This window comes from Numenius arquata, chromosome Z, assembly GCF_964106895.1.
Source record: "Numenius arquata chromosome Z, bNumArq3.hap1.1, whole genome shotgun sequence".
Taxonomy (NCBI): domain Eukaryota; kingdom Metazoa; phylum Chordata; class Aves; order Charadriiformes; family Scolopacidae; genus Numenius; species Numenius arquata.
The window spans coordinates 53,087,996-53,232,174 of NC_133616.1; the positions used below are offsets into that span (position 1 = coordinate 53,087,996).

The 144,179-nt window shown below is 43.4% G+C and overlaps 2 protein-coding genes across 4 annotated transcripts; both read right to left on the minus strand.

The window, feature by feature from the left end:
• Positions 1-18,326: 18,326 nt before the first annotated feature.
• On the minus strand, positions 18,327-119,284 carry NRG1 (neuregulin 1). Of its 3 annotated transcripts, none has more exons than XM_074165994.1 (9): positions 118,657-119,284; positions 46,590-46,719; positions 39,897-39,955; positions 33,606-33,629; positions 28,957-29,059; positions 25,524-25,650; positions 23,926-24,056; positions 23,203-23,406; positions 18,327-19,127 (listed from the first exon to the last, which is right to left on the minus strand). In XM_074165994.1, exons 1-9 carry the CDS (start codon positions 119,282-119,284, stop codon positions 18,476-18,478), a joined length of 2,058 nt encoding a protein of 685 aa, XP_074022095.1. In that variant the 3' UTR covers positions 18,327-18,475. The 3 variants fall into 3 exon arrangements, with proteins under 3 accessions (XP_074022095.1, XP_074022094.1, XP_074022096.1); XM_074165993.1 differs by lacking the exon at positions 39,897-39,955 and adding an exon at positions 40,611-40,678; XM_074165995.1 differs by lacking the exon at positions 33,606-33,629.
• A 469-nt stretch (positions 119,285-119,753) lies between these two features.
• LOC141476941 (uncharacterized) lies at positions 119,754-119,915 on the minus strand. The gene has a single exon (XM_074165875.1). It carries the CDS (start codon positions 119,913-119,915, stop codon positions 119,754-119,756), a length of 162 nt encoding a protein of 53 aa, XP_074021976.1.
• Between the last annotated feature and the right edge of the window lie 24,264 nt (positions 119,916-144,179).

The window sequence follows — 144,179 nt, forward strand, 5'->3', positions numbered from 1 at the left end:
GACAGAAAGGACTTGCATCTGCTAAGAAATGCTCAGGGCCAGCTTCTGACACCCTCTGACTGTCTCACCTCTGCATGCATGGCCCTAGAGAAGACACTGGCAGTATTTGCATCAGGAGGTACTCCCGTGAGGCCGGAGTGATCTGACCCCAACTAAAGTGCTAATGCTCCATAAATCCCAGGAGCCAGCATTGTCTAAAGGATTAGTACAGTAATTAACAGGCTCTCTAAACACCTCTGAGTTTCCAGAAGTTCAGCATTAATGACCTCACCTCGACATTTCCTGGCTAGACTCCAGCCAGCAAGGGTTATTTGAACTTTATGCAGTTCAACTAGGGAGTATAACGGTTTCAAAAATAGTTTTCTCCATCACAGCATTACAGAACAGGATATGTCTCTGTGTGTTGCAGTCTGTACCTGCACTTTGTTACTGAGGCTAGGCTGGATTTCCCAGGATCCAGAAAAGCACTAGGTTAGCTTCAGGAGTCCATTTATGCGGGCACTGCCACTGGAACATGCAGCTAGAGTTCAGGAATTCTCAGGGTTCAATACAATGTGTGCAACTGTGGCTTTTCCTGACTGCGCAAGTCTTGCCTCTTTCCTCCACACCACACCTCTCTCTGGCATAATGGCAGGTCTGTGACCCGTTGCAGGGGGGCCTTTTATCTCTCTCCCTGTGAATTGCCCAAGCAGCAGCATTGCGATGAGGCCGCCTCAGGGTTACTGCTGGGCAACCACAGCTTTCCTTGATAGGGTGGTGGAAGCCAGCCAAAGCATGGCTCAAGACCAGGGCATCCTGAAACCTGCCGCTGAGCATCCCTTGCCAACTCCCTATGGCAGGCAGCAGGTGAGCTGTCATCGCCCTGTGCTCCTCTGGCTGTCATGAAGGGATGTTGGACCCACTACAGCACTGCCAGCCACCCCTTCTTGTCCAGAAAACCATGTAATCATAGGTCAGACACCACCTGGTTTTGGGTCTTAGAGTAGAGATGTTGCCCCTGTACTGAGCTGGACAGGTAGCATTGCTAATGCTCCTGCGGGGCTCGGGGTTGGCCCCTGCTTGCTGCCTGAGGGAGTCCTGCATCCCTCCCCAGGAGTGGTCCCCATCCTCCTCCTGCCCCGTTACCTTTTCATTGGTGGCTGTTTGCCCCAGACCATAACGGCCAGGTGTGTCCTGCTCTCTGTTTCACCCTCCTGATCTTTTTTCTGCCCCCTTCCAAACTGAGTGGGCTGCAGCAAGCAATGTGCACAGCAGCACTCAGAGCTGGGGTGACAGGCAGAGCTGAGCCCAGCCCAGCCCATCTTTCCTGTTGACAGAGGGTGCATGGGCAGAAGGGCTGCCCTATGCTGCTGGGTGGTTCCCATGCTGCCCTGTCCTGTCTAGATCCAGGTGTCACTTCTGCTCCTGTGCATCCATAAGCGAGGGTGCCCAGGAAAAGTGTCACTGGTCTGGTGGTAAAGCAGCCTTTTATTCCTCCTCACCCCAACTCCACAGCCTTCTCCTTTCTGCCTTTTTCTCTCTTTGCTCTCCTTCTTTCCCTCAGCTCGCCTTTCCAGGATGCCCTGCCCTTGCTTTCCCCACTTAAGTGGCTCTGGTGCAGGCTGGAGGAGCCTGCAGGGAGAGGCAAGGAGCCTGCCAGCTCCTCCAGGTGCTGCCCTTCTGTCCCATTGTTGGGGGCTGCCAGGAGGACAGTTGGTACCCTCAGCCATAAAAAGCAGCCAGAGATACTTAGCACAGAGTCTGTCATCTGGTGCCTGAGGGTGAATGCAAGGAGAGCAAAGGGGAGGGAATACCTCTTCCCACTGTGCACCGCTTAGAAAGAAACATGGTTTGTTATGATGCCAGAGCATCAAGCATGTTATTGCTTAATTTGCCTTGTGGGCCTTTTGCATGGCTTACATCACAGCATTTCAGCTCAGATCCATATGTTATCAGCTGCTAAAAGGACTAATCTGAAAAATATCTGACACTCTATGTAACTCTTCTAGCTGCTGAAATAGTCTAAACAGATATGCTGTGCTTCTGGTGCTTCTGTTAACATGCTATTAGACACCCATAAAAATGCTCGTCACACAAATAGACAGAGGGTTTTGTACGCCTAAGATCATGCCCAGTTCTGGGAGAGGTCTCATGCTGAAAGAAGGAATTGAAAGTTTGTTGAAGAATAAGAACAGACAAAACTTTCCTTTGCAACTCGAGTTCAAATTTATCTCCCTTGCCTACCTGACCATGCACTTCATCTGATACTCTGGGCTGCACAAAACAGTCAATGTTTGACTGATGCCTTGCATGCAAGCACAAATCCATCCCTTCTGTGTGCAGAGTATTCACAGGTAAACCCAAAGGCAGAGGAAAACTGGCTGGAGTTTGTGACCCCGCCAGATTCCACTCCCACTGTGCCTGACGTTGTGGTGGACAAGTCGTCGGCATCTTTCCTGTTTCTTTGCCCTTCTGATTTGTCAACATCACAAGAGACTTTTTGATCTTTATTTGTGGGTTTGTGTCTTCTATCTGACCAGTACTGCCTTTTCACTTCATTGCTGTACACTCTCCATCCCAGAGCCCTATTTCAGTGGTGTTGCCAGGCTTGGCCACTGCGTTTTTCTCCCAGGCACCAGCTCAGGACATTAGTGTGATTGATCCAAAGGGTGAGCTTGAACTTAGCCCTCTGAGATTAAAAGGAACCCCTCTACTTGCGGTTCTGCATAAAATATGGCAGCCTGGGAGCCAGATGACATAGCATTGTCAGCTATAAGACAGTGGCTCAGTCCTGGAAGGGAAGAGAAGTGTAACTGACCATAGTCAGTCTGGAAGGGAATATTCCCATCCACTTGAAGTGCCTTATCCTGAAGTCTCTCAAGGAGACAGCAAGTATGGGCAGATGTAAAACAGCACTGTGCATGCAGCTGGATAAAGCAGAACCATCCCTCCTTATACCAGGAACAGGAGGGATGTCTAACAAGTAATTGCATATTTGAAGACAATAATTGAATTCAACCCTTCCAGCTAGCTCGTAGAAGAGGTGCCTTGGCTGAAGCTGAGTCAGTGTCCTTAAACTAATTTTTCTTGCCTGCTATAGAATGGCCTGAGAAAGCTGACGTGACTAAATGGACTAGCAGCTCCTTTCACAGTCTATTGGCCTCCTTTAACACACCCTTTTTTCACGAGGCCTTGCAGCAAGCAGAGCTTTGTTAGTGTCCTAAGCATAACTGGGTTGAGTACTGAATCATTTACGCAGCCCACATCTCAGTATGTGTGCTGCCTGCACTTATGCAGTTGGGACCATGCCACTCAAAGAATAAACAAAAGAAAATATTTATTATAGCTACTAACTAGGTAAAACAATGGAGATGTCACAGATGTTTTTGCCAGATCCCCTTAATTTCAAAATTAATCAGCTGACACTGTTCAAAGACTGTGTGCCTTCCTGCATAAAAAAGGAATCAAGGGGCTATAAGGACTTAGTTGCCCTGAAGAGCAATTGAGACTATACCCTTGTTTCCCTTTTATTTTGTCCATAGCTGCTGGAAACCCTTTCCTACTGCATTCATTTAGCTTTCAATGCTCTTAATCTGAAATTGACTTTGCCTGCCCCCTACCACAACTTTTTTAATGCACGAATAGCACTGGATAGGATAGATCGGCATTAAAGCGAGACCAGAAATCTGATCAATTTTTGGCTTACTCTTGTTGCCTACAGCAACACAGCCTGTGTAGATTTTCTGAGGGGCTGCACTTCAATGGACAAGTTGACTAAAAAAAAAATATTAATTAACCTTCTTGACTTTTACCTTGCTTAGACTATTTCCTGCTTCCACAAGTGTCTTTTATGTCTCTTCCAATTGCATAGAAACCAAAATGTAACTCAGCACCATCAACTAAAAAAGAAACCAGACAATGCATTTCAACATGATTAAGTCCTTTATGTTTTTCTTTTCTAGGTACAGTTTCAAGTAACAGACTCAGAGGTACCTCCTTTTGCACATGTGTCTTTAAGAGATGTTTTTAATCAAAAAGTTATGGAACAAGGAACTTTCATCTCCATTTGGTGCAGAGTAAGGTATGGAGGCAATAGAGTGCCAGTGCTGTAGGGTAGCCTCCCCCAGCTTGTCAGCTTACACGGGTCAAATTGTTAATGGAGATACAGTTCTTAGTAATTATAGCTATGCAAATAGTACGGATGTAAATGCTGCTGGGCACCTTCTTGTGAAAAAGAACTGGCTCATACCTGGGTGGGCACAGGAAATGTAGGCTGTTAACTGTGAAAGCGACAGAGGTGGCCAAGGTGCAAGGTGTGCCACTGAAGAACCTGTCTACCGTGGTCCATCTTCACCTTTCACAGCGCCTGTCCCAGAAACACACACGTCCTGTTCAGATGGAGAACTCATTTCCTTGTGGCTAGTATCAGAGGTCTCTCCGGCACTATACACCAATTTGTTTTCCACCTATGAACAGCTGTAGTGAGATGATGGTCCATGAGAGACTAGATGAGCCTCTGGGCTGAGGCATGGCAGATCCTACAGACTCTGGCAATTGAAGAAGTGACAAAATTGGCAACGCCAAAGTGCAACCTGGTAATTGGTGGCAATCCTTGCAAGAAGTCCTCAGCACATCTCAGAGAAACCCAGTTTACCAACCCTTATGGTCCTGTGGAGCACTGAGAAAACGTTACCTGATCTGCCGCTAACCCCTCTGCAGAAACAAAATTCTCAGTCTTCTGCAAGCAAAAAGCTGCATTAGCTGGATGAAGTGTGGCAAGACTGGAACAATGTCTTTATAGGAAGGTGCCCTGTCTGCAGCCACCCAGGACTTAAGCTGTGATCTCAGAGAAGAAGAATTAGATAGGCAAAAGACCAAAAGGCAAAACTGCGTCCCCATTTGGGTGTAAGAAACAGAGCTTTGTTTTCTAGCAGTTTGTCGTTTTGTTCTCTGAGGCCAGGGTAGAATTAAGACACATGGTAACCAGGACAAACATCAGACTGAGGATTAGGCTCAGCATTTATGTGCTGTTTTGGAAGACGGGTGTGTTTCTACTCAGAAGTGTGGAAAAGTCAGAGCAGCAAGGACACAAGAATGCTCTAATGAGCATAATTCAGACATCACACAGGCCTGCTAATTGGAACAGTGCCTGGGATTTGTTAGATGACCACCACATAAACATGCCCCAGCCAATCAGTTAAGTCACTCTTCCTCCATTCTTAGAGTAAATGAGGAAAGGCTTCAGTTTCTGGAATCATATTGCTGTAAATTGCAGGAATCCGTTGTCATTTTGTTTCTGCCAGGGAGGGTCTCATCTTTCCAGAAGGCAAGCAGCCCTATCCCCACTGTGCAGCAGGCTCCCATGCTGACTGAACGGCACTGTTAGTTTCACGTTTATTTGCTTCCAGTCCTGCTTGCAGAGGGGTAACTTTTACTGGGCTGTTTCTAGCCACTGTACACAGTTGTTTGCAGTGGAGATGCAAGTACTGTCCTCTTCTTCAACAGCTTGCGATGTTATGGAGTTATTCAACAGTCCCATTGGTTTTCTTCTTCCTCTTAGTACTTGCTCTTGATGACCAGGATGGTGTTCCTGTTAGCTTAGGAGACACAAGAAAGATGACAGCTGCACACAGCCTCTCCGGAATAGGCGTTCCGTGAACTAAACAAAGTGCTTCGCTTGTCCCTGGGCGTTGCTCTCTGGCTGGAGCATGTAGGTTTTAGGGGAATGGGGACCATGCGTGGGCTCAAAGCAGAGCTGCAACTCCAAGCTATTCAGTCCAAAGGCCTGTGGTGCTGCCCCTAACAGTGGTGGGGCATTCCAAAGTGTTACAGCTATGCTGAATTCTTACTCCCTCTCATAAGCAAGAAATTTGTCCCACTCCTTTCCAGTCATGCCCTCTGAACTATTCCTGCCTTCCTTCCCCAAAGGTCCTAAATACTCACTGCTGGTCAGCTTCTTGCCCTCTTCCACAGGGAGATGTCCAAGCAGACTTCCAAAGCAGTCTATAGGAAATGGGAGAAGCAGAGAGACGTTCTTTGCTTCCCGTCTTTGAAGCTGGTCATGGCCTATAACACATGCAACCTTAAGTCATGTCCTGAGCACCAGTCATCATGGAACAGGACCAAACCATATTCCTGAGCATTATAACCAGCTTTGTTGTGTTTCAGCTGCCAGCAGTGGCCTTGAGACATTTTTCTCTCCTTTTCTATTAACAGTACCAGGCTCAGATGCGTTTTTGTCCCGGGGTCGTTCCAAGAACTGGGGCATTGCATGTGACTGGTATTTCATACTCCAAACATACACGATTTGCAGCTGAAACTTCCTGGAAATTAGCTGAGAGACAACCCAAAAGTATGTTAGTGGTAACAAACTTCAGCTATAAAAAGGTTACTACTATACAGCACTGTGACATTACCACTGTCACTTGCATTAATAGCAGATATCCTATTTTAATCCTAGTCATTACAGTAGTGATTGCTATTAGCAAAGCAGTTATTCATGTCATGTCCAAGCCTTTGCAGCTTTCTGAATGAAGGCAGGAACATCTGTTATCTTTTGAGAAGCTGCAGGGTGCTTATGTGCATAACCAAACTATGGTGATATTGAGGCTAATCAGCACATGCAAATGAGGGCTACAATCCTTGTAGAAGGTTTTCTCCTCAGGGCAAGTCATTACTCTTCAAAGAGCAAGAAAAGCAGCAAAGTTCCTCCTGGGAAGGGTAGAGGTGAAGACTCTATGCGTTTAACCCAGTTATCTTCATTTCTATGTTAAAAGTGAACAACTTTTTCTGTGGGGTGGCACGAAAGCATTAATGATTCATAAGCAGGATTCTCTTTGCCCAACTATTTTAGAGCTTTTGCACTTCCCCAAACCCCTCCTACGGAATCTGACCTTAGGCATTTCTCCTGTTTAATGCAATAGTGGAAAAGGCGGCAGGATTCAGCATACACTACATGGGTCATTTTGTACTTGGACTGCATGAATCAGATATACTGGGGAGAGGGATGGTGGGTAATTTACTAGTCTGAGTACAAGAATGGGAGTTAGGACCACCATGTTTAGCCATATAGATAGACCAGCAATTCCTGGAAATGTTAACTGTTGAACACCTTCCCACTGTTCATATAGGCATAGACAAGCTGGTAGATCAGTGTTAACTACCACAACAGAGAGCTTGACCTGCACTTCAAAATCTTTACAGAAGCCTAGCTAAGTAGCCATGTGGCCAGTGCATGCCACACTCACTGCTGTCACTGCTACTTTGCTATCAGCAGAAAATGGGATAGCGTCTCCCCTTAGAGGGATTCCAGCTTGCAAGGTCTTGGGGACTCTCAGAGAGAGAGCAGACCTTTTAGAGTTACTAAGTGAGTCCCTTTGGAGAGTTTACATTTGGATGAGTGCAGTTATGTGCCTCAAGCAAAATAAACCCCTTGTATGGGCAGAGGATAAAATCCTGCAAGTTTTTGCCACATAGGTACAGTGTTTATTTACAGGTGGATGGAACAGCTGGTTACACAACTGCAGTCATTGGACACTCATGTTTCTGCTTGGATGTACAAGGATGGTTGTGACCTTGTTGTCCCAACCTCAGCCACCAAGCAATAGCACTGTTTAAACTAGCCACCCTCCTGTCCTAAAGACACTGCAGTGCATTTGCTGCCAGGAGCAAGCTGAGGCTCCGTGTTGGTAGTGGGTGAGAGCATCTGCTGTCAAAGTGCTGTCTGTGCCCCCAGGTTTTGAAGGACTCTAACCCAGTCTGCAGATTGAAAGTTTCTATTGCACTTCATCATCTCAGCTCCCACCCACCATCTCTCCAAAAAATCAGGGAAAACATTTGCTCTTTGGTGCAAGAGATTGTTCAGCTTCTAAGTCACTGGATGCTTCTTTTCTGAAGTAATTCTCACTACCATAGCTGTCATAGCAGAGTATTGACACAGTGTCTGGTTTCAGGCCAACATACAGAAAGTCAAGCTGTGCATTTGTTTACTCCTCCTCCGGGCTGGAAAGAGCACTGCTGAGATCCTGGGTCTCCTCACTGGCTTCAGGAAGAAAGCCCTGGATAGGTGTTTTCAAGCCAAGGGCTTCCCTGCCAGAGTGGGAGCACTTAACACCCTTGAAAGCAAGTTGCAGCCAAGAATGGCTGACCTTTGAAACCTCCACACATGCCTGGGGCATGACGCACTGCAATGCACTCAGATGGCTGCCTTATTAGAGCGATGCTCTGAATACTTTTGGAGCTCCCAGGTCAGCCAGGTCTCTGGGTGCTAAGGGCTCTTCAGCCTCTGCTCTGAAGTTCATCATATTCCTCAGGCAGTATGGCACATTTCTCATCACCTCAGTTTGCGATGAATAATACCTTGCTTGCTTAGCGTCACAAAGTTTGATGGGCTTGGTGGTAAAGCTGTTTATCTTTTACCCCTGAGACAGAACCTCATAACATCCCCTTTGTTCTGCTCCCCCTAAAAAGCTCTTTCTATTTCTTTAAATCTGAAAGATGTGGTGCATGCATGTGGGAAGGTGGTGGGAAACAGACAAACTCAGCCCTTTTAGATCTTCAAACAAAAATATTTCCAAAGAACATCCTGGACTACATGCTGACATTGATGATGTGATCCTGGTGAAATACCAAAGATGGAGCAGCAAGCATGCTGTTCTCCCGCAGCTGAGAATCTATTGCAGTCATCTATGGCCTAAGCTAAGAGCCGTTCTGCTGCTGAGCCACTAGAGCACTTGTCAGTCAAATGAAGTTAGAATCATGGAATCATAGAATAGTTTGGAAGGGACCTTTAAAGGCCATCTAGTCCAACCTCCCCTACAATGAGCAGAGACATCTTCAACTACATCTGATTCCTCAGAGCCCTGTCCAACCTGACCTTGAAAGTTTCCAGGCATGGCACATCTACCACCTCTCTGGGCAACCTGTTCCAGTGTTTCACCACCCTCATTGTAAAAAACCTCTTCTTTACATCTAGTCTAAATCTAAATCTCTTTTAGTTTAAAGCTATTACCTCCCATGCTATTGCAACAGGTCCTGCTAAAAAGTTTGTCCCCATCTTTCCTGTAGGCCCCCTTTAATTACTGGAAGGCTGCTAAAAGGTCTCCCCAGAGCCTTTTGTTCCCCAAGCTAAATAACCCTAACTCTCTCAGCCTGTCCTCACAGCAGAGGGACTCCAGCCCTCTGATTATTTTTGTGGCCCTCCTCTGGACCTGCTCCAACTGGTCCATGTCTTTCCTGTGCTAAGGATGCCAGAGCTGGACACAGTACTCCAGGGGGGTCTCATGAGAGCGGACTAGTGGGACAGAATCACCTCCCTTGACCTGCTGGCCACAATTCTTTTGATGCAGCCCAGGATACAGTTGGATTTCTGAGCTGCAAAAGTTGTAGGACAGCAAGTGAAGGTTAGTAAAAATATCATGATTGACACATCTGAAGTCCTAGAATGGCAATTTTAACTCATTATGAGAGGCACAGAAATATTCAGGTAGGCTCTCGACTGTATTGGGCAGCCAAATAAAGGAAAGAGCTGAGGGTAGAATTACTGTGAAGACAATCCTGTTAACGGGACTTCAGGTTACCTGGACTTCAGATATCACAGTTTCCTCTGTGGATTTGGTAAAGCTGTTGGTAACACACCATGTAAGTCCTATTGGAAGGAAGTTGGCACTTAGGAATGGAAGTAATAGGGACTAAAGTACAAGAGTTCTTTTCCGTTATTTCATTGATATGACCCAGAGTGCGAGATTTAGTACCATGACAACTGAACTGCTGATTATAAAACAGACACAAGATAGCTGTGGTCTGCCAGTTCTTATTTGGAATTTTATTACTTTGAGCTTTATTTCATAATCATTAGCCATCAGATAAATATTGCATGTTTTAGTTGAATATGATAAGATGGTGTGTGCGGATGCTAAGATGTCAAAATTACAGGGTTTTGGTTTTTTTTAGATGATTAAAATGATTCATGTATCACTAGAATGGTATTATTTTGTTTTCTAGAGCTTTTACTAGGGGATGACTTTAAAACTGGATGCTGAATTGCAGCTTCCTGAATTCATACTGTGGCCTTTATTCCCTATGGTTTTGGATTACTGCTTCCACAGCCCTAGTAGTTCCCATTGCTTTTTCCAGGAATGATGCTGTAGGTGCAGGTATCTGAGTCTTCTCATATACATTCAGCAGATTACTGTCTGTTTCTGTGGAGGATCTGACTTACCACACCCTCATCTTTGGGCCTTTAGGGTGCAAAGGTGGAGCAAAAGATGGGAGCATCCTAAGAGCCAGAACTCAGGACGAGAATTATTCTTTGGAGATTCTATCTCTTTGCCACATATAGAGGGCCCAGGAACCATCCCTTGGGCATCTTCAGTGACTCTCTTTCTGTTTGAGATGAATCCATTGTGTTTAGGGTTATTTCAATGAAATGAGAGACACACTACCATCCTTGACCCTAGCCATCCTTGACCCTAGTCTGAGGCCCCTCAGTCCTCCACCTTGCCAGTCCTTCTCAGTTGTGGACCCATGAAGGCTCCTCTGCAAGCTGTGATCCCGCCTGTCCAATTGGGGAAGCAAGAGACATTCCCTTTCCATCTCTTCACAGCTGTACATGTCAAATACCACCCTCATTTTTTCCTCTCTGTTGTGCCAAGGTGTTTCCTCTTGGATGCAGGCAATTTTGCAGCTGCTGCATGGCCTTGTTGAGCCATTTTTCCTTTCCTGTCACTGAGTGTGCACTGAACATCAGGAAATCATTACAGCAAACTGGGAGCCTGTATGTGTGTGTACACGCAGCAAACACATCACCCAATTGTCTGCAGTAATGCGCAGGGTAAGTTAAAATACCTCCCACACAATATTTGGCTTCTGAAGCTTGGTTCCAAATTGACCATTACCAGAGTAATGATTTAATCAGTTGTTAACAATCACTGTATCCCTACCAACTGATGAGCATGTAACCTTGCAATGACTCCCTCGCCACCTCCTCTGTTGCTGTCATCAGAAGAGCTAGCCTTACTTTGTGTGGTTTCTATGCACTGCTACCATGGTTCCTCTCTCCTGAGTTCCCAGGGCATCGCATCAAGTGCAGGTGAATCTGCTGTCCCCAAGGGGAAGTAACAAAATGGAAACCTCAGCAGCTGCCATCTATGTTAAACATCCAGCTTTCAACTAAAGTCGGTGCTAGCTTACCTCCTGCACCTTTCTACCTCTTAGAAAGTGAGGTCTAGCTTTCAAGAGAAATTCATTCTGTTCATACTGAACAGGCTCAGACAATCTGTGTCATGCTTAGAAAGTGCAGAGCTCTAAATAACCTCTGGGGAAGGGAGCCATACTGTCCTCAATTCCATTGATATTGCAGCCTTCCTAGATGTGTATGGGCCTGATCATGTTCCACCTCTTCCATGCTGGGAGATGTGGAACTTTCTTTAAGTCCTTGATTGATGGGTGGAAATGAGGGCATCAGGAACATACCACTCATTTGTGAGATTTGCTCTGCCACAGTTAGCCTGGAGATATGTGGAATTATTTTGCAATCAGTAGAACTTTTCTAATAAGGGCTACTTTGTAATAACTCCAGAAAAAGTCATAGCATCGGGTAGAAGGTACAATCTGGGATGAAAAATCCCCAAGGCTCTGTGTGTTTTTTCTGAGTGCTAAAATGAGATTTAGCCCTGAAGTGTTCCCAGTGCTGTTGTTAAGAGTCTGTTATTAATAAAGAAGAGTTCTCAGGCTCATAATCTAAGCTAAATTGATGTTCCTTTGCTTGGGCTATACAGGTTAATCATCAATGAGTAGCAGCAACATCTTGAGGCCTTTGATATAGTTTTCTTCCCATCAGCTGTAGCAGAGACAAAGAGAACTAACTTGGGGAATGCGTCATCCAAATCATACGCTAATAACTGGGTCGAGTTGGCATGCTAAGACCATACCCAGCTGTGGGCTGCAGAAATGAGGAGAAGGTTTGCTTGTTTTTTCTGTAGTGTTCCCTGAGGCCATCTGCTTCCCAACCTTGTGGAGAAGTACAGAGGCAGAAGCTTGGCAGAGAGAGACAATGGGCTAAAGACAGCATGGAATGACAAACAATGTTTTGCAAGGACAGCCACAAGGATGTGTTCCCTAAAGCACTCGGGTCTGTGTCAAATGTGAGATGAGGTCCTCTTGACTCTGAGTGGTTCTTATGGTACTTAATTGCTTCAGAAATCCCCTACCTTCCTATCCGGCCCAAGAAGGCCAGAGGGGATGCTTGAGGAGGAGACTGGCCTCTCAGAGCATCCCATTTCCGTTTCAACAGCCTGCAGTGGAAGATATGAGGAGTATCTTTCTTTCCTCAGTAGTAGTACTGTGCAATGGTAGGCTGGCTTGGGCTTGCTCTGAGGTCCCAGGACCCTACCCAACTAAGATGTTCAGGTGAGGCCAATAGCCTGAGCACCCAGACCCTGGGCTGTAAGACCCTTCTACGTGCAACGGCAAGACAGGGAAGTTGTCAGAGGGGAACTGAACCTGTTCTGAGGTCTGACTGGCCCCCCCAGGTTTTCACTATCTGTGTTGAGAATGGAGGAGAGGTGGTGACAGAAAACCCACATCCATCCCTTCTTCCTTTCCTTTCTTCCTCCCTTCCTCCATCCCTCCATTCTTCTTCCATTCCTACATCCCTTCATTCCTCCATCCCAGTTTGGCAACTCATTCAGTAGGAATCTGACCTACATGTTTCTACCAGGCCTGGGAACAAACGGATGTGAAAGACATCCAAGATGTCTTTGCTACATTTCTCCCTCCTTTGCTCACTCCTAGCTTTCCTCCTCTTACTTCATGCTTGTCAATACCAAATGACTTTACATATTAATATCATGTAAGGACAGCCAGATCAGATATCTGCCCAGCCCCCTCTCCAAGAGTGGCAGATAGATGGAGAAGGGTAAGAGCAGGCAAGGGTACACAATATTTCCACCTTATATAACTCCACGTTTTTAGTTCAGATATTTCCCACATCTGATGTGATGTCCATGGATTTAGTAATTCTCACTGGATTACTGTCTAAAATCTGGATCTCCCTTGAACCCGTGGAAACTTCTACAATTCACGACCTCTTGCAGCAAGGAGTTCTCCAAGTTCCCTACACCTCACATGAAGAGCCACATATTTCTGAATATGGTGCCCAGTAGTTTTGATTCCTAACTCAGTTTCTTGTATTAGAGGAGGTGAGCAGCCAGTCCTTTCCTACCCTCTACAAGATAATTATGTTTCCATAGACCTTTATGATACCTCCCCTCAACTGCCCTTTTTTTCCAGACTAATGAGCCCTAGCCTACTCAGTGCCCTTCGGACTTCACCAGCTCCAGATATTTGCTTACCCATGTTGCCTTCCAAACCTTCCCCCATAATGCTATTTCTATTCTGAGACAAGAAGACCAGAGGACCACTCATTCTGTTTAAGATCTGCACAAATCATAAATTTATACAGTGGCATGGCAATGGCATCTAATAATTCCTAGTATCTGATTTGCTTTATTGATTGTTACTGAGCAGTGAGGTGACATTTTTGTAGAGCAGGCTCTCATAGCCCCAAGACTGTGTCATTTCTGCTCCCCACCATCCCTCATCAAACTTGAGCAGTAATGGTCAGGGTAAAGCTAATAATTCTAATTTAAGAAACTAAAAATGTTGTAACTAGGAACAAGAGTGTCTGCCAGAGATCTCCATAGGGATGAGTCAGAAACTCAGGGAACAGTGGCCCACAAAGACAGAACAAGACCTTTACAACACTCTTTGGATCCAGAAAGATGGTGGCTAGTGACCTGACACAGTCTGCTGAGCAGCTGGGCCAGTACAACACATAAACAATTTAATCCAGCACCTCTTTTACTGAAAATGAATAACAAAACCTTAATAAATCAACAATTACTTATTGCTGTATTTGGGATAATAAATTCTTTAGTTTATCAGTAGCTTGTGGCTTCCATAGCATGTTCTTTGAACAGTTTGCCTTTCAGTTACATCCCCTTTCTCTCCTGAACAATAAATTAGCATTCATTTTTCTTTTAAAGGAAAAGAGGGGAAAAAGAGGATATATTACAATTTTTTTCAAAGCAAAAAGAAAAATGCAACATATTTTTGACATATATCTTAAAATAATATGAGGATAACTTTCTCCGCGTGTTAGATGCCTATGCATAAATAATAAAGGACGTTATGTTATTTACAGTGTTACACAGTAAACTAAAAGAGTCTCATTTAACACATAATCCATAAAGACAGTAAATGATGAAAACATCCAAGTATGTACAAGATGTATTTACAATAGAATAGAGAATTACAAATGATGATAATTGGCCATGTTCTTTGTCTGCCCTTCTCTGCAGCATTTCGTAGGTGCTTTTTTTTGTTTCTTACTAGAAGTAAGTCCCAGCTGATGGTAAGTAGCCACACTGCAGGGCCAAGAAGTGTTCAACAGGCTGAGAAGTGTGCCCTTTGAGGGGATGCAAGTTTGCTATCCTGGATGCTCAGGAAACTGCTTGCAATGTGTGTGAGAGAAGCAGGGAGATGCAGAGTTGTTGTTTTGGAGGACTGGAAAGAGAAGGAGCTTTTCTGTTTCCCTGATAAAGGCAGTGATTGATCTCTTAAACCTAGGGGTGTTGTGGTGGCTCAAGTGAGGAAGGGAATAGCTGGGCCAAGATGAGGGACTAGGTTTTTCTCTGTTACATGAGAACCTCTGTGGAGCTGTAATGATTTACAGCTGAACAGGCAGGCTGTACCAGGTTGTGCACAACATATCCCAGCTATACACCCCTGAAGAAAGCTTTTTATCCTGGAATAATTCCTGCATATAAACACATACACAGGGAAAACTCACAGCTCAAGTTAAATGACATGGAAAGAAACCAGGACAATCTGAACAAATCTGCCACCACTGGAATAATTCCCCGTCCTTCAAAGTACATTTCTCCTTGCCATGCCTTTCAGCCAGAAGTTGGCAAGGGTTACACAGTGATGGCTCAATGGTGTTGGGACTGCCTAGCTCAGAGGTCTGGGTAATGAAGCGAATATCCCCAACAGGGGAGCTGGCCTTTCCCGTAGGCACTTGCTGGCTCTGCTCCATGCTGCTGCAGTCTCCAGCCCCTTGGCCAGCAGGAGCTGGTTGCAGCCTGCCAGCAGAACCTGTGGCCATGTAGACTCGCTGACTTTGGGGTGTGGACTTGACTGACGCGGAGCACCCTCACAGTGTGCTAAAAAGCAAGTCCAGAGGTGAGGGACCGTGTCCTGCTCCTGCTTCTGTGAGTGCCAAGCCAGGGCAACTCCTGTAACTTGCTGTTGCATGAATTGTGCTGTAAGGCTGGGCTCTCCCCAAAGACCTAAGGGCTTAGGCAGCCTTATCCCCAATTGTATTTTCTTGTTCTTAGGTCCATGTGAAGTCCCCAGCCTAATTTCATGCTTACTCTATAACACACTACTATATGTACCAGGCAGAGGAGGAGCAGGGACTGCACACAACTTTGAGGCACTGCAACAGAAGAAGTGTGATGTTTTCCCCTAGACCTACACCAAATAACTCTCACATGTACAGCTCCCAAGCATGCAATTGCTCCTTTGTTTTATACTGGCCCTTTATAATAACAGTGTTAGTAGACAAATAATTTACTCCACTTCAAGGCAAGTTTCCTTTCCATCCTGATTGATCTGTCTGGGCTACCACAGACACTTCAATGAGAGCTGGCCTTGTGGATGATCTATACTGGAGGAGATTACAGAAGACCTGTATTATAATCTCTATTCTGCCACTAAAATGGGTGATTTGGGGGCAAATCTCTTGTTCCTCTTCCATCCTTTTTCTGTCTTGTCTGTCCTGTAAGATCTTTGCAGTATCAGAGACCTTACTGAACGGACAGTTTTTCAAGTGCCTCTGGAAACTCAGCAGTGCAAATCCTTTAGAAACTGGTGGTCTGCATCAGGAAAGCCCACCTGGCCCTCTGTGCTACTGAGTTGCAGAGTTACTGGGGAGGTGGATGTTCTGCTGCATGGGATTGCAGATAAATAGGCATGACTAAAGGGATGAAAATGAGTGTGTGGTATCTAGAATTTGTAGAGAGCTTTTGTTTTGGTCTGCAAAGGCAAAGTGTTTTCAAGTACATGCCAGCTAGGGAAAAAACAGCAAAGGGGACTTAAGTCCAGATGTAATGTATTTGACAAGCTTTGCCATCTCCCATAGACTTCTCAAATAAGCAGTGCTATTTCAGCCACCGTGTAACCCAAAGCTGTACTAGTTTCCTAGCCTTTTGCTTCTACCACCAACATCCTAGTGTACAACTTTGTCATCATCTTTTTCCTGTACTAAGGTTTTTTCTCCTTTTTCTGCTGAATCTGGTGGTCAGGTAGATTTACCCATGTTCTTACTAATGTGATGTAGTTCACTTATACAGTGAGCAACTCACTGATTTTCATCATCCTGATAAACAGCTTTATTTACTAGACTTTGCTTTCATGTCTCAAATCAATTGGACACCTTGTTCAGCAAAACTCTTAAGCGTATGCTTAACTTCATGCATGCGCTGGATGCATCAATGGGAGTCTAGCACATGCTGACGATAACTTTTGCTGGGATTAGCATAAGCATATGCTTGAACAATTTACTGAGGAACTTCAGTTCTTCAGGTTTACATCTCACAAAATTTCCTTGACTTATTTCTCTTCATTTAACTGGGACCAGGATGCGGCCCAAAGGATGAGTGCAGTTTGGCTGAAATTCTCTTTCTCTTGACATGGCTCTTATTTAGAGTTCAGTAATACCTGTAGAACATATGTTCTCATTTTCAGAATCCCCAGAGTCTAGGAAAAACATTTGTTTTCCACATCAATCCTGAGTCTATGCTGTGCCAACTGAACACACAACAAAAATCAAAAGAGAAGAGGCAGAGTGACCCTGACTAAACTGATAGGAATTCAGTGCAAAAGAGGCCATTTGCTTCTGTCTGAATGGATGCAACCACTCCAGCACTGACAGCATCCTTGTTCATTACTAGTCAAAGACTTCAAGACCATCACTGGCTATATAAACACTGATATCAAATAGCCACACACACTATGGCTGTAACCCCCATGGTGTGCTTGCTGTTATAAATAAATGGGCTTTGCATCAGCCTTGCCTCCCTCAGCCCAAATAATGGAGTCAACAAAGGCAAGTAGAAATGAACTCCATACTTCCGCTATGTCCTTCCTACTTGCCTATACTTTTTAACCAGTCAGCAAATCAATTCTTCCCTGAAAGACATTTCTGTGTCCAAGAGTAACCCTTACTCCAACAGCAAGTCTAACAAGGTATTGCTAGAAGCTTGTCAGGGTTCTTTCTGAGAAGGAGAAGAAAGGGGAGAAAATTGAGAGGAAACAAAAGGATAAATCACCTACTAGAAATCAACATTAAAAAATAGAGGTGAAAACTGATTGCACTTTTATTAGTGGCATTTGTTTTCCAGCTAGATCTCTTCCTTGCTTGGTTACAGATATCCGTTATATTTGCCCCATTAACTTAAACTAATATAAATCTTTTTTTTTTCCTTTTTTCTATTTTTTTCCTTTTTTTCCTTTTTTTTTTTCTTTTTTAATTGAGTATTGGGTTCAAAGCCTCAGCTAACCTAAACCCATTTTCTAAGGGATAACTAGAACAATTAATATCTGGAAAATAATGAAATGGCAGCTCCTAGTGATTACAAGCTGACCTCTGATTAATAATATATTTGGTTTAAAATCACAGTATTACTTTCTTTCTATAAGTAACATTATTTAATGCAAGTTGGCTTTTTTTTTGTTTCTTTTTTTTTTTTTTTTTTTTTTGTTTTGTTATCCTGCTGTAATTAATAGTAGCATGCTGTTGGATCTACTATTATCCCAGTGCTCAAAGAAGCAAACCTTTTGGCTGGCAGAGAGCAGACAAAACTCATTTCATATACGGAAAGCAAATAAAACTCCTTATAGAAGAAAATATTTTTTGTTGTTTTTTTCAGCTTTTTTTTTTTTTTTTTTTTTTTTTTTTTATCCTGTGGTGTGTGTGTTTCTGGTGGGGTGAGTAGGGTGGGAGTGCCATTACAGGGCTTTTTGATTTGGGGATTCTACAACAAGCGACCAGAGGGACTTCTGCAATTCTTGCAAATCATACATCCAGTCATTATAATGCAGTGCACAAAAAAGCCAGGACAACTGAGGGCTAGAAGGTTTTGCAAAATACTATGGGACAGCAATCATTGTAACTGTACAAAACTTGCTCTCAACATAACATAACATAAAGGCACCATTGATATCTTTCCCCATTTTTGAAATACTGTAAAAAATTGCTACATATGGCACATAACACATTTGTACATACGTATATTTAATTTATAAAAGTTTTTTTTCCTCTCCTGTTTTCTATCAGCGGAATTGCTAAAATAAAATAAATTGTTTAATTTAAAGGTGGAATACTTCATTATATAAAATAAAGTTTTACATGTGAATCTATGTGTTTTATGTTTTATACAGCAATAGGGTCTTGGTTAGCTATCACACTGGACAACCTTGCTTGCAACTCTTCTGGTGTGGAGAAGCGATTTGCCGAGTTAGTCCTGTTTTCAGCCAGCCGGTAGGCAGTGGCTGGTTCCAGACTGGTGGCCATGGGGTTTGGTATGCTCAGGAACGGTGTATCCTCGCCTATTCTTTCGTCTTCGGTTTCTGTCTCAGAGCTGCTACTCTCGGAGCTCGTGTCAGAGTCCACTTCTGCCCTGCTGGAAATGTGGCCGTTGGGCTTTGTTCTTTTGACCCTCCGGCTGTTGGTGAGTTTCTTTGGAGGCTCCTGTGCTGGTTCATACTCCTGCGTGGTCTCATACTCCTCATCCTCCACTATCCGCAGAGGACTTGGTGGCAGGCTGTTACTTTCGTGGGCGGCATTGTGGTGGAAGGAGTTGAACTGCTGAAGGTGGCGGTCGTACTTTTCACGTAGCCGTGGTGGGGTCACCAGGAGCAGCGGTCGCTCCTCTTCTATGAAGGGACTCACTGCCACCGAAGGGACGGAGATGGTCAAGCTGGAAGCTGGTGGCGACATTTTGGAGGGGGGGGACTTGGGAGAAGTTGGAGTGTGGAAATCAACGGGTGACATGCGAGCTGGTGTGGTCATAGCTGAGACATACCTGAAGAAAAGAGATGGGGAAAGGTTGCGAGCACAGGAGTGGTGGTGACGTGAACACAGCTGCTTTCATGAGCTAGGAGGGAAAAGGCAAGGATCCTATAAGATCCCCAGCATCCTCACACAGGGCTACCAGGAAAACTTTCCTGTTGCTATTAATCCTATAAAACTGCTGACATCTGGGACTCTGGACAAAAACGTTTGAGAGCAGGAGGAGCACGGCAAAGCCCCCAGGTCCGTTTGCCTCAGAAGAGCCATGGAGATGCTGTAAATTATTTGCCAGAATAACTTCCTGGAATGAATCCAGGAATGGGATTCAGAGACAGGGGGGCTGCCAGAAACAAAATGCATTTGCAAGTATTTTCTCAAAAAGAAAATAGGTGCTACACTTCTGGCAGGAGTTGACCAGAACCTGGGGTGCTCACAAACAGACAGAAGGAGAGAGAGGAAGGGAACCGAGGGACAGTCCTCTTCGGCTTCACCCTCTTCCGGAAACCAGACTGTCTCAGGCTAAGGAGGAAAGCAAAGTTTGGACAAAATCTAGAGTCAGGTTCTGCTAATTTTAATCACTGTGGGTAGTCCAAGGAAGATTTGCAGCACCATCCCAGTAGCTTTGTGCTGCTCCACTCCTTGGGTGCTAGTTACCCTGGTTGGTAGGTCTCTCTGCAAAGAAACATGGAGCATTATTTGTCCTCATGTGGGAACAAATGCTGACAGAGAGGACTGTCTGGCCTAGTGTTTGTGATTGGTCTGCCCCTATTCCTTCATTAGTTTCTGTGGGAAGGGTAGTGGTCAAAGGTGATTTCTGAAAACGAAGCTCAGGCACCAGTACAGAGCTTGTCCCAAAGGAAGAGGACAAAAAAATGTGAGACTCTCAGCTGGTTTGACTAAGTGGAGCTCCATGAGATGCTATAAAGTCATGCAGATTTATGCCAGGTGAGGATCTTCTGCCTGAAACCTCTTGATCAAAGGCATAGTGCCCACCATGACATTTTGCATAGTTTGGCTTTGCTTTTTTTCTTATCCTAAGTTCACCTGCCTGAATTTCAGCTGTGTCCAAATCAAAAATCTTTCTAAGCTCCATCTCTTACACAGGCCCATTGAGATAAGTTACATGGCTATGACTGATGAAGTTCATTTAGTTTTTCATTAGTGATTTATTTATCTGAGTCTGAAACTACTAAAATAAATCTGAATCCAACTTTCTGATCCAATCTGTGACTCAGTTGCACAAGTTACACTTGATTAAAACAGAGGTATTGGATAAAAGAAACTGGGACAGATTCTGAACTGATGTGCAGCGGAGTAAATTGGTTTCAGTAGAGGCACATTGACTTACATCAACTCAGGAATAGGAGAAAGAAAACCAAAACTAGTTATGCATGGGAATTATCGAGTTGGTTGCTAGTGAGAGCAGAGGGCAATGAATAGGTTTATGCATTGGATGAATGAGGTCATTCTTTATTTTTTCTTTCATCCCTTTCACATTTTTCAATAGGCATTGTCTGAAAAAGTGAAGCCTTTCTACTTCCCCAGTTGATACAGTGTTAGATGTACATCTTAACACACTGGATTTTAGCTAAACTGGTTCAGTTAGTGCCCTAAGTTAGTAAAACCTGTTCAGCATACTGTTCACGCTTCCATCAGTGTCAGGTCACTCATACTGGGGTGTTTGTGCATTTGCACATTTCTGGTGTATTCCCCCACACCATAATAGGGCAGCGCTAACAAGCTGCTGCCCGCGAGCTGAGGCACAGGAGCCAAACACATGCAGCTCTAGCCCATCCCAAAAGGAAGGTTAAACGGTGAGAGATTTACCCAGCTTCATGGCCAAGAAGAGGTAAACCACGGTGGCTCAGTGAAAAGGGATCAGAGTGTATCCACAGCCAGGCAACAAGCATTAACTGGTTACAGGCTGCCAACTTCATCATACCGTCCAGCCTTTCATGCAGAGATGGTGCTTTTTGATCTTATCTCCTCTAAGATGGTTAAGGATGTTCTGAAATATAGGTGTTTGGGTCCTCTGCTCGTGTAAACAGGTGACAGGGCATGGGATCCAACGAAAGGGTGGGGTAACGCAAGAGAAACCCTCATAATGTCTATTCTATTTCATTTCAAAATGGTGAAGTAGCTGGAGACTAGAGGGTGGAAGGAGCACAGCCTTGATCTACCGATTCACAGCACAGCAACATTTGATGGCTTCAGGAAGTAATCTGTCAGCTCATACATTCCTTTATGTTTCAGAGTCATTTTTAGTTGCAAATAACTCTCATTTTCCCCCTTATATACACACAGAGATAGAGGCGATCCATCTCAGCAATAATCTGCCATGTATTTCCTGCTTGCTAAAAACAGATGAGGCCTAATGTAATGCCCAGGGAACTATCTTCTGTATTCCAAACTCATGGTCATTTCAGGCTCATGCCTGGTGAATTATCACAGAAATGTTGCTGCTTTTCACCTGTAGCATAATCTTCAAGAAACCAAATAATTGATGAAATACCTTCTTTCTTCTCATCGAAAGAACCATCGAAAGTACGTGCTCCTTCCCCTGCATCCCTCCCCCTGAATCCAAACAGCTCACACCAGAGTGATGCTCTGGGTGTCCCAGGCAATGCGGGAAGACAGTGCAAACGACCTTCTCTTCTCGCATGCAGACGCCCAAATATACTAAGCTGTAGTACTTGCCATCAGCGGGCGTGTAGCCGTGCGTCCTGTACCGTTCCCAGGCAGGAGACCATGCAGTATTTACTGCTGTAGGTCCTGATCCAGCAAAGCACTGAGGCATGCGCTGAGCTCTAGCTGAGTGAGTAATCTCGCTGATTTCATCGGGGCTACTTGCACGACTAAAACTTGATCTTGTTGAAGTGCTCTGCTGGATTGGGGCCGTGCCTGTTTGTGTCATGTGAGCCACATACTTAGAAATTAAATTCCATGGTAAACAACAGGTAACTTTGTTATAACGAGAGAGACAGTTCACTATCTTTAGTGGTCATACAGGCCTTATTTAGATAGCCCTCAGCTGTGGTGCCTTATTCCGCTGCTAAGTAGCTCTTTGTGTAGCAGAGAGAGTACCACAGCAATGGCTTTTGCTGCACTTGCACATTCATTTTTCTGGAAACTGCAATTTGTCTCCTACACAACTTGGTCTCCTTGGGGATTGCCTGGCTGCATTTTTGACATCATGGACATCCCACAAGATCAAATCCCTTGTGATTTCACAATGCTCAGAGAACTGGTCCAGTAACCCTTTGTTTTCCTTTTCTTCTGCCTCTGTTTCTTGGGAGGAAAACTATTTTCAAATGTCTTCTTTCTTCTCAGTCTTTCTTTTGCTACTCTGCGGCCATCCCATGCTCTTAGCTTTCACCATGCTTAGGTGAAATCCTAACTTATAGCTGAGAAGACTTTTTCAGTAAAAGTTTTCTTACAACTGATGCATTTCAAGGCAGACCTTAGGTACTGATGAAGCAGCCTTTTCAGGGAAAAAAAATTACTTTATTGGAAAACTCCTGGCTAGCTTTATTTACAACTACTCTTGATTTAATAATGGCTTGCAGTTTGTCTTCCTCGCTTTTATTTAATAAAGTGTCAAGAGAATTTTTGAAGGACATAGCGTGTTTAGGAGCTGGAATCGCCCAGAAAGTAAGCGGTGACAGAATTCCTATATCGCTTAGGAGTCCTCTTTCTATGAATCAATACACTGATTTCCCCATCTTTCTCCCCACCTTTTGTGTCTCACTAAATCCCTCAGTCTTCTCAATTGCTTCTCCTACGAAACCGGTAATTAGGCAAAGATCCGTTTTTACTTTACAGTTGAGATTTCTGACAAATGACTTCAGTGGAGCTTATCCAAATGTGAACTGCTGACTATTAGGAATAAATCCAGCAGAGGCAAGAAGAAAAGAGATACTTTTGGTGAACTTTAAACTACTACCAAGCTCTCCACCTTTATGAATGAGGAGATGTATGACCTACATGAACAGCTGTGGTGCTGGGTTTCCTCCTGTGCTTCCAGGCTTTGAAACCATCTGGGAACACCCAGCCTCGCCAGCCGAAAGCAATGAGGTGGTGTGTCCTACCTTTCACTGTGAGGAGAGTCTCGGTAGGAGTCAGGGGTTTCTCTCGCATGCCGGAGGAAGCTGTTGCCTTCCCGTGGTCCACCGATGCCATTGAGGCGTCCCCGGGGTCCTGCTGGGCTGGTGTGCCTGCTGTTCTCCATGGAGGAGCTGACGAGCACTGAGTGGCTTTCGGAAAGGATGCTTTCGGTGTGGCCATTACTCCAGCTAGAGAGCAGCAACCAGGAATGGAGAAGAAGGGAGGGGAGCATGAGAAGGGGCTTTGGTGGCAAAGGCAGATGAGCAGATATTTAGCCAGGGGAGAGGAAGAGCTCTATTGCTGCTTGGGATGTGCAGCATAACCTTCAGATTGGTAACTGGGGCTGCAGAGTTTTGTGAATTGTATGAATCCGCATGTATCAAGATGACTTTGTACGTGTGGATAAAAGGAGAGAGAAGGAGGGCTTTCCAGTCACCAGGACTGTCACTGATTTAGCAGACTACATATACTGAAATTCACTGTAACAGTATTGGAATGTCATTCACTCAATAAAGATCTTTGTAAATTCCTGGAAAGAAAATTGTAAGGAGAATTATCAAATTATCAAATAATGTTAGTCTTAATATGAAAACACTGCGAAGGGAGCATAGATTTTTCTGGGTTTTTTTTTTTTTACACATCTTTTCAGTTTTGCAACAGCAGCAGATCAGATATTATAGGTGCTGTTTGCCTTCCCCCTCCAGTACCTGTGGCTGGGTGTCTGGGTGACTGTCACGGAGTGATGTGTTGTTGAGGTGTAGTGGCTTGTAGAAAATGAGGTCTCTGTTTCTCGCTCGATGACATGCTCGCTGGAGATTACGTTTTTTGAAACGTACTGCTGAAAAAACCCAGACAAACCTCAGGTTTACAAACTGTAATTCACAGCACATTTGCAGACACAATTTCCAATCCCTGCCCCCTCCCCAATAAGTTGCAGTTTTTTCACATAGGCCAAAGCACAAACTTTGTCACTTAAATACAGGTAGGAATCACATCGACATACTGGAGCACATTCCTGTACACCTCTGCATACATACCCCATCTAAACTCAAAGTAGGAGGAAACAAATGAGGAAATCAGCAAAGGACTACACCCCAATCAGGCTTTAAACAACGTATGTATTTAACGAGGGAATGAGAAGTCCAAATGGATAGAGACCTGGAAAGGCAACCCCCCCTTTACTACCAGATACATCAAAAATGCTATTTTCTGATGGAGAAGACTGCAATAGTTACAAGTAGCAATTGTTCTCTGCAGAGTAAGTATCTGGGCAGGAAATGGCTATTTTCAGTGCCCATGGATGCAGCACCAGGGCAGGCCTATTCATCAGGGGATGATCTGCAGAATGGGCCAAAGTTTCCTGAGACGAGCCTGGAGGTGTGCAGTGCCCAACCTCCCACACAGCTTTTCCCCTGCAATGCTGTCACTGGTAGTACGCTCAGTTCTCCTCAGTGGGGAATCCTGGTTTTCCCTCTTTTAATAATCTGACCATGGATTTAGGTCTTTTGAGGGGAAATATTGGAAGCTGAGCTCTTCTGAAAGAGGTTAAGGCGTCTTGGCCTTAACCAAGGTCAGTGGGAGCACTGCCATTGACTTAGCAGCTCACCCCTGCAATGAGCTGTCATGAATATGTGGAGTAGGAGAGTGGGAATGGCTTGCGGTGGCAGGAAGCCGACATTCTCTCCAGGCAGCAGGCTTCCCTGGGAAAGGGAGGAGAGGAGGAAGCAGCTACAGACACTGTGAGCCCTAGCCATTAAGGCCAAGGGGCTTGGCCAAGGGCTTAGCTGAAGAGTAACTCTCTTCTCCGCTCTGCTCTGACAAATGGCTGGGGAATGCTGGTGGAGTATCTACCCCAGCCCCATCTCCTCAGCCACTGCTACTGTCCAGGTGAGATCTTTATTCAGACTTTTACCCCTGAGTTCATAATGTCACATTCCTGATTCAATGGGGCTGCCCCTACTCACCAACCATCAGGCCAAGGCAAGTAGGAAGAGCAAGGCATGTGTGTTTGAAGAAATTTATCTCTATAGCACTTAGCCCTGCTGTAGAGCTGTTAGCATTTTTTTCTCATGTAATTTTCTTGCTTTTGGTGTCCTAGATCCACAGGCACAGCTGCAGCTCTGAGACATGCCCCAGTAAACTGGCCATCTGCAGAAACTTATCTCATTTTACTGCATATATTTTGCAAAGTCTGTAAGTGTTTCCGGGTGGAGAAAGCTGAGAGAATTCAGCCACCAGCCTAAGGCAGAAACTTAAAAGCTGTGGCACTGGCAGCCTAGGTTGAAATGCAGGCAGTAAAACCTACGTTCACCAGCTGGACGTTATCAGGCGGCGGGTTGGGGTGGTGTGGCCCGTTGGCCATGTTCATCACATTGTTCCTTTCCGAGCGCAAGCTCTGCCGAAGGCGGTCATGCAGCTTTTTTCTCTGCTTCCTGTGCATGAAACACGGAAATGATTTTACTAGACAAAGGGAAAGCAGCTGCACCTTTCAGCATGTTGATGATGATGATAATAATATAACATCACTTTTTTTGCCAGCACTTTCCCCACCGCTGCAAGATCTCAGAGTAACTCTGAAGACCGCAGGTCTAATTGCAGCTGGAGCTGTGGGGACCTGCAGAGGGGGAAGGATGTGTGGGAACCCTTCCAGGAGTCAGCAGGCCACACAGGGACGAGAAAAAGTGTGAGGAAGAGGGAAGCCATTTCTAAGCCATGATCCACCTCAGGAGGAGCTCTTTTCTGCACTCAGAAGGGAGGGGGAAGAGATTTTAACCCAGCCAGCTTGACACCATCATCGTGGCCATGGCCATGTTTCTGACAGCACACCAAGTTATGCTTCTCCATCCATCACAGACAGCTGAGGTGGCCTCGCCTCAGGGTTTGTGTGCCATGGAAAACACGGCACGTGCCATGATCTTTGCTATGTGGCAGCTACACATTTCTTGGTGGGGTTCGTCCCCTACCTAAACAATACACTCCAAATACATAAATGTGTTGAAGAAGTGAAGGGTGCAGAAGAAGCCCTGGAAGTGGGTGAGTGTGTGAGGTATGACTGTGTCTGCAGCTATCCTGGCAGCTCTGGAAGGTTTCGTTACAGCAACAACAGATTAACTCTAGAACCTAATGATTACCAGGTAGATAGCCAGAGCTGCTAATGCATTCAGGAGAAACATCCACCAATGACATGCACTAACAGCAGGGTGTCTGGCTGACTTGGATGCTTCTACTGTGTCCCGTCCTCAGCTGCTCCTTCCCCAGTTGCTAATCTTTCCAACTCTCCTCAAGAGAGCTTTTCAGGAGATCACTACAAGCTGTCAGTAACAAAACTTGTAGCATAGTAAAACCTGGCGCTGTGAAGGCCATGCAGAATGCACTGAACAGAACACCAAAATAAGTAACTGGGTAAAAAGCTGTTCAATTTCATACTTAATTTATCAATATTCCCCAGTTTTGTCTGATTATACTGGAGAACTTCCACCATCCTGCCACAGAATCCAGGAAAATGAAGGGAGGATGCAGGATCCAAAGCACTGCAGAGTGCATATGACCTTGGCTGTGGCAAGAGCTAAAATACACACAATTCCCTAAGCTGTATGCAGAAGTGCAGATAGTTTTGGCAGGGTAGGACAGTTTAAGATATAACCATTTTCAATCCTGTTTTGAACTCAAGGGGACTATTTCAAGCTTTCCAAAAAGGAAGGGGGAGGGTAAAACTATAAATATGTTGAAGCTTGATAGCCAAGGAAGCTTAAAGACAAAGAAAATACAACTCGACACACTGCATTTTATGTATTTTCTCTGTGTGTATGTGCCTGGATAGAGGAAGACGTTTAATTTATGTCACTCCATATAAATGGCATAAGCAGACACGGTTGCCTTGGATATGCTCCTGTCTCAGCAGGACACAGTCCCTTGTCCATGTGGGCTTTCTGTTTGGAGGATAACCAGGCATCATCTTAGGACACACAGGTGCTCAAGGTGGATGGAGACTGCAGTGCCAGCAGATATTTGAGCAGATAGCTAAAAACCCGCCAGGGCTGAGAAGCAACACAGACAAGGGTTTAACTTGATTTCACAGCACCTCTCCATGAGACCTTGGAGACCTTGGGAGGTGAGGACAACCTGAGTTCCCTGACATGGTAGAGAAAGAGGTGATGACCTATGGGTCTGAAATACTAGCACATATTGCCCAGGAACCTGTCCCGAGGAAACTGCATTACTTCCCACCTTCAGTGATGAATGTATTTGCATTTTGCATGCTTCCATGTGTGCTGTTCATCCTCTGGTAAAAGGATACTTAATTAAAAAAAAAAAAAATTATTCCAGGGAACTAAGAAGAAAGAATAATGGGAAAGCTAAAGTGTACTTCACCTATTCTGAGAAGCCTTTCCCTTAATGTAAATGACTTGCAAATAAAGCACCGCTGAATTAAGACTGTCGGAAGATACTGCTTTAGCATTTGACTAGCAGTATCCCTTGCAAAGAGACCAAAAACATCTAAGCCATTACATTTTATTTAACGTGTTCTCCTAACACCAGGATTTCCCCTGGTTTCTGGGGTTTCCCCTATTAGGAGGAAAGAGCATGGGGAAACATCTCAGAGAGAGCAGTCTGGCATTGCTGCTGCATTTGGAGGGCCATGAACTGGCAGCTCACTTTCACTCTCATCAGTTGTGTTTGAAAACATTTCACTTTTTGGCTAGCAGTGAATGCTGACGTCTGGGACAAACTGTGACAAAGCATCTAGACCCCTGATGGATTCTGGGGGCTCCTTATATAGAAAGCCATACTTCAGGACTTGTACTTCATTCATGGGTATGTCCTGGTTGATTTTGATGAACTTTGTAGATGGAAAGATTGATTAGCTGGCCTGGCTTGCTAGTTGTCATTTCTAAAAGCAGTATTGATCTGATTCTTTATTACTGTTTCAGTCATTCCCCACTCGTTCCACAAGGTTGTGGGTGGGAGCAACATGAAGGAGGGCAAATGGTTCCCTTTCTCCCCCTCTTTTAACACATCCATTATTTGTGGGGCTTACAAGGAAAACCAATAACCCAACTGCCAATCAGTCCTTGCAGCAGTAAATCAGGTTTATCCCAATGTGGAAGATTTATGATATGGGTTTTCTGTGTTTTGGTGGGGAGATTTACAAGAGCAGCCAGAAGTTTTGGCAGCACAAATCCTGCTGATGTTCAGTGTAATTTACGGTCCAGAGTGCCTCATGCGTGTTTGAGAGTCACCCCCAGTAATTTACAGAGACTCACAGAACGCATTTAAGTGCCTACTTTTGCATTGGGAGTGCTTTTGTGTTCAGTTCTTTGGCCTTTGGTGTTTAGTAACCGTTAATCTTGCCTTGAGTACAAACAAACTAGGCTGATATTTAAAATTTACTGCTGGAGAGTAACATGATTCCAGTGTTGGGGTTTGTTCCTTTCCAGCTGGGGAAACCAGCTGGAACGGGTGATAGACAAAGAATTGCAAGTCAGTGAGATTTGCTAGAGTCACATTTGAAGCGTGAAAGACCTTTTGGATACCTGTCTTATTTTTGCATTGCTGATGGTCATGGAGACCTGCACCCATCTAGCTTGGACCAGAGCACCCTGGCCACAGGTTTGTCTCTTCAGCTGAACTCTGGAGAAACCCAGAAACAACACTATGCTCAGCAGACTAGAAGCTGCAGTCAACAGGGAAGGCCCTGACCAACAACCACAGATACAAAAAAGAAGAGAAAAGTTTACTTGGTTTTGCAGTAGGCCACAACACACATGATGCCAACTACTAGAAGAGCAATGCAAATGCCAGTTATGGTCAGCACCCGTTTCTGGTACAGTTCCTCAGCTTCTAGAAAGGGACAAAAACAGAGAAGGTCATAACATGGAGGATGGCTAGGCAAGGAGCACACAGTCAACAGCTGGCATGCTACAAACCACTGCACAGATTTAAACAGCCACACCGAAACACAGCCACCACACTTCAGGCAAACTCATTATTGACTGCAAGGAGAATGAGACTACACCATAAGCTCTTAACACATTACTGGGCATGAGTTATCATCCATACAATTACAGTCAAAAATAATCTTTTTTTTTATTTAAGTCAACAGGAGTAATATCTACGAAACAACTTCACAATTGACAAACACTCAGCATTTGCTGGAAATAAAAATGCAATGCACTAAAGTAATAACATGTATTTGCAAATGCTTTGGAAGTTTTGCTCTGCAAAGACAGCTGGAATGAAGGTCAATTTTACAGGCCTTAAGAGAAATTTATTTTCTTATTATCTTTTTTGGATTGTTTTCATATCCAATGTCCCTCTGCCCCATGTCAATTTATATCTCAGTTGTCTTTACAGGAGAGATTTCAAAATAACTTTTTATATTTGAGACATGAGCTTGGCTTGTAATTATATCACCAATGCAAAGGAAGATAGGTTTTTGAGCTCTGGTCATAAAATTCAGACTCTTTCTCCAGTGCTCCTCCAAAAACACAGCAATATCAACAATCAGCAGTGCCTTGTATCAGAGAAGTGCTGGGTTTCTACTTGTGTTTCTTTGTGTCCAACAAAGGAACTGCTCTAGCTAGAGTGACAGCTTGCTCAGTGATGACAACTAGTTACCAATCTCGTCCATCAGAGATATTTCACTATTATAAAGATGTTTGTTGCACTGGTAATGTTTGGGTTGGAGCTACCCATGCATTCCAGCCTCACTCACGCTTGGCAGAGAGCATCGCTGCATACTGTCCTGGGGAAACTTTATGTAGGAGCACTGAAACAGAGCCACGCTCGGTGTTGGTGCTTTATGGATGCAGATTTGCATTCCTACTTTTAGGAACAAAAATGGGTATCTAGCTTTTCTCAAGTATTATTTTTGATTAAGCAGACAGTCCAGAAAACTTGCCCTGGAGGATCCATACTGGAAGGGTGGCCTTAAGTCAGACTGCAATATTGACCACAGTCGGAATACCATCAGGTGATTAAAAATAAATGAATGACTAAAAGCTGCACAGCACTGCACTATCTTTGGGATAAATGCCAGCATTATTCCTGCCGGAAGGGACTTAAATGAACATAAAAGGTCTGTGGGGCAATTCACCAGGACGTACAGAGACACACAACGGTCTCTCACATATGTCATGGGTCTCTGTCCAAGCTCAGGCACTTAAATGATGTGCTGTCAAAAATGCCATGACAGTTCAGGAGAAAATGCTCTCTACTGAAGAGGGAGCAGTCATTCTTCCAGTGTGTTTCCTGGGCTAATCTAGTTTAGTTTTGAAGTTGCTGTGGGCAAATGGCAAATATTCCATTCAACAAAGCACAAAGCAAAAAGAAATCTTCTTTTCTCTGATACAATGCACCTTTCCATGGAACGAATTTGTGATACAAGCCAAACCCACTCTAAACCAAAACACCAGCAAACAGGTCATGAGCACTGTCAGACAAAATTAATAGCACTGATTATTAACAAGGGGAGGGGGGGGAGGGAAGAAGTGAGTTTTGTAAAACAAGGATGCTGCAAAAATGTATTAAAGAAAACAAAACTGTAACTCCAAGAACAGAAAGTCAAAAAAGGGAAGGAAGAAAGGGCTGAAACTCCAAATCAAACAAAGACAAAGAGAAAAAGAGGAAAGTGAAACATAGGGAAAGACAAGGTTAAAGAGATGTGAAGTCAACTGCAGGCCTGGCACAGCATGCTTGATACTGGAAAAAAGAGTGAAGAAAAGCTTGGGGACAAAAAAAAAAAAGGTTGAAGCAGAGTGTGAAGGGATTTCTCATACAGCATAACTCCTCGCCTAGGCTAGTTAGTGGCACTTGATCCCCTTCCCAGTTTTGCCCCTTCTGAAAGCGCTTATTAGTTAGCCATGGAAATGGTGTATTACGAGGATGTCACAGGAAACAGGAGAATTGCGCTAAGCAATTTAGGGGCGAATTTGAAAGGCTTTGAATGATTCTTTTTTTTTTGTTCATGCCGTCAGCTGTTAGCTTGTGAAAGCAAAATGAATAAGGACATATCAACTTGTTTTTCTGGAGGGAAAAGGAGAGGAGGAAGATTAATTAACAGTGGACATTCTTCTTGGGTTATTTATACTCAGGGAAACATTGCACTGACATCCAGGCTGAGGGTGCTGCAAATGAGCCAGGCTGGCCAGTGATGGCCTTGCTAAGGCTGCCAGTGGGTTGAGGCTTGCCCCTTGTGTGTTGGACGCTCCTGGGCTCTCACCCACTGCAGGGGAACTGGGGTGCAGCAAGGGACCCGGGCTGTGGGTACAGTCCTAAGCAGCGCTCCTCACACCAGCACGTCTTCTGGGACTGAAGGTCTTGAGGGACATGGAGAGGTAAACCCCTGGGTCTGCTTTCATTGCATTAATTTCCTCCCATGCCCTTCGAAAGGAGGCCCTTAGGACGATCCAGCTTGACACGGTATGCATGAACGGTGTCGCTGCCGTGCCCTCCCTCAAGCCATGGGGGGAATGGCTGCCTGGGGAGGCACATGTGTCCAGGCATGTCTTGCCCAGCAAACCAGCAAGTTCCCATGTAAATCTGGCTGTACTCCTGGCTAACAGGGTCTCGCTGCCTAGGACAGTAGGGGGATACCCAAGTGTCCTGAAGGGGCTGCTGTGGGTGGCAGGGGCTGCTAGTGGTTGGGATGTGACTGGAGATCCAGGCCACCACTCTGCAGGTGGCGTGGTGCCTTGAGGGTGAGCCTCTGTTTAAGGCCAGAAGAGTTTTGCAAAGCAGGGACTGAACTCCCGTGGGGCACTTGCAGTTATACCGGGTATGGCCCCAAAAGTGCCCTCCCTCTCTACAGGGTGTTAACATTTACAGAGCCAGTTGACAATGCCCAACAAATAGCACGTGCTGTGTTTACAGTGTTTATCAAATGATCTTGAAAATAATTAATAGCAGCCTTGGGGAAAAGTCCATAGAGGAATGTCTGTGCAGTGAGAATTTAGAAAAGGTTTTAGCCTGTTAAGTATTAAAAATCATTTGAATACATTTTTTCCCCCTGCGGAACGCTAGGAAAATCAAATCAAGATGAGACTTAAGCCAAGATATTAAATCCCTCTATGTGAAGCCTTTTGAACACGCACGTTAATTTCACGTCACCCTAATTTACACATAATTGATGATACATATGGTCTTAAATTTGCTATGTTTTGAAGTTTTTCTTCTTACAGATCTCTGGGCATTTTTAAAAGAATTTCATTTCAAGAGGTGGTTCTATTGATGTAACTTCATATATAAAGCAAAATTTGCAAGTTGGTTTTTTAATGGATTTTAATTTAATTTCTTGTATGTTAATGCAGGCATATATCTTCTAGTATGTATGAGTGAAAATTAATATTATCTTGTGATAATAATAATAGTAATACTAAGCTGGGTTGTGAGAGATTTTTAAAATCTGGACTTCTAATGGGTTTTCCTCAGTTTGCAGCTTAAATTAGTGACATTTTGTGGGGACATTTTTAATAGGAACATGAACTAAAACTGTGTGAAAAGCAACACTACCTGGTTCTTCTCATTTGCTGACAATTTTAGAAGATTTCATACTAAAACTGACCTCAATTTCAAGTTAGCCTATTCAAGAGATGCATTATCTGTACTCCTGATTACCAAATGTTAGTCAGGTAAGTACAGTCTATTCATGAAGAGAACTTAGAAGACCTAGTTCTATTATATTTAAGCTGAAGTGTAAAGATAGTACCCACTGCCAGTATTCTTGGTTGAGTGCAATATGAGTTTAGTATTAGAAATATTGAATATATTTGCTGACTTGAGAAACTGGAGTCTAGCTGCAAACCTCTACTTAAATTTCTAAAAAACTTTCAGTTCACTTCTAATTTATAGACCTAGAAATAAATATGTATATGTATATCATTTACACATATGTATATGCATCTGATTTACATATCTAGCTGTGGGTTAAGACATAAAACTTTACCTGGTAACCAGAGCTCAAAACTGTAAGTTTGCAGAATTTTCAGTGGCTATAACAGTTTATCTTTTTTTTTATGGCCTAGTTAGTAATTTTGCTTAATATTTACAGTATTTCCAAAATCTGGCAACCCTGCAAGAACTCAGCAAAAGCAAATGTCAAAACTAGTCAAAATTACACAGCAGAAAAATGAATGTACACTATGTTACGATTACTTCAGTAGTTCCTAGAACTCCTTAGGTCTGGAATATCCTATCACTATTACCATTTTAGTGAGCTGATCTCTGCTAACATTTTGACAAGGGTGGTTGTTATAGCTGTATGATCCCTTCTAAAGCATAAAGAAATTGGTTAGGAATTGAAAAGGGGAGGTGGGGAAAAAAAAAATAAAAAGAGGTTTATCTCTCAGGCTCTAAAATCTGCAGGCTAAAAGGAATGATTGGTCCATACCCATAAATTCAATCCCAAGATGCTCTGCCAATGCAGAAAGTTGACAAAAAAAGAAAGAAAAAGGAAAAAGTTTCAGAAAAGAGCAATACACTGTACTCAAAAATAAATCACATGTAAGAATCATGGCTATTCTGTGTCTGCACATGAAACAGGACAAAGGGGCATATGGCTATGTAGACAGTGCTCAAGTGCACCTCTGTAAGCTACATGACCAGACCTTCTGCAAGGGTTATGCACCACAATACATATGGGGGATCTGAACAGCCACAGTGCAGGGAACACAGCAGGAACCATCAACCCTTAGAGATCTTAGTGAGATAAAGTGGGCTCCAGCCTGAGGACGCCACATGAAACGGCTGATAGTTTTCAGGTGGAACCATGAAAGCACAGGGATGGCATTCCCCTGCAAACGTGTCATGCATTGCCCTCCCTTCTGGCCCTGCTCCTGTCCTGGGCATGTGGTTCCTTGCTCTTGTGGGCTGCAACCTGGAGGTCGCTGGGACTGTTTGCTCAGCAGTGGGAGCCTTCTCAGCTTTGTGAACTGACTGCAGTGGGGCTCTCCTTTCTTGAAACTAAAGAGCCAATGGCTTTTCCCCTGCCTTTGGTCTGCGCTGCCTCAGCAGAAGCTGGATGCACTCTGGGGTGCAGGGCCTGATGCCATTTACAAGGATCACATACCCAAATTAGCACTCTCAGGCCCCAGCAGCCGGTGGTGAGGAAGAAGACAAGTTTTGCCCCTGGCAGGTACCCTAGGAGACCCTTCCCACAGGGCCAACACCATGAGTGGTAGCTCTCACTTTGTCCTTGTGTGCTGTGAAATTTAAATCCAATCCTAATTTTCTGACCAAAGGGATTTTTTACGTAGTTTGTAGACATTGGGGATGCCAATTCTTTCCTACTAATCAGTACCATTTTAAGGGTTAAGTAAACTGGAATCCATCCAGGTCTCTTCCTAAAGAGCCAGTATTACACGCCTGCATGAACACTGTTAACGATATACATTAGTTGCATAGAAAGCTTGGTTAACTCATCAATAAAATGAATGACATGCCCATGCATATATATTGTTGTACTTATGCTTGCTTATAGGTAGGACACCTAGCCTGGATGTAATTTAATTTTACGGGAAGTCATTCGTATCATGCAGTTTCTATTTCAATTAATTCAATGGGAAGCTGGTACTTAGAATGGGAATATATTCTGGCTGAAAGTCCTAACAAGAAAACATGCTGAAGAAACATGCATTGTTTATCCAAACCTAGATGCCATGTAGCTCTTATTTATCTTCAGTATTCCTAGCTACATTCCCTAGACCTGATTAAAAGCAAGCAGAATATCCCAACACTTCTAATTTTATAAACAGGTCATTATTTTTGACCTTTTCCTATTTAACCCAATAGTGTTGCATACTTTTTACATGCAATGTGGTTTCTATTGAATATTTTTCCCGGTGCTCTAAGAAGAAATACAATTAATTTTAACAACTCAGTTTTCATTCTGGATGTGATTTTTGTGGGGGCAGTATTGGAAGATAAAATATTTGGGAGGCAGTTTTTTTTTTTCCAAAAAGTGGCCTACAACTACAACTCATTGGATATATTGTAGCATGCCAGGGTCCAGGGTCTACAGAACAAGAGTATGATGCCTGGAAATGCTGGAACAGGTCCTCGAGGACGGCATGCTGTGTTTGTGAGTGGTGCACCACGGCTGCTGGGCACCCAGGATTTTGGGGTGGCTACTCTATAGAGTTGGGTGGGTTGAGTAGCCTGGGGACACGGTGCTGCCCAGTGAGGGGTGAGCACAGTTGCAGGTTTGTGTGGCGACCTTGCACCTGACAAAGGAAGGACCCATTTGGATCAACTGCATGCAGTAGCAGAGAGGTTCAGGGAGACCAGTTTCACCTCTGATGTATAAAGGTGCCATGTTTCTTAAGTCATTGTTTAGTTTTCTTTTTAAATGTGTTCTGTGGGTAATGATAAATTCTAAAAAAGTTTCTTTTTCATGTAATTTGATTTGAAAACAAACTAAAATTCCCCAAACTATCACTGAGGAAAAACCCTACCTGTCGGCCAACTTTGCTTCAGGATCTGGGATGCTGTGTCTCTTTGTGAGGCTTAGGATCCACTTTGGATCCTAAATCTTCGTTCATTTCAGTGGTACTCAGGCTCCAAAATCAATTTTGAACTTGGGATGTTAAGTCCTATGGCTCCTGTAAAAGTGTTACCCTACAACTGATTCGAGTCTCAGAAGTATAGAATTGTCCTTTCTTAATTAGAGTATTTTGTCATAGCAATTTTAGCATTTAATGAGCATTAAGTGAGCGGTTTATAGTGAAAAAATGTCTTCTTTAGCCTTGAGCAGAAGACGGACAATGACATTTTTCAAATCTGTTCATATCATTTAGGAGTCTTGATCTCAGCACATAAAGAGTGAACATTTAGGGTGCTAAAAGGCTTTAGAAAATGGAAATTTCAGGTAAGATTGTCTAGTACCATCATACAGATGTGAGCACTTAAGAAATATACAGAGTATACATAGAAATACTGAGCTAATAGAATTGCTGAAAATTTGACTTTTGAAGATCTGTAGTTTACATGGAAAGACTGAAAAACTGAGGTCATTACAGAGCAACAGCAGTTTTGGTCATCCCTCTAGAATATCATAGCTTTACTCAACTCCTGCCCCCTTTAACTTCTCGACCAGTCTCTTCCTGACGATATGAGACAGGGCTTGTCATCAAAACGGAAATTTCCCTTTGTCTCTCTTGCTCACCAAGGATGGCAGAGCTGAAATGGTCACAGTTTAAACTGGTGTCCCATGCTGAAATACTTGTCCTTCAGGAAGGCAGGGGTCACATTCAGCTCATGCCTGAGATGGCTCATGCCCCACAAGTTGTTCTATATTTACAATACATATATAACTCTTAACTAGTGAAGCAAGCAAGTCAATTGGCCGTTTGGATGGGGTCCTTGGCCCATCTGGGGTATTTGGGAGGACAAAGAGTTTACCTGTGGTTATGGTCTAGAGAAGTTTTCTCAACCTCCTATTAAACCAAGGCTCCACCAGTGTTTCTTAACCCAGAGATCATTCTGCACAGTGTTTCTATAAGAGTTCTCATGCATAGCTACAAAAAAATTAGCCAAAACTTTAAATGTAATTCATTACTTTTATTTTCCTCCATTTGCTTTGCTTCCTTGCCTTCAAGGGAGTGAATGTGTGAACATTCAAATACAGCAAATATATTTGCATGTATTGCAATACTTTTTTGGACCACTTTCTGGTGTCTTAGGGACCAATGGTGGATCACGACCCTCAAAGTCAAAACTGCTGCAGCAAAAAGCAAGGGTATTGGGGAATACACCTGGTAGCAACTGTGCTCAAGGGAAGGACATTACAGGGTCTGCCAGCCAGACTCCAGAGATGAGCAAAACTAGCACAGTTTGTTCTTCAGCTTTCCTTGGTCTGCAGTGGTGGTAAGCACCACTTGAAGGGGAAAAATTGTGCAGCTGCAGTGCTGGAGGTAACTGTGGCAGGGGAGAATCTAAGAGCTGTCACTTCTCAGTCACAACAGGTTATCCTATGGTTTGGTGTGTTTGCAAAGCTGGAAGCCAAGGGACAGTCAGCCTAAACATGTGCTTTCCAGTAGTCTCCCTCACATCCATTCCCAGTTATGCTCACATTTCCACTGACAGAAAGGAAAGGCATTTCTATGGCAGAACTTTCTTAAAATGGAGATCCACCTAATTTCCTGTGTCCATTTTCAACACTTTTCTAGTGCATCATGAAAAGTGAATCCTCCAGGGCTAACCAAACCACTGTCAAGATAAACCAGTTAGTCTTGCCTTCTGTTGGGACAGGAGATTTCCAGAACACTCTGCATTAGCCTTGTTTTGATCTTGCAAAAGGCCCTCAGCAAAGCTTGTAATGTCAGGACTCTTAAAAAAATACCAACTCTAGGGCTAACTTTTTCTCGACAGCCAAATACAGAGCCGTAAGACAGTAACAGCTCAGCAGTACGCACACTTGGTGTGGAACCCCATCAATCCTTTCTTTCCAAATGAAGAAGGACCTTTCTGAAAGCACATAAAATTAGATAGCACTGTATAGTTCACATGTACGTTTTTGTTTCCTACTGGCATTTATGCCATTTAACATCCCAATTTGCTCTGTACTTTGCAAAAGCAGTATCTACAGAGCTAAGTTAGTCATCTGCAACTCTAGATGCAAAATATAAGCTTGACTTGAAGCTCCAAATGCAACGTTTGCCTGAAGATAACTCTCATTCTAAGTCCCCTTTTTAATTATATGCTCTGGTCTGCACTGTGTGTAATAATAAAAAGTCATATAAATGCTTACTCATTGATTATTTTTTTTTTCTTAAATACAAATGTACCCTCACTGGACCCTTTCCAAAAGTGTTATTTTAAGATTTGTAGCAGTTTAATAAACCTGATATTCTACCGCAGATGCAGGGTAAGCAGAAGTGCCAGAATCTCATAGCCATTGCCTGGGGCTCTCAGAGTAGCCTGAGGTAGGTAGTGTTGTGCTCTCCTGCCAGTGCTTTTCAAGGAGAGGAGGGCTGGACCAGCTTAGGTACTTGCAGTTTAGCATAACTCTTGCAGTAGGGCAGGGGAATCTACGCCTTTTCCATGGAGGCAACTTCAGAAAATCTCAGCCTGGTGTCTACCATCCAAAGATTACTTTAAAAATCCCAACCAGAGTTAGGAAACTGAAAAAACTAATGAAGGAAAACCCACCTAAACCTTTTTTATTTTTTTTAATGGGTAGTAAAATGAATTTCTCATCAACATACAATTCTTCCATAGTTTTCAGGGTGAAATCAGCAGCAAAAAATGGATCTTACATTTTTACACCACCTCTTTTTAAATGATTCATCTAAGATATGAAAACCTTAATTGCACTTTTTACCACAATACACAGAAAAGGCCATTTAAATCTAACATTTGGTAAACTTAAACACTGTAACAGCATAAAAGTTTTCAAATCCGTTGTTACCAGAGGCATTTTAAAAATAACTCACGCTAATAAAGCTTTTAAAAAAGGGCATAAAATACACACTTGAATGCTGGAAGGTCCGGTCTCCAGTCAGCACTCTTGGGATTTACATGGGCAGCTTCCATGATGGGTAGTATGAATTATGTATGGACATTTTTCAACCATCATTATAAAAGAGAACCTATGCATCTCTTCAGGCTCCAAAATGTCCAGCACATGCTAACAGCTTTTTGTCCTGTATACTAATGGAAATTAAATTAAGCTAGCCTATAGTCTCTGAAATCTTTCTGTGCTGGCAAGTAATCCATCAAAAAAATAGTTCCTATAATACTGCTCTTAGATCATAGTACATTCTGATGCCAGCGACAATTAATTATGAAGAGTACACATGCATTAAAATGTAAGATCTAAGCAATTTTCTTATATGTTACCTTTCAATTTGCTATAGCCAATGAGAGAAAATAAATATTGAGTGTACTTTCTGTTTCCTCCCTGACAAGTAATAATAATTAACCCGTCCCTCCATGGGAAAGCTTATGAGATATGTGACTACAGTGCTGATTCTACCAGCAGTCTGACACAGACAGAGTCCTCTGTGTGTGCGTGTGTGTGGTACATTTTTTTGGCCAATTAATCTGGCTCTGAAATACTTGATCTCTCGCACCTGTTATCCACAAATAAATATGTCAGACCCCATTCTTTATGCTTTCTATCCCCCCTTCTTTTTCTTTCTGTGCTCTTTCTTCTGTAACTTGGACAATGAGGAGGAAGAGCACTTTGATCCCGTTTGGCATGTGCTCATTAGAAACGATGTAAGCATGTCAATTACCTTTAACTTGTAGGTCCAAATACAAATCTCATACGCAAGCAGAGGATTAGCTACCTGTCCCTTTGTTGGGGGAGTACTGCCCTGTAGAGAGGCTCATAAGCTTTTTGTGGCAAGTAAAATATGAGACTTTGAAAATGTCATTTTTGTACTTTTACTGCTTTGTGTCAGTGGGGAGTCCGTATCACACCATTCAGTGTTAATTTCACAGCATTCCTAAGTCTTGCATTTCCGCATAACCTCAATGCCAAACAATCCAGGAGAGTATTGCAATCGCTTTTTGTTATCATTTTCATGCAAAAGGCAGAGACAATCAATATTAGGCCTTAGGCAACAAATCTAGTTACAGATTAAAAAAAAAAAAATTGGAGGAAAGATGCAGCGACAAGAAAGCAGCACCGACTGAGCATGCTTCTACTGCGGCACAGACAGAAAGGTAGTGGACGTACTGTAGAAGCTGGCCATTACGTAGTTTTGGCAGCGATCACCAGTAAATTCATTTGGGCACCTGAGAGGAAAAACAAACAAAAAAAAATGGTAGAGAAAAAACAGAGAAAAGAGAAGAGGTGAATATATGCTAAGAAAGAAGCTCCTTCAGTGTGAACTGAGAAGACTTGGTGAGTTCACTTTCAGAAACTGAATCTCGGTTTAGCGTGTCAAAATGGATCAATGTGTTGAGAGCAACTCATTTGCTCTGTGGAAATGAAAAGAAACACCCCCCCCCAAAAAGCCAGCCAAAACCAAACCAATCCAGATCAAAGTGTGTTTCAAGATGTGAGACAGAAATTCACCATTCCAAATTCCCAAATTGCTTTTAGGATGCACTTTCCACAAGGCAGCGAGGACACAAGATCTGTATATCACTCATCTTCATAAGTTTGCTTTTTTAGGGTTACACTTTACAGCAGTCTCCCAAACAAGAAAGCTGCCAGTGTGTGCAATACAAATGCATCTGCAAATGGATGGAAAGATCAAAAATCACACAAATGAGAAACATTTTGGAGGTCAATAATGCCATGGTGTACAGATTTTACTTTAGAGAATCAGGTCATAAATTAGTGTGTAAAGAGGCCAGTTCCAGCTGAACTGTGAAAACACCAAGTACTATTGATTTTGTTGCTGTAGTTGGGGAAGAAAGCAAAGTTCAGATTATTTTAACATACTTTCTTGGTTTTGGATTTTCATGGGCAGAGTTTCAGTACATCTTGCTCCAGTGAATCCAGGTTGGCACCTAAAGGGCAAAAACGTGATAAGCAATAGTACACCAAAACTGCTGCACTAACAGACTGACATCTGCTGGCCTATGGAGATGGAAGTGCATTAAATGACCTCCTGGTTAGGTGTTAGTGAAAAATGATCAGAAAAGGTCCGAGAAAGTGTAACCTTCCCAGAAGATAACACTTGGCAAAATTTACAGCAAAAATCCACCAGAGGAAAAAATCTAGGAAGTCTTTTTTCTTGTCTGTTTTGAAAAAGAAAGAAGAATCAGGGCTAGCAAAAATGTGCATCAGCTCATTGTTTATTCTACCTCATGAAGGGACCAGATAGAGTTTTTTAAAATCTGCAATGCAGTGTGTAACAGCAATTTACACTGTTGCTTTCACCAATCACGTAAAATCTATGAAAATATCATGATTTCCCTATTTCTGTAAGCACATGTTGTGTCTTCCAGTAAGTCCCTTTGAAGGGGAATAGTTAAAACAGCAATCACAGAAAAGCCAAAAAGGTCCAAAAATGGGAGAAGACAAACTTAAACACAAAGGCAGGAAGTACATTCAACATGGCTGACAAATGGAAAATAGTCAGTCCAGTCAATAAATAAGGTGAGAAAACAGAGGTGCTCTCAAAATTTGAAGCACCACAGCTGTCCGCCCTTTCAGTTATAAGCTCTTCTGCAGAAAACTTCAGTGCGGATTACTCCTTGGTCATAGTGAAAGAATTTCTCTTCTGTTCTTTGCCCGTCTTTTCTTCTGCTGCTGTCTGTCAATTCTTCCTTCACCTTTATCCCCCATTTTGGGGCAGAGCTCAGGCTCCCAAAATATCACCATAGCAATACAGGCTCCTGTGCTTCAGACATAAGTACGAATGACTGTCCACCACACTAAACCTCTATAGATTTCAATCTTCTTTCTTCCTCCTTCTTTTACCCGCACCTACTCAGCATATAACCTGGAATTACCTGGTATTTGCTTCCTTGAATACATCTCACTTGCATTGCCTGTCTTTCTGATGCTCTCCATGAGTTTGCAATGCTGCAAGAATCCCCTGCTCTTTTTCTCCTGCTGCCAATCAGGGGCTAGACTTCTTCTTCGTGACTTTCCTTCAAATGATTTCATCATTTACTTGTCAGGTGCCGAAGAGCCTTCTTATTTGCAAATGCATGTTGTTCAGAACAATTCTCCACCTCTTCTATCCATCTGAGTTTCAAGTGCATTGAAAGCTGTTCGTATTTTTCAAATTCCAGTCTTCCACAATTACCTCTAGATCTAAGGATCAGTGATGCTGCTCTTGTACAAGTGGGACTTCCAGAAAATCACTTTGGCAGAGGACCAGTGTCAGGCATAAACACTAGTATCTTGTTTAAGTAAACCACACAGGAGTGATTTTTGTATAATAAAGGTATATTTTGAGGATATGCAGATGATTATTTGGAGCTGATTTGCTGTAATCACTTATTTGTTTGTTAAGGAAGGGAGATTATGCTTATCAGAGCCAAGGTCACATCTTTGGTAAGTACCCAGTGTGGAGAGATCTGCCTCCACAGATATATTCAGTTGAGAAAAATGCAACAAAGATAACTCTGTCATGAAAAGATGATATTGCTGGGCATGATAGAAGACTTTTTGTGTCTTTGATAGAAGGCAAAATCAAAGCATTTTGATCTATGTTACTGAATAAGAGTAAAAATGTCTTACCCCCCTGATTTCAGCTTTATTTTGCACTGTAGTGATCTTGTTAAATACCCATCCCTGGAAAGCTGGTATTAGCACCTGTATTGGCTTTCACTTCACAGGGACCTCTACAACTTCTTTGTCAGGCTCAACCCCACACAATCCCAACGAACATGCTGCTGATTAAAAGCCTCAGGCTTTGCTCCTGCCACTGGCCAGCAGCGGTTTCTTGCTCCATCTGTTCTTGTTTTCAGATGCTGCTGCAGCTGTGGAGGTGCCGAAAACAACTGGAGCCCACTGGTGTAGACAACGCTGAAATCGCTTCCGTAGCGAACAGGGTCATCCCTGTGGAGATGGTGCTGAAAACAGGTTCAGGGGTGTTTACACTCGCTCTGAAACCACTGTCAGCAAATGGACTGCAGCACCTGCGGCTGAGAAGGGGTCCAGGGTGAGCCAGCCAAGACGAGAGCTGAGATGAGCCTGCCTGTTTATGATGATGTGTGAATGCTGAAGGAATTGTATTGCTCAGATATGCAACACAGCACTGTTTCCAGTGCTGGTTGGCAGGTTGTTTACTCTAGACTGTGCTTTTACAAACAGATTGTGATGGTGTTGTTTTCAAAACACCTTGTCCTACTCAAAGTTTTGAGACCGTATTTCTAGCATCTTTTGTTCTGGTTCATTACCCATGTACCTACCATTTTCTTTTATATAGCAAAAGGTGGAGTCAAGCAACTCTGTGCAACAAGTAGACATTTATGCTGTGAGAGCCTTATAATCTCCTTTCTGCCTAAGAAAAGGCTACTTGGACTATTTATTTATTGTATTAACTTGGTAAACCACAATACTAAACCACATATACTAAAATAACTGCTTTTTCCTCTATACACAGTAGTTGCAAAGAGCAGTATTTGCCGTTTCAGAAGGCCCTTCTCAGAACATCAAGCGTATTATCATCAAACTGTTTTTTGGCATGAGGGGAATGGCTGAATGGATCAGGACCTCACATTTTCATTTCATGCACTGCCTATAAGCAAATTCATTGTGGGAGAATGTTTTTTTTCATGGGAAGTGCAGTATACTTCCATATTTAGTAGTCTATTTCATAGACTATTCATTTCATAGAATTTATTTCTTCAGTAACAACAAAGGAGCTACAAAAGACGGTATTTGTGAGTAAGGAATCAATTAGTCAGACCAGCAAGGTCTTCATGATAGGATACTTCAAAAGAACACTCTAAAAGTGTAACAGATACTATATTAATATAGATTTTTCTCAAGTAAGAAACAAATACTAGGAATTCTGGTCTTAATCTTGTGTTTATTGAAGAAACTATCTGATTTTTTGTCTTAAGTGATCTTGGGGACCCATTTCCAACTGAACAGAAATGACTTAGGAATGACAGTCTCATAAGAAGCCAGTAAGGTCCAGGCTTTCAAAGTCCATGATGTTTTCAAAATGTAACTCATGTTCCTATGAAACTACTGAAAACTTTACATACTAGTTTATTTAAGTAGTCTCAAAGCTTCCTTTTTCATCTTTAATATTGCGAGAATTTATTCAGTCTGGAGCCATAACTATAAGACATGTAGGGAACATACATGCTACCATAGATGTAGCTGTATGATGCATCACTAAGTCTTCACACATTTCTTGAGTACTTCACATGGTTACCTCTTGAAAGCAGGAAATTTTCTCGAAGTTCACACCAGTATCTGTGAGAACAAGATCTGATGCAGTCTGGATCATTACACTATGTATTTTACAAAGCACTTCTTTTTTAGTACATAGCTAGATTATATCAGAAGATGGATTTAGGAACTCTTTTTTTTTTTAATAGAATAGGGGTTTATAAAACCAGAGATATCACTTGGAAAATTCCATGGTTGTTGTGAATCTGAGTCATGTTTTTTTGGTTAGGGATAAAACCAATTTAGAATGATATGGCTCATGCTTTAGAAATTTTGTTTTTGCTCTCAACAGATGGACCATATGGAAAAATGTGAACTTGCTACTGAGGCAGAAATATGAAGAGCAAGTACCATATTTCAAGCATTCTGTTTCCACAGGCATGTTCTGGGGGAAGATTTATTTTCTCAGAACAATGAAGGCAATGTGTACTGGTTAGATATTTAGTTTAATTAACACTGGAATAGTAGAATTAAAAGTAGACATCTGTATTTTTAATGAAATAAGAAGAGAATCATATTTTGTCTCTTTAGTTTCCTAGTACACCCACTTTCAAGTACTCACACTTCTATTTCTTTACGTGGATGTATTGCATCCTGTTTCACAACATACACAACATAAAGTTTCAGTTCTGGCAAGTATTAGAGGGCATAGCAAAAGGCCCTGCAAAATAGTAGTGGCCCTGCCTGTCCTCAGAATAAGAATCCTTTTCCATTGCCTTACTGTAAATGAGATTCACCCTCTCTGATTTTACAGCTCTGATGCTTTTTCCAAATAGGTCTTGGGCCACCCAGAGAGAGGCACATTTGCCAAATTTGGGAATTACTTTTTCTTTCAATTCCAGCAAAGAATTAAAGGCTATTTCTTGTCTACAAGTGAGGAAAAAAACCCCCACTTCATTCAAGTGTCTCTGAGACTTTTAATTAAAAATTACCCAATCTATAAAATCGAAGAACAAACACACTGATTTTTTTTTAAAAAAAAGTCCTAGTGCCAATGAAAATGGGATACTTCTGGAACTGTCAAGACAATTCTAATTATTAGCAGGTCTGAAAGATGTTCAGCTCTGCTGCCCTGGAGTTTTCTGAGCAGTGTTTGGATAGGAAGTTCAAACAGGCAGGTAGGTTCTCGTACATGCCCTGGAGAATCATAGCAAACTGCTCATCTTGTACTGTTGGCTTATAACGATCATGTAAATTTAACACAAATCTTTCCTTCTTCTTCTCAAAAAAGAATCCAACTCACCAGAGCCAGTAATTTTTCCATACTCACTTTAGCTAAAAATGATTCTAAAATCAATGAAATATTCATCATGTTCAGCAAAAGAGCAATCCGTGAAAAATCAAAGCAAACCAAAGCTCATAAAGTGCAGGTAACATCCTCCTACAAAAAAAGAAAACTCACAAGGAAAGCAGAACATTGTGGGGTTTGGTGTCTGTGGGGTTTTTTTGGGTGTTGTTTTTTGTTTGTTTTTTTTTTTGTTTGTTTGTTTGTTTGTTTGTTTGTTTTTGTTTTTTCCTTGGGTTTGTTTGTTTGTTTGTTTCAAAATTAACAACAGAAACAAGCAGTCAATGCCTTCCTGGCCTAATGAAAGCATCACAGACCTTCACCTAACTCACCCACCACAGTCATCTCTATGGTAAGTGTAGTCTGATTTTCACTCATAGCAGACTGAAAATCTTTGCAGGTAAAGCAGATGACAGTCCTTACTGACCACTGTCTCTTGCCTGTCTGAAAACCAGTAATATCCTCAGTAAAAGTGCCTTCTTTCTGCTCAGTCCTGCTAGGTCCAAGCACATTTCCCGTGGTTTAAATGCTGAGTTCCCTCTCAAGCCAGAGAAGAGCCATAACTCACTAGGACCAGTTCAGCTCCAGAGATAAATGCTACATGATGCGCTACCAGGCAGGAGGTGACCTCCAGTCTTCTCCAACGTAATGGACTATTGCAACAGCCCGATAGAGCACAGGCCAGGACTTGAGAAAGGTGCACAAGCACACCCTTAAAACTAAACTCATACAACTTCCCGAACCAAGATCCTCACATGAAATAGAAACTTCCACCAATTAACATGACTTTCACTGTTTTTTACACAATTAAACACAATAGCAAAAAATCCAGTTGTGAATCTGGTCTCATCAGAAAACATTCAGTTACTACAGCAGACAATAAAAATAACCAGTTTGTCCTGTAAAAAGGGTACTTACCCAGTGCAGTTATACACACACCTTTTTGTGCTACTTGCAGTGTATTTAGTTTACAGTATGTGTTTAAGTATTTCTAACGTAAGCCTCAAGTTGTGTTACTTCATGCCACGTAAACATCAATGGGACTTGCTATGCCAGTGTCATGTAGGAAGATTTCCTGGTTAGCCTCTGTTGTGCCTCACATATAGAACACAGAGGTCATTCTCGGCAAGTTATTTTCACATCCACATACTTAAAAATGAAGCAGTATCTAATGCCGCAAGTACAGGAGAAGAAATTGTTCATGTGCTCCTTTAAAGAAAAAGCATTTCTGGAACTTGGTGGCTCCACCAAAATAAGCAAATAGGATTTCTTACCTGCACAGGTATCTTGGGGGGTTTGGGAGGTCTTTAACCATGTAACACTCTCCCCCATTTACACAGAAGGCTTTCTGCTTTATGTCACATTTCGTGAGATGACTTGTTCCAGTTGTAGAGGTGGAAGTGGCTGGAAAAGATAAGAGTGAAAATATGGATCAGAATGGCTTAGTTATACTTCTAGACTGGTAAGTGTACTTGTATGTGAGGGAAGAAGCAAGGCCAAAGAGGACCTGGCAAGTTATCTGAGCTCTCTATCTGCTAGTATCACAAGCACTAATTACCTGACCCTGTATTTTGTTGATCAGCACAGGGAGTGGAGTTTAAATGCATACCTCAGAGATACACTACACCACACGCAGCCTGGGAGGAAGGGAGGATTTCACTAGCCCTGTCTATCAAGTGACCTTAAATTTCTGCAACACTAACGTGCATTTCATTAAAAATGTGTAATTTATGTGCAATTACTTATATTGCATTAATTGCATTCAAGTGATTTTGGGGTGCTAGAGTCATTACAGACTGCTGATATAGTGCCCAATAAAATGAGGTCCAGGATGAGGTTTCTTCCTGGAATTGCCTTGAAGTAGGTGTTTTTCAGTGGAGCTTAATGTGTGGCCCCATGCTGATTCAGTCCCTCAGGATGGAACCCCTCAGTCCAGCCACTGCCTTCCTCTCAGCGGAGAGGATGACCAGCTGAACGCTGAATGCCTCTTCCTCTGCTCCTAAACAAGAGCTGTGGCTGCTTTGGTTAGACCATGTTAGGGAAGGAGAGGATGGGGTGGCTGGAGGCATCATCCCTTCCTGTGTGTAAACAATTGCCATCCTTGTGGAGTCTTTGATCTGGAGGCCAACCTAGCATCTCCTGCAGATGGGCTCATCTGCATGAAGTTTGGGCCACCAATGCTGCTAGGCTGCAGCTGCAGACCCAAACTAGAATCTCTGGTTGCTCCCTAGTTTGGATAAGTTTTGCTCTAAATTCTGTCAGAACGGGGTAGGCATGCTTGAAGTCTGGACACCAGTCAGTACTCAGCTAAGGAACCATGCCACTGGTGGGCTATGTGATCTCTGGCAAGTTATTTGGGTTGTCCATTTCACCTGATTTTATCTACCTAAAACTGAATCATTTAGTTGTAAGGTGCTCTCCACCACTCACAGAAAGCAGCTCAACTTATCCCCACAATGGGTGGGATAAACAGCCCCTCTGATGATGTCTGTCTCCCTACATTGACTGCAGAGCAAATTTAAGCTCTTGAGAATATGCTCCTAATTTTTAAATGGCTAAAAGTAACTGAAGTGACTGGCATCTGTAAAAATTGGGGAAGATTACTGCATGCTTTTTCTTTAGCCATCTCCAGATATACAGAAGTAAGAAATTTTATTACATGTGCTGAACAAATCCCAAGATTTTTGTTTCTGAAAGATAGCTTCTACCCTGAGGTGGAACAGTGCTTTTATCTACTGACTAATTCCACTGGAGTTGTCTATAAAGCTGCAAGCACCTACACAAAAGTTGTCTGCTATTCAAAGCCTTTTCTAACATGAAGGCACCCAAGGGGCATGTTTATAGTAGGCTATGTGTAACATTCTACCACTTGCTGCGCACATCTAATCCAAGGAAAACATGCTTTTGGCTATCAACAAATACCACTTACACATTTCAAGTTCTTTCTGAGAGTAAGGATGAAGTAGTCCCTGTCACATTTGTTTTTCATGTGTTTCCCATTATCTTCCAAGTAAAACTCCATTTTTAGCACTCAGCACTGGGGAGGATGGGCCACCTTGGCTGGCACCATTTTCAGAGTGGCTTTAGCTATCTTATTTCAATAAGACATGAGTGAGTGACTGGGATATTTAAATTTCCGCTTTTACTCCATCAAAATCTCATCTGCTTGTACAGCTAATGTCTCTCATACCCCTTCCTTCATTTGCCATTAATCACCAGCATGCCAGCTTCTTTCTCTTCCTTCCATGACGCCTTGCTTGCATAAGGTGCCCCACTCTGATGGGCCAGGAAAAGCCCTCCTTTGACCTCTTCCAGAACTCAAGCTCTTTCCTGCTTCTCACTGTTGCACCCACCCTTTGTGTCACATCTCCCCAGATCCTGATCTTGACTGGGGCCTCTAAGTGCTAATGAAATGCAAACATGGAGTACTAATTCCTCGTAATAACACATTCCTTTCTCCTGGCCCCTCAAAGCATGATTTATAACCTCTCAGACCAGGATAAATTTATGCCTTGTCTAGAGGCAGGAAAAGGGGTCATGTTTTAAGAGTAGTCTGACACTCTTCCAGCTAGCACCAGTTCAAACAGGACTTTGCACTCAATGTTGACAAAAGGCTGGGCAACAGATTGCCATCAGCTCAGCGGTGAAGGGTCTTCTATGCTTGATATCAGTGGGCTTACCACCATCCTTGACGTGAATCTTAGGATGGGGAGATTTGCCTTATGCAAGAGTCTTTCCTTCTTCACTGGCTTGAAAGGAGAGACCACATGAGACACCTGATGTGACAGGCTACGGCATACCAAGAACTAAGATGTGACAAATGTGCTTGAGTGAATCCCATCTACACAGTAATGCATGTTTTGAAGCTTTTGTGAGTTTTAACAGGTAAACTCACTGTTAAGCTTATCCCTGCTGATAGCCTATCCACCATTGTGTCCTTTTACCTTATTAAAAGACTTCAACCTGTGAGACAAGCACTCTGAGGATGTCCTCAAGCTCAGAAAGCTAATGCATTAATTTGGAAGGGAAAAAGAGCAATATTATCTGCAGCATTTATGACAAAAAAAAAAACCAAACCATTTTGCTATCCTGCTAGCTAATGGAATGTTTTAAATTGAATTATGAAGGTAGATACAGTAGCAAGTGGGCTTGTAGCTATCTATAATTGTTTTCATTGTCTCCCTTACTGCTTTTTCTTTAAGCAGCAACTCAATCAAAAGCTGATCACTGTGGAGTTTCAAAGTAACGGTTATTTCCCAGCTGATGTAAGTGAGCTTTGGATAGCAGCAATTGCTCTGAACTGATTACTAGAGATGGGAATAATCTGCAGCTCTCAGAAATCTCATGATACAAGGGCTTTATGCATATTTGTGAGGAATGCCTCTACCCACGTTTTTGGCATTGCATGTTCGAAACTGTTGTATAAATCTTGTGCGAGAATTTTCTCTGCAATACAGATCCAACGGCACCATAGTGCCAATTTGCCTGAGCTTTGTAACTCCAGGGGGTGAGGGGAGGAAAAAAGTCTCTAGTGAGTTAATTCTGATATTAATTTTTCTTTGCAAAGGATGCATAGTTTTTATGGCATACGGCCAGTATTCAGTAATAGACGGCAAGTCTATTTTGCAAATTAGATACAAGAAACACTAACTACGGTTTTGGGTTTCACTTAAAGCCACATAACGGAAGAAATGTGGTGTTTGGGAGCAGGTGTTCATCAGAACCCATTTCATACAGTCCATAACTAGCCCCAAAACACTGCCTTTCCATACATGTCTAGCAGACATGGGCTTGGAGGATGTATAGTGGGAATGACCGGCAGTGGCAAGGTAAAGCACAGCTGTAGACCACGTATCTGCTCATTGTTCTTTATTCACCTAATCAAAATTTGTACCTCCTTTCCTTTCTAGAATATTTTCTTCAGCTATACAAGCACAAGCTGGTTTGCTTTAGAGTCCTATACCAAACCCCTAGTTCAGTGAAAGGACTAAATTACATGCTGTAATGAAATTTGAAAATATCATGCACAAGATAACATCTGAAAACACTGCATACTCTACCTTTGTTTCCCTTCCCTGAATGCAGAAACATCACACTTATAAAAGCAATTACAGGCAGTATGAACAAAGTCCCCACTAGTACAAATATCCACATGACACAGAAAAACAGTAAGATCAGCTCTCATCAATAGCAACTGCATAAAGCCATTAACAAGAAGAAAAATAGGGCGTATTGCATCTTTAAAAACTCTAAAATGTGAATTTCTGCTGTAGAACTACCTTAGGATCATTTCCTGTCAAGCAGGCACAACTTCATGTAATTCTGAGCTTATCTGGGGAATCTCTGACCCTTTTTTGTTCAAAAACCCCTCTGAAGTTCAGTGGTACAGCAGCAGGACTCCCAGGCCCTGCCCAGGTGAGGCAGTCTGCTGAGAGGAGCCCTAAGTGATCTCTGAATACAGACTGAGAGGGAAGGGCTTTGCAACATAAACAGAATAGTACCCCTGCCTCTTCGAATTGAGTTTCTGCAAAGCTGGTATAAAATCAGAGGACACACTCAAAGTCACACAAGGTGCCTAGTGAGATGCTTATTACTCAATGGAGACAAAGTCAAGCAGCAGCTGCAGCACAAAGGAAGGTTTGCCTTTCTCACTGGAAGGCCACTTATGGGATGCAAGTATGCCACCTTATTGGACTGCAGGTGGAGACCTTTCCAGTCTCCTTTTGTGAACAAAAAGAGCAAATTACCGGAGAGGAACAGAATAAATACTTCTGCTTATCACTGTTTTCTGAGACTAAGGCTTGAACAAAACCTACTTGCGGCTCATGCCAATGGTAAAGCAAGGCATCTGCACGGACTGAGGGAGGGACAGAGGGACAGAAGGAGGGGGAGAAACAGTGCACCCAAGTGAGCTTTAGGATGATGAAGTGTGTGCCACCAGAAGAAACTGAGCCTTACTAACTCATGTCCCCTCTCTTGAAGCTCATTCATTTCTTTAAAAGCACAATCCAACTCCCTCTTGACTTCCCACTGGGTACTGATCCTCTTCAACTCACTCCGACTTCCCCGGTGAGCCCAACTTGCAAAATACTTGAGAAAACCTTGGAAGTTCTGTACTGCACTGAATGAGGAAAACTGCTGGTTCCAGCATAACTATGGGCAGCAAAAGCTATATGGGTGCCTTCAAGGAGAACAGAGGCCAAAACCTGAGAGCAATCAAAAACTAGCCCTTTATTGAACAGACAAGATTTTCCATTTTACCAGGTGTGTAGAAGGATGTATTTCATGTCCTTCATAGTTAATGGTTCCAGAGCCGAAACTGCATCCATGTAGCTCTGAACATACCAAAGGTTTAAAAAAACTATCAACACCAACAAACCTCAGAGAAAAAAAAAAAGTCCCAAATCTCTATAGGAGGCATTTACTGTCTATTTCATGGAACTACTCTGAAATTTTTACATTGCTTTGGTGATGTAATACGCTAAACTCGCTGTTCAATCTAGATATAAATTTTTTCAGCCTCTGTCTTCACAAATAACATGCAATGTAACAGACTGCTAGGACCTTCACAGGAGACCATTTAAGGAGCCTGCTGTTTTGCCAGAAGCTGGAATTAAGTGCTTACAAGTTAGTGGAATTACTCTCTGGCCCTAAGACAGTGCTTTCTCACTTTGGCACTATCTCTATGAAGATCAGGGCCAGCAAGAAGGAAACAGGAAATCGCTGGGTCTGCAAGATAGAAACTTCAGGAAAGACTGAGAGCACATAAACTCTTGCTGAACCAAGGCAGCGTGTCCCTCTTCCCCCTACGACATGGACTCAGCGGCAATCTCCCCTCACAAATGCACCCTTAGCAAAGCAAAGGAAAGCACAGGGAAAAAAAAAAAAAAAGAAAAACAAAGGACAGACACTGCACCACCCGATCACTTCCTCCACGATAGTCCAACAGACTGACCCAGTTGGCAGGCGCACGACTGCAAGACCTGCACAGCATCTGGCTCACCAGGGAGGGTCAAGAGGTGACACATGCTAAAGACAGCCCGACCAGGAAAAATTTTTGTTTGCTTCATTTAACTTTGAGGTGGAAGGAAAGATGGGCAGAGACACACAGCTCATAGATTATTAGTGAGGAAATTACTGTTTGTAATTACTGCTTGTAAACACTAGAGTTTTCAGAGAAAGGAGGGCAAAGTGGGTTGTGGAAGAGTGCAAGGGTATATGAAGAGACCTGGTTGAAACCGGGTTTTGAGACAAAGCATACTTTCCCATTGTCATGAAAGATGTCAGCTTTCACTTCAGGGTGATGTGATAAGTGTCTGCAAAAGGTCTGCAAGGGCCTTTAGAAAACATTTCCCACCTGGTGAGGGAAGACATGAATGGCAAAATACAAGGCAGTGACAGGCCACAAGGTCCCAAGATGAAAAATGTGTGTGTGGTGGGGAGGGACAGCAAAATAAGAAAATAAAGGAGGTGCAGAGGAAATAAGCGTAGATGGAACCACTGCGGGAAAAACAGCTCTAAGCCCAGGAACTGACAGCCAGATAGGGAAGCGCCTTTACTACTGAGGGACCCTCAAACAACCTTGAAAATGCCAGGAACAGGTGGAACGGTCTGAAAAAGTATAGGCCTTAGACTAAAGCAGACAGCAGATAAGCAGCTGAATGCAACTGCCATAATATAGTGAACTTTTATCAAATGTGGAGTCCTTCGCTGCACTGGAGAGCATCTCACCATGTGGAAAAAACTAGGCGGCCAATAAGTTGTAGGAAAGGATTCCTGGCTCATCTTGCTTCAGAGGCTGCACCCTGCTCTTTTCCATGCTTGCTGTGCAGCAAGGTAAGTAAATAACTCATTGGGCTGGAAATTCATAACAGAGGTGGAGCCCATGCAAAACAGCCCATAAACATTTCGTAAAATGCACTCCATTATGGAGGACCTTACTCCCATGTATGTCAAAGCTCCTCCACAGAGTTCTGAAAGGTCTCTTCAGGCTGCTGGGGAAAGACCATCAATGCAGATGCAAAGCAGGCCCTGGAAACCATGAAGGACGCTTAAAAGAGGAGGTGAAGCTTCATAAAGCAAGAGCTGCCCAGAGAGTCCAGCTCCTCCTCCAGTGCACAGCTATGGGGGGCCAATGCATAAAGAAGAAAAATCAGCTGTTGGACGGGTGAGAAACCATCTTCTTCTGCATGCCATGGTGAACCCCAGGAGAACTGATTGCAGCGGCAAACCACCTGCAAACCACTGGGCAGGTCAGGTTTTCCTGTTGGTGCCATGGCCCTGCCTATCAATGAGAAAGAGGCTATGGCACCATCTGCAGTTGTGTTATTGCCTGGAGAGGTGACTGATGGGACCTAGATGGAAACCTCCCTACTGACAGGAGGACTGGACTTAAGCTAGTAAAACAAAGAACTTGGGCTCTTTTCTCAAGTCACAAATGCCCTGATTCTGCAAGGCAGCTTGGGGAGCACCCTAACGCAAATAGCGTCATTCCTGCATACAGCAAACAAATGTACTCAACGGTTTTAACTCAAAAAGATTTTTAATTTAAAAAAAGGAGGAAAAAGAGCCTTGACAGAGCTGAAAGGACAAACACACAAAGACTACAAAGATTATGAAGACAGATCATTGTCCTTCAAGGATCTCTTCAGAGAGAAATCCTTACACTATCCTGAGGCCCTGACAGCTGCCCAAATCAAACTGCAGGTTTGGCATGGCAGTAAGCTCCCTGAGGCAGCAAGTACAACTGTGCTTACAGTGCTTTTCCTGCCTCAGGATGCAAAATCTGGATTTTTTCCCTTCTCCAGTCCACATCTGATGCTTTCTGTGAGGGTTGATCATGTGGTTAACCAGTGCTGTAACTCACATTCACTTATTAAAACAAATAATAATAAAAAATCTAACTCTAATTAGCTGCAGCTAGTCTCAGCTGTGGTAGAAGGGCTGTATTACTGCTCCTGAATGTTACTGTGGCAGAGGATTGTATTACAGGTTCCACCTGGTACCATAAAGTTGCTTTGATGGGTACGTACTGATACCAACATAACTATTTCCTTATCACATTAAGTATTGAAATACTTCCATCCCATTATAATAGAGTCAAAATCTGTTCTTCTTCCTCTTTCTTCTGAAGGATTTTTCTTATTAATTCCAAGTTTCCAATTGTATTTCCGCAGATAAGCGCAAAATCACTTCTTTAGTGCTATCTGCTCACAGAGATGCAGGGATAATAAAGACTATTCAGCATCTCATGAAAGGAAGCATGCAAGCTTTCTGTTACAAATGATGTTTCATATAAAGTCAACATGATAATCCTTGTCAGGAACCCTACTTCAGGAAAGCATTTCAGCAAGAACACACTTAAAATTGAGCATATCAGCCCACATAAATTCAAGATAGCACTCAAGTACCAGCTTAATTTATAGTCACATTTACTTCCATGACTTTTCTTGGTGTCTTTAAAAAGTTCTTCTGAAGTAGAACGGACTTCAGCATAACGCCTTGAGTGTTCAGCCTTATTAAGAGCAAAGCTTGCCCACTAAAATACCCACATTAAACAAATTTGCAAGAGGAAGCCGTGTCTGCAGCTTTTCGTTGAGTAACTCTAAATGTCCAGTCCAGGATTCCTAGGCACGCATTAATCTGTCTCCTATTGTGTATTTCACTCTGCAGTGAAAAATACTTACTGGTTTACTAATTCCACAATGAAACAAGCTTTCATTGATTTTGAAGCACCTCTTCAAAGTCATTAAGGGCATATTCCCTCCCCCCACCCCCATCCCCAAAGCACAGAAGACTATCTGTTGCTTTCCCAGTGGCCTTCTGCTTCATGGGGTTGGCCATGGGAAGAAGCCACTGGAACCTTGAGGCTTGAAAGGAATGTGCTGGCCTTGAGGCAATTATAGCTCAATCTCTTTAACCAGTCTGAGGTCCCTGGGTAATGAGGAAAAGCAGAGTAGCAGAGTTTGGCCCTCCCCATGTAATGGTAGCTCTTGTGACACCCTTCGAAACACAGACTAGTACAGAAATATACCTCCATTTCTGAGTCAAAGATACGGCAAAGGCAACTTTTCTCAGAAAACACAAAGGATAGCTCACAGGTTGCCAAGTATCTCCTTGACATCTATGATAGGAAAGCATTACTAGAAAGGACCCCCAATAAGACTGGCAGGTAAGGGAGATAAAGAACAAGAATGCTTATTGAAGACAGCTTCCTTCCTAATGCACTGATGCTAACATTTGTCAGTTTACTTTGATATTTGTATTCCAGCAGAGTTTTCCAAGGCCTCATATTTTTCAGTTTTTTAAAGGTGCTTTACAATTCAAAACAACTTTTGAGCTACAACAGGTTGAAAAGAAGAAAGACTTATTCTCTCGCTGCTAAAGCTTATTCGTCACATTTGAAATGGACTGCTCCCCTTGAGAAAAAGGTATAAGAAACCATTAGACAGAGCTGCTGGGTCTCTTATGGAGGCTGTGCTAGAGGATCCAGCCTCCTGGCCTGTTTTAGAGTTGCTCACTGAGGCCAAGGAGAAAAATCTTCTCCACATGGGTGCATAGGGAAATTTCCTCTCTGCTATCCACCTGCACAGCCATGTGACCCAACTCCTCTGAAAAACACGGAGTTACAACTTCCCTGCTTGGAATTTCTCCAGAGGAGGATGGTGGAGAGGGACATTATTAGGTGCTTTGCTTGCAGCAAGACCGTTTGGACCCTGTAAGCAGGGTCCTTTAGTAGCAAATTGCCAAAGCAGTTGAAATTCCTGTCAAAGAAAGTGCTTTCTGCAGTGAGGGAGCCTTTTCTCATTTCCCTCCCCAATTTCCAGCCGGGAGGTATGAAGCTGTCATTGTTTATAATCCTGTATGAAAACAACTGTGTATGAAATAGTACTTATGTTGGTAAAAAGGCAAACAAGAATGGACCGGAAAACATGACTAGTGGGCCAAAACGGAAAGATTTCAGGTTGCCTAGCGTGAAAGAAGGTTTTTTCAAACTATGGGCTGAAGTCCTCCTGGGACTAACTCCAACAGGCTTCAAAGGATGGCACGATATGTCAGGAGCAGCTGCATTAGCAGGCACCAGCTCAGTCTGTCCCAGTGAAACCTGCCTGTGGTTACTGCTGCCCCTGCCCAGGACCTCTGTGAACGGCTGTGGGGGGCAGTTGTGAAGGCAGAGAAGGAAGTGCTTCTACCCAGAGCCCCTCCCGTGAGCCTGCTCTCCCTCCTCTGCCCTCCCTCCTGTGACTTCTGCCACCATCTGCATTAAAAGGTGTGCAGTACCTCACCTTGGGCTTACTGGCAAAGCTCCATGGCAAAACCTCAAGTTACTGCAAAGGGAATGGGATGCTGTCCTTCGTTAGTATCTATCAACTTGGTTATGTGAAAATGAACACTAGTGTGTTTGCTGCAATCGGAAGGACTGTCTTCCATCTACCAATAGCACTGTTTGTTCTGGCACTTTATTTTATTTACCTGCTAACCTTATTTTATTCAGCTGTTATTTCTTCAGTGAAGTTGTATTTTGCTGTGTTGATACAGTAACTGTCATTTAATCAGTACCTGTTCTCAAGAAACATCAGAGAGGACTATGCAATAAACATGTCACAGTTCCAGACAATTTTTTAATGTTTATGAAAAGGTTGGAGTTTTTTTCACTTTAAAAGAAGTACATTAAAACAAGCATAAGGTTATTTTTTTAGCCTCTAAAAAAGTCTGGTAAGAAAAAATACAACCATGTAGAAAAATAAAATGTGTTCATGTTGAGACTAAATGGCACATTTCCTCCAGCAGTTAATTTCTACAGTCTGGTTATAAATCTGTCAAAAATCAGATTTATAATGAAATGCTAACAGATTCCAAGCAATTGCTGTGTTAATGGAGTCACTGTCGTGCTCATGCAATTGTGCAGACACAGACCTGTAAAAGGGATAGATCTGTAGGAATGAGAAAAGGGTTTGACAGCCTGGGCAGAGTGTCTCTTTGCAAGAGGCAGTCTCAGAGTGAAGGAGAACACACAGTCCAGATGAACATCATACTGTCAACAGAAAGTAAAGATTTTTGTCCAGCTAAGGGGAGGAGATGTGGTACAAGTGCACGCACAGTCATATAAGGGAAAACTTGTGACTGAAAAAAACCCCCTCTTTATGCATGACAGCTGCCTTTCTAACATAAACCATTTTTGCTACGGCAGTTCTATCCTTGGTCCTTGTTCTTCAGCTTAGAAGGGGCTCTTTGCTGGCATTTATTATTGCTGTCACTGTAAAGAGAGAGGGGATGCTGTTGTCAAGGAGAACACTGCGAAGAGTTCATAGGGCATGGAAAGGGCAAGAAACAGAGGTAAGCAGAGATGGGCACACAAGAAAATATGAGGAACCTCTTCATGGTGACAGCCAAGATTTTTTGTAGGTTCTTCCACAACAGAGAATATTCCAAGTAAAATGAAGAGTCATGGCTTACAGAGAGCCCCTCCAAGCAGGGGGAAACATTTGAAGTGGCTTTTTGAACAACTGTTTTATGGAAAGCAGCACCCAATTGCTACCTCGAGGTGGGAACCTGCACCTGTAGAGTTAACGGGAGGGAAGAGGGGATAAATTGTACGGGGGCTGGCATGCAAGAAGATGAGAAACCACTCGAAGGATATAGAAGGAAAGCATTGGTGACACTGGAAAAGCCTAATGAGGTGGAGGCCCTAGCTGTGTGGGTAAGAGCAGAAAGCTGTGCTCTAGTGGCAATAATGCACAAGGAGCCCTCCAGAGACAGAAAGCCAAGCTGGGCATCCACCAAGCCTACACCTTTTTAATGTCTTCATTTCAAAGCACTGTAAGAGGTGAAAGGTTCACTCTTCTCCTATAAATCCACCAAAGGCTGGAAGGGAGCTGTACACCCGAGCCCAACAAGCTAGGTTTGATTTCCACCAAAAACCAGAATGTGATTCACATGCCACAATTATCAGGCAGGTTCATCAATCTTTTCCATGCTTGTTCCAGGCTTAGGAACAAAGAGAAATCCTGAAGGTCTCCAGGACAGGGCAGCAATTTGGCATAAACTGGGGAAGCTACCAAGTGCTCAGGGACAATGTTTTAGGCAAACACTTGCCGGCAGACAGTGGCAGTGGTGGAACTCTCCTGAAGTTATTGAAGACATAGGCCTAGCATTTATTTATTTTAAAATATTGCCCATTGTAGTATGAGCTAAAACAAGAAGATTGATTGTCTGAGACATTTAAAAGCCCTGAGCCAAGCCTTCAAAATCCTGGGATTAGTTTAGAAGGAGAAGAGCAGGATATAAAAAAAATCATTCACTCAGTGTTTGTATTGTTTTGTTGCTTTTCAGCCTTTGAGCCTATTGTGTATTGCAACCCAAAAAGTTAGGGTTTCCCTTTTTCCTTTCAAGTGAAAGCTGAAATGTAGCTTGAAGAAAGAAACCAAATGCTGCAAGGATTCTGCCTACTTTGTGTGTTGGTAGCACTGCATCAGCATTTTACCACAGGCTGCGAAACAATGCAATCCACTGCAAAACTGCCTCTAAATACTGCTTTCAAAGGATCCTTGGCTGCTGTACCCAGACGAAAGTCCAAGGAGCAAATTACCAGTCTGGGAGGTGATGAGGGTTTTAGTAATGATCCATTTTTCTGACTCTGAAGAATATTGAGACAAGGTTGAGCCTTTTCACAGGACAAAAGTAGTCACTGGCTGATTTTCTCCAGGGCTGCGGAGTGTGTGTGGGAAAGGACTTGGATGCCAGCCTGCCATGTGTGGTGGCGGCATGGCTGTGGCCAGGCAGCGTTGCATCTCTCTGCTGCCAGAGCCAACGCTGTTGCTATAAGGCTGCACCCAAAAGCTGTGGGAGCTGCTTGGCTGGGTTGGTGCCTCTGCGCTTTTGCCGTCAGCCCTCCCCAGCCTCCCTTACTACTTTGCACCTCCAGAAACTCAGTAAGGTTCCTGGCACAAGAACCCCGGTGAATATAAATTAAGAACTGCAGTTCTAGCCTAAACCCATCCTGTCTTTCACAGGATGCATTTCTTCACTGGAAAATACTTCAAGGTCAATGAGGACAAGACAAACTTTGAGTATCTCAGGGCAAAACAGAATGATTTTTTCTTTCTTCGGGGTATTCTCTTACAGTCAAGCAAAGCTGAGTTCATGTCTTTTTCAACTTTCCTGTTGAATCAGAGACCTGTGTCAGCTGTCTGCCTTATTTAACCTCGTCAGCAGGACACAAAACCTAAATGACAGATAGTGCTGTGTCAGGCACTGTTGTCTTCCTCCATTTACCCAATGGCGTGCTTCAGTCCACCAAAGCCACGTATTTTGTTACCAGCAGCAGCAATATCATGGCAGCAATGAAAGTCTTGTGTTGGTAGTACTCCAGTGGTGAGCTAAGTTACAGTGCCCGTGCAATCTTTTACTATCCCAGTACTGTAGAGATGAGCCCTGGGCGCCATTAATTTGCATGGCCTTTATGAAACTCACTGAGCGGGATGAAATTCTGTTCTACTGTGCAAGGAGTCTGCTTTGACAAAAAAGGGCAAACAGGCCAAGAGGATTTATCTGTGAAAGTCACTTATGACCAGACTGAAATGAGAAACCGATCCCACTGCAAGAGAAGGAGAGTGGGCCTTCCCCTCTCTGACATTTTTGCAGTATTTATCTGCTCTTATTTACATGCACCAATGAAGAGTGGTCCTTTGTGCACAGTTTTCTTTAATGCTTCTAAGGCTAACAGCAGCTATTTGTATTAAATAGTTTGAGATACTGCCCGCATGAAAATGAGTGAATTTGAGCATCTAGATAAGAATTTTCCTTTTTAGCTAGGGATGAAAACAAAGACTAGCTTAAAACATTCACGTGGGGGAAAAAATACAAGTCTAAATGAGTGGATGATAGCTCTGATTAAAGAGTTGACTAATGGAAAAATTACTTAAGGGATAATAAAATCAAACTAAGTATAATATGAAATACATTTGCTTAACTTGGAGCAGTAACTCTTTTCTACTTGTTTTGATCTGTTAGTTTTGTGTGGTCTTTCAGAAATTTGCTGTGAAATAGGATCTTCCTTTCATTACTCATGCTGATCAGAAGAAACTTGGGTATCAAAGAGATATCCATTAACAGATGATGCTAGAAAAAATAAAATGAAAAAATCTTTCAAGCATTTTGCAGAGCTAGAAAGAAGTTCAAGCAGCACAAAGAACATATTAAACAATTTTGTGCTTCCAAAATAATGAGGAACATTTTTCCGTTTCATACTTTTATTTCCTAGCTAGTAATCAAAACTAGAGAAAAAATTCAAGAAGTCAGTAGATAGAGGTTTGAAGAATGTTTAATATTTTTAGGAGGATTGGGAAGCAAAGAAATTGGAAAAAAGAGGTGGATCAACATTTAGAATATATTTCTCTACTTCCTTGGAAAAGAATGGGAAGCCTGACAGTCATAGTTTTCCCTGCAAGGAAACAACCACTGTCTTGATTTCATTTATCATATTGCTCTAAATTGTGATGAAATACACTACGTGGAAAAAGGTAAAAAACTAAAAATAAAGCTTTGAACTCAGTAATTATAAAAATCTTTTAGGTATATTGTCAACACATGCAGCTCTTTTCTGATGCATATCCCGTACACATCTGTCAGACTGGTGCAGTATATGCTGTTTGTGTCATGGACACCCATTAGAGGAGCAGAAAATTCCCTCTGTCTGAAAAGTAATGATACTGATTTTTCAAGAAATTCTATCAAAAATCCTTTCTTTTTTACTCATTTAGTGCTCAGCAGTTGAGACAGCCACAAAGCGATTCCTCTAAAATAAAAGATACAAGCATTCTGCTATAGGATACTGCTGGTTTTGGTTGGACCAGGTCAAAAGCTCTTGATCTTGCCTGCTTTCAGACAGGCTGGACTCATCCTGCCTTGAAGCTGCCTTGAATTAGGGAGTCCAAAAATGGAAGTACCCAAAAAATCAGCAGTCACTTTCTAAAATCTGAGTTTAAATGCAGCAGTATGAACTCCTATTAAAATTACCCCCGGTCTGTCTTCTGAGATCAGTATTTGGCCCAAAGTTAATAGCAGACTTTACAAATGAGTGAGAACAGGATGCCATTCATTACTTCCCATCTTTCACACATATTCTGTGTGATCTGGTGGAGTGTGTCCCATTGGAAAAATAAATGGAAGAGGCTATCACTTTGAGATAAAATGGGAAAGAGCAAGTTTCAGGGATTTAATCTTTGACCTTATTAGAGCCTGAAATTTGCCAACAAGACTCCGTTTCCAGAGGCTGAAAAAGAATTACTTCTGCCTAAAATTATACTTCTTCTGACTCCTTGTGGAGCTGAAGTCCAAGCTCTCACTTGTTGGCTCTCACTGTTGTAGCAGTGGACCTAGAGATCCCATGTACCCCTTTTTGTTTTCAGATCCTTTCACCCTTCCCCCTGACAGTTTATTTCAGGCTGTGCCAGACTGGCAGTCCAGTCTGTCTGTCTGAATCTTTATTTCTCATGACATTTCTTCCCTCTAGTCCTTCCCACAGCCCTCCTGCTTCAGCAATTGAAGCTATTTCAGTTTATTCTCCCTACTCCACTTACGTGCCCTTACAGTACCATCCCTGCAAGATGTAAGGACAGCAAGGATGTTCTGGGACTCTAGAAGCACCAGCCCTTGACAAATGCTGCCCTGCTGTCCTGTGGGCCAGTGAGGGCATGCAGTAGCAGGTGACGGGCTGGGCTGGCAAAGACGCAACTTTCCTGCAACCAGCTTCAACAGGGCTGTCCTCTTTCCTTACTGCCAGGTATGAGTTTGTCTGGAGCAGAGAAGAAGTATGTAATCCAGTTGAGTAAGAGATGCTGAAGGGGTTCCTGCGCGGGAGCAGGCTTGTCACAGTAACCAGACCCATCAGTAATTGCATCCCCTGCATGTTCTGGTGTGCCTGGCTCCTCTCCTAGACTGACTGCTCTCTGGAGACAGGTCTGGTTATATCTTGATACAGAACATGCCCTTGGTGTTAAATAAAGGGTCACAAAGAAAAGCCTCAGCTCAGCTACTTAGTCTGACAAAAAAGGCCTTCTAAAGTGTTTCTGAAGTGATCCATTTTGCTAGGACTTGAGCAGCCTATTTATTATATAGAGCTTATTGCTTTGGATTTGGAGATTCAGCTTTTCTGTGGGTTTCTTTTCCCTAGCCCTTACCTAGGTCTTTCTGGATTTTTAGCAGAGTGTGAATTATGAGCAAGTGACAGACACATTATGAGAGGAAATTACCAAGCAACACAGGGCAAGAAAAGCAAGGCAATTACTGGAGATAACTCCAGCCATTGAGGCAAGGAATCTGAAGAAAGAATCCCCCTTTCTTAGTGTGTTAAATAATAAACCTTTGGGCTTCAACTTTATGCAAAATCTATTCCAGACAACCTGCTTAAAGCACTACGTTGATGGAACATACATGTATACCATTGCCAAGGTGTACAAGCCACGTCCACTGGGAGACAGTGGGTCTGGGTCTCAATCTCATAGACTCTCAAATGCCTTGAAAAGCCCTCCCTGGTGTCATGTGTTAGTGAGCAGCTCTGGAGGAGCTCATGTCACCTGGTCCTGCTGTATTCAGTGCCAACTTATGATCAGCAGAGTTGTGGGAGCATCCCCTGACTGTGCAGTAATGCCAGCCCTGCTCACCAAGGAAAGAAACATTCCAGATGTGCCAATCCTTCCTGTCCCTCCTGCAAAAACCCACCCAGCTCAGTGCCGCCTATTGTGCTCTGCTCCAGCAATGTTCCAGCTACCCGTGGAGCTGATTTAACTGCCTGATCAAATGATACGTTGGTTCAGCCTGTACTTTCACACATTGCAGCCTAGTAATACTCCTTCAATCCCCCCTTCCCCCTTTATGATACACATAATATAATTTTTTGAGGAGATCATACATTTTCTTTTGCAAAATTCTTTCCATCATACAGTAAAAGTAGTACTTAGACCAAACAAGCATGCATGCAGATCATGATTGTCAGCCATGATAATTTTATAGTGACCTCAGAGAAAGTGGAATTTCAAAGACTCAAGTCAACAGAACCAAGTGAAATTTCGGAGTTGGTGGCAATGGTTTCTGGCAATGGTCTGTTGCAGGAGGTAGAGAGTCCAAGGTAAATTCAAAAGATTATTTGCTTATAGAATTACATAACAGATATTTACTGATGTAGCAAAGAAGGATTAAGTAGAAGATAAATCTCTGGCCATTTACAGCATGTCCATAATTCCTTTTTTTTTACTTCCTTAGGAGCATGTTCAGCCATTAATCTTACAATCAATATGTAAAACAGACTGCAGTGCTCTAAGTACTTCTGTTCTGAAGGGTCAGCAAACCTTGAAAAGGAAAAGACATATAAGGGAAAGACAAAAGTGCGTTTGGATCCCAGGACTTACAGATCTTTAGATCCTTTGCGGATGACTGTTATTTTTGTCCCTTGGAGCACTTAAACTAAAATGCTTGGTCTCCTGCCTACTAAATATAATGCCTGCAAAACGTTTATTAAAATGAAAGATCGCACTTCCAGGTGGACATTTAACCATGTGGAACCACACAACACATGCAATTCCCAATTCCCTGCTCATGAGTCTGGATCAATCCCATCATTCCTTACAGTCAGTACATTACCACAAAAAAAAATAGTTTGGCAAGATTTCATAGCTGATGTGAATCTTCCAGAATTCAGCATTGTCCTTGACTCTGGCTGTATTTAAATATTTCTTTGATTGAACCATGATCTCATACAGTACGTTTGTCATAGGTGCTGAGTATAAGCAGCTTTCAGTGAAACCAAAGGAACTGGCAGGTGCTTATTCTGCTTAATTAATCCACTACATTTTTTCAGACATTCATGCACAACAGAGATCTCTTACAGTAGTAGGAGTAGGTGGCACTTTTCAGTGAACGACCAGTGATTTATGAGGTGGATGGCACATTTCCAAAGGCTTGCAGGCCCTTGACCTCAAGCACTGGTTTTGGATATCTGAGCTGATCAATGAATTTGGACAACTGAGGATTTGAGTACTCAGCGGGACTAGCTGAGACTACCCTGATCAGCCCTTTACGAAAATCAGGCTGGATTAAAAGTTGCAGTGAGAAGCTTCTTAACAGCTCTTCTATTTTCTTTCTCTTGTTCTTTCGATTTCCATGCAGCTTCAGCTCACTGTGGTGACAATAAAGGTGCATGGAGGTAAAGAGAGGGACAAGCGACACTTTATAGCTCTGAAACACTGGGAAAAAAGGAGCCTTTTCTAAGGCTCCTGTGAGGATCCAGAGGGATATGCTGTGATTGCTATCAGGGTTTCTTCTTCCAATATGTTAACAGGCCCACAAAAAGCCCTCCTTGTAACTGCATACAGCTATTTCAGATTAGATCAAATCTGGGTTTGGAAGGAAGGAAGAAATTTTCCTGCCATATGCAACAGATGTGATAACTGCTAAAGCCAGATGAAAAAGTGGCTGGGAAGAGACAACCTCATTCCTCTTGGGAAGCAGCAGAAGCAGATTAAACTGCATCTTTCTCCCACCTGCCTTCTTATTTTTATAAGCCTCTGTGGAGGCGCCCTCAAAGTGCTGAACAAATGTGGACAAGGTTGTGGTGGAAAGCAAATTCAAACAGAGCAAAACCAGATTGCTTCACACACAGAGACCATCCAGTGCTGGTCCCAGGCCCTGCTGGGAGGGAATCAGACTTAGGACATAGCTCTCGAGCCTTCCTTCTCCTCCTTCTCCTCCTCCTCCTCCACCTCCTCCACCTCTTACTAACCTATTTCTCCAGCCTTGACAGACCTCTCAATCTGAGTGACAAAAACTGCAGAAGACTCACGTGGGAGATAACCTCCCCGGCCATGGGAATCTTCACATAAATTTCTAAGGCCCCTCATCAGGACCAGAAGAGAAAGGGCAGCCAGTTCCTGCACGCATCATGCTAGACCTTTGGCAAGAGTGCTGCCACAGAAACACCTATGCACCTGCACCTGACATTGCTTCTTGGAAGATGGGTCAGAGCAGCAACAGAGCTCAGGCAGACAGGGCTACATACAGGAAAGGACTAGTGGCATCTCATGTGCTCTCCACCGCTCAGCCTAAATCACATTCCAGGTATGTCTCCACCAGGTACAAGGAGTGCTGAAACCAACTGGCATTTCCATTAGCATGCTGGGAGTTAAGGTTGAATAAACACATGCTCTTCTGCCCTTTTACCTCCAAACCAGAAAAATAACTTTTTAGGCTGCCTATAAGGGGCTTCTAAGAGAACAAAACATCTTATTTCAGAGGCTTCAGCCGGCCCCAAATGGGACATGCAAAACATCTGAAAGAGAGTGAGCTGGTTAACATCAGCTGGGCAGCCCAGTGCCCAGCGCTCCAGGCTTCTCTGAGCATCCCAGCCCTACCATGCAGAAATATAGGCAAAAATGGCCACAATCCAAAACCTTGTTGGCTCTAATGTCTTTCATTTCTTAGATCACAACAAGCCCAGTTCAGCTGCAGGTGACCGTCAGCTCATGGACAGCTGGACATCACTCTCATGTTGCAAAGCAAGAAGAAGGCCTCAGCATGGGCAGTTGTCACATCAACTAACAAGGAATCCAATCACAGCCAGAGAATGCATGGGGCAAAGAGCTGGTCTCTGGTATCAATCCTGAAAGACTGAGGCAAAGTAGTGTCTGTGGAAGGTCTTATTCTTTGATTTATTTTTCCAAGCCTCTGAACAGCAAAAACCTGGGGAAGTTGAAAACCTGGGGTAAGGGTCAGGGTGAAGGAAGGAAGAAGAGGCTTTGCTTGCCTTCAGCTGTGAACTCTGCTCCTGATACAGTGTGTCACGCACAGGCAGTGGGGTAGTTTGAATGTCCTCATTCCTCTGCTGCTGGAGGCAGAAACTGTCTCTTTCAGCATATGGAAGTATCTGTGCAATTGCTGACTTTTTTCACAATAGTACAGCTATATTACTAAAGAAAAAAATCCCTGAAAGGGCCAATGAATTTCAAAGCTATAAGGAAGGCAGACCATAAATCACAAATGTACATTGGGCTTGCTCTGGGAGTGTGTGTCTTATCCCAACAAGAACTAAAATGTTACTGATTTTATTGTGAGGTTTACTCTACTTAGTATTAGGAAAAGGAAAACATGCAATTGATTTTACTTTGCAGCTACAGTTTGTAAGTGAAAAGATGTGTCAGGTCCTGTATCACAGATTGCCTATGCTTCTGTCTCCCTGTATTTCACTGTCCTTAGCCAGTTTACTTCAGAAAACTGGACCTGATTAGTTAGAAGACTTTCCGTGTCACGTTTAATTTGTCCTTCATGTCTCTGCTTTACTTTTTGAGATCATACATTCTCTGTGTTAATAAAGCACACAGGAAGTTTTCTCCTCTGATCTGACAGATCATTGAAAAACCACAAGCAAGAAGAGCATGGTATTCTCTTGTTACAGCATCAAAAATGGGCTGTTTGATACGGGCTACAGATAGTCCAGTAACATAAAAAGGGAATGATGTAAAAAACTAATACTCTTCTGTTCAAACCTAGATACCTGAAGTTAGACTGAAACAACTGGGCAAGAATGTTTCCTATTTCTGTTATCAACATTTATTAGTATGCAGAGAAACACTGAGCATTTTAAATTTAGATCAACCTGTAAGCAGATTTCAAGCTTAAATACGCTGCCTGCTTGTTTTGTTTGTTTGTTTGTTTGTTTTTTGAGAGCCAAAGTCTAGCTACATGTGTTCCTAGCCTAGATCCACGCAGAACCTGTTGATGGGAGCAAACACATTCATTTTTATCAGTATGGGGCAAGGACGTAATTTCCTAGAGAGAATTGTATTTCCTGTGGAGAAGATCTGCAGGGTGAGAGAAGAGTGGAGTCGTCAAGAACAAACTACAGTCTGCTTTCTGGAAGCCAAGGGCTATTCATCAGCAGTGGTACAGCTTCCACAACCTGGAGCCAGTTACCAGCCCAGCCCACGTGCTATCCGGAGTCTCACTGGTCACCCCTAGCTGTGTTGTTCCTGCCCCCTTACTTTGGTAATGCAGGCACAAGGCAGGGGACTGGAAACGGAGGAAGGTAAGTCTGTGAGGCCTTAGCATCACTTGGCAGCAAAAGCTGGACCTAGGAGAAAGGCCTGTATGGAGAACCGGTACTACCTCTGCTGTTGTTACTCACCTCTGCAGCATCCCTCTCTTGTTCAGTGGGTTGCACTACATGTTTCAGAAGGCATTCTGCTCCGTGGGGGGCTGACAAACCTAGTACCAACTGGAGCTAGAAGGTCCTCCTGCCCATGTGTTCGGGGACTGAAGGTGAAAGAGGTCTGTGCAATTGTGGTGCATTCCTGTCTGTCGGGAACCAGCTGGCTGGCTGCCATTGGAAAGTTGCCATTTTTGCCTTGTGATGCTGTCGAGTGTCCTGAAGAACACCAGCAAGCGCAGTTTCTGATAACCAGATATATTAGCCAGAGACTTCATCCGCTCCTTAGCTAAAGCATTTTCGTCTGCTGAACACACTCATCTGCATTGTTTCCTAGACTGAGCCAAGGCAATGTCCCTTTTCACCTAACCATTGCCTTGGCCCAAGTTCCTGGTTTGATGCAGGATTTGAAGTCGGGCAGATACTGCCACTTGCACCATTACCACACAAAGAGTTCCAAGAAGAAAAATCAGGGTCTCTGATGGTTTCCACTGAGCATTTCCAGTGCTTTCGTGACAGTCCCATGCACAGACATCTAATCCAGCGAAACATGATTCTGGTTTTCTGATTTTCTATGGCAACAAGCTCCACAGTTTAACTACATGTAATATAAAGCACGACTGCCTTTGATCAGCTTTTTAGTCCATCAAGCAGTGGGACTGAGCACATCCTTGCTTTCGTACCAGTGGAAAAAGACAGCAGAACTTGCTCTCTGCCCTCTCAAGGTCATTTTTAAAATCACCCAGCCTCCTTGTTTTGTCCCCCAAATCTTCCAGTTCCAATCTCCTCACACAGGAAAAACACTGAGAGTTTTTCCAAGGTCTATGCTATTCCTTTAACTCTTTGCTGGATGCCTTTCTACTCTGCTATTCCATCTGTGAAATGAAGCAGCAGGCAGCACTGCAGACAAAAGTACATAATCGTTTTGTATGAAAGCATCGTGACATTTTCCCTATAGTTTTCCCTATATTCATATATAGGGAATTATATATAATTTCATAATATGTATAACATATTCATATTCATATATAGTCATATATATTTCACATATATAATTATATAGAATTTCATACATCTACTTGGGTGTCTAAGCACAGTGGTGTATGCAGAAGAGCTCTTCATTTGGATTTAAAACCCAAAAAATTACTGAACTACAGCTGTGCTGCAGTAGCAGTGGAATAAGCTGTTTCTACTTCTGAAGTATAATATATGTAACACAAGTGAAGACCCACCCCTAAGGTTCTTACAACCCAAAATGAACAGGCAGATAAAAGAGAAGAGGTGATGTGCCTGAGGTTAGACAGAGGGTCAGTAGCAGAGGAGGGGAAAATGCTTGGCTGTCCTGGGCAAAGGCCAGGACTGTGAGTGAGCAGCTTGGTTCTGGCTTTCCCTCTGGGAAATGGGCAGTTGGGCTAATTACACCTATGTTCTGTCTCAGCTCAAACAATCTAACAAAGTGGGAAGGGAACCATCACAAAGGACTGTTAGGAACAGGTCTGTTTCCTATAGTCTGTTTTCCTGCATCCAGGGGCCTACCTTTCCCACTGTCCCCTAAGAGGCTCACTTCTTCCTTTCCCCCCCCCCGTATCATGTATTATTTGCCAGTTCTGTTTAATATGAATCATGAGAAATAACTTTGTTCCATGAGCTGTGCTCTAACAGATCTGCACAGATATGGTCACCCAAGAGACAATGAAACTTTGACTGACCTACTTGTAGCCAAAGTTTAACTTTCAACAAGGAAATAAGCAACGCCTCTGATCCAAAGGTTTCAAGGAGGAAAACAGGAGAAAATCAAAGATAAAAGTCAGTCACTTATCCCTGAAAGACATAATACACTCTACAGTATATTTTTCAGGGTAGAGGGGAAGGAGGAAATGGGGAGCTCTTAATTCACATTCCTTATTCCACTGGTCTCAGGGGTCCTTTGAGCCTTACAGCTGGTCTGAGATATAAATAGGTATATTTCTTGCTTTTTATTTCTTGTCTCTTTGTCATTTTATTGCTGGCACATCTGGTCCAAGAATGGCCACTAGACAGGAAACTATTGCATATGCTTTAGTGAATTTTCTTATTGAAGTGACAATTTTCCAGTAACCAGACTTAGGTTGTTGAGCCCATATGAGGCTAAGTGAAGAAGAGACCCTCTGTTTCCTCCCTCCCACATTTCCAGCAGTGATTTTCTAATCTATTTCCAGCCGTATGCCTCATTTCAGAATAGAAAAATTTCCAGTATTGATACCATCCTCTTTCTAGGTTTAACGAGAGATTGCTTTGCATTTTGGAAGCAGAGGAGTTAAATGAAGCAGAAGAAAATTAACTCAGCTTTGACATTCAGAGGAAACTAAATCTTGCAGCAATAAAGAATAACCAAATAAAAGTAGGGGCAGGCTTTTCCAAAGACTTATAAGCAGCCTGCTTCCAGTACTGGGGCCTGATTTTCAGATGCAGTCCGTTTCCCATTGTGGCCTTCTGTGGGGACTGCTGTCTGTCAGAGGTGATGCTGAACACTGTCCAAAGTGAAGTTTTCAAAGCTGATTAGTGCCTCTCTTGCCCGTTCCTTTGAGCAAGCTCTCTGCTAACAGGTGAATCCGGGAGTTGAGGTTGCATCATGGGTGCTGCGCGCTTTCCAGAAACTAACCCTTGATGCGTGGAGAGAAGGTCTGAGGTTGCCTAGGTCTGCTGCTATGTTGCTGGTTGTGATGCTGGGGAAAAGGCTGTCCCACAGGAAAGAAACATGCTGGTTTGGGTTGGACAAGAATATCAGTAGGAAAGAGAGGAAGATGGGCAGGCAGGATGCGTGGACAGACAGAAGGCAGTTATGTTGCTCTCCAAGGACTTTTTTCTGCCCCAGAAATGTAGAATTCAGCCCAAGTCTTGGGTGACTGGGAGTTGTTCTATTAAGCAGACATTTTATTTTTTTTTTTTATATGCCTATTCATTAAAAAAAGATGCATCTGAACAATTGATTGAACCCTGCCTTCTTTTTTGGGTGAGCCTCCTCTTTGCCCATCTCCATATTTTCTCCCATTTCTTCTTTTCCCCACTCCCTGTCCTCCCCCTCCCATTGCTGCAGTCTTACCCTCCCTGTACATCCAAAACATGGGAACCCTTCCCTTCCTCTCCGCTGGGAGCAAATGCTGACAAGTGCCTTGGTATAAATATGCTGTTCTTTCACAGGGGTTGCAGCTCTTTGAGATTTTTCTGGAAGGTCCTGGGAGAAACCTAGTCTTGGCAAAACCCCCTGCTGTGTTAGCAGAACTGGCAGACCTCCTGTCCTGCATAGAAGGCCCCATTGAGACTTACTTTAAAAATTAAAAAGTAGCATTAAAAATAGAAAAGGTTTTTGACTGGCCCCAGTGTTACAGTGGAAGAGGATGATGTGGCCTCTCAGATTCATACTGATGTTCAGACTTAAAGATGTGTGGTTAGGTCTTGCTGAACTCAATAGATTGCATCAGCACATGAAGCTAGGTATTAGGTTTCCTGCTTTTGACTGGGGATAGGCTAACTTCTGGTTTTTTGCTCACAGAATCTCAAAAGAGAAAACTTGTTCTGCTTTCTCCTTTCTCAAAACTTTTGCTTTGTTTCTATTTTAATTCTGAATCTTCATTAATGACATAAAATTGGTTTTGCCAGACTGTGTCTGGCTCGGGGCCCAGTCACCCAGTGTCCCCTCTCTGACAGGGGCCAGCACCAGATACTTCAGAGGAAAGTGCAAGATACTCTGCTAATGCTCAGTTATGGAATAAGCAGACCCCAGGGAAAATTTCTTCCTAAGCCCAGTTAGCTAGAGCTTGGCTTCTGTCCTGATGCCCAAGGATTTATATTCCTTCCAAAATCTCTTGTTTATTTTTAAGTATTAACTATTATGACTCTGGCTAATGTTGCTCTTCTTATTATGACTAATCCTGTTTTGTACAGCCCTGCAGTCCTTGGCTTCAGTTATATCCTTTGGCAGTGAGTTCCATAAGCTAATTGTGTATTGTGTGAAAAAGTATTTCCTTCTATTAGTTTTCACCTTTTTGCCTTAATAAAAATTATTTTGCTATTTTATCCCTCCCTCACCTTTTCCTGTTTTCCTCACAGATAGATATCCAGCCCAGAGCTGGAGCAGAAGGGAGACATGTACTATTGATGAAAGTTGTGCCAATGATTCAAAGACAGGCGATGGGTTGGAAGACATCACCTAGCCAGCCCCAAGCAGTTTGGACTATGCCAGCCCTGCAAAACTAGAGCTTCTGTAAATAGCTTTTAGAGTCATAGATGTGTCTATAACAAAAAATTGACTTTTTTTTTTTTTTTAAACTTCATTGTAATGAGTTCTAATTTTAGATATTTTAGTTCAGCCATGTTATTTATTTATTTATATCATACATTCACTGCTTTGTTGCAGACCAGTGGCCTTTAGGGCCATTATTGGCAAATGCAAGGGTAAAATTTGCGATTAGTTGCCAGCCAGCATTCCTCCTTATTCACTAGAGACACTTCCCCGGAAAGGAGACAGATGGCAGTGCCAGTAACATACTTCCTTGGAGATCTTCCAATGAGGAAAACTTCCTTAAATTAAAAGCTAAGCTTTCTGAGAAACCAAGTAGAAAAGTCTGCATAAGTAACTTAGGAATTGTTCTTGCAAGGTTCTTCACATCTCTTAGTACATGGTAAGTGAAAATTACTTTCCAACATTGCTGGTCACCATGAAAGCACTCTGCTGGAGGAGCAAAACTGCCAGGTTACCAGTGGCAGCCACTCACATGCTCTCAGGCTGAATGGGCTCAGCTGGCCTCCGTCCAGCTATAAAGATCCATGACCCAGAGACATGAGTTTGCATTTACTTCAAGAATGTATCTTTCATGGCTGACTCTGCAGCAATACAAGATTTCTCCTTATGCTTTTTGTAGCATTAACTCCATTTTTTTACTGTAATAAAAACAGTACTGCATTACACTTAAAGTCTGCTCTGGTCACCGTTCTGATAAATAGATGTGTGCTACAGCCTGTACTTCATAGAGGTTATCTTCTCTATCTTCTAGAAAAAACAGATTTCGGTCCTGTAGCCACATTAATCACTAACCAAGCAAGCTGTTTAGCTAATCAAAATCCGGGTCTTACAACTGATTCAATTTAATGAATCAATTTCAGTGCCATTGTGGGCATACCAGGCCGCTTCATCATTGTCACCTACTGAACTGCAGGAAGTGAGACTGTTTCGTTTTCAGTAACTACTTACTTAAAGGCAAAGTAGAAGTGGCATGGCATTTTTATTCATGGACAACAACTGGTCAGGGGATTCGTGGAAGCCAGCTGAACAGAAATTGGGGGTGATTGCTGGGCGAGGCGTTCTAACTCATGAATGTGATTTCAGAAGGTCTGGGAGATCACCCAAGCCAATGTACAGGCAAGGTATGGTGCTGACCCCGAGACTACCACAGTACCTCTAAGAACAAGATTCTCAGCAAATGACTACAAAAACAACTCAATGAAAGACTGCATATAAACAGCAAACACAGATAACTGCGAGCTTGCACACTGCACTTTTCTTTGCAGTTGCTCTTCATATTTGAGCATTGCCTTGTGTCAAAGAACTGTTGCCTTATAGCCCTTTGTTTTAATGGGTCTCACAATAAAGACACTGCTCAAGATGTCTGGAGTCATGGTGCCATGACAACGTGTTGTGAGAGCACAAAGAGGTACATGACCTCACTGCGAGACTGGGCAAAAGAGTGTCAGATATTTATCCAGTAGTGGGTGTTACTTAGCAGTAAAGATGAAAAACAACACAAACATAAGTAAAACGAAAGGCAGTGAAGAAGACAGGTCTTGCACAGTTCCTTACTCATGGTTAAGGGCAGCCACAAATTAGGTAGTAAAGGAAGAACACATTCCACACAGCTCTTCTTTCTCAAATTGTGTGTGTGAGAAATGAAGAGAGGTGCCCTTACAAAGCGTATACAAGTGTCTGCAGTTGGGATCCTGTACAGCCATAATGCTTATTTTTCCTTTAGTACCGGTAGAGAAGAGGACATTGGTCCTCAGTAATGGCCCCTTGCTTGACACATATCAATCTAACTTTACTTGTTCAAGAAATACCACCTCACTCTGACCCTGCTGTTGCAAATGTTTCTGTGCAAGAACAGAGCCTGTGCATATGATGGGCTCTGCATATTAATAGTTGCTTACAGAAGCAGAGGCTCATCTTTTGCCACCTGTGCCATGGGAGGCAACTCCCTGCCCTTCAAGCTGTATGCTGTCTCAGTAGTCTGTGTACACGCACCTTGAGAGCTCAAAGGCCAGAGGACAGGTTCACAGGAGAATCCAAGTCCCCACATATTTCAGTGGGAGTCACGGTGCTTAAACAGGGTTTAAGAATCTAAATATATTTGTAATAGTTGCCCCAAGAGACAAAGAAGATAGTCAAAGATTTCCTAATTTCCACTGACATTCCATGAGTGCACTGACAGATAATCACTCCAAATGCTTCTGTACCAAGAGACATACATCCTAGTAAGTGCATCTTGTGCTGCTTACTGCAGATCCCAAGTAAAAATGGGCACAGGATGCATATCTATTCCCTACAATGCTATTTTTCTAGGCTGAGTGCTTCAGAGACGTTAGGAACACAAGGATCCCATACCTCCATTTTCCTAACCTCTCCCATATTCCACTAAATCCTTGAAGCTACATAAAATGCCACCGTAATATAGACAGAAGAAAGCCCTTTCCTGATGGCTGTTGCTTTGCTACTTCCATTCTGAACAGACCGTCTTGCACATGAGTCTCAGACATACTGTCTCTTGTGAGTCATGAAGCAAGGGCAGGGAGCACAAGGAACTGCATTTAGCAAAGTCGAAAATCCTGCAAGCCCTTTACTCCTTTGAGTTGTCCCCTGGCTTTTTCCAGTATGCATGATGCTGCTCTGCCTCCCTTTCCTCTCCTCTGGGGTGTTTGAAAGGATGAAGAAAATGATGCAGAGCTAATTTGTGATCAAAGGTCAAGCCTGCTTGCCACACAGGCATGGACATACCTTACCTATCCCAGAATGCCTGGCATGCCGTTAGTGATATATGGGTGATTTTGTAGGTGACACAGGGTAGGGCACTTCCTTTGGTTTCCAGCCCTGTTCAAGAACTATCCAGGGACTTATTTTTAGCCTCAGAGACAGATCATGCTAGCTCTCATGAACTGGTCAAGGACTGCAAAGAACATCTTGTAGAACCCATCTGAGACCTAAACATTAGCAACACCTGGGTGGAAGCTATGTATACCCATGTGGCCTCAAAGTATGGCACCTAGCCACAGCTAGGGACCTGCTTACTTGTGTGATGCTGCCTCCCTCTCTGCGTTACCAGCTGTTAATCTGTGCAAAAGGACAGCTCCAAACTCTTTAAACACTTTCTGCCTCTCCGACTTTTCCATTCACACAAGCACCTCCAGGATGAAGTGGCAGTGAGAGAGGGCACCATGCAACAGTCAGTCTCAGAGCGACAACAACATGAATGACAGCAGTAAAATCTGCAGAGGACATTAAAAGTTACATGATTGTATCCAGATACAGATGACCAAACTCCTATCTGTCAGCTGCAGCTCCCTGATGAGTCATGCTTCCAGGCGTGCCAGCTTGGCAGGAGGGGGGAAACTTCACCCCACTGCTTGTTCCTCTGGAATGCCTCTTCTGAACATTGCTTTAGTCTTGTCTGAGTAATCCTCAGCTACTGACTCCCAAATGACAATGAAGGGCTGCAGCTGTGTATGGCAAAATACAGGGCAAACAGTTCCTAAATGCCTCGTATTCACAGCCAAACTTCACTCACTTCAGTTCTGAACACAAGGTTTTAGCTGTCACACATATATAGTAAACAGGATGGGTTTCCACTACTGCTGCATCAAAATATCCAAGACATCCCAAAACTTCCATGGGAAAAATGCACCAAGGAAGGCTGCTCTTGGGATTTATTTTATTGCCATCAGAAAAACCTACATTTAGAAAAGCTTGGAAGAACTTGTAATTTCCTTAGTGCATGCACAGTGTCATGGGCACCCTGGGGACACAAGCGGGTACAGAGTAATCTTGCCTCTATCATACTTAGTATGTGATGATGTACCACAGGAATGATCTGGAGAGACAAGCTAGTGCCAGCCGATTTGGGCAGGAAGAAGTAACACGATGCAGCAGCGCTGTAGGTGCAGCCAAGGCGCTTGGGCTGAAAATGAGCTGAGGCCTCACTCCAAACTGGGAAGACTTAGCAATTGTCCCTAGCACTTATTAAGGCAGGTCTGAGCAAAGTGCCCCTGCGACTCTGCCAGGTCTTCATGCTGCCCGACATTTTTTGCATATTGAGCACAGAAAGAAAGACGACATCTGGCCTTTAGGATTAACAGATGAATTGCTGCTGTGTAATTAAAAGAGGTGGTGCTTTGATATGGATTGATGCCTGCTTGTGCTTATATGCTTACAAAGGTAAAAAAGGATGAGTCACCCTCATTCAGACACTGCCTGGACTACTAACAAATTAAGAAGTCTGAAGCTGGAAGCAGCCACATTTTGCTAGTGACACAACACAGGATGCCAAAAAAAAGAAGGAATGTTAAGACGATTATAAAACTGTAAATCAACCTCTAATAATAAGCACCAAGATTACTGCAATTTTTCATTCTCCTGACTTAGAGAAGATCTATTTTCATGTAACTACAAAACCCAAGCCAGAAATTTGGAGGAGTTTATTTGGTTTATCCATTCCTCTAGGGCTACTATGCTTCACTCTTTACACAGACCAGTGCATTGGCTTTCAATTAAGACAACAGAAAAACATAAATCTAGGTTTCTTGCTGGAGTTGTTTCTGTATATCATCCTCCCCCTCTATCCCATCCAGTAGCCACCAGAGACATGCAAAAATGGTAATACTGAGTTTTTATGCTTGACAACTTTCCCCCTCTCTCCCATTCAGTTAGTTACCCTTGACTTTCTGAAGCTATTAGTCCCTGGAAAGAACTACATGTACATCACAGATGGACCAATTTCATTTGACCACAGTAGGGGAGAAGATTAATTCCAGGCTTAACAAGGAAAGCTAATCACAGCCTTAGCTACAGAGAGACCACCAGCTCTTCTTTGTTCTGAAATGGCAAAGCCTGCTTTTTACAGTGACAGTGTTTGCAGCTCACAGATTTTGAAACCATGGTAGTGGCGAAAAGAATTGGTTGCATGAATGTGGTGTTAAAATGGCATTTCTGAAACGCAGCTTCTTTAAGTGCTTGGACGCTTGTTCAGTACCAAGCAGGGTAATAGTATATTGAAGGGCTTTGCTGTCATGATGCATAACACTGAAAAGGAACCTGAGGGGTATGTGGAGGTGGAGAGGAAAAACACAGAAAATGAAGTTTATCTGGGAGAAGAGCCCTACAGTTTTGGGTTTTTTTTGTCTGAAGGCAAAATGTAAGAACATTACAATAAGTTATTGCACTGTGACTTGATGAGGTGTCTCTGATGGGACAGGGTGCAAAGAAAATCACCATCTTTGTAAGTTCTAGACTGTACTTAAAGCTAACAGTTTTTCACTATAGAAGAAAATGCACTTAAAGTAAAAATGTAGTGTGGGAATCTGAGACCATCACGTACAATCTTCTTCCTGAAATGCTGCAGGGTTACCAAAACCTAACCACGACCTTAGATTGTCTTTCTGAGCTCTCTCTTTTTTATGTACAGGAAGTGGAAAAAAATAAAAATATCAAGAACAATCACAAATTTAGCTAATCTGCCCAGGATTTCCAAAGGGCAAGCCAGGGCCAAGGTCCAGGGACATGGGAGACTCTGTTTCATACCAGGAGATGCTGGGACACCTCAGCATTTTGGTGGACGGGGATGCTGCTCTCACCCGTTGATTGCCAGTGGGAAACTTCATTCCCTGTTTCTGCCCGGGGAAAATCTGGTCTCAGCTGATAAGTATACACAAAATCACAGTCTAGAACAACTTTTGAAATTTGTGATTCTCAGATCTCAACAGCTTTCCTCTCCCAGAATGGCTGTTTGTTACCAAAGCCGTTCCTTGTGCCAGGGCACGTCGCCCTTGGCCTGCTGCTAACACTTTCTTGCACCGTGTCTCCAGTGTCAGCAGCTTGGTCAGCCTCTGTAACTTTTCAGTGCATGACACTCTGACACTCCCTTCCCTGCCACTAATGGTGATGCACCACAGCCAGCTCCTGACCACGCATGACTGCTGCTCTGTGGCCAGTGTGGGGTTTGCAGAGCTGCTCTGCTAAGTCGCCTGTACATTTGCAGGTTTAAAGGCACTGTTTGACCAAAGCATTTGAATTTTCCAGGGCAGCAGTGGAAGGGCTATTGTCTCTCAGCTCCACAGAAGTTGTGACAAACAGTAAAAGCCCTTTCCCACTGATGGATCTACACAAGGAGCTCCCAAATCCATTGCCGAGGCTCCAGGCTGCTGGGTATCAACATGGCGGGAGGACACAGGATACACAAGCAGCCTGTGATGGCCACCAGGAGCTGGGTAAGCCCTGAACAAAGCCCTAGGAGCTCTCTAGGAGCAGATGCAGAGACACTAGTAAATGGTGCATTCTCCTTTTCATGCACCCTTACATGCCACACTGTTTTTGTCATTTTGAATGCAACTTATGCAACTGCCATGATGCAACTAATGAATCAAACACATCCCAGTTCAGATGAAATACAAATTCAAGCTGTTAATCACAACCCAATAGGAGTCATCCTTGTATAGCAGGTAAAGAGAGTAACAAAGAAAATTGCCAATTACCAACCAATGACCAAAACCACACACACATGCCCATGCACACACAGAGATGCATGCACACACACTCACTCTTAGATGCAAAAGGCTAAACAACAGAAACTCATCCAATGCCGGAAATATTGTATGCTCGTTAAAATACTGGCCAGACTGCTTTATGATTACTATCCCAGGATTTTAAATGATGGCTGAGTTTGAGATGAGGCTTTCAGAACAAAAACTGCTGATGAATAGAGGAGGGAAGTGGCAATGAAGAGAGTGAAAGGGATTTAGACATATAGGAGGAGAGACTTTTCTCCTAGAGCAGCCAGAATAGTTTGACAAGTAGCCACTGTTTCTAAGCCAACATTCGTTCTTTCTGTCTGTTGGGGCATTATCTTAGATGACCAAGAAATTATGGAAATGAATGGGGGAAGCACAGCAGCATAAGCTATTTAACATTACTCACAGCCTCTCATAGCAAATCAAAGGGGAAAATAGAAATGTGGCCTGTGCTACATCCTCTCAATGCAATTGGAAGGACCACTGATCATGCCAGCTCTTATCCTTGACTGTGGGTTTTTTTGCTGTTGTTAATTTTTAATTGGCTCTCCATTTGCAGTTTAAGTCTGCAGCAAGTGAATCAGCGAGTCTGTATCTTTCAGCTAAACGTAAAACAGACCATTCATAAAATGAAAGAAAAAAAAAAAAGGAAGGAGGTGAACAACAATAAAAAAATCATGCTTCAGGGCAATGTGGTCTGCTGTCATAATCCCAGATAGTTATTCTTCCAGAAGATAAGTAACACCCTGTAACCTCCTCTCAGCATAGCATACAATGCTGACTCACTCCAGGAGGCAGATCACCTTTATTTTCCCTTAATGGTGAACTGGGTAGCTGTGCCAGAAGTGAAGTGAAAGTTTCTCTCTTCTTCTCTCTATTTCTCTTCTCTTCTTTCTCTTCTCTCTTCTTTCTCTTCTCTTCTCTTCTCTTCTCTTCTCTTCTCTTCTCTTCTCTTCTCTTCTCTTCTCTTCTCTTCTCTTCTCTTCTCTTCTCTTTTCTCTTCTCTTCTCTTCTCTTCTCTTCTCTTCTCTTCTCTTCTCTGGAAGCCTGCAACTAGCAGGTACACACTTTCTCTTTGAAATGCCCCCTTCTCCTCTCTCCTCTGCCATTTCTTTTTGGGTGATCAAGGTTACCATGAAAAGATAGCATAATATCTATCTTCTCCTAGCAGGAACTCACTAAATCAGATCAATCTGCTGCTGACATCTGTGTCCTCCTATTAATTCCCTGTTGTCTCCTCTTTATGGCATTTGTGATCCACAGAGGCAGAGATGTTTTAGACACCTTGGTCACAATAGCATCAGGTTAGTGTCCCATATGGATGCAAACTGGGTGCCAATGGAAAAAAATGGCTGTGTGAAGAGGCTGAATGAAGCTGATGAGCAATTAGGGAGCTGGCAGGGGTCCAGCGGGCCAGTAAATCGCTGCCTAGGGCAAACCTTCAGGATCTCTCCCAGAGACCAAGCCTGTAATGGAGACTGGGCTGTCAGTTTTGCACCACATGTAGTTCCTACCAAATTCAGACAAGTTTCACAAGTGACAGGCAGAAAAGTAGAAAACAGAGGCAGACAAGAGTTAGTACTCTCACCGAGGTCTGGAAAGCAGCAGCCATACATGGCTATATGAAATGAAGGACACTGAGTACTAGTGTTAGCCACCAACATACCCTGTCTCCCCCAAGCAATAGGAAGACCATTTTACCTTTCTGATAAGTGCACCAACAATGTAAATAAAACATTATGCTGAATATGTGTGCTTTACAGTGGTGCCCCTGCAGCCACATGACTCTGTATCTAGAGTCACCTGCGTGTGTGACTGTGTGAACGCGTCCATTAGGTACTCACAAGCTATTCTTTAGCATGGGCAAATCTGCTTTGCAAAAACTTTCCTAATCTTGCTCTCAGAAGAACAGAAAACTCTTTTTCATTGAAACTTTCCTAACAATGTTCGACCTGCAGCATGAAGCAGGGAAAATTTCCATTTGAATAGTCTGTCAAAATTGCAAACAACTGACAACATGGGCTTATGGTGGAAAATGCCATACAACTTAGCTGCAAGGCACTGGCTACTAAAATGTAAATATAAAATGCTTAGAAGAAAGTCATTTATTTGTTATGCAAGATTTCTAGGCAGTTGTTTTCTTTGTCTACCTAGCACTGGACAGCCTCCTTGATGCTTAGCACAGTGTAAGAGAGTGGCAATGATGTCATTCGCTGCTGCAGAGGAAATAAAAAGCTCTGAGCTTAGATCTTGGCAGGAAAAAACAGTTTTGCACTTAATCTCTGAACAAGTGTTTAAATAAAGTTTGTTTTGCTTGAATGCTAGTCAGGGTCTGACATAGGGTGGGTAAACTTTCCCCAGGCACCCAGTCTCTAAACAGATGAAAAGTTGAGGCAGAGCAGAGGGACTAAAAGTGCCAGGGTGCTGTCAACCCCATAACCAGGTTAGCAACCAAACCTCTGTCTGACACCCTGACCTGCTCCCCAGCACCTGGTGTGTCAAAAGAAGGGAACATCTCTGTGGCACTGACTCCTCAATTTTTGCATGATGTTCATTTACAGGTTTCTTAAAGGAGGCCAAACTGCTGCACACTCAGGTCCTGCTGATCAGCCCCCTCCTCTGATCCTCAACTCTACTGGTGGTGCCCCAAAATACTCACTCCTTTGGAAAATTTGAGCCAGAAACTGTAGTTTCTAACAGGCAAAGCTGGTGACACAGCTGAAGGTCACAGATGTAGAGCTTACCAAAGCAAAAGGACAAGCCAGGGTAGTCTGTGTGACTGGCCATGAGATGCCCAAGATCTGAAACTAGAACATCATCTCATGGGCATGTGGCTGTGGCTGTGTTACTTCACACCTGAGACGGTGACAGCACAAAGTTTACATAAAAAATGCTTATGTAAAAGACATCACTGGAGGCAATCTGGGAACCACAACATGAAGAAGTAATTTGCATGCCTGTAGCACAGCTAAAAGTAGACACAAAGCAGCAGGAAACCCTGATTTCTAGTTTAGGGTTGTTTTTTTCCCCGGTAAGTGATATAGCTAAGAAAGACCCATAATGTAATTAATTTTAAATTTAAAGAATGACAGAGTTGAAAGAAGAGCGCATCTCACTGTGATCATAATTCAGCTTTACTTTATCTTCTAACACTGTTAGGTTACGTGATGAAAGCTCATCTGCCCCACCCATGAGGGAGCATCCAGAGACAATGGCACATAGGGGGAGACCCAAATCATAGCCTGCCTGGCGCCTCCTAGGCACATCATGGGAGGGGTGAAACCCACCACTGTGGTTCACCTGGAAAGGTTTTCTGGGCCAGCTTTCAAGCAGAGGGGTGTTGCTGCCTATGAGCATCTGTGACTCCTTATGGGACGCAACAGAAATGCATTTTGGTACTGTACAAGACTCATGATGAGATATTTAGGGGAGGCACCAAAGGCAGGAAAAGGGAAGTTCTAGATGGTTCAGGGGGGGAACAGGCATGGGAAAACAGAGGAATAAGGGGACAAAAGGTTACCTGTAAACAGGCTGCTGATCAGTCTTCTTGTGTGGCCATGCCCTGAACCTGATCAGTTCAGTCTGCATAGTCTTCTCATTAAACTCCATTTTTAACTCATTTCCTGGGTGAGAGGTGTGCACATCTGTACAGATCACATATATATGTACATGTATCTGTGTGCATGTCTGCTGGGAACGTGTGGCCAGCCTTGCTGCTGCCTGGACCTGGGGCACGGAGCCGCTGCAGCCTCACCTCAGTGGGACTACTAGATTTGTCCACTTCCTAGCAAATACAATATATTGTCTTCAGGATTATGAAAAGTGGTCAGCATAGGGCAGAACGGTACTGATTCATTATAAAAAACATGCTTCTTTGCATTACAGACAACAAAAAAACATTCATTCTACTTCCAGTCCCACAAGACCACGGGTATCGTAACTGCCCCTCGCTTCAAGTACAGATAAATGCAATGTACATCTTGAGCTGAGGTGACTAAGGCAAAAGATGAACATGGCCATCTTTTTTTCTTTCTATAGAAAGTTTTCCATTCAAAAACTGACACAGTACCTGCTTGAGAAAAGGGGACTTTTAAACAATTTGGGGAATTAAGAAGATTTTGTCACATAGAGAAGTATTTTTAAACCAAAGTGGTGTTTCCACCAAATTGGTGGAAAACACAACACCATCACTTTTGAAATAATATGTTCAGTTTTTCTGGTTTATTGTAAGGCTGTCTGTGCAGATGTTTTTAGTAATATCAGGTCTCTCAGCATATACAAGATGCTATTTTTTTTTTTTTTTTTTTTGGCTGCAAAACACTTTCTTGGAAGACATCAGGGACAAAGCACATGTTGTGTTTCAGACTAGGGTGTTATAACTCAGGGATGCTGACTGCAACTTGAAGGCAATAAACTTGAAGTGAAATACCAACTAATGGAGTTTTCCTTTGGAGATGCTCAGCTGATAAACAGACAGCCCATAATGATCATATGCATCTCAGGTTAGGTTGCAATGAAGAAAGAACCTTTGAAGCACGGGGGGATAACACTCATTTTTAGGGGACAAAAATTCAAGGAAGCACAGCATCAGTTGGGTCACTTAGCACAGAATCTTGTTACAGAATATCCAGGGTAATGTCCCAGGTGACTGTAACTCAAGTCACTCTTGGCAATTTCCTCACAGTCTGCCGTCTAACAGGTCTTAACTTCCTGCTGTTTCTCTAGAGCCCTGCAATGTGGCTGTTTGGGTTAGGGGCAGATGAGGGTGCCTTGGCGACAGGATGCCCACCAAACACCGGGACCCTGGCCCATAGCCTCCACAGCTAGAGTGTGCGGAGGCTACTCACTATTGCTGGAGGTTAGCCTCAGGAGAAACAGGTCAAGGAGGGACAGATTGTAGTAGTAAATCCATGGAAAAGAAAACCCATTGCAGCACTGGAGCTGCAGCATCCTTTGCTTTCTCACTCCTCTCTGCCACAATCCCTGGAGACCTGCTCCAGTGCACAGCTGCTCTGACCAGTAGGGATTTTCTTCTACTTTCCAGCCGAAGTTCACACTCTCTTCTTCCCTCTCACTGGTACTTGTCCCTTTTCCTGTCTTAGGAGATGGCCCAAAGTCCAGCAGTCTTTGTATCAGGTACAGCAGGCCCTTCCAGTCAGCCCTTTTTCTCCTTTCCAGTTTGTCAATGTCTTCCCAATTGGCTTTGCCCTCTCATCCTACCTCCTAAATGAGAGCTGAGGCTGTCCAGTACTTCACGGCTATATTTAGCTGTGATCCCCAGTCCCCAGGTAGTGCTGACCTCACTCATGACTGCAGCTTTGCCAAAACACGATGCACATGGTGACAACCAAGCAAAAAAACCTTTTAGTTGTCCATGTTGCACTGCACACAGGTGCCTCGGCATGACCCCTGTGGGGTTGCTGAGGCTGTCCTTCATCCCTGGGTGAGAGAGGGCCCTGGGGCTATCCCACACCTGAAGAAGGGGAGGTGCTGCCCGGTTGGTTGCTCTTCCTCAGCAGACAAACCCAGACATCTGGCAGATCTCCACTAGCCACCTTCTTGACTAGGGAAGGGTTACTGTTCTTCTTTCCTCCCATTTTTAATGACTTAGTCATTTGGCCTTTGCTAAATATGGGCCAGGTGTAGACAAGGTCTCTCCTTCAATAGGCTTTGTGGTATTTTGGACTCTTTTCCCTCCCTGGCTGCCTGTAAACAATCAGTGACTACTGGAAAGGATCTCCTCCACCCCTGGTTTTTGTCTTGTAAGATTTTCTGTTCTGATGTTGTTGCCACAAACACGTGCTACCATCACACTCAGCAGCATGGATTACCCTCTCTGTGCCTTCTCCTGGAGATGGACACCTAAGCTGATTCACCAGGGTGCTCAGCAAAGGACAGAATGTTGAATTCACTTTTTCTCTACACCAGACTAATTCCAATGAAATTTGCCTTTGCCTGAACATGAGGTATCCGCTTCTTCCAAAAAGCATTAGTAACTAAACTGTGTCTCTGTTTCCTCACCTTTCCTGGCTCTGAACGTTCTTTCTCTGTTCTTTACGTTTTGTCCTGTTATTGAGATTCTCTGTCTCATGAAAACAGTGTACTATAGATGTTGCTCCAAAGGGGCTTTCTGATTGGGTCACTAATGACAGAACAGCAGATACACTCTCTGAACTGTTTTTTTCCATTGTATTGTGGCCACTGCTTAGATCTCCATGAAGAAGATCTTGGGCATAGTTTCCTCCTCAACTGAAGATACGTGCTTGTCTTTCAGGGCTATTTGCTTCTCTGTGCTTTGAACAGCTCTGGAATAGTACTTAGCTGACTGTTCTGCAGCCATGTCTTTCATTCAGAGAAAAGCTTTGATGCTTTCCTTAGCATCTTAAAACAGAGGAGGTTGGGTTTTTTTTAACCTATTGATGGACATGAAACCTTTTTTGATGATCCATTTTAAGCATGCTCTGCTAAATATAATGGCTGCTTGCAATGCTTTTGCTGATTGCAGGAAGTTTCCACGTCAGACTACTGAAGATTTAATTGTATTTTCTGCAGTAACATAGGTGAGTAGGCAACAGAACCCTCTTCATAACTCATACACACTAGTATACCTTAGCTTTCAAATGAGTTAAGGTCTGTATTGGGAAGCAGTATCTTTTGGTAGACTGTCAGATAGAATTGGAAAAAGATAGGTGAGCTTTTGAGCCTACCCATGTCTCTTCAGGCCTTTACAGTTTCAACGAATTAATCTAATCCCACAACATTCATATGCCCCATAAGCACCACTTTCTGCTGGTGTGCGAGGTGTTTAACTTCACTGAGGTCAATGTGGCTCCCTAAATCTGTAGTGGATTTCCCTTGATGTACGTATGTACTGAATAGGTTAGTGAACATGTCTTAGTGAGATCAACTGAGCTGGCTAACACGGTGTTGACTTAGCTGTGGTCCCAAACCCAGGGCTGATGGGTTAGTAGTTACAGGTATTCTGCTTGCACACAATATCATGTAAGTCTCTAAGATTGCTAAACGTGTGGAATTTACTCTTGCCTCCAACGTTGTCTGGACGACTTGCCACCTGTCCTAATTTTTCCATGTTGCAACTTACACAAGAATATTTTTAAAGGCCTTATTGTTGCATCCCATATATCATTGTTCATAAGCCAAGCAATTCTGCTGCCAATGCTCAACAAGATCGGTACACTCAGTCAGAGTTTTGTCAGTTACTGGCTTGTCTCATACGCACCTTGTTTCCCTCCAGCCCACAGACAACTCAATCATCCTCTTTATTCAGGGGCATTTATTCAAAGTCAGGATCAGCCTACTACCTGCAGTGTGCCTGCTAATTAATAGCTTCCAAAATGAATGTAGGTATGAAAGATAACGCTAATTATTAAGGGCTAATGAAGCCCTGCTTCATTCTTCAAGCTCTTTGCATGCAGTCTCTCTTTTTTCCCTCCACTACTGCCAAGGGTCACAGCAGTTGGTAGAAATAGGACACCCTGGGAAACCATGCCCTGTTTTCACTTTCTGGCCTCTTTCTGTACGCTGGAATGGGAGGAACTGCAACCGTGGTGTCTTCAGGCACTGCCCTGTGTGACTTCTGTGCACGTCTCACAGCCTAGAAATCCACCCTGGGGCAGTCAGAAGAGTAAGGAGCCTCATCCATGCAAATGGCTTTCCCAGTGAGTCCAACATAACAAGCCTTAAAATCTAGCTGAGGCCCAAGGGGCTGGATCCCATCCAGGCTCAGGAATGTGATTGCACATCACTGGCATTTCTCCCTGGCTGACCTGGGCAGTGGGGATCTGCTGGGTCACCCCAGCTTCTCTGGTATGGTTCCTCACTTTCCTGTGCAGTGCCTGCTACACCATTCCTCTGTGTTTTATGCAGCTTGTGTTAGGTTGCAAATACAGACAGGCACGGTGCTCAGGAAAATACCTAATTGCCCTTAGTCAGCATGCTTCAGCTGTGAAGTAACTCAAGCCATATTCTCCAGTTCTCGCAACCTGACCTCTTCTCATTTCCTGATGCTTTCCCTAAACACTTCCATGCAGAAACAGCTCTCAGACCCTCTGGGATCCCTGCAGAAGGCTCTGTGTATCTGCCTGGTGGGGCCCAAGCAGCAAGGCAGTGCTCATAAAGGAGGTGTCAGAGAAAGTCCTTGCATGACAAACAAAGGGAGCAAATAAGAAAAGAACAAAACCAACCACAGCATGCAGATGTTCCCTCCAGCCTGGGCTGCGTCTTACCCATCCAGTACTGACTGCACTTCTTTCCTAATGTGATTTTTTCTGGGCAGCTGTTCTGAAAACACCAAGTGAAAGATCTCCCTAGGAGAGGCAGTTTTGCCTGGCCACTCTGTCAAAAGAAGCTGCCCATACCAAGCAAACTATTTGTAACGTTTCACCTCTGAGGAAGATGCTTATGACTGATGCCCACTGACAACAAGAGAATTGAGACAAAGGTTTTCCTTTTTCTTAACTTGCACTTATGTTGGCAGGAAGAGGAAAACACACATGCACCTCAAAAGCAAACTGCTTACCCTTGCCTGTGTGGAGCTAAGCCACAGGACTGGAGACAGAAGGAGGCAGAGCTTTCAGGGAGGTACTGCCAGTGGGCATGGGAAAGAAGTACAGCCAGGGACACTACAGGGAATAGACAGTGCTGGCCATGCTGAGAGTCACACAAGGCCTGGGAACAGCCTGGCTCTTGGCTTCAATTACTGAGCAGCAGGACTGCACTTCAGAGACCACTTATCACTGCAATAAATCTTGCTTCTCACTGAGCACATGTGGAAGCTGAGACATCTGACAGCGAGGAGGGCTCATGTAGGCAGGGGTTTGGCAGTGAAGGCAGGCAGTAGTTTTTATAGAGCGACACACTATCGCCAGTAATGTGACAGAAGCAATACTGTGTGACTAAAGCCGCTTTTCACATGTATTTTCTTGGGGACCAGAGCAAGCAGCGAGAAGACAGGGATTTAGATGAAGAAATGTCTTTTTAAGCAAAGAACAGAAAACAAAAATTAAAACAAATCCACAGCCTCACAGCTTCCATACAGCTCCCCCCTCGCCCCCCAAGGCTTCTGCACCAGCTGATGACAAAATGAGCCTTTTCTTCAGGGTGAGGAGCAGGTCCTGCCATGCTCCCATTTTTACAGCTGCATTTGCTGCAGAAAGCATGAGATGTCAGTGCCTTCTCACGCTGTATCCACATGCGGCTGCTGCACCCAGCAGTGAGTCAGCACCAGATGCTTGCAGGCTTGGGAGTCTCAGCTTCATCAACTGTAAATCCCTGCAGCTCCACTGGCCACAAGAGCTCCTCAGAGCAACACCAGCTGGAAACCTGCCTCTCTAAGTCTCTGGGGATGAGCCACCCGAGCAGCTCCACCTCAAGCTGGTCCTTCACAAGGATCTCATTCTTCCTGGTTCCTGAGCCCGTTTCCACTCCTCTCAAAGCATAAAGGGGTTTGGTGGAAGTGGGAGCCTTTATTTAAACTGAGCACGCGGGGTTTGCTTCATCCCTAGTCTAAACAAAAGTCTAAGTGAGTGTAAATGAGCGCAAATGAGAGTCAGAAGTTTGTGTGCCTGTGCGTAGGGGAGGTGGTAGGGCTGCAGCCTGCTTCTGTCCTCCTGGGAAGAAAACAGGCATTTGTAAAACCTGCACACACCTAGTTTGGAGACAGACTGAATATCCATTATGTATACACTAGCATGAGCCTATTTTTAGCCACTAGGCAATGATAGGGTATCTGTCAGAGCTGTGTTCAAACCTCACCTCGTGCCTGTCATTTTCCTTCCCCCTCTCTTCATGTCTTCATCATCCCTCCCCCAGACTTTCCCCTTCTTATGGAAACTGGGAGACGTTTCATGAAGCTGGTAATGAGATTCCATCTCCACACATAGACAACGAATTATCCAAGAAGTTTTTCCCTCCTTCCTCTGTGACTTTTCACAAGCAAAACCACTGACAATTCTATGATCACGTAACAGCAACACCAACGTCTTATCATAGGGGGGGTGCTGCTTTTTTTTTTTTTTTAAGGCAGAAAAGAAACTTTTTGTATTGCTGGCCTGTATATTGAGATGAGCAGTTTGAAGCATAACCTGAAGAGAGCATCCTTCTCTGCTATGTGAAAATGTGAACCATTGACACTATTTTATTACCAAAATGACTTCGCAAGTGCATGTGCCTCATGGTATCCTAAGTCAAAATAAGATCACAGAACAAGAGAGGCTAACAAGAGTGACATAGCCCTCACACGTATTGCTAGATCCAGGGATGACAGAAGAAGCACACAATCTGATAAGTGAAGGGGCGTCGCTAAAGGCCTTAGCAGCACCCAGCACTCAAAGTGTTGACATACAGGCACAGGCACAATAAATTTCTGTTCTCCTTTATTTTATGGCATGTCATATCCAAAGACACACCTCAAATGGTTTGAGGCACCAGAAAGCAATTAAAACATTGGCAAACCAATGTAAAAATGGATAGTGTTGCACTTCCAAACAAAATCAGGAAAACCGAAGCATTCCAAACAACTGCAGAAAATAGGACTCTACATGGTTACTGCCCAGAAACATTCAGCTATGCAGAGCTATTATTTTAATAGCCTTAACATAGCCTCTAAATCAGAACTATTTTGTTATTCCAAACTCTCTGCAACTAATTTTAAGAGAATTCTCTTATTTCCCCTCATATCAGGCTGGAGTCAGCAGTACTACTTCTAACATGACTCCATTGGAACAAAGGTATTTTGTCACTGAGCTATACAGTTACTACAAATTAGCGCTATATGCTCAGAAGTGTAGCTCAACTGTGACTCCAGAAGACTGGGAAGTAAGAATAGCCAGGGGGAGTAACTTCCTCACCTACTCCAGCTCTGTCCTCAAAATATATGGAACTGCACCCTCCCTGTGAATTAGGAATAGGCAGACCCCAGCAGGCAAAAGTTGTTCTTGCTATACTGATGGAGAACCGAAAAAATGCAACAGTTGGGAGTCTCCCCAGTCATTTATCTCTGAATTTCAATGAATATCGAGCACTAAATCATGCTCTTCTCAAGGTAATTTACAATCTCTTTTTGCATCTGAACTAACACTCTGAAAACTTGTGGACAGGGTAGCAGTTTTCCAAGGCTGATTCATATGTTGTATCACCTAAAAAACTGCCAATAATCATCCTATTCTTGGCTGGCAAGAAACATGCAAGAGCTCCAGTGATGAAGCAGTCTTTCAGGGAGCACATGCAGCAATTCCCTGCACTCAGTAAGTGATCAGAGGTACCTACTGGCTGAAGCGGAATGGAAAATGAGGGTGTTAAAACAGTCTCTGTAGCCCATGGGCAGAGGAAGGTTACACCACGATGCTCAAAGCATTCAAACGAGATTGATGTACTCCACAACCTCCTGAGAAGCCATCTTCTCCACTTCTGCCGCCTGGTGAGCTAGCAGAAAGTGATGTGCTAACTGAAACACGTCTTACAAATTACAGCCTGGAGATGCTACTGACTGAAAGCAAGCTGGCCATGGTGCTGGTGTGCTGCCGGCCTATTTGCTTGCTGCTGTAGGTTATGCAGAAATGGAAATTTTCTCTCATCTTATTTTGCAGATTTCACAATAGGAGTTGTGTGCACCCAGAGGGCACCACCTGCCACCCTCCCCCCAGCTTCAGACAGCTGTCATTGGAAATGTCCACGTGGCATTCCTCACATCTGGAGTAGGTATTTCTGCCATGGATCAGGTTTCATCCAAAAACCCAACACCCTAAATCCAAAGATAACCCCAAAAGCAATGCTGTAGAAGCAGCAGGGTTGTACACCAGGAAGAGGACATCAGACAGCTGATGGGGTGTTACAAAGGCTATTTCACTCATGACTAAGCTGGTTTTGACTTACTGGGTCTTAATATTCATGCAACATTTCTTCCTTCACATTGTGCAGTAAATAGCTTTTTTTGAAAGCACAGTGCCACAGGCTCTGTCCAAGGGAGGGAAAAGCAAGAAAGTCTGGGTTTGTCTGTGGCATTACAGTTTGTGTATTTGTTTATTTAATGAGAGCTTTGTTGCTTGCCTTTCCTCCTCAATTTCTAGGCAAGAAGCCTGTGCCAGCTGTGGTGAAGAACACCAACCCCTTCCTAAAAAAGGCATTTTCAGCAAAGGCTCTGAGGCTCTCCATGGCAGATCTGCTGGGCAGTAGGGATCTGGAACAGCACCTGCCAGCGCAGCCTAAAGCCTTGCAACACACTGCTCAGGTTCCACTCTACACCACTAAGCTGACAGAGGCAGGGTGGGATGACATTGAACCTCCGGTTTGGTGCTTAGCCCTATCACTGCTACGTTTCTTTTGGGATATGGGGCCAACCACAATGGCACCTTCTATGTTCCTGCTTTACTGATCACAAACAGCCCTTGCTCCCTGCACCCTCACAGCGGCAGGCAATTATGTGCGGAAAGAAAAAGGAGGGATGGAGAGATATGGTGAGGAACAAACCGCAGTACAAGAGTTCGTACGCTGGTACCCAGACCAGTTTCAAGGCAGATGTCCCCAGCACATTGGTCTTACTAATGGTGATACTCACTACCACCACTGACTCGTAGCTTGAAAAACTCTGAGAGGAGGAAACTACCAGCTCAGCACTGTGCTGAAGCAATGAAACAGGACCCGATTCCTTCTGAATGACTGCAGCTTGTCCAGCTCACTCACACCATTGTCCTAGCCTTGTAATGGAAAGAAATGCACTGCAGAACAGTCCAAGAGCAGTTCCTGCCAGACTGCATGCTAGAGGCAGAGCAGGCTGCTTATTTCTAAAACGATCTCCTTTGCTGCATGGTTTCAGTCCAGGACATTTCCCCAGTATTCACATCACCTCCTGAGACCACACACATACATCCTTACTCATGGGCCCTGTTTCCATCCACTGCCAGGAAACATTACATAGAATTGTCTGTGTAAAACCACAAGCCTTGAGATGAGGCACAAAAGAAGATGAAAAATATATATCTACATTGCTTTGGTTGAATGAGATGACCAGGAAGAAGCTTTAAAACTAAGGAAACAAAACTCAGACCATGGAGAACAAGGAAACTGAGATCCCATCCATTCCAGTGTGGGGTCAGGCAGATGTACTGGAGAGGCATTAGCAGGAAAGAGTGCCAGATCTCTGCTGCTGCCACAGCTAAAAAGCAAGATGCTCCCTCCTTTCTGCCACATTTCCCTTTTTCAGAATAAGAGCTGTTAAGAACTACTGTACTTGTTATGCCTTCCTCTCAAATCCTGCTACTGCTTCACATATCACTTTCCCAGTATCTGCAGTTGTCCTCATTTCCCCCTGTAAATCTCTGAAGCAACTTTGTTTCTTGCACTCTCCTCTGGGTGTCTTCCGCACTGGATTGGGAGGTCAGTCCCTGCATTTCCCATGCATTTGTTGCTCAACTTTGTTCATCCCTTCCTCTGACTGTGTAGAGCTTGCTTCACCTGAGCTCCAGTTTTGGCTTGAAGGCCCTGTGTGGGGAAGAAGGATCAGCCTCATCATCAGGAAAAGCAAGACACCAACAAGTCACAGGCCTGAGGGAGACTGAGATGCAACTGGGCACATCGAGGCAGCTGTCAATGTCATCTGCTCAGCTGGAAAATCCCAGAGGGTGCAGATTAACATAAGTGAGAGCTGAGGCGGGGTATTCTTTGCACTGAGAAGTCTTTCAGGAAGCACTGACTTGTTGCAACTGGAGCATTTCTACAGAAATGTCTGCATTTCTACAAAGCTTTCAGTGGGAATATGGCTTGGGGTAGCAGCCTTTAGAACAAGGAAAGGCTGGTGTGCTTAGCCACGGTGTGAAAGACCTAATATCAAGCCCCTTGTCCCCTGAAGTGGGAATGAATCTGCATCCTGTGTACTACAAGGGATTATGTTCATTGTTGAGCTATCGGTGCTCAGTGTGGGGAAGGACTGGAAAGGACTGGGTTTCCTTCTGGTGCCCAACTGAAACACCTCAGCCAGAGTCCTAAGCAACCCAACAGCACATCTACCTCTTTTTATGGCATATATTCACAGGGACTGCTTGTACCCTCAGAGAGCGAAGGTATGAAGACTGCATCCCCCAGAGGGTGAGTCTGTGGGAGCTGCAGCAACACAGGAAGCCTATTTCTAGCCCACGACAAGGGACCTGGCCACTAACAACCTCCTTTCTCAATCCTCCTTCAAGTTGCATTCCCCACTCCCATTCCATGACTCCAGGAGACACACTCGTGAACCCAGGGCAGGCCAGCCTGCTGAGCAATGCCGCACTGAGGACAATAGCAATCCTGATTTATTTCTCTCACATGTAAAACCAGCACAACTGCTCCCCAACAATCGTAGGGGAGTCTTTGCAGATGTGGCATGAGACTTCTCAGAGGACAAGATAAAAGTAACTATGTGGAGCTGTTCTGCAAAAGCACTTTAATTGCTTTTGACACTGCAGACTAACTTGATTAAGCCCCAGGCAGATGACTCTCAGTTGCACGCTGTACTGGTGAAGGAAACACAACGGGACTTGAGGAGGAAGGCAGTGTTTCCACAGTAATTAGAAAATTTCTCTGTTGTGAGTGTAACTGCCTTACGTCTCACCTTCAGCTGGACTTTAATAGTAGGTGATCAGAGAGGTCCTCAAGGACCAAGAGATGCTTAGCAGTGCCCAGTGTATCTGGCCTGCATTGAAAAGAATAAAGTAATAGTTTTCCTTGAAGGGCTTAAGCACCTCCAAAGCTAGACACTCTCTTTCTTTCCAGCAAAAAGAAAACTGTTTCATAAACCCAAGTACTCCACCACTTACATCCACTGGCTCCACCCAATAGACCTTGTTAAGCCGGCAGAGCAACACCAGTATGTACAGGGGAAGGGAATGTCCTTGCTGCATGACTGAAGGCAAGGCCTGAAACATTTACAACCCACCTGGCAGCAAAAAGGACACAGCACACTTTCCACCATCATTTTGCCAGGCTCTGGTCCAAGCTCCCTTGCTGTGGATGCTGCTACCCACAGTAACTAATGCAGGTGTGGGTCCTGTTACTGATAAGCTGGTGTGACTCTTTCTTTCCAGCAGTAGTCACCATGTCCCACAAGAGCTCAGGCCTTGCTAAAACCATGCTGGCAAGAGGACTTGGAAGCAATGTCATGTTAAGGCTTGGCTATGAATTTGGGAATTTCTAGCCCCTGGGTATCTGCAGTTATTAGTGTTACCTGCAAAATGACCATACTGGGAGAGCTGCTTCACTAAACACACGCACATGGGCAATGTGACTTGATGGAAAGGGCTGCTGCAGATCCTCCACCCCACTGCGGTCAGCATGGGTCTGGCACTGTATAAACTCTGAGTGCAAGAATCAGAGTCCCCTCAGTGTACAGCGGAGGGAAGACATGCAGCCTTCCAAAAAGGGGCAGCTAACTACAGGAGCTGCAAGGTTTGGTGCTTTTTTCCCTTTTTTTTCCTTCCTTTTTTTTTTTTTTTTAAATGTAAAGTCTAGCTCTCAGGTGAGACCAGCTCATTTCTAGGCATACTTGTGCTACAAAGTATTCAAACTCATCAGCTAGTCTTCTAAGGCTCTATTACTTACACTTTCATATGAGCATACAACAAACAAATACTGTGAAGGCAAGAGCAAAAATCAAGGAGTGCAGCTGAAAAATCTTAGAAAAGCTTTTCCCCTGACATAATAAATTGTCCTAGTGATATAGCAAAGTTGAACAGTAATGAGAATGTCTTCTTTTATTTCTTGTCCCCTCACTATGAAATAAGTAGCCATGTCCTGCAAATTAACAGGCTTTGAAAAGTTATCAAGTATTTGCCTGAATACCAAAATTTTAATGACAGAAGATTGTCCTGAGAACAGTTATTAAGCAATATGTTTGCAGCTAACTTTGCCAACAAACTGAGAAAGCTTTCTAATTTAGTGCTCATCATTAATTGCCAATGCTTATAAAAAAATCTTGAGCAGCGTGGTCACAGCACTCTATGCTTTCCTACATCTTTAAGCACTTCATTAAAATAACTATAGTAACCAATGAATGCAAAGCAGTCTACAGGGGCTGTTGCTGTGCAGATCAAGTGGCAACTGCGGAAGGGTGCAGCTTTCTCAGAACCTGAATTTTTATTAGAGCTTTTTACTTTTGCTGCAGAGATTATGTAGGAGCAGCTGCAGCTCTACATACTTGAGATGTCTTTGTGCAAATTTTTTTGGTTTCTGAAGGACTAAAATATTCTTTTCCTCCTTTTTTTTGGGGTGGGGAGGTAGAGCGGGGACGGACTTTCACTTATGTGTTTCTGTGTCGAAACTGCTCCTGGTGAAGCTTAGGTCAGAACCCCTCCTGGAAAACCCCTGCCTGCCTAACCATGATAAATAACAACTCCTGTTACAAACTTGGGAAGGAAGGCAGACGTCAAATTTTGCTGAGTCAGTCTAAACGATATATTCTCCCCTATCTGAGGCTTGATCCCATTATAACATTTGACTCTTGAGGCTGGTGCAAGTGAGAATTACAATAGCAAATATAGCAATGGATTTCCAGGTAACCAAACAGACATCTTTGCACTTTTTCAAAAGCTTTTTACATTTCCCTTTCTGGTGATTTCAAGTTAGTTCTCACTGCTAGAGAGTTTTTTCTCATAGACAGATATATTCTCATAATCTTGCTAGAGAGATTTATTTTCATAATCAATACATTTATGGAATGAGGGCACTGTGGTAACAATTTTCTAAAAACTACAGAAAAAAACCCTTTGCTTTTCTGCAGCATCCCATGAAGAGCAATGTTCAAGGCTCCCTCATTTTAATTGCAAATCTTAAATGTGCAAAGTTTTTAGACTGGGTGTGAGATTGCACATTTAAATGCGAGCTGGGTTAAAGCTGCTGTAAAACTGGTACTACAATCCTCCTGACGCATTCACTGGATTTGTGCTGGTGGAGCGGGGGAGGGTGAAAGACTCCTTTTTGAGGAGCTCCCAGACTCCACCACCACATTTATAATTACGGTTCCCAGGCCATCAATGCCAGTGGTGTCTTGTCCCTCTGGATCAGAGATGCCTTGCTGACTCTATCCCTGCCACAAGATGCACGCCTTGTTTTCTGGCACCGTTCTGCTTTCTACTAGCTAACTCCATATAGCACTGCTGAAGAATCATTATGGATGGAGGAAGCAGTTACACAATTAAGGTTTTGTGCTGTGCCGGAAGGGGACTCGAGCTTTATCCCTGGCTCTGCCACATGCTTCCAGTACAGAGTAAGCAAGCGAGGATGTTCTCAGACATGGCCAGTAATCTTGTTTCACTCATTTTTCTGGCAGCTGTGGCCTGATCTCTCCAAAACATTGTGCCTTCTGACATGCTGAATGGGGAAGAGAGAAGTCCTGATGCTCAAGCCCCCAGTGCATGCAGTGAGAGGCTTTAGCAGATGGTAGCATGTTTACAAATAGTTACTCCTGGTCCAGCTTCTGTGGGAAGGGGCAGGAGCACCTGCAGAGTTACAGAAGAGGACACAACTATGAGCTAAGTCACTGGGATGGTGCCTCCTCTTTTGGCCACCATCTCACTCCTTGCAGGTACCAAGAAAGATTCCCAGCTGAGATCCTCTGCCTCAGCCATCAGATAATTTGGCCACAGAAACCATTTTCCGAATCACTTATAAACAAGTGAGTGACACAAACTGGTTTATGTGACTCACGCTCTTTGAAGAAGCACTCTGTAAACAAACAGTTTTTATGGTTAAAAATTATCATAATCTGTCAATTACAGCACGCTCTGCAACGGGGCACAAGTGTTCCACATTTCTGTCATTTGTCACACATTGCTATGGCCTGTGTCACACACTGGCAAAACTGTAAAGGTTGATAAGTTTGGTTATGGTCTTGAGAGTATGAATGCATAGCAGGCAGTCTCTTCACAAAAAGGGATTTTGACAAACTGGAGAAAGATGCTGCTCAGTGCGAAAATCTAACCAGAATGAATCAACTACATCATACACAAAGGTGGGCATGAAAGACTCTAGGAAAAGACATTTGAGTTGTTATGGATCACAAATGGTGGGAAACAACAAAGTCACAGAAAAGGCACAACGTGTGCTGTGCTGCATCAGTTAAGACTCCCCTGCAAGACTCAAGACTACTCTTTGAAGAAGGGGGATATAGACAAACCAGGGAGAGCCCAGAGGACAGCAACAATCACCTTAAACATGACCATGAACATATGAACATACAAACATGAAGGAGTGAATAACTTCCAAGATCAGAAATGCTTCAACAGGGCAACAGAAATTATATGCATTAAAACTTTAGATCATTACTCTGGCTTTAGCAGTGTAATAATGTGATGCTACTGCTGCAACAGATCATTGCATGCCAAACTCTGATTTTGCCAGGATATGGAGTTCCCCTGCTGATGTCAGACCCATGCTGTCTGGATTCACCCTTTCAGAGTTCAAATTCAATGCAGCTCAGCACATGGGAGAGGCTAGCTCTCCAGCAGGTCATCCCTTTTCATTTTCAAGGAAGATTGTTCAGACAGACAACCTGCTCCATGCTTCTTCTGGTAGAAGGATATTAATTAAATGAACCTTGAGTCAATTGCCCTCTTTAACCTTTAAACTCTTACGTTAAGAGCACTAACACTAGACAATAGACAAAAGTAGTTTAGCTTTTCGAGTGTGCTTATAATGAAAGCGTGGCTCAGTTTTTAGCGAAGATTACCAGTCTGCTTGGGGCAGCTGATAAAACCATTTGGTTGGCTCAGATCTACTTTACAGACTCAGCAGAGGGAGGGTTGTTAAATTTTGTGAATATGACCTTCTGTGCAACACAGGACACGCAGCTCTTGATATGGTAGAGGAATTAGTGAGGAGAGAAAAAGGTCCCAATGCTGTGTTTGGCAAAATGTTCTGTTTGGATCATGGTGTGTGTGTGTATATACATGTGCATATGAACATGTGAAATTTTGTGTGGAGAAGAGGGGGAATTCATCAGCTTAGTGTCATTTGGAGGATGCCGGATGTTTATTGCTGGGGATAGAACAGTAATTTCCTGTGGGAAAAGACTATTAGTGGAGTAATTCCAGAAAGTTTCAAAAATTACACTACGTGTTTCTGAAACATTCTAGAGGTTTTTAGACATTTGTAACATCATCCAGATCTTCCATCAATAACATGTATGGGACTGTTTACATTTTATTCAGCCAAACTGGAGACTCTGTAGAACAAGGACAGTTATTTAAAGAAAAAGTCATCCAGAAATCTGGCCTGGAGAGCTTGCCATGAAATAAAATTAATTAAAAATACGTCTTACTGTAACTAAAAAAAAAAAAAAAAAAGTTCCACTAAAATCCAGATTCCCGAAGATGCCAAGATTTGAAGCCTGTGTTCTCAATAAAAGGTTATACAGTCTGTCTTGCCAATCCTAAATGTTAAAAAATCATCGAGTTGGCATGAGAATGAAAATCTCTCTTAAAATGACACATCAGTATTTGGCCTCTGGATTTTTCAACTTAGTTGCCCAGATTTTCAAGCTTATTTTTGCAATCATCATGATTAGAAATTAATGAAAAAATAAAATTGCAGAGGAAGGAAGTTCAGATTTTCAAGTAGTATCAGGACTGAATGGGCTAATACTTTGTCAAGAAAGCTCTGAGTATTAAGAGCCTCATGGTAATAGCCTAAGTGTTGGCCCCTGCAGAACAGCCAGTGTCTGTATCTGGGTGGATTTTACAAGCCACTTTCCATTGCTTATCTTTCAAGTGCTGCACTGGTGGAATATATCACTTGGCTACAAATGACTTCTAAGACAATTGTTCTGACCACCTGAGTACTGTAATAAACTTTTTATTACAAAGCAGGTATTGCCAAAGAACAGCTATTTTAATTAATGTTTGCACATCTTTAGTTAATAGTCACTAGTATTTTTTGACAACAGCTGACCAAATCAGGGCCATGATCCAACTGACAGCTCACACCATGTATACTGGTTGAATTCACAAAAGCAGGAGCTTTTATTGCCAGCCTAGGTAAATAATGGCAGAACAGATGCTGTGGGGAAAATGTGCTACTGCAGCAAGAGCTATGGCCCTTACCACTTCCGTTTTGCAGGCAGGAAGGCAGTGGAAAGCAACGCTGGATTTAATTTTTGACTTGCTTGTTGTTCTCCCTGAACAGGGAGAAGTCTAATGGAAAGCAGCAGACCAAGGCTGCACCTGCAGAATTTGTTTTTCAGGGGCAATACAACCTCTCTCTAATGCCCAGGCAGATTTTAGAGGGATTTAAATACCTAAGGAGATTTGCTAAAAGGGTCTAACACCCCCCACCCCCAGAGTAAAATGCATCCATTCTTCCTTCCCTGCCTCCATCTCATACAGCTTTTAGGGGGAAAAAGAGAGAGGAGAGAGAACACATTTGTCATGTGGTGGCCACAATTCTTTCTGTATGGGATCATTTCTACAACTTAATGTGCTACCAGTGGGTCCCAGCAATTTGCCACAGAAGCAGCATCCATCAGCAATAGGTGAGCATGTATCTTCCACAGCTTTTAATGTCAGCCTTAGTGCCATTCTCTTAGTGCCTTTCACTGCTCTGTGTGTGTATGTGTGTGTAGGAGGGTTGGGTGTGAATTTGTCCCAGAGGAGGGGATTTCACACCTGAGTGTAGACGGGTTAATTTTCTATACTCCTCTGCAGGCGTTGCTGCAGGTCTGCAGTATGTGCAATATGTGAACGTGCATTATCAAAGGAGACAGTCATAATCCTGACTATTTCCAGGTGGGTAACACAAAGCAGACCAAAGTCTGTGCTGTGAGGGATTTTGCTCCTGTCCGCTTATGCAAAGTCTGCCCTGATGTCTTCCTTATCCAAGGTGGGGGGTGAGCAGGTTTTGAGCTTAGAGATGTGTCTGGTGGTAGGGAGGGAGGCAGAAGGAAGGAGGGACACAGTGGTCTTGGCACGGAGCACTTCTCACATTACACAGCATTAACTAAGGGCTGCCACACAAAATAAGCCAGCAGCTGTGCCTTTGTTTTTGTAGGGATTTTGCGTACAATTAGAGCCCAAAGCAGCAGGCGCTGCAGACTGAGCCAGGCTGTTGTGGCCATGGGACAGCCTTCTGCTCTCTCTTCACACGTGCCCATAAGGAGTAGTCACCAATGCAGCCCTGAGCTGGGCTGCGTAAGGGACATCCAGCCCTTTTGGGCAGTGGTTTGCTGTTGGCCAGGCATCGGGATCAGCACATGCTGCTTCTGCTGAGGCTCAAACCTGCAGCTTTCTGTCCTGCACCTCCAAATCCCTCTACTGGCCTTCGGTCCAAAGCAAAACCCTTTCAGAGTTGCTACATGACAATTACTGCTCCTTACACTTTCCCTTAAGTGTTTGTACTGAATTTCTTAATTCCCAGCACCACAACAAGATGTGCAAATACCCGTTTTACTCATTACTTCTTGTTTAGTGGTCTTCTGGTGGCTGTAGAGGGGCAGGCAGCACCTGGATGTCACAAAAGCCTGCCTGTACAATCCCTTTTGGAACAAATCTGAACCAGCAAAGTTGATTTCAGATCACAGTACCTTGCAGCCTCTCGATAAGGTATGTTTGTCCCAGTACTAGGTCCTCCCAAAGCTGGTTGTCTGTCAGATCACAGCCTTCCAATGTGCTATTCAAAGGCAGGGAGCTGTTTGAGTGTGCATAGGAGGTGTTGGCTGTGTAAGCAGTAGCTTTGGTAAACCGCTGCCACTCCAGCAGCAGGAGCTGGGGAAAGCTAGTGTCAGCAGAGAAGACCTGACCCAGGAGCCTTAGATTCAGCCCCTTCTCCTGCTTTTGACTTGCAGCATGAGCTCGGTCATGCTGCTTTTGCCTTCAGCCCTTCATCTGCCTTGGCTCTGCAGTACAACACCTTAGAGGAAGGGCTCTGCCTCTTACGCAATTTGTTGCCATAGCAGACCTTAAGGCATACCATATAATGCTAGTAATAATAAACACGCATTAGCCAGCTATTAACAGGATCTGAAATGTTATGCTGACCTACAACAGAAGGCAAAGGAGCCACATCTATGTGCATCATTTCCAGTTCTGGTCCTGCTGAGGTCTGTCTTTTTGCAGTTTTCAAAAAGCGTACAGCTACAGCCCGGCCAAAGCAGAGGGAAGAGCTGCCTCACCCTGGAGGGTGCAATGTCCAAGTCCCCCAGGGCTGAATTTCACCTTCAGCAGTGTCCTTCAGCACTTTGGGAGAGCTTGCACTCACCAATCACAAGACTGGGAAGGAGATTATCCTTCACCAGGATGTAAGTACAATTTAACCCTCTTGTTTTCTACTGATCCCTACTAACTGTGAGCTGTGCAGAGGCTGTTACATCTATTCTAGTTCATCCAGCAGGCAGTGATGAAATCCGAGCATTCTCTCTCTCCCAGTCGGACAGGCAGAGCAGCATGACTTGGCGCAGCTTGGAAAAGCCGGAGAAACATGCTGCAATTAGTTGGCCACATCCACAACACCAAAAGGGTGAACATGAAGAAATGCTGTCAAGCCAATCCTGAGAAAACAGACTGTTGCCCATGTTGCACATCTCAGTGCATCCCTCGAAACAGCACTGTTGTGCTTGTGAAGTAGGCTCATTAGTTCAGCCCCTCCATTCAGGTCAAGTTCAGCCACTGTGAGAGCACATATACCATTTGTGGTACCTAAGCAGCTCAGTCAGTACATAGCTTGGAAAAGCTCTGCCCTGGGCAACTACTGCACCATGCAATACCTGTTTGTGACAATCCAGGCCCTGATGGGATTTCAGCACTGTTCCCCATTGCCACATGCTCCTGTGCTTGCAAGAGCTCCGTTCATTTGTGCCCGCGAGACCCTGTACTGCAGGAATGACAAAGCAGGAGTTATGCGGACAAATGCATTTTATGAGAAGCAATTACGGAGCTGAGCAGATCTGTGTGAGAGGAACTGAGTAAAACATTACTAGGAAAGGTCTGCTATAACTGTCGTTTTGAGAGAAACGGTATGGCTTCAGCCCCTGCCAAATTGTTTAATTTTCCCTAAAATTGGCAACACACTGGGAAGGGGAGTGGGAGGCTGTACGAGAATCCTCATGTACTAGAGAGGTCTCTGTCTATCTCTGGAGATTTATGCAACCCTGTAGCTTGTTCTCTGTTAATGTCCTACACTCCTGAAAAGCCCTTTTTGGTCTGAATAAATGATGGCAAACTCCACTATGGCAAGAACGGACTGTTATATAGCTCTCCAAAAGGACCTGACTGAATTGCACCACGAAAGATGAAACAGCATGGCATTTCTTTTGAAGCAAAAGTAAAACTAGTTATCCTCCGCGTATATGGCCTTTCATTTAGCGGAAGAAAGAGAGATGAATAATAGATGGTCCCCTGGAAATATTGTTCCACCAGCTCTTAGTTGGAATCAGGCAATGCTAATACACTAAGAGCATTCAAGATTATTCTATTTAATCTCCATAACGATATAGTAATTTTAGCCTAGTGAGAAGCAATGGCAACTTCCCCTTTTCCCCCATAAAGACCTTGAATCTGTAAGTGAAAGGAGGTCTTACCCATGTCCCAAGGCAATAGATAAAGAGCCTTTAACTTCCCTGTCATTCTCTAGAAGTGTCAGATAACCAGGACATGATATAAGGCATTGCGATTAGGAAACAATATACCACTGAAATGTTTCAGGATGCAACGGGGACCTCTTAAAAAAATGTGCCTTGGAAATACAATGTAGATGAGGGTAGTTGAGAGACAGACAGTTAATCATGAGTATTAGTGACAGCATAGGACATTAACCTTGTTTACTACGGATGTTTTGGAGTTTGCATTGTTAAATCTCTAAGGAAGGGTGAAAGGACAGGGCCATACCATAGAAGGCCACCACCCACAACATCCTGAATCCATGTTTCTCAGTTATCTTCCAGATATTAAGATTTCATAGCTGTAAAAGTCCACACCAGTCCCAGAGATCATCCCAACAAAGTAAATGAAAACAGGTACTTGGACATTCCAGACTGTTTGGTAAAAGCTTAGCAGTCAGGCCTAAAACTACACCTTCATTAAACAGGCACTAACTCACAGATGCACTGCACTGTAGACATAGCTATGAAAAAATAGGTATATTTTCTCCCTGCTGATTTTGACTCTTAAGATCAGCCACTGCCATAACCACCGCTTCACGTGAAATGTTAAAAATAGTCCACAGTGTGTTTCCCTTCTGCCCAATTTGAATGCAAAACAGATGTGTTGTGTGGCAGAGCATCACTTTGGCTGTGGGTAGCTTGTAAGCCATATGGTTCTTTATTGTTTGGTGTCTAAAAGGTGCACAGCATTTTGCCTCATGCCTTGCGGACTGCAGCACTCCACAAAATATACAACTTTGCCCAGTAACAGAAGATATTGAGAAGTCTCAGAGTTGCTGTTCCCCTGCCTTACACTTGAGGACTCCTCTTGCATTTACCTAAAAGTGCTTGGTATGCAGGATAGATATAGGTTGTGACCCGAGAAGGTGCAAAGACCAGGAAAACACGTGAAAACTGAACAGAACCAACACATCCTGACCCAGAGAATTTGACTATGTTGGCATGGTCAGACTCCAAAGAGGGATTAGGACCTCATCACAGCCTGTGGTTCTGGACAACAGCCAACCAAGTGTACAGCCCTGTACTGGTACCCTAGCACCAGTTTTCACCTAAGGGGCAGCATGTCATTTGCTGTTCAAGCATATCCAGGTTACCATGTGAATCCACCATTCATCCCTAGCAGTGTCTGCTCTGGAAGATAAGTTAACAGCAAAGGGGTGCTATGAATGAGATGCTGTGCAGCACATGGGGGATGGGGATATGGGAGCATGATGTAAGGCTCTGTGCAGCATTCCTTAGGGACAGGTCACAGATCAGTAGCACTCCTGGGGCACCCCTCTGAACCACATGTTTCACTCCAGCTCTGTGCAAATCTCCATTCTGGCTGTGAGTAGCCTCGTGCCAGCCACCGTGTTTATAAGTGAGAAGCTACACTGATTGTACAGGGACACTCAGAGACTGAACTCTAAGCCTGGGCTCTTGGAGATAAGACGGATGGAAAAGATACTTCTCTGTTTGTTTGCACATCCATTGCCTGAGAGCCAAGAACGACAGTCTCACATTGGTGGTATGTTGGCTTCATATAGCTAGTAAGGCCAGGTTCCTCTTTGCCCATTGGACCACTGGAGATGAGCATCACAGAGCAAGGGAAAGCATAGCATGGTCTCCCAGCTAGAGCCATGACAAAATCCCTTAACCACTCCACCATTACTGATGCTGGGCCAGTGGAGCAGAGGGCCTGGACTGCCAGGCAGCACAGGGCTGCTGCCTTCTGGATATTGTGTGTTGTCGCCAAAAAGGGATAGGATCCTTCTCTGTTGCAGTACACAAGGACCACGCAGAGGCTCTTGCCCCTGCAGCAGGCATCATGTGCTCTATTTTGCTTCCAGTAATCTCCCTGCAGTTTCAAACTAGACACTTTCCAGAAGACTTGTTTCATTTTAAAGTGGGATTTAAAGTGTTGTCATGGTGTCCTGCCCTCACCATGAAGAAGCAGAGTAATTTGGGCCATCGCTGAAAACATGTTTGAGTCTTCTGTAAATGGCATCCTAGCAGAGCTGAATTCAGATATGAAGAGGATACAAGGTGTCCCAACAACTGGTCACATGCTGAATTTGGTATAGGAGGTATCATCACATGCAAACCTTCATTTGTCCTACCTCCCCAGATACAAGTCTGGCAGTGACCCAATCCCACGCATTTGTGCTCTGCACCAAGCCGTCTATCCGAAACAAACCCTGTATTAACATTGGCATTTTCCACTCTGAAGCAATGGCATTAACCTATTCAAGAGCTGATTTCATGCAGGACACTGGGAATAAAGCGCATCTAATGTAATCAATCTTGCATTTCTAGCTGAGGCAGTGCTTAGGTTGCTTTTTGCTAACAGCAGCAGCTATACAGAACTGGTATGTATAGTATCCCTGCTGCAGAGAAAAGCAAACTGGCAGGAGAAGAAAGGATTGTTCCTGGCATCATTTCTCCACCTACACAGCAGAAGGCAGAGCTGTTTCAAGCCAAGCAATTATCCCCAATTTATTACAGTAATGACAATAGTGAAGGGCAAAGCTAAAAAATCTTTCTGGACAGGGCTGACCAGCAAGGAGGGGGGTTTCTGCCAAAGAGATTGCACTCAGACCAATCAGTCCCCTATGGGCGTTCAGAGAGTGCTTATGTCCATTGTTCTTCTACTTAAAGGGTCTGCCGTGCTGGAGCCATCGCTGCAGTGTGTACCCATCAGATGCCTGCACCCTCCCCAAGCAGCACCGTGGTTACTGCCCTCCCTCCTGGCCACAGGGCGTCAGACCCTTCACAGCTCCTCTTACTCCCCACCGTTGAGCTCCTCTATCTGGCAGAGAACAGGCTCCTTCCTCTCCCAGCCCAAGCAGGAGAGGCATGTGGTGACTGCTGCCTGGGGAGAAATCCCCTGGCCAGAGACATAGGAGGTGGTGGTGCCAAGGTCATTCCTGCAACCCTGCTTATGCAAGTCCAGGCTGCTAAATTTAATGGGGCTCAGTGAGTGGCTGAGGAATTGAGGTCTGGACCCATGCTATTCACTGGACAGTGACAAAATAGCCATGGGAGCAGTGTTCAGAATGACCAGCTGATTTTGCACAAAAGTTGAAACTAGCAAAGATTTGGAAAGAAGCAATCAATCTCTACTAAAAACAAACAAACAAACAACAGAAAACAAAACCAGAAAACAGAAATAAACACAAACAAGCAAACAGGCCCTGCAGCTGGTTGAGGTTCAGTCAAAGGGTGAACAACAAGTCTTTGACATTCAAAGCTCTCAACTTTGGGAAATGTGATCCCCAGACTTTGGCTAAATTGTCAACTGTCAAATGTCAATGAAGTGCAACGTTTCTTTTTTTTTTTTTTTTCCTGAAGGAAGCTCTTAGCTAACAGTCTATTACATTCAATGACGCAATGACAGAAAAACAGCCTAACTTGAAATGTCTGGATCTGATTTTATTTATATTTATTTCATCCATTTTTAGTGATAAATGCCAGAAAGGAATGTCTTTTAACAGTGAAGTCTTATTGTCTTTCCCATGTATTTTAAAAATTATTTCTTATCACAAACTAAAAACCCACACCTCTGGGCTTGAAGGATCCTGAATGATTTTTGTTTTATTGTATCTTTACACAACCATACATACTACTCTTTATTTGTGACTTTTCTCCCCTTTCTTCCTAGATTTTCATTAGTACGTGCTACCCTTTGAAGAGAGGATAGCTGCCTCTCAGGCTGTGAGACTTCATTCTTGGTGCTTTCCCGGCTTTCCTCTGTGATACCAGGTAAATCACAGAGGCCTCTGTAAGACGAGCTTTTGGCACTCAGAGAATGTGAATTCACCCAAGCAAGACAAAACATTTGTAAACTGTAACCTACGATGCTATTACTCACGCTCTGTAAAATGGGGCTAGTGAGTATATTTCCTTAGTTCTCTCCCAGGCTTGGAATGGATATAAGCGCAGGCTGCTGTCAAAATGTGTGTGTGTGGGTGTTAGTGGAAGATCACTCCATTATGGTTCTCTTTCTCTCAGGCCATGCAAATTTGGGTCCTAGATGGTTCTGCAGCACGCTTTGCCAGTGTCAGCAGTGACAGTGCAAACCTCACAGCACCAGTGCTACGGCAATGCAGGCTAACAGTGCAAACAAAATTGCTGTTATGTCTGCAGCAACATCCTTCTCCACTTCCAGGTCTTTATATGCCCACACCCGTCCCCCTGTCACTTTCAAAGGAGAAGGTGAAGTGCCCCCCACAGCACAGCTTTGTGCTGAACAAACCTGAAACCTGAACAACCTCCCCACAATCTCAGTACTGTTCAGCATGCAGCCCAAAGGGCTGGCATGCACCTCAGTGACATTTCAATCACAGTCACCATCTCCCCTTCAGACTGAAGCCCATTAGCTGCTAAACTGGCTACTTCCCGGCGCTCAGCTGAAGGAAGCACTTTGTTGGGAGTATAATCAATCTTACCACAAAACTCTGGCTGGTACTCTCTCAGGTGATTAAACAGTCACATGAGAGAAAAATGACACAATTCAAGGGTTGCTCTTAACCGAGCTAGGACATGAAAAATGAAAAGTGTCACTATATTACTTAGACTCCCTTACATCACCACCCCCAGAAAGAAGCCATGAAGTGCAGCCCCTCCGTGATGGACTTATGCATAATTCAAAACACAAGCTGCCTTCAGGAGCAAATCTCTGGGTCCGAGTCTGCTGAGAATGCCAAGCAGCATGCGCTTGAAGACTTCTCAAGCAATGAAAAGGGCAGACCACTAACAGCGCAAGAAAACGAAGCACAGGAAAGACTGAGGTTGAGATCACACATGGGAAGTCACAAATTGACAACTTTAAAAGCTCTGTTAGCAAGTGAACATCCCCAGAAGCTCTCATAGTTTTACAGATACCTCTAGATTTGTGGTCCTTCTGCGACATAGTCTTCTTATGCTTTATGAACATTCACCATATGGGCTGCCCACAAGAATGAAACATAATGCTCTTTAAATTAGCAGAATTTAAAGCAGAATTAGTGTTAGATTTCAAATGGTCATTCCAAGATTTCAGATGATCATCCAATGTTTGTTCTATTTTTACATGTAAGCACAGAGAGATACAGTTGCAACTGGAAAGGTAGAGTACATTTTCAATCCTGAACTCACCACAAGGTAAAACAAAGGTCAGTGTAGCTGAACTGCCTGTTGTTTTTCAGTGAAAATTACAGTCATCATGTAGGTAAAGAGTCGTTTCAAATAATTATTGTAAACATGAAGAAACCTGCATCCACCCAAAGTCACTAGAGGGTGGGGTTTGAATTTGCTAAAGCTTTCCTCTTAATAAGATCGGAATATGAATCACCTTGGCACAGCAAGTTTCTGTGGTACAATCAGTGACATTACTGGTTGGGACATGTGTTCTTCCCATGAGGTTGGTGGAGATCAGTTAACCTTCAAAGTAAAAATTCCAGCAGTTGAACAGGCTTATTCTTAAAAAAACCCTGTGGTTAATTTCCATCTTGAATAATCTATTTTCAGCTCACTCTCATATGACGGAGTGTTTCCTTGCCAGGAATAACTCAAATTTTCTCTTATACGACCTGTCGTTACACAAAAGTTATGGTCAATTTATTTGTCTGATCTTTCTCTATTGACTGACATTTTTAAGTCTTCCTCCACAGGGGCAGTATTTACACAACTTGGACAAAATCAGCAAGCTGTGTTTTTTAAAATCTTTGTCAGTGTTTTTGCTAAGTCATAATTTTGGATTAATTATCAGGCATATTTTGTCATTATGCCATCACCATTTGTGAAACAGAGTAATGTATGAAAATTAATATATGAATGAAATGTAAGTTAACATCAGACAGTAGCGCTGCTATACTCATTTTTTAAAATCAATGTATATTAGCATCCTGAAAATATCAGTAACAGCCTTAAGAATACATTACAGATAATGTGCAAAAGCAAAAGCAGAGCATAACCACAAACTACTCTGCAGCTTGAAGAACCTGATAGGTATCTGTTAGTGGCAAGTCAATTTAGATACCAAATTCTTCTTTCAATGCTAGCATATTGACATGCCATATTCACTAGATCTCGGTTCTGTTCGGGAAACGTCAGAATATTTTTCTATTTTCTTTGTCTTCAGCCCCCTCCCCTGACAGCTTCTGCCCAGCTAAGTGCCTTGAGGGAACTGATACTTCCTCTGATTCACAGCTAGTAAATATGATTTTTGAGCTTGTAACAGTTATCTGAATACACTTACAGAACATGTCTTTTCAATCCTTCCTCCAAATTTGGAGAAGGAAAAACTGCAAACAACAAACAATCAATTATCAACAATTAGGAAAATTACAGGGTTGTTTGAAAAGCTAATCTGAGAGATCTCCATTAATCTCATGGTGAGATTATGGTGAATTCAAATGCTTGGAGCTAGCAAGCAACAGAAGAGATTGCTAGCCATGTTCTTGAACCTTCACATGTTCAAAAGCCAGTGTATTTGTTGGCTTTACTGGCCAGATACCATTTTTTAAAGCAAAAAGAGAATTTTGAGGTATCCTTCTGTTAAATTACTTTGAAGAAAAGGCTGTGTGTGCTAATGTATTTATTGAATTTTTGATCCTGAAACACAGCCTTTCTTTGCTCACAAACAGAATACATACACAGCTGAACATCCTGAAAATCATATAGCTGAAGAAGTTCGCAAAAATTTTTACCAATTACCTCCAAAATCTTTTAATGCTATCACTAAAACAACATCTAAAAAGGTAGGGTGGGCTGAATAACCTCCATGAGGCAATGGCTAGAGTACGCCAAGGGCTTTTGAACAAACGGAGAGGAGGGAATTCAATGACAGAGAGAAACTTTGCAGCATTTGCAGCACGGGCAGAGTAGAGTGGCTCCAGCCCTCTGGGAGGCTGGGGAAAGCAGGCTGCAAGGGTCACTTTCTTGGATCTCAGTGTCAGTGAGGAGCCTGTACTCAGCATGGCCGGATGGCATAAGGATCTGCCCTGCAGAGGTCGCCTTATAAATGAAGCATGGCCAAATGGCCAAAGAATGGATGATTGTATTCATAGTCCAGCTCCTCAGCAGTGAAAATAGTTGCTTTGGGATCTCCTGCAAGTCCCAGGCAGACTGCAGGTACCTGTGGAATAGGGGAACAGACTGTTCCTGCTTTCTTCCAGTCAATAAAGGATCAGACCTCCCCTGCTGTCTTGTGCTTTGCAGATATAACCACTTCTTCCCAGGTTCCTGTGAACTTTCCTGGCTACTTAATGATGTTCCTCTCTTACAAGTATGAGTTCAAGCCTCTCCAAGCCCCTGTATCAACACAGCAGGAAGTCTTTTGTCATCCCCTTTATCCTGTGCTCTTTAATTCCTAAAACCCTAGCAGCACACTCATCAGTTTGTTCCCTGATCAGCTCAGACTAGATACAGAAATGATTACTCTTCTGTTCCCCTACAGTTGTCTCTCTTGCCCTGACACACTTCATTTCCCTTGCTAAGGCAGTGTTACCTTCATACAGTTAACTGTCCTGCTAAGCACACCCACAGCCCAAGAAAAGCTATCTTGAAAATAAAAAATGTCTAGAAAATCCCAGCTATCAGGAAATTATTAGCCGTTGTGACTTTTTGGATATAATTATGCTCCTTAATTCCCATGTCCCGTGATCATAAAAGATGCTTGGGCATCATGCAGCCCTAACAGGCTGAGTCCATGCAGCAGACCCACTGTAGGAGAGAAATGCAAAAGAATCCATCACATAAGCAAAGCGTCTTTAAGCTGGATAGAGCGGAGTGATGCACAAACACCAAAATCCTTCCCTCCCACAAATCCATGTTCTAGGGCTGTTTCTGCTTTTCCAAAAGGGAAAAAAAACAACCAAACAAAAAAAAACAAGCTAAAATGTTGGAGGCGCTGAGACAATAAACTGAATGAAGGGCAAACTGATGCAATGCTCCTCGGGCCAACAATGGGGGAAGAGTCAGCAGGGCACAGAGGGAGAAATCTTTGAAAACAAGAACAGAAGTCAGGCAAATAGAGGAGCCTGCACAGTTAAAACTATTGAGCCAACGTCCTGCTCACTCAAGAAGCCTCGCTGAGGGTATCCTTCAGGGCAGAACAGAACCAGCTGGGGAATGAGAGAGCTGAAACTCCTCCTAAAATGCACACAACATTGGCAAGGCCAGGTGATACTTGTCTTTTCTTCCCTTGACTGGCCCTTAGGATTGTTATTCCACCCCAGTAAGAAGCAGCATGCAACCTTGGGTGTCAAGAAGCAGGGCAGTGAGGGCCCTTGTATGTGTGAGATGTGGGTCTTTGGCTCTGACTAGACATTACTACTGATTTACTGCTTAAAATATTAAACAAACACTGGTGCTACTTCATGCATCTTGAGCGCTTCTGAACAGTGACCAAGACACTGAACAGATTTTGTTGTCCTTCATTGGGATTTTGGGCTAGCCCATGTGTAAGTATCATATCAAAATTATAGCTCTATTTATCTGAAAACTAAGAAAGCGTGAAGGGGGATGAAATAATTCAAGGACTGAAAACAATTCTCCATGGGGAGAATTATGGAGCTCAGCCTGCCTATCCTGTCAAAAAGGCTTATCCAAAGCTGAGCTGATTATAGTGTATATGCACCTTTGTGAGGGGAAAATACATGGTATGGAAGAGCTTTTTAATCTAGGAAAGAAAAGTGTAAATGAATGAATGGCTAGAATACAAACGCATATTTTCAAAGTCAAAGTAGCCAATTCTGTTTAAAAGAAAAGCTAGAATAAGGGAAAAGGCAGACACTATCTTGCTCTCAGTCTTCACATCGCAACCGGTGGGGGTCTGGAAGAAACCTTAGTCAGGAAGTTACTCTATGTCATGTAGGTCATGGACCAGCACATCCCAGTACTCTGCTAGATCTTACAGAGGTACAGACCTGAGAACCTTTATGCTAATGAAAATCCAGGCCATTTTGTTCCAGCTGAAAAACTAAATTAATTATCCAGATTAATTTAGTATAGTGAGAAGCATAATTCTCTCATCTTGAGATCCAGTTCCAGCAGCTTTACACTGACTTCCAGTTACCACCTTAGAAGATTCAAGTTATCTTTTATGAGCTCAGTCTTTTTCTTTTTTTGCATGAGAAAGGCTTTTGAACGAGTTTGATACTCTTTTTTCTCTCCTTTGATCTGTCTAATCACATGAATTAATTGACTGTTAAAAATTGTAAAATTCAAATCTCTTTCAGGAATTCCATAGAAATAGTGAACTGTGTCACGAATCATGCTTAAGATCATAGTTTCATATACTCCCCCCAGTGCCATGTGACTACCAACCCACTATTGATTTCCTTTCATCTCAAAAACTGAAGCGATATTCATTGCCAAAATAAAAAGCTGTCTGAGTTATGAGAATGCACTGCCAGCAAGTTCCAGGATGAAGTATAGATATAAAAAAGAAAAAAGTGGGGGAGGGGGTAGTGGAAGCATATGTGAAAAAGCTGAATATACTCTGCAAGAAGATATATATTAAAATAAAGCTTTCATAATAAAACAATACAGGAGCAAAAGTAATAGATGAGTGCCACAATGCCACTGATCTTGTCCAGAGGTGGATGGCCCTTGTTGCTGGTTTACCTTAGAGCAGACCTGCACGGTGGCCAGCCATGTCCCACTGGATTTGTTCCTGCCCATTTTTCCCCACCTAAAACCTTTCCTTTTGTCTCCAGTGACCAAGGCTGTACTGGGGATGAGGGAGCAGGATGAGAGACAGGATGAGACAGGACAGGGTGTAAATAAGCAGACATCACATTGCTCCAAAGTAATGCGTAGGTATTTCTCCCTTGCTGCTTTCAGGAGCTCTAATTGCCATACAACAGTCATGCTCAGGCTCTTGAGTTTAATGTGTACCTCCTACTGAGTCTGGTACTTCACATAACATTTTAAAGTGAAAGATCAAGATGTGATTCACAGTGCTCACTCTGCAGCAAACTGGGCTCCCTGCAGTATAATCGTAAAGGTAGCCAGTGTGCCTAGTATAAAGCAATCCACAAAAAGGCAGCACCTGCTCCTCCTCATAGTCTGCCTGGGGAACAAGAGGGCAGAAGCCCTTAGCAGGAGATCCTCTAAAACCGCCTACCCGTTTCCAGAGTTACACACCATGACTCAGTCCTTCCTTGATTTCATATGGCCTGAACATGACCTGAAGCACAAAGACTCCTGTCTTTGCTTAACTTAGTACCTTGTAACAAAAAAAAAGACATCATGAGTCCAAATAGATCTCAGTTCCTCAAAGAAAACAATTATGCTCCCTCATACAGAGAAAGCCTTTTCTCCTAACATTGCCCCATCCCAGGTGAAGCAGGCTTTTTCCTTTCAGAAGTCATTCATCACCTGCCATGGCATCTTCTAGGGCTGTCTGCCCTTTCCTGACAGAGAGCCAGTGCAGTCTCTGCCCAGGTAATGTCTGCAGTAGATTGGCATCACATGTGCTCTCCCTGAAACAGCTGCCTCATTGCATTGCTATTGATTCCGAGTTGGATTTCTGCAGCAAATCTATTGCATTTCCATTAGCAAGACTGCAAATGATGAAAATGTTCATTTATATCATTCCAGCTCTGCATCACAATTAACCTTGTGGCTACTTAGCCTCCAGCAAGCCAAATTCTGCCTTCTCATCTGATGAGACAGTTCCCCAAGTTTTCCCTGCACCCAGAAGTTAGGCACGGCAAATCTGAGGTGGGCTGCTGTGTGCTGTCTGCGTTTATTTGCAGTGCATGAATAGGAAATAAAACATTTCACTTAAAAGTACAATAGATACTGAAGGAGGATAATTTCAGTCCCCTGCAGTGGAAATCCAAACCCGGGTTTTGTTATGACATCAATTATTAACCAGCTTTGCTTAGAAATGTATGATGCAGTACAGTCCCAGATGTCATTTTTAACAAAGAAACAATGGCCATATACTCCATATACCTATTGTATTTTCTATACTTATCTATGCATATGTACATAAATGAGGAGGGAGACCATGCAGAAGTTCCATGTAGCATGAATACATTACTTATTCTTAGTGAGGTTAACAAAGTAAAATAAAGCTTTTAAAAATACAAGTGCAGACTACTATTTTGCACTGAGAAACTCAGACTGCTATTACGAAAAGATACTTCAGGTTATACTGCTTTTTATCCACCACGTTCTGTGCATGATGTATGGTGAATGAAAGAAGAAACACACCCATGAGGTAACTTTGAAAGCCACGAATTTGGGGGTGCTTGTCCAAGAGAAAGAAATGCAGGACCAATGAATTCAGTCCTCTGCATGTTAAATAGAAGAACTGTTTCTATGCAAGCGAAGAATGTTAAAAGGCAGATGATAGCGATACAAAAAGAAACAAAGCAATAAATTTGTGTGAACAAACTCTGTGCTTGTTGAGGGCATTTTAAAGCCAGTGTGACTAGCTGGGCTGGGGAGAGGAAGTCTCAGCTATCACTCTAGCAGGCTTAATGGACCTGAACTCCCCCCAAATTCCTGCGTCTTCTGCATCTCCTCCCATTGGTCCCAATCCCACTTTACTCTTAGTGTTCCTGCCACAAGTCTATATGTCTGTAAGCCACCACGACCTTTGGGACAGCAGAGAAATAAGTGTTTCAGGGAAATACAGTCTGGCTGGCTCAGTACAGTGGCCCTTGCTTTATTGCTACTTGTTAATGGAGGCCCAGTTGTGTCTCCAGGGCCTACTGAGATCAGCATCTCTTTATTATGCTCTTGAGTTAGGCTCAGAACTTGTCTGATATCTTAACCATGATTAATTATAACTTCCCGGTGACAAGGCATTGTTAATTCACAGGACACGTCAAAGAAAAATCACGGCTTTCAAAACGAATCTTCATATTGTGTAGCAGACATTTAACTTAGAAACTGAACTGGAAGGTTAGTCTCCCTATACGCTCATTGGAGAAAGAGAGTTACTCCTGCTAGAGTCACGCTGGGAATGGCCTGGGGGAGGTCTCTTCCTTTATGCTGATCAGGAAGCTGAAGGCCGCCTAGCTTCCTAATGTAGCACTTGAGTCAGGTGTCTGGAGCTAATCAACATCAATACTGTATCAGAAGCGGAGCAACATCTACTTTAAGGTGCTCTCCTCCTGCATCCTCAAGCTTTGGGCAAAAAGCAATCTCCCTTGTGGCACTGCCCTGCATAATAACAGTGAGCATAGCAAATGCTGGTATATATCCTGTGCTGTATCATCCGCTCTCCTCTCCGGTGACTACAGTCCCCTGCGGCTCTCTGAGACATCCCTGACCTTGACACTTTCAGAGGCTGCCAGGCATGGACCTAACCTCACGGTGTTGTGATGGGGATTTGAACTGCAGAACATGAGTCAGAATTAAACTGTTTCAAGAAGAGGAACAAACAACATGTGAAGCTGCTATGAAGAAACCCTCTCTGCCCGTAAATGGAAGCCTTCAGCTGGGCTGCAGCACCTATAACTGGAGGGAACGGCTCCCTCACGCCTGCCACAGAGGTAAAATACAGACCTTCACAAATCACTGTGTATAGGAGAAAGGACATCAAATGCAGAGCTGAGAAATAACAAGCAGAGGTGGAAGAGGCAGAAAGAAATTGCAAGGAGTATCTACAGTATGATACCAAAACAAGGGACAGGCTACGTTTCTTTTCATTTTTCCCATCCCTGGCTCTAAAGACAAAGGAAATTCAGCTGTTGTGCCTGGATAACTTTGGAGGGGAACTGAGACCATTTCCTAGGTAAATGCCCACTGCCAGTCCTCAGAGGCACCCTTTTAACAGTTTTTCCACTGAGGATGAGAAAGCAGCAGCTTTTGCTGATGCTGGCCCAGCACACCTGAAGTGGCATCAGAAGTCAGAAACATGAGAAGGGAGCAGTCCCAGTCGGGGTGGCTGACAGCAGTGCACAGCCCTTTCTCTGCTTTGACACATTTTCCAGGCGAGGGCCAGCACCAGCGAGGTAGGAGGGAGCCCTACTTGCCCCTGAGGGGCGTGCACAGGTCCGGTGCTGCACCTACCCACCTCTGCGTGTTACGGCCAGTACAACTCAGTGGGCACAGAGGTAGGGAGATGGAGACATGCCTGTTGGTCATCTGCTGGCCACGTAGCTCACGTAGCACGTGGGTGGCCCATCAACACATGGCACCTGAGGTGGCCAGGGAAGCAAAAGCAGAAAGGACGCAGGAGCAGTGCAGATGTGCCGCCAGGGAGGTGCATCCTCTAGACCTTGCTCTCTGCCAGGCCTTTTTCTCTGCTCACAGGGAAACCCACTCCAGCAAAGTCCTCATGCTGTGGCCTATCTCCTGTCTTGCCTCTTGTGTGCCCCGGGGCACTTCACCAAGTCAGGAGAGTTACGATCTGAAAGCCAAGGGCTTGGACACCTCTGTTTTGGGGCAGAGCCAAAACGCAGGAGCACTGCACTCCTTTGGCAGAGCTGTCACCCAGGAAGGCAACACCACATGGACATTGGCAGGCAGTTTTGGGTGAAATCTGCTTAAGTGGAAAGAGAAGGCTGCGTGAAGTCCTGTGGTGGGTTTGCAGATGTATAGACGCAGTTATTACAGATACACAGTTTTGACAGTAAAGCTGTGTCTGTTACCAGCCTGGGTAAAGGGTGGAATTGTATTTAAAGGTGATGGTGTATGAAGTACAATTTAGCTCCTGAACTATGTTAGCACTTTTACAATCTGCATTTCTTCTCAGACGGAGGGATATTGTAGGTTAGTGCATACTATTATACCCCACTTGTAATGAAATCTTCTCCGGTGTAATTATGCTAAGATTGACATGCTCCCTATATATGGGAATGCTTTAAAACATTCACCTTTCCTTTCTGTTTCAGCAAAGGAGAAATGATATATCACAATAAAAAAAGTAAACCAAACAGAAAGGAAGAAATTATTTCTGTATTGATAAAGGGCAATGTATAATAATAGGAGTGAGACCAGTCTTGAATCTAATGCACCAGACACAATTACTAGGATTGTCTCTCTTCTGCTTTCTCTCCCAGGCTCCAGGAGAAAGAAGAATCAATTAACTCTCTGCAGACTATGACCTTGAAGGATTTAAGCAGAATATGCTGAGTAAGACAGAAACAGAGGAGAAGATGAGAAAAGGATTTGGAAACTCATGGAAGGTCTTGGTTCAGAAACAATACATCAGCCACAGAATATGAGATGTGTCAGTTCTTTTTTATTTCTGCACTGGAAAAAAAAAAACCTATCAGCACAAAAAGGGCTTTCTGGAAACCAGTTACCTCACTCTGTCTGAAATGAAAAAAAAGGACACTGAGAGGCAAAAGAAGGGACAATCCAATTTGCAGATGCTACTTTCCAAGCCACCTCTCTGAGAATTTTATAGCTGTCAAAGGCATTCATAAAAAAAAAAAAGTTATCACTGATGCAATCTGTCAACCTCTCCAACAAATCTTGCTCTACATAAAACACAATGATGTGTTTGAAATGCAGCTGTTTCAAAAACCCCAAGACAGTGATTTTAGAGCTCTCCGAAAAGTTCTTTTCTTGCCTTATTGAATTCTTAGGCAGATATTCTGCAGTGTAGTTTTCCAGCTATATTTTCTTATTTTTCTTTGCAGGGAATTGCAGCCTCTTGCCATAATCAGAATTATGTGCCACAGTTATAATAAATACTGTCTACACAACCTTCTCCCTCAGAGCAACCCAAACTTGACCTGCTGCCAGTTCTCCTTCTCCTTTCAGCATGTATCTATCTGGAAGTCTATGATGCCTTAAAACACATTTGTCTTAAAATATTAAGACAACAGTAAAAAACTCAACTCAACCAAATCACCTAATTTCTGGACAACTGTTTATTTCCCAGATGTGAGCAGATCTGAATGTAGATAATGTCTTTTTGTGAGTGACTGCTCCAAAGAATATCCTTCCTGCTCCCCCTTCATTTACTTCAGAGATGAAGTTAGCATGTTATTGATAAAGGCTTGCCTCATATGTGGAAATTCAAGAGGATGAGGTTGTCCTGGCATAACTAGCTTTTTGTTGCTTCTCCCTCTCGCACGAAAGAGGCCATTTTGAGTGGACGGTGTACCCTGGTCACTTTATGAAGTAAAAAGTGTTGTCATATCTTTAATATTACTTGTAATATTTGCACTATAAAAAAAAGATTTCCTGCATCAGCAGAAAAAAGAAATCACTTAGTATAGTTTTATATAACTGCAAAGGTGGTTAAATGTGCCAATAATTCAAATAATGTCTAACCTACCACAAAGCCCCCTGTCATTTATCTGCACAGTAATATTTCCCTATTAGACTATTTCCATCAGACAAATTACTTTTAATCCAAAGGCAGGTTTCACCCATTATCTAAGCAAAAGGCAGCAGGGCTTCTACAGGAATACTTACAATTTTTCTGTCAGTGATTCTGGAATTGCTGTTCAGGACTCTCAGCTAAAAGAAGCTCCACTGAAATCACTGTAGCTACGCTATTTTCACCAGCAAGGTGGTTGGCCCAAAATGTTATATCTAATCCAGTTGCCACATACCTATACTAAGTCCAGTCCTGGTGGGGCTAAACTTAGCAGCAAACCTCTGGTGACTTTACAGCTCCAGAGTGAGGTCCAGTATGTACCACCTACAAGGTGGCCATCCTGCGGCATGACAGGGAAGGCACAAGGGAGAATAAATAGGATGGGGTCCTGCTGAGCAATTTGCAAGGAATACAGTTGCTTATTCTGATCACTGCAGCTTTCCAAAGGAAACCTCAGTCCCGTGATCTCGATACAATGGCGCGCTGCCTTCTCTTTTACTAGACTGGCACAATTTTACACAGCTCAGGTATTGCTGACTTGATCTGCTTCAGATTTGATGGGTTAAAATGATGAATGTCAAAGAAATTACACTTCAGCAATGCAGCATTTTGATCTTTTATGATCGCTACTGAAAAAATAATCCTCTGAATATTTTTTGCTTTAAGGATGAGCAAAGACTAATTTGGAAACTGATCCCTCCTGCATCAGCAAGAACACTTTCCTGAAATGCCCCACAGAAGTCAATGAGGCAAAGTCTGAGAAATAGGTTCAACAAGAATCAGTTCCTAGAGGAGGGGAAAGATGCAGAGAAATGTGTGCTATGCTCTTAAGAGAAAATGAAAGATCATAAAATAACTGCTAAATTAATAATTCCTAGTCTCTAACTGCTTGAAATACACTGTCGCTCTTTCCCACTGTTCTCCCTGAGTGTTTCAGAAGGATGACAGGGATGTTTGCCAACAACAGACTTCAGGAAGGAGGTAGCAGAAGTGCTCTGCAGGCAAGGCAAAGAAAATGAACACACATGGAAGATCCAGCACAGGACACAAATCAAATTTATAAGAAAAATGTGCTGAAAGACCATGTGGAATAGTGATCTGATAAATCCTTGAAATAAATCACATACTTCCCTACAGGTGAGAGAAAAGGATGGTACTGGCACTTTAAAAAAGTCCCAAATGAAGCCCTCTTCACTGCCATGCACACCTCAGAACTAAGTTCAGAGGCCCCTAGGTGCTCTCCTCAGAATGTAACCCATGCTATACCCATCTTAGCACATTTAAGCTTTGCATGCCAATCACATGTCCTCCTTGAGAATAGCTGCAGAACAGTTAAGTGCTTTTTTCTTTTTTTTTCCTTTTTTTTCTTTTTTCTTTTTTCTTTTTTTTTTTTTTTGTGTATGTGTGTGGAAGGAAAAAACAAAGAAACACATAGCTTCTACTTACAAAGTTTTGGAGCAGTTTGGAGATTGGTTTCTGTTGCTTGCGCCTGAGACGCTGTGGTAGGCTCCAGGGCAGGTGGTGACAGCGAAGGTGCGGCAGAGGACAAAAACCCAACATCTAGGATGCGGTTATACAGAGAAGGCTGGAAGAACGGTTTGGAGGGCACAAGCGAGCTGTCACTTTGCACTGTCACTTCAGCCTTGCTCTTGGGACTAGGTACAGGGAAGGGTGAGGCATACACCTCCGAAGGCACCCAGGCAGACAGAGCTGTAGGATCCACAGCGCTCTTTGGGTCTTGTCCTATCCTCCCAGGGTCAAGGTGGGTAGGAGAGTCATACTCAAAAATCTTGTCCACAAAGACCCACTTGAGGCCAGCAATGCAGAGGCAAAGGCTGAGCAGGCAAGCCAGGATAGGGGCGATGCAGATCTTTTCAGAGTTGAGGCAGCCCTTCAGTCGCTCTGCCTCCAGGCAGACACAGCAGGTCGCGGCAAGGCCTGCTATCCCCTGGACCCTCCTGTCCTCTCTTTGGGTCCCCGGCATGTTCTCCTCAGCCGGGAGCCCGTTGAGGGATGCATCAGGGCTCAGCTGAGCTGAGGGGCTGGGAAAAGTGTCGGCAGCTACTTCAGACATGTTTAAGCATCAGCTCTCAAACAGCTCACCTCCAAAAGGCCTTAACTCTATCACAGTCCATTACTGTGAGACACAGACAAAAAGAGATGGTAGTAATAGTCACAGTGCTCTGCAAAAATCACAGAGTGGGAGTCAACAAAAGGTCCGAGCTCAGCAACATCATCCAAACTGGGAGAGGAGTAACGCACAGGAAAAATGAGACCCCCCCCTTCGCCCCCACCCCCACCCTGGCCCCCACTCCCAAGCCCTCTGTTGCTATCTCTGCCTCTCTGAAGCAAGAGTAGCTTTGCAATTACTGAGCTCCTGTTTGCTGGCCACTTTTATAATTCCTTAAACGCCTCTCAAGCAATTCCAGCTCTTCTGCAGGAGGGAACAAACATCCCCCCAAAAGCAAGCACAACAAAACAAAACAGGGGGAAGGAGGGTGATAAGAGAAAGAAAACCACGAACACCGAACAAATTGACCGGATTAAGTGAACCAATAGCCCAGAGCGAAAGGCAAGATTCTCACCTTGAGCATCTGAGGCTGGTATCTGCTTAGACGAGGAAAACAATTGTCATGCGGTAGAAGGAGCAAAAGCAAAATCTGTAACAACAGCGGCAGCGGCAGAAGTGACAGTAGCAGCAGCATCCTGTCGTGTTACAGCGGCGGCTGAAAGAGGCTGAATCATTACAGAGCAGCAGGTGCTCTCTGTCTGAGCATCACTGCAAACAATATCATTACACAGAGGTTTGAAAGGAAGAGCGATGCCAAGACGGTGGTAACTCCCTTTCTCTCCCCTCCCTCTTTGTCCTTCTTGAGCGCTCATTCACTTTCCTCCTTTCCCCCCCCGCCCCGCTCCCCCAGCCCCCTCGCAGCCTGTTTCCCTGATGTACAGACTCGCTCCTTCCTCCCCTACCCCACCCCCCGCCCTCTGCAGGGCTGGTCTGAGGGAAATCAGTACACCCAGCAACGCAGGACTGTCAGTGACTTCCTATTTTATCCAATTAGGAGGAATAAAGGCCATCAAATCAAAGGGAGGGAGCGGGCAGGAGTTGCGCGCCTGCCCGCTCCCTCTCTTCAGCCGGAGCGCGGCCAGAGGCGGCGGCCATCGATGACACGGTCCTCTGGCGAGGACCGGGTGTCAGTGCGAGCTCTTTGGGCTGGACTGGGCTCGCTCAGTCTGATATCTGATATCTCCCAGGGGTAAGACCGCTTTCCAGCAGCAGTTTCTTCCTGCCTGACACCTAGAGACAGCTTTTCTTTCCAAACCCCTGAATAAGTTTCCTTCACTAGGAATAGGAATAGTGCTGGGATGCATCCTAGGTCAAGCAAAGGAAAAAAAAAAAACCAAACAAACCGAAACCACTCCTGCCTCTGACAAATTTGCATTTAAGTTATTACAAAGAGGTTTGCATAATTTTTTTTTATATATTCCATTTACCAACCTCCTTTCCAAAGCCCTCCAAAACCAATAAAGCAAAGACTTCACACTAAAGCCAGCTCTTGAAGGTACCTTTCAAGAACTTGCATGCTGCTAGCATATAACCTCACTCCCCCTTAGACTGAGGAAAAAAAAAAAGAAAATAAAAAGGAAAAAAACCAAAGAATTTTATTATTAACACGACTTCCACTTCTTTCTTGAATTTGCCTGTCATTCCTTACCTCTACCAACACCTAACACTAACTCCCATTTCCACCAGTGCAGTGTAATACAGGGGTAAATCAACAGTTCAGTTAACATAACGAAAGTAAGACTAGAATCAGTTCTATTCCTGGTCTTTTCTGCCTCCCACAGAAAAGTACACCTAGGCAACAATACAGACACATATATAAAAGGAGAGGGGCTTTTAACACAATTTCCAGTTCCTTGGACTTTGTGAAAACATTCACATTGAGGATTTGGCAGCATGAATTCCCTTTCCTCCTTAGTATAAACGGCTGCAAGATGCATAAAGAAGCAAAGAATCAAGTGCTACAAACTGCCCTAACTCATTTTTGCTGGTACCTCAATCAGGCATCTGAAAGGTAATTTCCTTTGTAGTCATATATTTTCAGTAGTGACAAAAGAGACATCTGTCCACCCATCTCTCCTCCTTGCCTCGAAGCCCCAACTTGTCCAGTCCCCCCTCACCCCAGACTTCCACAGGAACATTAGTAACATTCATATAAAAAAGGTTTATCAAAATCTTAATGAATCCCATAGTGTTTTCACAGACTCTCATGTCAAGGACTAATTGATGGATGTCTGATCACAAAGCTTCCTGTGAGGCCGTAGTAGCCAACTGAAGTAATCATGATGCTACTACATTCAAGTGCCTGGAGAATTTACGTTAAAGCACAGACAGTGATAACACTCTCTGGAAGAATGTAAAAAGATAAATCATCATACAATCTAGTCTGCATTACCACTGAAGTGTTTGGTCCGCAGGTTAATGATGTGATCAGCATCCTCAGAGAGAACGAACAGCTTGCATTGCATATTTACATACATGGCTCCTCTTATTACAAAGCACATGTGCTCCTTAGCTGATATTCTGCATGAGTGCAGCCTCTTTCAAGTATCTAAAAACCTATTTCAAACAGCAGTAACAACACAGCCACCGCAGAAAGGGTAACATCACAGCAGCATTATTGTGACAGCTGTGCTGGTCTGTGGGTACAAGTAAGCAAGGTTTCTAGGGAAAGGATGTATCTTTTACTAGATTAACTGATAAATCTGAGAAAACCAGACATACTTTTGCACACACAAATTGGTCCTCAGGTGTGAAGCCGAAGCATTGCTATTCAAACCAGAGTGCAAGCTGAGAACCAGCTGGGAATAGTTTTTTCATTGTACAGATGAGTTACTATGGCATCTGAGTGCTTAGCACAATTTTTTAAAATGTCTTGCCTTCTTTATCCATGTCTAATTTTTCAACCTTCCAATTTCCAGTAAGACAATTTTCCCTGCTGATACTGCTCTGAGCCTGTGTTTAATCCACATCTTCACTGCACTGGCCTTCCTGGCAAACTACCTGTGTTCAGTCTTCTCCTGTAATCTTCACTGTTCTCCACCCTACCCACATTTAACTGCTCTCTTTTAAATTATGTTTCTGCTTTGCTCACATCTTTCTGGTGCTGAGGTGAACAGAAATGCATGTGGAGATGTTACACTTTTCTTACAAGGGTTGCCATGAAGTCAAAGTAATCATACGCAATGCTACAGAGCTGGATGGAGACAGATTATTACTGGTTCAGATCATGGGCTGCCACTTCTGCGTGCGCAGTGCCCCGTGAAACCTCAGAGCCTCTTGCCCAAGGAGCCCAGTGGGGACACTTCCAGTGGGGCAATCCACCTGCATGCGGGTGGATTGCCCCCCTCCTCACCTTTCTGCCGGAGGGGCCGTGAGCTCACAGGGACCGGGAAGGGATCTGCCAAAGGGGTCTTGCCTGCTTGAGCCCCCCCAGCTCCGAGCCCTCCTGGCTGAACGGAGCAAGGATAGCTTCTGCTACCTCTCTTGCTTTTTCACGCTCTCCTCCGCTGGCCAGGGCCCAGCCTGCCTGCACCATCTCCTCCCGGCACGCAGCCACCTCCAGCCCCTCCCGCCGCCTCCGCGGCCGCAGCATCTCCATGGGGCCTGGCTCCCATCCAGGCTGCAGTACCCTCCTCTGCTGCAGGTCCCTTCCCCCGCGGCACCTCCAGACCTGGCACGCAGGCTGCCTGCTTCAGCATCGCGCAGCTCTGCTCAGCCCTCCTCCTTACGTCCCCCTCCCCGGGGAAGCCTGCAGAGGATGCTTCACCCTCCCAGCCCCGCTGGAGCTGCGGGGTGCTGGAGCTTGCGGCGAGGAAAGCAAGGCAGGGCGGCACCCTGCCTTCGGAGGTGGCTGGCGGCTCCCGTTGTTCCTCAGCCAACAAGGGAGAAAGGCAATGCTGAATCATCGGCCAGGCTGCTTCCCTGGCCCCGCTCCACAGGTGACCGAAGCCGGGGCCAGGACACAGCCTTCCCGCGATGCTGCAACCCGATACCAGCCAGGGGCTGGCTCCTCCCGGGACCTTTTGGACAAAAACCCAACCCCACGCTCTTTACCGCATCTGGGTTGGTAACGGGAGCAGGCTGCCTTTCGTGCCAGCTCTCTTGGCTGTGGTAAAGCCTGATGGGACTCTCCCTTTGGGTCCGAAGGTACGACTGCGAACTGAAGGTACAGTTCGCTGTTTTGGGGGGTCCTTTCTGCTCCCTTTCCCCCAGTGCAGAAATACTTTCCTGCGGCTGCAGTTTTGAGCCTTTTACATTTCTGTAGTGACACGCTAGCGCTGGCATGCTGTGCTTAAACATGGGTTTAAGCATGGAGTAGGTAAGTGCCTTGGAAAAGAGCCAGCAATTGGTTAATAGAAAGGGAGATCCCAGAAGAAAACAAGAGGGAGCATGACCTTAGAAGTAACAAAGTTTTACTAAGGTAGCCCACTGGTGGGCAATATAGAAGGATAAAAAGAGGAAATTACTTGCCTGCTTGCAATTAGGTTGGGTCCTTGTGCAAAGATTTATTTCTGATGATTATGTGGCTTGGGTCTCTGGCTCAGATGAAAACGTAGTGTGATTCTACACTAATGAAGCTAATCTGTGACTGAGATTTGGACTCTTGCCACATGTATATGACAGGTTGAAATTCAGAGGCTTACAAAACTGTAATTTTATTTTGTGGAGTGTTTTTGCAAAGAATCAAGTGTTATTTTGCTAAGTTCCACTCCCAAAAGACTCAAGGAGAAACACAAAACCAAAGACAGCATTAAGCTCCAGCCTGTGATGAGGATGAGCATGCTGTATCTGTTCCTCCAGTTTTATGGGTCCTAAAATAAGGTTTATTTCATATTACCAAACTGCCGAAGACCATTCTCTCTGGCCAGCCACAAAGACATGAATGAAGCTTAAAATATATACATGATCATAACTGATATCATCCTGCAAATTAAAGCAGCAAGTACCATTTAACTCAGCTGACCCTTCAGTCAGGCCATAATCAGACCCAAACCCGCTGAAGGTTTTGGAAATTAGGCTTGGTCAGACATTCTCATGGAAGCCATTGGATTTCAAATATCCATATGCTTTAAATGAAGTCCCAGTAGTCCACAAAAAGATTCTCTAAGAATTACCTACTTTTTTGCAACTACTGGGACATTAGGAAAGTAAGTATGTCTTCAAAAGAGGTTATTCATGGCTCTGCTGGATCAGTTTGAGAAAGAATGCTCAGAGGACTGCACATCAATGCAAGGCAAGTGATTTCCGCCCAGACCACTGCTTTCCTTTAAGAATATGCCAGTTCTTCAGGAAGAAGCAAGCAGCATGACATCAACTACTCCATCATGTGTTTGCACTCCCTTTTTTCCATGCATAGAGAAATTAAAAGCATTGTAACCAAGAAGCTAAAAAGAAAAAAAGATGCATGTTCATTAACAAGAGATTGATGAGGAAGATAAAAGGATTTCTTTTTATTGATTGCAGGCACTTTCTTCAAATTAAATAAGTGCACTATTTAAAGATGGGAGGGTGACCCAAAGCAAGTGAGCAGGCCCAATAAGCAGCATCACTGCCAGCAGTCATGGTGTGGGAAGAGTGGGCTATCACACACGGTGCAAACAATTCATTAATTCCTTCTTTCAGTGCTTCACCAACCTTCCTTCCTTAATCCATCTCCCTTGGATTGAGGCCAGCACTCTCTCCCCTTGAGTCCTTCCAAAAGCCTTCACTAAAAATCTCAGCTCTCAGCTCAAATGGCACAAGGAGAAAACTTCATTTCGCTTTTATACTGGTTATATCACTGGAACTGTAAATGTTAAAATGGGACAGGCTGTCACTTGCACACACCCATCCCATTTTTCACCTGATGCAAAGCAAACAAGATACACGTGATAGTGCTGTTTGTATGTCTCTGCCCATTCCCACCACCTTTTTCCCCTTCACTGTTTTCAAGTCCTCTGGCCCTTTGCAAGGCGTATGTGACGGAAGAGAAGAAACACCAAGCCATAAGAAAATGAAGTAAAATATGAGCAGTAAAAATATGAACCCTTAAGCACACATTCAGCCTTAGACATGAGGGTAAATACATCAATGTCAGCAGAATCACTAGTGTGCTTAAATCATTTGGTATAAGGAGGCTGCTGTGAGAAGAACCCTTACCCTCAGACAAGCCAGGAGACAGGGACATGAAGAGTCTGTATCCAAACCATCTCCACACCTTCAAGCCAAAACAACTATACGGGCATTACTGCACTGCCCATGCAGGTGTTCCAAAGCAGGTCCTCACACTAGTACAGTTCTTGGAAATGTATGGAGCATAGAATACAAACTTCAGTGCTTGTGAAAACATTTTTGGAGAGCTCATGTTGCCTCTGTGGCAGCATCTTCTCCATTGACATCACATGTGCACATTTACACCAGGCATTTACACCAGGCACATGCTTTCTGTAAATCTAATAGCTGTGGCTTGCAGAAACAACGATTTGAAAAAACAACACAACTACAATGGCCATTTCAAGAGATGTTTATACTTTAAATAGCTACAGCCAGTAATTGAAACTGAAAACTGCCATAAAAGGGGCTGTTATTTCAGGGGAACCAAAAGGTTTTCTGAGTCTTTTCATCTTCAAGTGAAATGTGAGACACTGATTTTCTTTCATCCTAATCAAAAGCAGAGCTAGTGGCACTACACAAGACACAGAAATACAACATCAAACCATGAATGTCAGGAGTTTTCATCAATGGCACTGACTCATTCTCCTAGCCTCTGCTCAGTCACAAAATTGGGATGAGCCCTGCCACTGTTCAGGCTAATAATAATTAGCTCTGCCCTGTGGTAAAGGAGCATTTAAGAGATGCAAAGACATGTAATGCACTCAGTTAGGCTCTTCTGCCTGAGGGCAGAAGCAGCAGAAGAAAGACAATGTGCAGTTTTCTGATTTGGTGGGGTTTTTTTTGGTGGGGTGGTTTTGTTGTTTTGGTTTTTTTTTTTTTTCAGATCTGGCACCACCTTCATCCAGTCACTGGAGTCTCCACCAGACCTGCTGGGGCGGTTGTGATTATTTACTTTCACAGTGTGCCAGTGAGCTGGGGCAGCATTGTAGTCACAGGGCCCAGGCTCACTCATTAACTCCCACCTACCTTAGTGCTCAAACGCATCTGTGTGCTTGCATTTGATCTGCTTTATTCAGACAGCAGAAATTCGTCATGGGTGTTCATGGGACAGTGGCAACAGAGCTACTTTGCACAGGCACGGCTATGCAGGATTTTGTGCTATCCAGACTTCATATCTGCAGTGCTGCTGCTGCTGGGGGAGTCACTGGACACTGATAATTTCAGTAAAGGTCCCAAAAGCCCTGAATCAAGGAATTATCCCTGCCCCATTGACCCCTGGTTAATAAAGTACTTAAACGTGCATGGAGTTAAACAAGTGGTGAAATGCCTTCCTGATTAGAGATGGGCTACATCATATATCTAAGTGCCTTTTTGAATCAGAGCCTAATTCAGGGACTGAAAAAGTATTTTGGAGCATAGTGATGTGGTTTCATGATAAACAGTTTGGCAGCGATATCGTACTTTTCCCTGTCTCTCCTTTCATTTCGCTCCCTCTGTTCTATCACCTCCACTAATTCAGTAACATTGTTCATGTGGCCAGGCTCTCAACTAGATCAGAGAACTAATTTTTTATTTTTACTTTAAGATTTTTTACTTTAAGATTTTTTTTTTTTTTTTAATGGTAAGCTTACTAGTTCCCAGCCTGGCTTCATAAACATATATAAGATGGAAAAATCAGTCCATGGACCATGCTCCAGAGTACAGAAGTTCTTTTACCTTGCCTTCTCACCAAAGACTTTGCATAGTGAAACCATGACCCAAGGCCCTTCCTGAATCTAAGCTTAGTTTAGGCAGAAGCTCATAGAAGATCCCAACAGGATACCCATTATTCTGAGAAATCTTGGCTCTACTTACTATATCTTTCATTTTTTTGTAAAGACAGAATTATTTTTGTACTTCCACATATTCCTAACTGCTGCTGTTTAAAACTTAAGGCATCACACTTCACTTTAAAGAGTTATTTTCAAAATTTCAACTACACATGGACTTTTTCATAGAGTAACTCTCTAGCATATGTATATTCAATAGTCTTCTGTTAGGAAAAAAAAAAAAAAACAAAAACCAAAAAGAAAGAAGTCAAAGACATGGAGCCAGTCTACTGCATGGAAGAACTTCCGTATCATTAAATAAATAGGTATTAATGGTAGGACACTGACATATTACTGTCTTGGATTTGTACAGTAAGTTTTAGAGTACAGTGACAAATTCAGAATCTGCAAGCTTCAGAATTTTGCTTGCAGAAAATGTTAGGATTTCAGCTCAAGAGCTGGTTTGCTTAGCAGCTTTCTGCAAATACCTCCAAATAATGAATTTAATCCGCCTTATTCTAAATCAAGATACTAATTCGATTACACTGGTTGGTTCAGCTCCGATCATGTCTGTATGTAGCTTGATCATGCTCAAGTTAGCAGAATTGAGATGTTCACTCTTTAAAACAGATAAGCAACACAGTATTTATAACTGCAAAAATTCCAACAATAACAAAAGCGACAGCTCTCATCATGTCTCAGAATCCTAGCATCATCAAGGACATTTAATATTTAATACTATTTCTTAGTGCATTCAGAAAGCCATAGAAGGCATGAATCACTCCTTTGGCATTGGCTGGAAAACTTTGTCAATTTCCAGCAAATAATTAAGAAGAATTCAAATAAGTATGACAAAGGAGATTTATATCTAGTCATGAGTTTTCAGTAGTCTAATCAAATATGGCTTTATTACATAGCCATGTTTTAAATGCAAACTCCAGCCTGTGTTTTAAGATGTCTTGTTACATCTTTCTCAACCCTGCACCTCATGTCTCTTTGTGCTATATATGGTCTGGCACAAAAGCAAAACTCTCACCTTTTAGAAATAAAAATCTGAAATGTAAAGTAGTTAACTCTTCTCATACACAGGACTTTAATCTTCCTGCATCAGATTGGGTCTTGTCAAGTGCAAGAGAGGAAAACAGCAAAGAGGAAGCTCCGAAACCTTAAAGAAATCTGTATCTGCTGTAATCTCATTTCACCAATGCAGTTCAAAGCTATAGTGCAGACTCTGTGCTGCTCCAGACTCCGAGCAGACCCTTACAGAAGGGAAAAAAGGGTCTATTATGATTCGTTTGCATTTAACACATGGGCGTGCACAATGCAGGGCAATACGGGCTGGATAGTGCAAGAGCAGTAGTGCAGCTTTGGAAACACCCCCTTCTGCAAGACATTGGACAACCTAGAAACAGAGCATAAAAGGCAGTGACAGAGCAAAAAAACAGGTCTTTAAAGCCCACAACAGGACAGAGGAAGGTGGGTAAATAGAGCCTTTGCTACAGAACCCAGGTATTTCTAATCTATACTACTGACAATAGTATGTGACACAGTGTTTATGCACTCACAAATACATATGTATCAGAAAGTTCACAGTGATCACCATTTCATTTGACAAATGCATTATTCCTGCAGCATCTCCTGCATTCAAACTGCAGGTGATGTCCACCAGGGGAGCCTTATGTCTGCCTGCGTTTCACCACAGGGGCTGTGGAGTGGCAACAGGACTACAACAAGGGGGTGGAGGGGAAAGACTGTCTTATTCCTTCTTCTTGAGGGTGCCTAAGGAATAAATGCATTTACTCTGAAAGAGTATTTGAAAGGTTGGGCCAGACAGGCAGGGCTGAGGTCACCCTGTATCCCGTGTTCCCTGCCAAACTCATCCAAATTACCATCCAGAGAAAAAGTCAATAAAATAGAACTGTCTTGATGTACACCACTGTAGATATGCTATGCCTGTGGTGGGAAGGGTTGCCGTGATTGTGGGGAAGGGAAATGAGCACCTGCAGGCTGCAAGAAGGAGAAAGAAACACGTAGCGACCTTGGCTTGTACACACACAGATGAGGTGAACAGTGTCCCTAAATCTCTCTCTGATCAGGGACATAGTTTGAAACCAAACCCTATAAAACTCTACCATTCCTTCAGACATTGACTGCTGCAAAGATGGGGCCAAATTTCTTTCCAGTGTGGGTAAGATTTCAGCCTGCTCAGCCACAGCAATAGTAAAGATCCAATACCTGCTTTCACTTGAGGGATGCTGTGCTCTTGCTCAAAAATTGCCTGCATACTGCTTAACTGCCGCTTAACTGCCATTAAATTAAAAGCTGCCAAAGGACAAAAAATCTCCTCTGTGTTTCTAATTTCATGCTAAACACAGTGTCCTTCCTTCAGGGTTTTCAATAAAGGAACTGTATTTTAACAACTTTGCACATACTAGAGGAGAAAACAAGGATGTGCCCAAAATAGATCCAATTCTAAAGGCACAAGATCCACAGGGCAAAGTCTGAGCTCCCTGGGGCGGACCAGGCTGACACACATGCTCATGGGCATAACATCGTTTCTACTTATTCCAGAAGCTTGAAGCTCAGCTAAGGAAGAAAAGGGCGGGTGGCTTGAATTTTGAACTCCTGTTGCCCCAAAGAGGGAAGCTGGTGCTCCTGCCTCACTGATCAATTTGAAATGATTCTCTAGAGGCCTTGTTAATAACACTTGAAAAACATGTGAAATTCTGTATATTATGTTCCTTTCCTTTGTTAGGCATCAGTTCGTGGTTTCATCAGGAAAGCAGCCCTGCTCAGCTGCACAGAAATCACTCTTTGAGGCTGCCTTGAAGGACTCAAAATGACTAAAATTTAACTAAGTGAATTGAAAAATAAAAAAGGATAAAGTTTTGGCCTGTGTTGCTGAGTGTGTGCTAGTAATACTACACAGTGCAGGTGTGAGCAGACAATACACTTCCCCTTCTAAGGCAGCCCGCTTAAGAAGTGCTAGTATTATCCCAACAGTGACTATTAGGGTTATACATGGGCTAATTAAAAACCTATGCAGCTGGGGTCTAGTCAGCACTAATAATTAGTTGTAGCTGTTTCCACCATCTTCCACCCTCCACCTCCATCTCCTTTCTTCCTCTTACAAAAAAAAATAAAATGTCTGTGCATGTATGTAATTACAGGAAACATAATGCATTATTAATGTGGCTGCACCAGAAAGAAAGTTCAGGTTTACTGCTTACCATTGTAGAGGTAAGTTGTAACTACTGGCAACAGTCAACTCGCTAGTGCATTAGGTAATGAGAGAGTTTCCAAGAGTGCCAACTGAAATGGCTAAATAACACCAGCTATTTGGAAAAGAACAGAAGCTGGGAGGAATGACGAGTCTGAATCTACCACTGAGAGAGGCAACTGTGGACAACCTGTAGGAATTATTCCAGGAACAATTAACTTGTGACAATAAGGTTGTGCATTTTCTTTGATCCACAAATGCGATTATGTTCAAGCGCAATTATGCGAGTCAGAAGTCTCCAGAGGATGGGCAGAGAGGAAACAGGTACAGATAGCAGCATGAGACAAAGCACCCCAAATAAAGGTCTTTACCAATCCCTTTTCCCATCGAAACAACACAGTGTTCACAGGGAGCTGGAAAAAATCCCCACACGTGTCCTGTGATTTCAAGGAATATCAGACAAGTCAGGCCAGAAGTGCTCATTTCCTGGCACACCAAACAATGATCTGTCTTTACAGACATGTATCTATCAAGCTGGTATCTGCACATACACGCTGAAGAAATGACTTTCAGATTTTATTTTCCAGTTATCCTGGAAAACATATTATGCTGCATACAAATATAGATACATAGCCAGAACCCCTGAAACCAAGGCTTAGAACAGCAGAAAAACACATGTGACTTGTTCAAGTAATGAATTTATGGATTAGACACATGGATTAAAATAACAGAAATTAATTCAGACCTACTCCCCCGGCAGGATGCCTTTGTGCAGTCTCAACCCGAGTCACATTTTGGTTTTGCCCCTCCTCAAGGGGTTCCTTTTTTTTGTACAAAACTAGTAACTCCTCGATACGGTGCCTAAAACAGAAAAATCGTAAAAGGCAGTGAGGAGCTGTCCTAAAGCTGAAGCGTCAGAGGCTTCTCCCACACATCACTGACGTGTCTCATGGATTTCAGGGACATGCCAAAGAAACACAAGTAGACTTCCTTCCTAACAGGCCAGAGGGGAGGACCCTGGTCTGCAGCCAGAACCAAAGGGCTAACATGAAATTTGGCACACACAGCACTAAAGCTTCATTGTCTCAGATCACTTGTATGTCACTGAGCAAGAACTGCAAGAAGGTTGCCACAACACCTACCATTCCGGTTGTGGCACCCCACTTCACCCTGCTGGTCTTGAGCCCTCTGTAGTAGCTTCTTGCTGAGAAAGAGCTACTGTTTCTTCTTCCCACCAGTTGGGCCTGACAGGGATTAGTGTAAAAACTACTGTGGTACTGCCTTTGAAGATGACTTTTGCTGGTTTTAGTGGCAACAGTTAACTATAACCTTTTCAGCTACCCACAGCCATTGACTGTTTCCCTACTGCAGACAAGCTTTTTAATACCGCTGTGGGGAACTACGCAGATGACACAGAGAAATCCTTTGGTAATTATTCAAGGTAATCCTATTAGGAAAGAAAGGCTTTCAATTGCTAAAGCAAGAAAAAAAACCCCAAACAAACCACGTTCAGAGAAGGAACCTAGCACTTCAAATTAAGTCAACAACCCCTTCTAGCCCAGGATAACCTGGTTATTATTGTACATAAAAGTTGTGTTTAACATCTGAAGAATTTTTTATTTAAGATTTTAAAAAACATATTTGAAATGCCTATAAATTCAAAAGACATTCTGCTTTCCTGCACATATTTTATTTGCACTTTACTAGTCCAGAGTTCTACTTGTGTATTTTCCAAGTAAGAGACAGATTTTTACAGAACGTGAATAGTTTTATAAGGATTTTGCCTATGCTCCAAATTTATGCTACAAGAGAGGATAACATTTATGTTCCCCAAGTTTGCTGTTAGTTTAATGCTGTGGTAACATAACAGTAGTAGAGTTAACTCTTTCATGTGCTGATCACAAATTCAGCTAGTGTTTAAAATGACAGTAACTTGATTTACTGAGCAATAAGAGGAATTGTTCCTTTATGGCCACCAGCCAATTCTTTTAATAAGGCATGTGCAGTCACTGCATTTCCTTTGGGGGGGGGGGGGGGGGGGGAGAAGGAAAGCCAGTTAAAAAAAAAATGTGCCCAGGCACTTAAAATGGGCCTAACCTGCCATATAGGCACACCCAACCATGTGCCCTTAGGCACCTCAGTTCCCTTCTCACACCTGCAACTGCTCGTGACTCAGGGCTTTCCTCCATTCTTTACCTTAGAAGGTGCTGGACTGCTCTTGAGGTCCTTTTACCACGGTAGACTTCACCCAAGATGTTAATAGCAGCTTTTGGGTTTATTTTAAAATAACCTGTCATGGCTATCCCTTTTTTTCTCCACCTTGGGAGTTTTCCTTCTCTCCCAAGAGCACATTCTCAATGCTGCCACTGCAGGCTGTTTCAAGGAGAACTTTCAAGTTCCTCTTTCTGAAGTAACTATCCAGCTTTGCAGAAAATGATGAAACATTTTCTACACTAGAGAGATGAATGTCACTGAAACTTTTTTCCTAAAACTTTGTGGACAGAGGAAAGACATGGTGAACACTCTCTTCACAGGCAAACAGTAGGTGCATTTATTTGGTGGTGGTTTAATGCTTTGTCCCCTCCTTTTTATTCTTTTTTGGTTTTGTTTTGTGGTTTTTTTTTTTTTTGGCCTCTTTATACCTCTGAGGAAGTGTTGAGGATCAAGGAGATGGGAGAACTGGAGACAACCTCCCCTGCTCCATCTTAGTCATCTTCAAGATGCTGGCTGTCTGCCTGGCTCTCCACTCAGCACATAAGTAATTAGTAATTGTCTGGACTAATCCATGTAGGAAATATTTTTAATTTTGAGGCACCTAAAGTCTCTCTGGGTGTTCAGTGGGGTGCCAGCACATGCAGTTCTGGGTTCATGCATTGTTCCCTCAGGACCCAAGAGTTGGTCTGGGATTCCCAGCCTGCAACTCACATTCATACTAGTCCTGAGGGATGTGCTCAGGCTTGCTCTTTCCTTTGATCAGTGTCTTGCTAACATGCAATTGCTGGACTGCCTATCTTTCTTGAGCATTCAAGAATGCGTCCTTGTGATTGTTATCCCTGTGATAATTTCTGCATTTGCAGATGTACAACCTCCCTCAAGTAAAGGATTTAGAAAAAATGTAAGCAGGATTGCATATCTGTTAGAGATTCTGGGAAACAGAAAGAGAGTATTTGTGCTTGACCAGCAGAACTGAGTTGTGTTCACCCTGAGCAGGAGTATGAAAACACGGGGGAGAGATGCAGATGCTTTGTGGGACCCGTATCCTTCATTTATTTAGCAAATACAAGTAACTGCAAGACTTCTTTACAGCTTCTCACATAAAAAAAAACAAACACATTTTCATAAGTGGAGGGAATATTTTCGTAAGTGGTGAGAAAATGTGAGAATATCTATTAAAAACTATGGTCATCTCAGAAATACATTGCTGCCGTCAGTAATTAACGTATGAGTTATAAAACTAAAGCAACTAACTTTGAGCCTGTCTTCTTTTGTACAGTTGTCTTTCTAGCTGAGATCAAACACATTGTTTAATGAATCGATCCCTTTCCCACAAGCATTTCTATTTAAACATCTACATTTTCTCATAGTAACATTATGCATCATGTCTGAAATCGACATCATCACAGAAATTCCCAAAGGAACCTAGAGCACAGCTCATGTTGCTCTCGCTGCACAGGAAATGCAACTGTTCTTACTCATCCTTCCTCTATAATGAAGAGTCAGATTCATTGCCTTGCTGTGCTGAAGAGGAAATTGCTGCATAATCTCCTTTCACAGCTAGACAATCCCCTCTTTCCAAAGCAGGCTAAGCATGCAAATTCTCCAGACATATTTGATGAATTTCTAGTAACAGTGAGTGAAACGACAGGGCAAAGGCTAGTGTCAGTGACAGAAGCCTTGTGGTGGCTCCCTGCTGAAGACATTGTTTTCCTTGTATGTTCACCCACATATTAATTGTGGGTGATACTTCTTAATTGTATCTGGTCTGGGACAAATAAACCATAACCAGGTCAAACTGTGGCCAGTCTTAAGGTCAATTAGAAGTCTTAAAAAGCCTAACACACGCATCCTTCTCAGCACTTCACATGGGCTGCAAAATGAGACCCCCAAGATCTCCCACTTTATGATCTTACATGACCAGCATAGTGAGAGGAGTGCCTTCTACCAGTCAGGATGTTCCCCTCCATCTCTTGAGCAATGAGAGGGACCTCTGTGGGCTGTGAGGAGCAGACCAAGTTATGCCTCTCCAGCCTGCCAGGTGATTTTATAGCCCGCTGTGGTTAGATTTTCCTGTATGGGGAATAGACACATTTCTTTTTTCCACGTGGGAACAGAAAATAAAATTAAATCTTATCTGCCACTGAGAAACCCCTACTTGCTGAGGCCCTCTTCAGGTCAAGTTCTAAAGGAAATTTTGAGAAAAGATTTGATAGTTGCATGGAAAATAGGAACATGCATTGCCTCCTGCACTAACAAAACCAAATGCTTCTTATGCAAGGGCTAGTAAGCTTCATGCTTTGGAGTATGAGTCAATCATTAATCACAAGAGGGAAAGGATGACATTTTCTAGGTAAGTCTACAAGTCCACAGTTTTCCATGATGACTATTTTTGCACCTTCCTCTCCCTTTTTGGCCCTGCCCACAATTAGAGACACTAATCAGTAAAGCACTGACACATTCTGGTGCTCTGTATTCCCGCATCAATCATGTGCGACACTACTCAAGGTGTCTGAAATGGCATGTGACTCCAGCCACAATATTTGATTATGTGGCTTGCTGCTGTAATTGTTTCTAGTTGATGTAGATAAGGGATGGAGAGGCAGCAGACCAAGAGGAGATTACACTCCACTTAGTGGATTAGGGTTTAATCATCTGTCATCTCTGACTGCCCTGGGTCTATAAGGTGGGAGAAGACCCCTTCTGAAGTCATCGGGCGCTGGTGGCCTCATGGTGAGGAACCTGATCCAAGGCATAATGGGGTGGTGGTTGCTATGGGAGTGCAAGAGGGAGAGGGAGCTGGAGACAACAACCAAACAAGATTACAGAAGAGCCAAGACTCCCTGCAGATCTAACAAGAGGACAAACAGGAGTCAGAAAGGTTGAGTTACCTCCCATGGTCATGGCTTAGGTGGAAACTCATTTAACAGAGGCATCATCTTTCTGTTGTGTCTTTCCCCTACCAGTCCCTGAGGCACCAATTGCTGCCTGCTGGCTAAGAGAGGGCACAGGGCTCTGCAGGCACTGGGGCTGGCCAGCCTGCCTCCTATTGCATTTCTCTGGCTGGTCTGCTTCCTCGTCATCTGTGAGCATGGGCTGGCATCAGAAATTCTGCCCTACAGCAAATGCTGTTTTCCCAGAGTCATAGTCCCTTTCTTCCCTGGCCAGGTAGAGGAGGTACAGAAGCATGACTGCTTCACACGTGGTCAATTTGACTAACCGACAGCTGGGACTGTTGTTCAAGAGCTGGTGATATTTCAGTTTTGACAGGTGGTATTGTACGCAGAGATTGTGCTGAAAATTAATTGGAATGACCATTTTCTGCAGAGCTACTGAAGGCCAAGATGTGATCATAACTAGGACTGAGGAAGAAACCCCCTTCAGAGATCAGAAAAGTATATAGAGCTCCTTAAAGAATCACTGGATCCTTATTAGTCAGTGTTTCTTATAAATGTTGCAATGTACTTTGTCATGCTGACAATTTCCTGTGATAATATAAGGGGAGATGCCAAGGATATGGCAGTGTTTAAGAAATGAGCAGTGAGATCTGGTTGAGACAAAGGCTCAGCAGAAATGTCAGCTCATACACACAGGCTCTCCTCTCCTTTCTGCTTAGACTAGCCTTTCCTGCACTCCACTACCGCTTAAATACTACGATACAGGAGATTAACCTGAGAGCAGCCAGCCTAAATGAGTGATAACCAATTCTCCACTCGCCTTGCATTCCAGAGTTAGCTGATGCCCGTTTCTTCTTAAACAACTTCTTAAAGAATTATTTTTCCCTTAAGGAAGTTGCAAAATTTTCAGCAATCTTATGCCAGTTCATCAACTGTAGCTAATGTGTTTCTACTAGAGCTACCTGCTCCACATCTTGTTCTGAAAATTTGCTAATAGTATATTTGGCTTACTCTTTTTCATATTTTTTTCTCCATCCAGAGAAAATGCTCCATTCAGTACTTCACACATGCTGTTTTGGGGTTGTTGTGAATGGCTATCTCATATTTTACAAGAGATTTACAGATAATAAAAGCTGTTCCTCAAGATGAAACATCATCCAGAGGAACAGATTCTTACTGAACTAAAAGGAAAGAATCCCTCCTCTCTGTACCCTCTGTACCCAGCTTTCCTTACTGGCCATCTGTTAATAGTGCCCATGTGTGCATAAAATTCATTTGCACATTTAAATTGAAAAGCTCAATTTGCTCAGCCTGCCTATAACTGTGTGCTCTTGCTGGGGTGAATACTAGGTCTCTGATGCATGCGTATTATCCAGTGAACATATAATTGCAAATGTAATCCACATCCAATTATCTAGAGTTTTACTGCATTTTTTCTACACATAACTCAAGCACTAAGTACAACAATACATTAGCTCTCTAGGTGTCCATTTGGCTGGAAGAATTAGCAAGGTGCTGGCATTTAGTTCCTGTCCTCTGAAGTGTAATTCACTCATGGTGTTGCTGCCAACATGAGAGGCCACTTATACATGGGGTGCGGGATACAGACATTACAGGGAAGACAGCCACACCAAGAATCCTCTACATCTGACAGAAACATGCAACTGGATAGGTTAAGGTAAACAGTCCCTAAGCTGTGACAGATTTCCTCTCTCCTGCCTCCACGAAGACATTACACTGATGCACAGCCTACATGTGCTGGCTGAACACATGTGGAGAGGATTTCAGACTTGTGTTACCTCTTGTGAAGCTTGGGATTGATCTGCTGCTCTTAGGGATCACAGCTATCCTGGCTTGACTACTAGTCTACCAAAAGATACGGAATCCATATTCACAGCATTCTTTCCCTGGACATATCTAAACTTCTCCTCCCTCCAAAATGACAAATATTATAAAGGAGTTGCAAGCATCTGCTCTGTAGATGTAGTTTTCCTAATAACCAGGGACACCATCTGATTCAGAGCTCATTACACCAGAGAACTGAAACATCAGTTCTGCACCATGACAGACAGACACACATTTGAATGAGCTCCATTGCTGCTCAAGGCAATTCTTCATCCTTCCTGCAAATTTAGTGTTTAAGATTCATCTGGTCTCTCACAGATTCTGAGACAACTGTTATCCTACTGTCTGTCAAGTATTAGTTGCCATTGTGGCAGCTAATGGGTTTTGTGTAGATCATTAAAATATTCAAGAACTATGCATAGCCTGCAGCTTGTTTTAAGCCAAAGATTTCCCCAGTGGGAAATGGAAGGAAAGAGCCATTCCAGGGAAATAGTAAAAGTCATACTAACAGTATAAAACCAGTAAAAGTCATACTAACAGTTATATAAATATAACATACTAACAGTTACTAACAGTAACAAAATTAGACTCAAATCCTAGTTCACTGTCTATCCTATGGAGTCAGCGGAATAACTCCATGTTTGCATTGCTTTAAATAACATAAAATATTAAGGAATTTAAAACAATCAATTCTAGTTTGGGACTTTCTTAGAATGGAAAAAAGCAAGGGGGGTGGCATTTAATCAGGCGAAAGTACCAGACATTTAAACCTACTGTTCTCTCAGAACAATAACTAAACTGTTGAACTAATGCCCCATGGCATTGGACGCTAGTGCTTAAAAGCATACAACAGAATTTTAGCTACAACTGAAAGAACATCTTCAGTTACTATATATAAAAACAGACATTTCAAACAAGTTAAAGCATCACATGTGGTTAGCTCACTTCTAATTTGAGAAGACTAGAAAAAACTTTCTGCCACTGACAATTTGTGCCACAATTGGCAGCAGCAGATCTAATGAGTAGCTTTCTACAAAGTAGGTAGCAGTGCCTTTCACAGCTAGAGATCTGCCTGCAAAATATACATTATTGAAAAAATGCCCTCATATTTCTTCTATGGAGTATGGCTTATCTTTTTTTTTTTTCAAGAACCAACCATTACAGTAATACTCCTCAGCCAACTTGCTGACATTTTGGAAAGCTCATCTAAATACCTGTCAGACGCTTGACTGCGTTACTAAGAATCATGTTTCAGATCATTGTAAATATTACCAAAAAAATACTAGTAATAAAGTTCAGACTCCATTTTACAAACCTCAGAAAAATAATGACTGTATTAACTTCTGAAGGACTATTACCACCCCATGTACAAATGCTAAACTTTAACATAAGCTCAGTGGCGCATTGTATCTGTAAAAGCTTCAAGCTGCAGAGCTGTGTCCAGTCAAATCCTTCCTGACTCAACATCAATTCTGAACATTTATAGCTCTGGAGCAAGGAGCTTTTCTGTGCTGAATAAACAAAACAGAAACAAATGAACAAACAAAAAAGCCAAATGCTCAGGGCTGGAAAAACAGTTGTCTACTCTGTTGGCTTGGGACTGCAGTATAGTAAGTGTTGTCTCATCTCTCTGTGCAAGAACAGTGGTCGTGTATGCTAAACTTGGGAGGGCTGTGGTTTAACGCCAGCTGCTCTGTGCCCCATAAGTACACCATGGTCGGGAAGACTGGGGTGAGATAGGCAGCCTGACTGCTCAGATGTGCCTACACTGCTCAGTACCAAAGGGGACAATCCAAGGACAAGTGTCATGGCTGGGCTACATCTATGTCACACACCACCATGGCTCTGCCCTTTGTTAAAAATAATTTACATGTGTGCTTTTTCCAGTTCTCAGTGTCTAAATTGCAGGAAGGCTGTGTCTTAGCCCACCGAGGCAGTGTTTTTATGACATGAATACGGCTTTATGATTAATTCCCTGTGGTATGGTATGAAGGCACCTGGGAGTGTTTCAGGGTTGCCGTGTCCATTAGGATGATGTGGGAGGACTGCTTTGAGTGAAGGGAACCAAGGTGGTAGATTGGTAGCCATATTGCCTGCTGGGAAAGGTCTCAATGCACTTAAACCTTCATATTGTGCTTAGGTGTCTTGAAAAGCAGTAGTTAATGTGACCCGGAATGGCATAAGAAAGCATGTTAATGATGAAATGGGAAAACACTGCTGTAGCACTCCAGCTCGCTCCTCAGCCCCACTCCACTTAGCACCCCTGGTTTAGCCTTTATGATCATCCATCATAAATTAGAAACGCCCCATGCTATTTTAGCTTGCAAAAGGATTGATGCAGTTTGGGAATTGGACGGCTGTGAAAAGTTTCCTCCCTTGTAAAAAGCAGATCCCTGTAGAAGGGAAAATTTGGAGTTATTTTGCCAAAAGATCTCAGACAGCTGGACACTGTGATTAATGTAAAGTACTAATAAGGCCTATGAGCTCTGTATAGCCATAACAAAGCTGAAATGACTAGCATGAAGAGTGGGCAGTCAGGAGAAGAAAATCTTTGGAAGAAATACAAGAGCCTTTATATATGTATATATTCACTGAAAGAAAATACTGACATCCATCAGACACGATTCATAAAGGACAATTGCTTGAGGGCATAGCTTTCTTTTCAGAAAACACAGAGTGGGTGTTTTGTGATCCTTGCCATGCATTTCCATGCTACTGCAGATGCAACTCAAAATCACCAACTAGCTGACTACTGCTAAATATTTAGGAAGATGCACACGTAGAAGGAAGATCGCACTGCAAAAGGCTGTGTTTTAATTGCTGCAGTGACTTCAGTGATTCCTTCTCTCTGTACAGGGGGAGAATGTCAAGAACAGCAGAAACCATTAGGAACCTGCAGGAACATGTTGATAATGAAAGTCACAGGAGATACAACTTTCCCACTTTGCATCCAATTAGGAGAGGTTACCAAAAGGCAATTTAGAAGAGATGTGGACATGAAGGATGGGATGGTAATTTCTTCCCAAGGGTTTAGCTTGGCTCCCACTGCACTGTTAGAATACTGCTATAATAGGAACGTGAAAGAAAGGTATTGCTTTTAATTTACCTGGTAGGAACTGTTATAATCTAAATTGAGTCTCAGCCTTAGCATGCCACTGTTTGTGGAGAAGCTAATGAGGGGATACCATGATAGCTTTTAAAAGCCACGCATCTATGAAAACATCACATTTATGTAGACAGTGCTCTGCCTATGGCTTTTGAAATATATCTTCTGTCATGCAGTTTGCATTTTTAAGACGTAAAAAGTAATTTATCAAGGTGTTATTCTTAAGCAAATGGAAACTTATTCACTCCAGAAGTTATTCTGAAGATAACAGTGTACTTTTCTGTTCATCTTTTTACCTAGTGCTGTGTTACCCTCTGCTCTCATCTTCTAGAAACAGATCTAATTGAATGCTGAGGCACTTCCAGTTATTAAAGTGGTAGGTACTCTCTGGATTCCTGCTTAGGAATAAAAACAGCCTAGGAGACCAGACAGATAACTCAGAATGGTATCTTCCCTCCCCCTATTGCTCTCTAAGAAACTTTGTTCCTTCTTCCTAGACAACAGCATCTGCCTTTTGTGGTTGACCAGAACTGCCTCAATTGGAAGCTCAGCATGAAAATAAAGCATTGGACCTGGTCTCTTGACTTGTTTGTCTTTCATTCATTTTGTGTTTCTGCTTTGTCACAGATTCCACGAACCATGTGCCAGACGATGAACTTGAAATAACCTTTCATGGACCAAGGACCTGCTATGCCATGGAGCATCTCTGTTTACAGCTGAGGCAGCCTAAGACCTCCCCTGGGAGAAGTGGAATAGAAAGTCCAGAATATACCACCTAAGAAAGCCAGTTGTGTGTGCCTCTCTGTCAAACGGAGGCCAGCAGACCTCCAGGCATGCTGAGGTAATTCAGATTTGGAAACTCAGTTTTCCTTTGGAACTATCTTCTTTGTTGGACCTTTCCCACCAAAGCTGAAACAACAGAAACTCCCCTTGCAAAAACAAGAAAGTGGGCATTAAACATGTCTTTCTCAGGACAGAAGGGCCTCCTGAGGAGTACAAAGGACCCTGCATTGCTAGTCTCTCCTGGGGTTAACACAACAGGGTGCCTCAGGGAGAAGTCTCTTTGGTGGTAGGTAGGCAATGTTGGGACAACAGGTGGAAGATCAGGAGATGAACAGTATTTCTGGGCTTTTGGGATAAATTGGGAATTGCCTATTGTCTTAAAGTACAAACATTATTCTGTACCCAGGCACACATTCATAATTTTTGTCTGTTGTGAGTATCCTTTCTTCACACTTATTCTGAGCTCTTTGGCTCCTTTATGCTTTCCTACAAAGCACTGACGTTCTTTATTTCAGCATGGTTAATGACATATCTTGATTCAGCAGACTGCCTGAAATAGATGCTTGCTTCTGTGAAGGTCACGTATTCCATGTTGTTCACAGATCTCTGCCCAGCTAATGTCACTGCCTGTCATGTACTTTTTTTTCAGTATGAACTACCTTGATGCCTCAAAAAAGACACGGAAGAGGGAAGATTTTGAGAAGGCTCATCCAATACCACAAAGTATGTTCCTAATTGCTACCCAGAAAGGGTATAGCCAGCAGGGAACTGGAGACCTTGAGCGCTTGTTTTTGTCACAGTGACAGCAGCAGGGACTTCTTCCTGTGGAAGACACAGTGACCAAAATTCGAAGGTCAGACCACCAACACATCGTTGTGCTACAAGGACACGTCCTCCCATATAGCACAGATTATGCTGGCAAATCAGAAAGATGCTGATTTTGGTCTCAGGTGGGCACATGGTACATGTCATTTCTGCACAGTGAGGAGAAGAATTCAGAAAGGCATAAACTAATGCTCTGTTAGGAAAGGTTTTGCCATGATTAGACCCTCTGGAAGACACCCAAAGAAACCAGGCCTTCCAGCAGCTCCTTGAATCCAAATTCCCATATAACTTACAGGTTCTTAGAAACAGAGGTCCTGAAATACTCAGGGATCCTGAGGAAAGCTAGGGATGGAGTCTGCAGTCTCCCATTTCTGATACTCAGATAAGGCAGCAATTAACAATGTGGCTTTTGGCTAGCTACCCTATTGTGAGGGTGTCCCCCATTCCACCAGTAAGGACACATTCAGTTTTAAAAAAAGAAAAATTAACTACTGATCCCTTTTGCTGAATGACGGGAAGAATTTCTGTTAAGACCTTGGAGAGAAGGAGGCGATCCACCACATGTTTAAGGCAATGTGAGGTGGGCTGTGAAATTCTTTCAGAAATATTACAAGCAACAGAAACATTTGAAGTAGGTTTTGTACTGCTGACAGAGTAGACCACTGCATGTTTTGTAGTGCTTTTCATGATGTAATCCTTAACCTCAGGAAAGCACAGCCTGAAGTAAATAGGTCCAAACCATTGTCTTCACACTTACATATATACATATACACACTTTATAAACCTACATAGGTACGTATATTTATGCATAAAACACTATTGCCTCATCATATACAAATGTTGAGGCAAGTGCTATCCTTAGAGATTTACTCTTATGTGCACAAATAGAAAGATAGCTAAAGCCAATGTCCTTAAAACCCTTCCACTCTGGCAGCTGTATTTAAGCTATATAAACTGTTGCACTTCTTTTGTGACTGTTATGTCAGCTTCTTCCAATTTTGATACTGCTTATACCCCATCATTGCCTTTCACCTCTCTGATCTCCTCGAAGGAAAAAAAGAGCACATGAAAACTCAGCACAGTAGATAATTGACTCTATACTAGTGATGTTTGACACGTACAAACTTCCCAGTGGAGCTGCCTAACCCAGCTCAAGTCCTCAGCGCCAACCCAAGCTCTTCTTCAGGGAAAGGCTGGGGGACCAACAGCGCAACTACAGAAAATCCTGCAAGATTAAGTGGTTGGAAGCAGACATTTAATCTCACACGAGTCTTAGACTGCGAATCATGCAAAAGGTTGAAAGCTGTGTCTCTGGGAAATGTTATCTATTCACGTAAGTTTGCTCTATCTGTGAAATTTAAACACAGGAAACAGGATTTGTCAAGCCAAATCAAATCATAAGGGTACTGAGATTACCACTGCATTGCCCACTATGATTAGTATCCACTGTGGGGAAAAAAACTGGAAAATACTGCACGCTGTGCTAGGTTTTAACAGGGGATCAACACATGTCTTCATCTCTGCTTTTTCAGTAGGATCCCACTGACACAGAAGCTTAAACTCATTTTACATTAAACAAGAACTAGTTATCTGACTCTGCCCACTCACTCACTGTGTCTTCAGAACAAAGCAAAGTGTTTTCTCCAGAGATGATTATTAAGAAAAATAAAACCACTGAAATAATAGAGCAAAATGCATGAGGTGGTATAGTGTTTTCCTCTGACCTACTGTCCCACCAAGGCATCAGGTATATGGCTTTCCAGCAGAAGCATCCTTTCAGTCCATGGAAAGGATGAGTTAAATGCTGACAGCTGAAGATGTCAGATTAACGTATTACAAGAGCAGGAGTTGGGAGTCCTCCTGTGCTACCATAACTGCAACATGAGTAATTGCCTTCACCATCTGAATTCCTTCAGCTTTGTCATTTAGTTACAGTATTCTCCTCTTCCCATCCTGCCCCAAGTGACTCTGCCCTGTTAGTAGACTCTCCTAAACCAATTCTGCTCACACAAAGATAGCTGCATTTCAGAAGTCACTGAGGTGCTACCAGTGTATTTAGGTTTCACGACAAAACAATGGAGTCCTGCAATTCACATGGAGCTCAGAA

Coding starts and splice junctions, on each gene's coding strand:
- NRG1 (XM_074165993.1), bottom strand. CDS start 119,284: ATGTCTGAAGTAGCTGCCGACACTTTTCCCAGCCCCTCAGCTCAGCTG. Junction 24,057..25,523: donor ATAACGTCCAGCTGGTGAAC/GTAGGTTTTACT, acceptor GGGTTTTTTCAG/CAGTACGTTTCAAAAAACGT. Junction 19,128..23,202: donor GACTCTCCTCACAGTGAAAG/GTAGGACACACC, acceptor TCTTTTCTTCAG/GTATGTCTCAGCTATGACCA.
- LOC141476941 (XM_074165875.1), bottom strand. CDS start 119,915: ATGCTGCTGCTACTGTCACTTCTGCCGCTGCCGCTGTTGTTACAGATT.